General features: G+C 43.7%; 3 protein-coding genes across 8 annotated transcripts; 2 read left to right on the top strand and 1 right to left on the bottom strand.

Annotated features, from left to right (window-relative positions):
* Window positions 1–51847: 51847 nt before the first annotated feature.
* On the top strand, window positions 51848–81075 carry RD3 (RD3 regulator of GUCY2D). 2 transcript variants are annotated; one of them, XM_073553416.1, is made up of 3 exons: window positions 51848–52198; window positions 64949–65263; window positions 76566–81075. In XM_073553416.1, the coding sequence occupies exons 2-3, from the start codon at window positions 64968–64970 to the stop codon at window positions 76861–76863; spliced, it is 594 nt and encodes a 197-aa protein (XP_073409517.1). In that variant the 5' UTR covers window positions 51848–52198; window positions 64949–64967; the 3' UTR covers window positions 76864–81075. The 2 variants fall into 2 exon arrangements, with proteins under 2 accessions (XP_073409517.1, XP_073409518.1); XM_073553417.1 differs by lacking the exon at window positions 51848–52198 and adding an exon at window positions 56008–56145.
* An 11425-nt stretch (window positions 81076–92500) lies between these two features.
* On the bottom strand, window positions 92501–123663 carry LOC141056936 (uncharacterized). 2 transcript variants are annotated; one of them, XM_073553415.1, is made up of 7 exons: window positions 123529–123663; window positions 117691–117750; window positions 116052–116204; window positions 113297–113349; window positions 95503–95583; window positions 92848–92940; window positions 92501–92647 (listed from the first exon to the last, which is right to left on the bottom strand). In XM_073553415.1, exons 2-7 carry the CDS (start codon window positions 117746–117748, stop codon window positions 92597–92599), a joined length of 489 nt encoding a protein of 162 aa, XP_073409516.1. In that variant the 5' UTR covers window positions 117749–117750; window positions 123529–123663; the 3' UTR covers window positions 92501–92596. The 2 variants fall into 2 exon arrangements, with proteins under 2 accessions (XP_073409516.1, XP_073409515.1); XM_073553414.1 differs by lacking the exons at window positions 92501–92647; window positions 92848–92940; window positions 95503–95583; window positions 117691–117750; window positions 123529–123663 and adding exons at window positions 105670–109403; window positions 109502–109549; window positions 109669–109740 and having other exon boundaries at window positions 116052–116134.
* Window positions 123664–123826: 163 nt separating this feature from the next.
* On the top strand, window positions 123827–128827 carry MRPL57 (mitochondrial ribosomal protein L57). Of its 4 annotated transcripts, none has more exons than XM_073553411.1 (3): window positions 123857–123984; window positions 125096–125183; window positions 128443–128827. In XM_073553411.1, exon 3 carries the CDS (start codon window positions 128456–128458, stop codon window positions 128768–128770), a length of 315 nt encoding a protein of 104 aa, XP_073409512.1. In that variant the 5' UTR covers window positions 123857–123984; window positions 125096–125183; window positions 128443–128455; the 3' UTR covers window positions 128771–128827. The 4 variants fall into 4 exon arrangements, with proteins under 4 accessions (XP_073409511.1, XP_073409512.1, XP_073409513.1 ...); XM_073553412.1 differs by lacking the exon at window positions 125096–125183 and adding an exon at window positions 125984–126225 and having other exon boundaries at window positions 123864–123984; XM_073553410.1 differs by lacking the exon at window positions 125096–125183 and having other exon boundaries at window positions 123827–123984.
* The last annotated feature ends 784 nt before the right edge of the window (window positions 128828–129611 follow it).

Genomic DNA, 129611 nt, shown 5'->3' with positions numbered 1-129611 from the left:
TACACAATATAGCAGTTTATGTAATTCCTATAACGAGAATTTCTACAACGTTCTCATCATTTTCAAGATCTCCCATTGCTGTCAATGAATTAGAACATTTGTCTTTATTGCTGGAGGCTACAAAACTTTGCATACTGCTCTGACCACAAGTGGATAGTATTGTATCCAGGCTGCTCAATGCTCTGTGAGCTAAACACATCAGGTCTCGCGGTTTGCTACAATGTATCAGTCTAAAGTGCAAGCTGTTCAGCCCAATAAAACTTCTCTGAGGCCGGTTTCACATGTCAGTGGCTCCAGTACGTGTGGTGACAGTTTTCTCACGTACCGGAGACACTGACACACGTAGACCCATTCAAATGAATGTGTCTCTGCATATGTCAGCGTGTTTTCACGGACCGTGTGTCAGTGTTTGTGGGAGCGCACGGTCCGCAAAACATACTGAACACGTGCACACGGAGAACAGTTCACACTGTCCTCTGTGTTCTCGGACGGCCACCGGGAAGAAGCGCTACTGTAAGCCGCTGTTTCCCGGTGGCTGGTGCTGAACGCAGCTGTCATTCCTGCTCTGCCGGCAACAGCGAGCAGGAGAGAATGAATGAAAACCCGACGTGGGGTCCCCTCTGTTTGTGAACCAACCCGGCAAAACAGCTGGGGGCTGCTAGTCTCAGGCTGGTATGGGGCCATTGATCTTAGCCCCCCCAGCCTAAAAACAGCAGCCCGCAGCTGCCCAGAAAAGGCGCATCTATTAGATGTGTCTATTCTGGAGCTTTGTCAGGTTCTTCCCACTTGCCCTGTAGCAGTGGCAAGTGGGGTAATAAGGGGTTAATGTCACCTTCCTATTGTAAGGAAGCTACGCGCAGGCTCAGTAACAAGCGGTGACATCACTGAGCCTGTGCGCACTGCTTCCATTCATTCCCCAGTTTACAGTCGGAGCGTTCGCATTAGCAGCACTCTGGCTGTAAACTGATTAACCCCTGAGATGGATTACACCGTGGGATGTGACTGATGGCCGGACAGGTATGGGATATTGTTGGTTTATTATTTTTTTACAGGAGAACAATGGCTTCGGTATGGGATTAGGAGTATAATAAATATTTTAAAACTGTGTAGTGTATTCTTTCATTAAAATACTTCATTCTTACAGTGTGTGTTTATTTAACCCTTGAATAACTCTAGGATTAGGAATGGATAGGTGTCTTAATGACACCCCTCCATTACTAAGCCGGGCTTAATGTCTCCTTACAATAGCAAGGTGACATTAACCCCTTATTACCCCACTTGCCACCGCTACAAGGCAAGTGGGAAGAACCCGACAAAGCTCCAGAATAGGCGCATATAATAGATGCGCCTTTTCTGGGCAGCTGCGGGCTGCTGTTTTTAGGCTGGGGGGGTCAAGATCAATGGCCCCTTACCAGCCTGAGAATAGTAGCCCCCAGCTTTTAGCTTTGCCGGGTTGGTTCACAAATAGAGGGGGACCCCACGTTGAGTTTTTTTTTCCATTCATTCTTCCCTGTTCGCGCTGTTGCCGGCAGAGCAGGAGAATGACAGACGAGTTCAGCACCAGCCGCAGGGGAACAGCACTTACTGTAGCGCTTCTTCCCCGGCAGCCGTTCGTGTGGTCCTGATGCACATGGTTGCCACACGTGTGCCACACGGATGTACCACGTATTCACAAGAACACACGGATAGCTCCGGTACCGTTTTTTCCGGTACTGGAATTTTCTGGACGTGTGAGACTGCCCTTAAAGGGAGTCTGTCACTCCTAAAATGCAAATACAGCTGCTTAAAGGGGTTGTCCAGGACTTTATATTGATAGCCCATCCTCAAGGTACTGTCACACTTAGCGATACACCAGCGATCCCGACCAGCGATATGACGCGGTCAGGATCGCTGGTACATCGCTAAGTGGTCGCTAGTGAGCTGCCACACAGGCAGATCTCACCAGCGACATCGCTGGGGTCGGGGGTCGCTACTTACCTGTCACACCAGGCGATCCTGCGTCCTCCCGCCCGGCTCCACGCTCGTCGTTCGTCGTCACAGAAGGAAGCGCCGCAGGAAGCTGACGACGAGAAACAGTCCTGAACGTTCTCGCGCGATCAGCGATAACCAGGGGGGGAGCGGGTCGTAGGTAAGTATCAGACAGCGATATCGTTAGCAATATCGCTATAACGTCACAAGTTATAGCGATATTGCTATCGATATCTCTTAGTGTGACAGGCCCTTTAGGGAAGAGTCAGTCGGCCGTATAATTCGGACCAGGATCGCAACGCAATGCTCGGACTGGCCAGTGGCTCTCCTGTCCCAAGCGTGACAGTATGTATTTCTATGCAGCTATCAGGCTTGGACCAGCAGAGCCGACGGCCAGTCCGAGCATTGCGTTGCAATCTTCTTCCTAGTTATACGGCCGTCTCAGTCTTCCCTTAGGACAGGTTATTATCAGGTCGGTGGGAGCATGGCACCTGGCACCCCCAGTGATCAGCTGGGAGCAAGACTACACATCTCCGGTGGAGAAGTGATTCACATATCCGGCCATTGCTTCACTGACATGGCTCTATATGATTGTTGCAGGTCTATGAGGCCGTGCACATGTCTGATTGTTTCCTTGGACAGGGTCTGTCCAAGAAAAAAAATCGCTGCGCGTCTGAGTTTGAAGCCAATTAAAGTCAATAAATGTGTTGAAACCATTGGACTGCACTCAGATGACATCTGAGTGCAGCCTGATTTCCGCGCACTGACACAATGGAGAAAATGGAGAAATTATATCGGGTCATGCTCTGCTCAGAGCGTCATTTCCATAATCGGCCCTATTCTCTTGGATGAGGAGAATATACGGCCATATGTATGAGCCCTAAAAACAGAAAAATCAGCATTACTCACCTGACATCACGTCTACAACATGTGAAGCAAATCCTGGGCTCATGTGTCGCCCACCCTGGCTGTCGGCGTGATGTCACTCCTGCAGACGTGTCCTTCATATTGGTGTCACCAGGATGTGATCAGCAGATTGAGGCAACCAGGAATGTTTTCCATTCACTGACGATCACCAGTCAAGGAATTAAACAAGTTCACCTTAAAGGGCCCAGACCGGTGAAATAAAGCTAGAAACTTGTGCTCCCCTCTTCTGGGAGCGGTGACGCTCCTCCGCATTGCTTTCCCCGCTGGGCTACTGGCATCACTCTTTAGTGCAAGATTTATGTTAAAAAGTCACCAAAATTTCCATTACAGAATATATGAGGTTTATTTAATAACAAAGATAACAGAAAACAAACAAAAAAAAATAGACAAAATAACTTTAATGTGCAATACTTTATGCATCATTACAGAAATATTCCAGGGGGCAGCAGAGCCCCCTAGTGGTATAGGGAGACTTACAGCTCAGGCGATGCACCCTGGGAAAAGTGTATGCAAATTAATGATCCTGTTAGGGTATGTGCACATGTTGCGGATTTGGCCCTGCGGATCCGCAGCAGTTTTCCATGCGGTGTACAGTACCATGCAAACCTATGGAAAACCAAATCCGCTGTGCACATGCTGCGGAAAATTCCGTGCAGATTTTCTGCGGTTTATTTTCAGCAGCATGTCACTTCTTTGCGCGGAATCCGCAGGGTTTTTACACCTCTTCCATTATAGGAATCCGCTGGTGTAAAAATGCAGGGGAAATCCGCACTAAATCTGCAGAAAATCCGCACTAAATCCGCAGGTAAAACGCAGGTCATTTTACCTGTGGATTCTTCCAAATCTGCGCGGAAATATCCGCAGACAAATCCGCAACGTGTGCACATACCCTAAGAGGAAGAAAGTGGCTTTCCATGCGATCTGTTTGAATCCTGATGTTTTTTTTCTGAAATTGCTGGCACATTGCCGTGACCATTAATCCCCAGCGACAGGCTGCATCAGCAGAAAGCAGTCAGTATGGGAACTTGTGGTGCAGAATGGGGAAGGAAAGGGGAGCAGTTGGCAGGGAGGAGACCGGCTCTCGGCTTGTTTTCTAACCTGCCCTGTCGGTTTGCTCTGAGGATTAGGCATTCCTGATTTACTAGTCAAATTCCTTTTAGCAACTTAATTGTCACATGAACCATGAAAGGAATCTCTGGAGGATTGAACCAACAATACCTGAAATGACGAGATTGGAAAAGAATGAATAGCAGCAACATGTTATGCCAGTGCTTTGTGGATGGTGCTTAGGGTCAGCACAACTATTCACCTTTTCCTATTTTGTGGGGTCACTGTATCTTTAAAAGCGTTGATGACGATTATTGCGTTGTGTTCAGTTGAACTGATATGTATCCCACTGGCACATGTATAAATGACATCTCCACCAGCAGGTGTGACCAGAGAAAGAAGGACTCCTGCTTACAGAGTGCCCAGTGTGGCCTAGTTGTGCTTACTGTTTATGATGTGCGATTGGAACTGCAAAGCTAATCACCTCTGTCACCACCAAGCTAATCACCTCTGTCACCACCAAGCTAATCACCTCTGTCACCACCAAGCTAATCACCTCTGTCACCACCAAGCTAATCACCTCTGCAACCACCAAGCTAATCACCTCTGCAACCATCAAGCTAATCACCTCTGTCACCACCAAGCTAATCACCTCTGCAACCACCAAGCTAATCACCTCTGTAACCATCAAGCTAATCACCTCTGCAATCACCAAGCTAATCACCTCTGTAACCATCAAGCTAATCACCTCTGCAATCACCAAGCTAATCACCTCTGCAACCACCAAGCTAATCACCTCTGCAACCATCAAGCTAATCACCTCTGTCACCACCAAGCTAATCACCTCTGCAACCACCAAGCTAATCACCTCTGTAACCATCAAGCTAATCACCTCTGCAATCACCAAGCTAATCACCTCTGCAACCACCAAGCAAATCACCTCTGTAACAACCAAGTTAATCACCTCTGCAATCACCAAGCTAATCACCTCTGTAACCATCAAGCTAATCACCACTGTCACCACCAAGCTAATCACCTCTGTAACCATCAAGCTAATCACCTCTGTCAACACCAAGCTAATCACCTCTGCAACCATCAAGCTAATCACCTCTGCAACCATCAAGGTAATCACCTCTGTAACCACCAAGCTAATCACCTCTGTAACCATCAAGCTAATCACCTCTGTAACCATCAAGCTAATCACCTCTGTCAACACCAAGCTAATCACCTCTGCAACCACCAAGCTATTCACCTCTGTAACCATCAAGCTAATCACCTCTGTAACCACCAAGCTAATCACCTCTGCAATCACCAAGCTAATCACCTCTGTAACCATCAAGCTAATCACCTCTGTAACCATCAAGCTAATCACCTCTGTCAACACCAAGCTAATCACCTCTGCAATCACCAAGCTAATCACCTCTGTAACCATCAAGCTAATCACCTCTGTCAACACCAAGCTAATCACCTCTGCAACCACCAAGCTAATCACCTCTGTAACCATCAAGCTAATCACCTCTGTCAACACCAAGCTAATCACCTCTGTAACCACCAAGCTAATCACCTCTATCACCACCAAGCTAATCACCTCTGTCACCACCAAGCTAATCACCTCTGTAACCACCAAGCTAATCACCTCTGTAACCACCAAGCTAATCACCTCTGCAACCACCAAGCTAATCACCTCTGTAACCATCAAGCTAATCACCTCTGTCAACACCAAGCTAATCACCTCTGTCACCACCAAGCTAATCACCTCTGTCACCACCAAGCTAATCACCTCTGTCAACACCAAGCTAATCACCTCTGTCAACACCAAGCTAATCACCTCTGTCACCACCAAGCTAATCACCTCTGTCACCACCAAGCTAATCACATCTGTCACCACCAAGCTAATCACCTCTGCAACCACCAAGCTAATCACCTCTGTCAACACCAAGCTAATCACCTCTGTAACCACCAAGCTAATCACCTCTGCAACCACCAAGCTAATCACCTCTGTAACCATCAAGCTATCACCTCTGTCAACACCAAGCAAATCACCTCTGTAACCACCAAGCTAATCACCTCTGCAATCACCAAGCTAATCACCACTGTCACCACCAAGCTAATCACCTCTGTAACCATCAAGCTAATCACCTCTGTCAACACCAAGCTAATCACCACTGTCACCACCAAGCTAATCACCTCTGTAACCATCAAGCTAATCACCTCTGTCAACACCAAGCTAATCACCTCTGCAACCATCAAGCTAATCACCTCTGCAACCATCAAGGTAATCACCTCTGTAACCACCAAGCTAATCACCTCTGTAACCATCAAGCTAATCACCTCTGTCAACACCAAGCTAATCACCTCTGTAACCATCAAGCTAATCACCTCTGTCAACACCAAGCTAATCACCTCTGCAACCACCAAGCTAATCACCTCTGCAACCACCAAGCTAATCACCTCTGTCACCACCAAGATAATCACCTCTGTCACCACCAAGCTAATCACATCTGTCACCACCAAGCTAATCACCTCTGCAACCACCAAGCTAATCACCTCTGTCAACACCAAGCTAATCACCTCTGTAACCACCAAGCTAATCACCTCTGCAACCACCAAGCTAATCACCTCTGTAACCATCAAGCTATCACCTCTGTCAACACCAAGCAAATCACCTCTGTAACCACCAAGCTAATCACCTCTGCAATCACCAAGCTAATCACCACTGTCACCACCAAGCTAATCACCTCTGTAACCATCAAGCTAATCACCTCTGTCAACACCAAGCTAATCACCACTGTCACCACCAAGCTAATCACCTCTGTAACCATCAAGCTAATCACCTCTGTCAACACCAAGCTAATCACCTCTGCAACCATCAAGCTAATCACCTCTGCAACCATCAAGGTAATCACCTCTGTAACCACCAAGCTAATCACCTCTGTAACCATCAAGCTAATCACCTCTGTCAACACCAAGCTAATCACCTCTGTAACCATCAAGCTAATCACCTCTGTCAACACCAAGCTAATCACCTCTGCAATCACCAAGCTAATCACCTCTGTAACCATCAAGCTAATCACCTCTGTCAACAACAAGCTAATCACCTCTGCAACCACCAAGCTAATCACCTCTGTAACCATCAAGCTAATCACCTCTGTCAACACCAAGCTAATCACCTCTGTAACCACCAAGCTAATCACCTCTGTCACCACCAAGCTAATCACCTCTGTCACCACCAAGCTAATTACCTCTGTCAACACCAAGCTAATCACCTCTGCAACCAGCAAGCTAATCACCTCTGCAACCACCAAGCTAATCACCTCTGCAACCACCAAGCTAATCACCTCTGTAACCATCAAGCTAATCACCTCTGTAACCATCAAGCTAATCACCTCTGTCAACACCAAGCTAATCACCTCTGTAACCATCAAGCTAATCACCTCTGCAACCACCAAGCTAATCACCTCTGTAACCATCAAGCTAATCACCTCTGTAACCACCAAGCTTATCACCTCTGTAACCACCAAGCTAATCACCTCTGTAACCACCAAGCTAATCACCTCTGCAACCACCAAGCTAATCACCTCTGCAACCACCAAGCTAATCACCTCTGTAACCATCAAGCTAATCACCTCTGTAACCATCAAGCTAATCACCTCTGTCACCACCAAGCTAATCACCTCTGTAACCACCAAGCTAATCACCTCTGTAACCATCAAGCTAATCACCTCTGTAACCACCAAGCTAATCACCTCTGCAACCACGAAGCTAATCACCTCTGTAACCACCAAGCTAATCACCTCTGTAACCACCAAGCTAATCACCTCTGTAACCATCAAGCTAATCACCTCTGTAACCATCAACCTAATCACCTCTGTAACCATCAAGCTAATCACTTCTGCAACCACCAAGCTAATCACCTCTGTAACCACCAAGCTAATCACCTCTGCAACCACCAAGCTAATCACCTCTGTAACCACCAAGCTAATCACCTCTGTAACCACCAAGCTAATCACCTCTGTAACCACCAAGCTTATCACCTCTGTAACCATCAAGCTATTCACCTCTGTAACCATCAAGCTATTCACCTCTGTAACCATCAAGCTAATCACCTCTGTAACCACCAAGCTAATCACCACTGTCACCACCAAGCTAATCACCTCTGCAACCACCAAGCTAATCACCTCTGCAACCACCAAGCTAATCACCTCTGTAACCACCAAGCTTATCACCTCTGTAACCATCAAGCTTATCACCTCTGTAACCATCAAGCTAATCATGCCATGGTGACAGACTACAAACAGATCCTGTGTAGTCTGATCCTGAATTCACTGTTCAAAGGCTCTATTTGTAACTTTAATCAGCAATCTTTTTCAAATCTTATTCATGAGCTATAGATTACTTTTATGTGGGTATTGACTGATGGAGCAGTGGCAATTTTTGTTTATTAGTACAGATTTCATACTCTTAAAGGTGCTGTTCAGACTTGTGAATCCTCACAGCGCGCACAGTATACTGTGTCAGGATTCTACAGTGACAGGAACGGCAATCATGTGACTGCAAGTATGTGAGTTCCATACTTCTGGCAACATTCCGACTAGACGTGTCTGGCCTTGCTTAATTCACTTGTATTGGGCGAGACCATGCACGTCAGGTTGGCACGATACCGCATGTATGCATATTATATGCTTGAGGTCATAGCCCACCTGGCAATGACGCTGGAGAATCTTAACAGCACGCTCACAGAGTGCTTTGAGAATTCACAAGCCTACAGTCACATAGAGTGACTGCAGACTTGAACCCCAAGCCTGGACAGCAGCACCGTGATAAGAGACCCTGTTTCCAGCAATGTTTCAGTTAATAGACTGTGTGTTGTAGTTTGAATACAATCAGTGTTTTATCATCAGGAGATTATCACTAGAGGACTAGGTCTCACGTGCAAGCAGGTCCAGCTAGTCTGTCTAACCACGCCCCCCCCACCACTGATTGGCTGCTTGCTGACAGTACACACAGGAAACTGCCAATCAATGGTGTGGGTGGGGATATACAAGGCTCAGCATTTGAGCTCTGCTAGATATACAGCAGAGATAACATGGATTCTATCAAAACTGCACCAAGCAGCCCAATAAGTGACAAATCACTGGAATCAGAGTCTCTTGCCCTATATTATGCTGCTTTCAGATTACACAGCAAAAACCTGCTGAGATATTCCCTTTAATCCAGAAAGGAGTAAAATCCCTATTGGCACAATTTCCCAGAAATTCAGACAACTTGATCCCATTTGATACATAATGTGATAGACAATCTGTAAATCACTTTATCTATACATTATACCCAAAAAATATCACTCTAGAGCGCCGGCCACTAGTGTCTGTAATTTGCTGTCTACTCCCTGTTGTAGCAGTAGATACTCCATTACTGATCAGAGGAAGAGGTGGAGGGTCATTGCCTCTAACTGCATACATGCGCAACAGGCGGGTGGGCTTTCAGCATCAGAGCAAGCAAGTCATTAGTGTAGCATGCTGGGCAATGAGGAAAAGTTCCAGCACCTATAATGCTGGCAGAATAGTTATAAAGATAATGACCCCAATGAAAACCCACAGTGCATTGAGAGTTACACTATTTATTTCTGATGATCACCCCTCCTCCATTATAAGATTAACATAATGATGAATCGTATGGAAATCCTCCTGTAATTTACAGTCACCCACATAACCACCAACGAATCAGCGAACATCTATCCTCCCAGCGTAATAATTGTGCTCGGCCTGGAAACCTATAACACAGGTCAACGAAAAAAATTTTTTTTTCTGGTGTCCAAAATATTTTAATGAATTTGGGGTATTTTTGGGGTGCTGATTCTGAATATGTCATCAGTTTTGCCAGATTGGCTCAAGTTTTTGAGATTTTTGGTATCTTATTTATAGCACTTGTTGGTAAATGCGACGCATCATCTCATTAATTTCTTTGGATTAGTACTTGAACTGAGCAGTTCTCAATATAGTTTTGTGTTAATTAGTGTTCTAAAAGTTTGTTCATAGCTTGATTTTTGCACTAACTTTATGTTGTTGTCTGTTTTCCAGTGAAAAGCATGAACTCATCATGAAGAAGTTGTCTTAACGATCCAGACTCATTCTGTTACATTTGTGGTGAATATACACTGCCAAAACATAGAAGAAACATAACAGACTTCGTAAAAAAAGTGTATTTTGCCTATTTTGGGGTTATGCTTGGGGACCAAGACAAGTTTTGGGCACCACACATAGTGTGCAAAGCATGTATCGAATTATTACGAAAATGGAGCAAAGGACAAAGAAAAAGCTTCAAATTTGGTGTTCCAATGGTGTGGAGAGAGCCAAAAAATCATCATGATGACTGTTATTTCTGTGCAGTGCAAGTGCAAGGATTCAATAAGCATAAGAAACGAAAATGGGAGTAACATGGAATCTGCAAGAAGGCCTGTCCCTCATTGTGAAGATGTGCCTGTACCTGTGTTTACCATAAATAACAGTCATCATGATGATTTTTTGGCTCTCTCCACACCATTGGAACACCAAATTTGAAGCTTTTTCTTTGTCCTTTGCTCCATTTTCGTAATAATTCGATACATGCTTTGCACACTATGTGTGGTGCCCAAAACTTGTCTTGGTCCCCAAGCATAACCCCAAAATAGGCAAAATACACTTTTTTTACGAAGTCTGTTATGTTTCTTCTATGTTTTGGCAGTGTATATTCACCACAAATGTAACAGAATGAGTCTGGATCGTTAAGACAACTTCTTCATGATGAGTTCATGCTTTTCACTGGAAAACAGACAACAACATAAAGTTAGTGCAAAAATCAAGCTATGAACAAACTTTTAGAACACTAATTAACACAAAACTATATTGAGAACTGCTCAGTTCAAGTACTAATCCAAAGAAATTAATGAGATGATGCGTCGCATTTACCAACAAGTGCTATAAATAAGATACCAAAAATCTCAAAAACTTGAGCCAATCTGGCAAAACTGATGACATATTCAGAATCAGCACCCCAAAAATACCCTAAATTCGATGAAATATCTTTGGCACCAAAAATGCTGTTGACCAGTGTAATCTAAACCCGAGTTATTTTAGTGTGAATTATGATACCACTGTGTAACACCCTGAGACTGCCGACAGCTAATTATTTTTCTCCATGGCCTACAGTGTAATTACCAGATCTGCATATTGCTCGGTGATGTGACGGAGTCGGGATGCTGGAGCCATTTATCATCCTGTCACAATTGCTGCACGCCTTGGTTAGTAATTCATAAAAAATGTCGGAGTAATGACAAAAATGCCGTCCTAGAGATGATGAAAACCACCGTCATGTCCCGGGAATATCAAGTCTCCTGCAGCCAATAATAGGGAGATACGGCTTCCCTTAGTGACTACTGGAACGGGAGCTTCCCCCATATATACAGTATAGGGCGAAAGTATCGGGACTAGTGATGAGCGAACGTGCTGGGATAAGGTGTTATCTCAGCATGCTTGTGTCCTAATAGAGTGTCTTTGGCGGGCTCGAAAAATATGTTCGAGTCCCCACGGCTGCATGTCTCAGAGCTATTCGACAGCCACAACACATCCAGGGATTACCTGTTTGTTAGGCAATCCCAGCATGTGTTGTGACTGTCTAACAGCCCCAAGACATGCAGCTGCGGGGACTCGAACATAGTATTCAAGCACGACAAAGACACTCTATTAGGACACAAGCATGCTGAGATAACACCTTATCCCAGCATGTTTGCTCATCACTAATTGGGACACATGTATTAGTCCTTGAATTCAGTCCCATCGACTCCTCAGTGTGTAACATTCGACCCCATTGTCCCTTGGTGTATAACATCTGGCCTCTCAACCACAGTGTATAACATCCAGCCCCTCGCCCCCAGTGTATAATATCCAGCCCCTCACCCTCAGTGTATAATATCCAGCCCCTCACCCTCAGTGTATAACATCCAGCCCCTCGCCCCCAGTGTATAACATCCAGCCCCTCACCCCCAGTGTATAACATCCAGCCCCTCACCCTCAGTGTATAACATCCGGCCCCTCACCCTCAGTGTATAACATCCAACATCTCACCCTCAGTGTATAATATCCAGCCCCTCGCCCTCCAGTGTATAACATCCAGCCCCTCACCCTCAGTGTATAACATCCAGCCCCTCGCCCCCAGTGCATAACATCCGGCCCCATTACTCCCTGTTTATAACATCTGGCCCCTCGCCCCCAGTGCATAACATCCGGCCCCTTTACCCCCTATTTATAACATCCAGCCCCATTTCCCCCTGTTTATAACATCCAGCCCCTCGCCCTCCAGTGTATAACATTCAGCCCCATTTCCCCCTGTTTATAACATCTGGCCCCTCGCCCCCAGTGCATAACATCAGGCCCCTTTACCCCCTGTTTATAACATCCGGCCCCTTTACCCCCTGTTTTTAACATCCGGCCCCATTTCCCCATTTATAACATCTGGCCCCTCACCCCCAGTGTATAACATCCAGCCCCTCGCCCCCAGTGCATAACATCCAGCCCAATTTTCCCGTTTATAACATTCAGCCCCTCGCCCCCAGTGCATAACATCCGGCCCCTTTACCCCGTTTATAACATCCGGCCCCTATACCCCCTGTTTATAACGTCTGGTCCCTCGCCCCCAGCGTATAACGTCCCTTCCCTCGCTCTCGGCGTATAACGTCCAGCCCTTTTGGCCTTGGTCTACCTTTACTAACAAGTGACAGACTGGCCGGTGGTGCAGAGCTCACTGATACCAGTGGTGTCCTGTAATAGGAGCCACTGGAGTGACAAGTCCTTTCATGACATTTCTTGCTCCTGAATCTTCCTCCATCACCTGTGAGTGATATCATTGAGACGTGGAAGGAACCGCAGCAAATCAGTCATAAAGTGAAGACCCTGTAACGTTACGAAGTGGAGTCACCGAGAACAGAGGATCAAAGGGCAGAAAAGTCACCACCATCAACGTCAGCACAAACACAGCACCCCCGCCGGGAGCTTCATGGCCGAGCAGCTGCATGCAGCCTTACATCACGAAGCACAATGCTGAGCGTTGGATGGAGTGGTGTAAAGCTGCCACCACAGTACTCTGGAGGAGACATGATCTGTGCAGTGACAGATCACACTTCTCTATCTGAAGTCTGATGGAGGAGTCTCGGTTTGGTGATTCCAGGAGAACATTATCCCCGACTGCATTGTGCCCGCTGTAGAGTTTGGTGGATGAGAGATATTGCTCTGGAGGTTTTTTTTAGTGGTCGTCCTCGGCCCCTTAGTTCCAGTTAACTGAAACCTTAATGCATGGAAGATCCTAATATACAGAGCCCTGACCTCAGTCTGTGATTGCATGAAGGGACAGAAGGGTTTGTACAAGCGATAGAAGATCTGTGGTTGTTTCTCCAAGATGTTTGGAACCTCCTGCTGAGTTTCTTCAAGCACTGTGTGTAGGTGTACAGAGAAGAATTAAAGGCACGGGCGGTCACCAAATAATGATGTGACTGAGATTCTCTCTTGTTCATTCACATTTTATTCTGAAAGGTCCTTATTATCTAGACTGAGCTCCTCCACTGATTCTGGAACAGGTTTTCTTTTTCCTCTCTTCCCAAAGTTTTGACCCCATTAATAAAGGTGCAAATTTTCCCTTCACCCTGGATTGTGTGTCCAGTTTTGAAATTAACTAGTTATAGGCAATCACATTATTTTTTTTACATGAGATATCTTGTGATAATACAGTATATCTTCAAGATAAGTTGTTACGATCCATCTTTTATACTCTTATGTAAAATTCTGCCATAACTACGTACTCCCCATACTCTAATGTGCATCGGTTAGGCGCAGTGTATAATGTGCATCGGTTAAGCGCAGTGTATAATGTGCATCGGTTAGGCGCAGTGTATAATGTGCATCGGTTAGGCGCAGTGTATAATGTGCATCGGTTAAGCGCAGTGTATAATGTGCATCGGTTAGGCGCAGTGTATAATGTGCATCGGTTAGGCGCAGTGTATAATGTGCATCGGTTAGGCGCAGTGTATATTGTGCATCGGTTAGGCGCAGTGTATAATGTGCATCGGTTAGGCGCAGTGTATAATGTGCATCGGTTAGGCGCAGTGTATAATGTGCATCGGTTAGGCGCAGTGTATAATGTGCATCGGTTAGGCGCAGTGTATAATGTGCATCGGTTAGGTGCAGTGTATAATGTGCATCGGTTAGGCGCAGTGTATAATGTGCATCGGTTAGGCGCAGTGTATAATGTGCATCGGTTAGGCGCAGTGTATAATGTGCATCGGTTAGGCGCAGTGTATAATGTGCATCGGTTAGGTGCAGTGTATAATGTGCATCGGTTAAGCGCAGTGTATAATGTGCATCGGTTAGGCGCAGTGTATAGTGTGCATCGGTTAGGCGCAGTGTATAATGTGCATCGGTTAGGCGCAGTGTATAATGTGCATCGGTTAGGCGCAGTGTATAATGTGCATCGGTTAGGCGCAGTGTATAATGTGCATCGGTTAGGCGCAGTGTATAATGTGCATCGGTTAAGCGCAGTGTATAATGTGCATCGGTTAGGCGCAGTGTATATTGTGCATCGGTTAGGCGCAGTGTATAATGTGCATCGGTTAGGCGCAGTGTATAATGTGCATCGGTTAGGCGCAGTGTATAATGTGCATCGGTTAGGCGCAGTGTATAATGTGCATCGGTTAGGCGCAGTGTATAATGTGCATCGGTTAGGCGCAGTGTATAATGTGCATCGGTTAGGCGCAGTGTATAATGTGCATCGGTTAGGCGCAGTGTATAATGTGCATCGGTTAGGCGCAGTGTATAATGTGCATCGGTTAAGCGCAGTGTATAATGTGCATCGGTTAGGCGCAGTATATAATGTGCATCGGTTAGGCGCAGTGTATAATGTGCATCGGTTAGGCGCAGTGTATAATGTGCATCGGTTAAGCGCAGTGTATATTGTGCATCGGTTAGGCGCAGTGTATAATGTGCATCGGTTAGGCGCAGTGTATAATGTGCATCGGTTAGGCGCAGTGTATAATGTGCATCGGTTAGGCGCAGTGTATAATGTGCATCGGTTAGGCGCAGTGTATAATGTGCATCGGTTAGGCGCAGTGTATAATGTGCATCGGTTAGACGCAGTGTATAATGTGCATCGGTTAGGCGCAGTGTATAATGTGCATCGGTTAGGCGCAGTGTATAATGTGCATCGGTTAGGCGCAGTGTATAATGTGCATCGGTTAGGCGCAGTGTATAATGTGCATCGGTTAGGCGCAGTGTATAATGTGCATCGGTTAAGCGCAGTGTATAATGTGCATCGGTTAGGCGCAGTGTATAATGTGCATCGGTTAGGCGCAGTGTATAATGTGCATCGGTTAGGCGCAGTGTATAATGTGCATCGGTTAGGTGCAGTGTATAATGTGCATCGGTTAAGCGCAGTGTATAATGTGCATCGGTTAGGCGCAGTGTATAATGTGCATCGGTTAGGCGCAGTGTATAATGTGCATCGGTTAGGCGCAGTGTATAATGTGCATCGGTTAGGCGCAGTGTATAATGTGCATCGGTTAGGCGCAGTGTATAATGTGCATCGGTTAGGCGCAGTGTATAATGTGCATCGGTTAAGCGCAGTGTATAATGTGCATCGGTTAGGCGCAGTGTATATTGTGCATCGGTTAGGCGCAGTGTATAATGTGCATCGGTTAGGCGCAGTGTATAATGTGCATCGGTTAGGCGCAGTGTATAATGTGCATCGGTTAGGCGCAGTGTATAATGTGCATCGGTTAGGCGCAGTGTATAATGTGCATCGGTTAGGCGCAGTGTATAATGTGCATCGGTTAGGCGCAGTGTATAATGTGCATCGGTTAGGCGCAGTGTATAATGTGCATCGGTTAGGCGCAGTGTATAATGTGCATCGGTTAAGCGCAGTGTATAATGTGCATCGGTTAGGCGCAGTATATAATGTGCATCGGTTAGGCGCAGTGTATAATGTGCATCGGTTAGGCGCAGTGTATAATGTGCATCGGTTAAGCGCAGTGTATATTGTGCATCGGTTAGGCGCAGTGTATAATGTGCATCGGTTAGGCGCAGTGTATAATGTGCATCGGTTAGGCGCAGTGTATAATGTGCATCGGTTAGGCGCAGTGTATAATGTGCATCGGTTAGGCGCAGTGTATAATGTGCATCGGTTAGGCGCAGTGTATAATGTGCATCGGTTAGACGCAGTGTATAATGTGCATCGGTTAGGCGCAGTGTATAATGTGCATCGGTTAGGCGCAGTGTATAATGTGCATCGGTTAGGTGCAGTGTATAATGTGCATCGGTTAGGCGCAGTGTATAATGTGCATCGGTTAGGCGCAGTGTATAATGTGCATCGGTTAGGCGCAGTGTATAATGTGCATCGGTTAGGCGCAGTGTATAATGTGCATCGGTTAGGCGCAGTGTATAATGTGCATCGGTTAGGCGCAGTGTATAATGTGCATCGGTTAGGCGCAGTGTATAATGTGCATCGGTTAGGCGCAGTGTATATTGTGCATCGGTTAGGCGCAGTGTATAATGTGCATCGGTTAGGCGCAGTGTATAATGTGCATCGGTTAGGCGCAGTGTATAATGTGCATCGGTTAGGTGCAGTGTATAATGTGCATCGGTTAAGCGCAGTGTATAATGTGCATCGGTTAGGCGCAGTGTATAATGTGCATCGGTTAGGCGCAGTGTATAATGTGCATCGGTTAGGCGCAGTGTATAATGTGCATCGGTTAGGCGCAGTGTATAATGTGCATCGGTTAGGCGCAGTGTATAATGTGCATCGGTTAGGCGCAGTGTATAATGTGCATCGGTTAAGCGCAGTGTATAATGTGCATCGGTTAGGCGCAGTGTATATTGTGCATCGGTTAGGCGCAGTGTATAATGTGCATCGGTTAGGCGCAGTGTATAATGTGCATCGGTTAGGCGCAGTGTATAATGTGCATCGGTTAGGCGCAGTGTATAATGTGCATCGGTTAGGCGCAGTGTATAATGTGCATCGGTTAGGCGCAGTGTATAATGTGCATCGGTTAGGCGCAGTGTATAATGTGCATCGGTTAGGCGCAGTGTATAATGTGCATCGGTTAGGCGCAGTGTATAATGTGCATCGGTTAAGCGCAGTGTATAATGTGCATCGGTTAGGCGCAGTATATAATGTGCATCGGTTAGGCGCAGTGTATAATGTGCATCGGTTAGGCGCAGTGTATAATGTGCATCGGTTAAGCGCAGTGTATATTGTGCATCGGTTAGGCGCAGTGTATAATGTGCATCGGTTAGGCGCAGTGTATAATGTGCATCGGTTAGGCGCAGTGTATAATGTGCATCGGTTAGGCGCAGTGTATAATGTGCATCGGTTAGGCGCAGTGTATAATGTGCATCGGTTAGGCGCAGTGTATAATGTGCATCGGTTAGACGCAGTGTATAATGTGCATCGGTTAGGCGCAGTGTATAATGTGCATCGGTTAGGCGCAGTGTATAATGTGCATCGGTTAGGTGCAGTGTATAATGTGCATCGGTTAGGCGCAGTGTATAATGTGCATCGGTTAGGCGCAGTGTATAATGTGCATCGGTTAGGCGCAGTGTATAATGTGCATCGGTTAGGCGCAGTGTATAATGTGCATCGGTTAGGCGCAGTGTATAATGTGCATCGGTTAGGCGCAGTGTATAATGTGCATCGGTTAGGCGCAGTGTATAATGTGCATCGGTTAGGCGCAGTGTATAATGTGCATCGGTTAGGCGCAGTGTATAATGTGCATCGGTTAGGCGCAGTTCACACTATTGCAGTTCAGCTATGGATTTGTGTTACATGTCTGGTTTAGGATCTTTGTGACGTAGACCTGTTGTAGGTTGACACTTGAATTTTGATGTGGCTTATGCATAAAACATCAGCACGATTCACACAATCAGGGTTTTTTTAGCATTAGGAAGTTGAGATTTATATGTCTGATTAGTATTTTGGGGCTAGTTCTTACACTATATTCTGATTTTTCGCACAGGTAGTACAAGATATAGTTTCCTGTTTTGCATCCTAACCATTAAGAGATAATGAGGGTTTGTTCAGCTTTGTAACAGGCGTCTTCTTTAAGTATTGCTGATAGTTTGGCTTTAAATGGCATGCACCCAATTCTATGTTTTGCAGTGAAAAAGAACTTGTGTAGCTCGAAATGTGTCGTATGGGGCCATTTCTTCCACAAGATACTTACGTATCAAGCTTTAATTACATGATTTAGAATCATGTTTGCATTTTTATAGAAGCACTGGACTATAAATCCACGAGATCTTAAAATCAGCCTTGGTCAAAACAGGAGGGATTGCTAGATCACTGAGGGATCAGATTACAGCTGCCTTTTGAAGTCTATTGAAAAATGAGGAGTAATGTCAAAACTCAAACCAAGGTTTTTTTATGCACCAGGCAGCAGCTCTTCGCTCTGAGCGAATCACTTTGCTAGACATATTCTTGCTTTATCAGTTACCATTACCTGTGTTTTCCTGTTTTGCACCACTCTGTTTTCCAGCTACAAACCAGCCTGTGCCTTCCTGCTATGCACCACCTTGTGTTTTCCTGCTTTGCTCCACCCACCCTGTATTTTCCTTTTTTTCACAACCTTGTGTTTTCCTAATTTGCACCACCCTGTGTTTTCCTGATTTGCACAACCCCGTGTTTTCCTGCTTTGCTCCACCCTGTATTTTCCTGTTTTGCACAACCTTGTGTTTTCCTGATTTGTACCACCCCGGGTTTTTCTGTTTTGCACCACCCTGTTTGCCTAATTTGCACCACCCTGTGTTTTCCTAATTTGCACCACCCTGTGTTTTCCAGATTTGCACCACCCTATGTTTTCCAGATTTGCACCACCCTGTGTTTTCCAGATTTGCACCACCTTATGCTTTCTTGCTTTGCACCACTCTGTTTCCCTGCTTTGTAGCACCCTGTGTTCTCCTGATTGGATACCATATTTAAGCCAGGCCTTGCACTTCCCACCTTCTGAGAATATTGAGCTCCCAGCCTTCAGTCTAGCGCTCTCACCTGTTGCGCTTCCATAATGTATCGCTGTTCCTTTGTACTGACCTCTGGCTCCCAACTGACTACATTCGCTGCAACAGCTAGCACAGTGGTTGTGATAAAAAAGACTCAAATCCATACCTGGATCTAGTGGAGGACACAGACAGAAGAGGGCCGCTGTGCAAGAACAGTATATGTGCAGTTGAATAACTCCTCATAATGTATAATTCCTCCTGCTTTGGAGGTTGATGGACCAACTTACCTCTTGGGCCCCTGTGCGACTGGACAGTTTGCACCAATGATATGTTAGTCCTAGCATAGATCGTTTCTGTAAAAGTGAGAGAGACATACTTGAAAGCAGCTAAACAATCACTGTCAGTACTTTATCTCTTTACATTGCTGGATTCACAGCTACATTGCTGGACTCACAGCTACTCTGCTCACTACTGCTATATAATGTCCTCCTTGCTGCTGCTGTTTCTGTGTGTATAATGCATAAAGACTAAATAGCATAAAACCCTTGTGTCTGTGTGTGCTATGGTAGCTATAGCAGCTAATCCCCACCCACTAGCTTAGGGACAACTGAATAGGGGAGGGGAAAAATGCAGAACACAAGCCGTATAGTGGTTAAAAATAATGTTGTTGTTGCAGTCTTTAATGCTCTTATCTCAGACTTTTTTCGGATGAATCTCGGAGGTTTGAAGGAAGTATGAGAACTGCAGATGATTGTCTGCAGTGCTCACATGGCATAACAATGTCATGTGAGCGCTCTCCTTTTTTTTTTTAAATAGGACATCACCTTTAAATATAAGAAAACTTTTATGCTATAGCCTAGGGAAATTTTGCTGCAATAAGGGAAACTACAGGGTAAAACATTGTGCTCCGCTGGTTACAACATCAGGGACCAAAATACCAAACTACACAAAGAGTTCAACTACTGCACTTGTCAAACCAAAGACAAATACTCCACGAGTTCATCCAGCACCTGAATCATTGCACTTCACACTTAGCTTTTTTTATTGAACCTTGGTTACGACATATAGCGCTCTGCCTGCGTCTCCATTGCACTGAGTACTGTTCACTTTCATCTGTTTTATATTCATGACCATTACAAATGCTTTACTGGCAGTGAAATATTCATTGTATGCAGTTGGACCTTATCGACACCATGTATGAAGCCTGTGGAGGAGATCGTTAATTCCACTTAAAATGGGGAAAACAAACAATAAATATATGACAAAATAACAAAAATGAATTTTTAATCACTTAAATTTTCATAATGCAAAAAAAAAAGGAATTTACAAAATAAGCAGATTTGGTATCAATATTATACATGGAACATTCTGATCTATCAAAATATGTATATATATATATATTATATATATTTAACCATATTGTAAATGTGATTCTAAAAAATCGAATCGCTATTTTGCTGTCCCTTCTTCTCCCACAAAAATTAAATAAATAGTGATTAAAAATCAGCATCATTGCCAGGAAAAGAAAAATGGGTCTCAGAGAATGCCGACATAAAACAATGTTTGTGTTATAAAGTTCAGAATTATTTTTACACAAGTAAAATATATAAAAACACGGCAACTTTGACATTTTTTGTTTCCCTTTTTCCAGTACATAAAAATAAAACAAGTTATGGCTCTTGGAAAATAGAAGAGGAAAATTGAAAATTAACTCCAAGAGGTAAGGGGTTAATATTGAGGAAGGAATACTGCTGATGGCTCTAAATTAGGAGAGTTGGGTGTTTAGCATCAGCTTGATTAATACTATTCTACAAAGTTATAGGCGGGAGTTGAAACTCCCGGGTTCAATTGCAAAATATAGTGCTCCCAATGATCATGTGTCAAATTTTATCCTAGTGTCCTCTTAAATGGGTCGGACAATACTTTTTTTTTTATTGATGGTCTATTCATAGGATAGGGATCAAAAACATCCCAGCTCCATACATTGTGTAGTGGGTTTTTTCGAAACTGCTCGGGTACAGCAGCTCAGATCACATTCACTTCAATAGGCGCGTAGTTGCAGTACCTAAAAAGGCCACTATAGGGTGTATGGAGTGGTGATGTTCCAGCTCTCTACGCTGTACACATCCAGGCACCATCGAGTCAGAGGATACAACAAATAAATCACTGACGCACCGTGTGATTATTTTGGCACATCTGGCTAGAGATTAGACACTTTTTTTGTTTCTTAGTTGGATAACTGTACAACATCGTTTTCGCCATGGGTGCAGGCCATTGATAAAGCTGACACATTTTACCAATCCAGGTGCTTTTCCTCTTACCTTTATTTTTGTTATTTGCTCCCCTTCAACCTCCTGCAGCCATCCTTGTAGTTTTTTATTTATTATACACTATCACTTTATGCCTCTAGACTTCCAAAAAGAAGAGCTTCCTCTGTCCCTCACCCCAACCCTCAATGCCTGCCCATGCCACCTATAAAGCACCAGCCTGAGACTCCTATACAGTCTCAAGATGGATACATAACTGTACATACACTTTCTTCTTCGTAACATTTCTCTCACGTCACCGAATACGTACTTTTCTGAGATCTCCGACAGTCAGTAATATAACACGTGTTGAATCTGACACCATATAGGCTCTGTGCTTCCAAGGGACAGCAGTAGGAAGAAAGGAGCTCACGGTCCCATCACCACATATGAAACAGGAACAGAGCAGAACTTTAACAAGCAAATGATCCATATTTCCTCCTTCCCTTTCTAACTCCCTCCCTTACTTCCTCCTTTTTTCCTCCCTCCCTTTCTCACTCCCTCCCATTTTTCCTCCCTCTTTCTCCCTTTCTTCCTCCCTCACTTTCTTCCTCCCACCCTTTCTTCCTCACTCCCCTATTTCCTCCCTCCTTCCCTTTTTTCATCCATCCCTCATTTCCTTCCTCCCTTTTTCTCCCTCTCTTTCTCCCTCTATCATTTTCTTCCTCCCTCCCTTATTTCTTCCTTCCCTTTCTCCCTCCCTCCTTCCCTTTCTTCCTCCCACCTTTTCCTCCTCCCTCCCTTTCTTCCTCCCACCCTTTCTTCCTCCCTCCCTCCTTCCCTTTCTTCCTCCCTCACTTTCTTCCCCCCACCCTTATTTCCTCCCTCCTTCCCTTTTTTCATCCATCTCTCATTTCCTTCCTCCCTCCCTTTTTCTCCCTTTCTTTCTCTATTTCTTCCTCCCTTCCTCATTTCGTTCCTCCTTCCCTTTCTCCCTCCCTCCTTCTCTTTCTTCCTCCCTCCGTCACTTTCTTCCTCCCTCCTTCCCTTTCTTCCTCCCTCCCTCATGTTCTTCCTCCTTCCCTTTTTCTCCCTCTCTTTCTCCCTTTCTTCCTCCCTCCCTCCCTTTCTTCCTCCTTCCCTTTCTCCCTCCCTCCCTCCTTCCCTTTCTTCCTCCTTCCATCACTTTCTTCCTTCCACCCTTCCTTCCTCCCTCCCTTTCTTCCTTCCTCCCTCCCTTTCTTCCTTCCTCCTTTCTTTTCTTCCTCTCTCCCTCATGTTCTTCCTCCCTCCTTCCCTTTCTTCCTCCCACCCTTTCTTCCTCCCTCCCTTTCTTCCTTCCTCCTTTCTTTTCTTCCTCCCTCCCTCATGTTCTTCCTCCCTCCCTTTCTTCCTCCCTCATTTTCTCCCTCCCACACTCCCTCCCTCCCTTTCTCTCTCTTTCTTTCTTTTCCAAGAGAATCCCTTTCAATAGAAGTCTGTCCAGTTTCTTTTTGAAATTTGACTTCAATTATTAAACCTTCCGTGGCTTCCAGTGATTTTTTTTGTAAGCGGGAAGCCATAAATTAGTGGGATTAACTTGTGTCATACTTACAGCGGATTACCCTTGTAATAAGTTACTTCATTATAACAGATCTTGCTCTCACTAATGAATAACTTCCCGTCTATCTGTCTGACCGCTGTAGAAATGGTTGAGGTTAATTGATAAGAAACAAAATGAGTAATTCACTGATGTCAAAGTTTTTTTTAAATCTTTAGTAAATAACAGTAACAGGTGGAGAAAGTTTTCTGCTTTCTTACTCAACCCCTTGTCAACTATTCTTTTTCATCTGTGAAAGCATTTGATCAGATTATCTATCATCTGTTCACAATTGCATTTATTTTTGTATTTATGTTCCATTATATGACCAGAAATATTAAAATAATTGAATTGCCGGACCCCCTGCATGCTGGATACTACTGGCACCATTGCATATAATGTACTTAGTCTGGTTTCTGCCATGTTATCCGGCATTTTTTTTGGAACCTGCACTATTTTGTGTAGTATTTTTGGCCTTCAATGCAGATGTGAACAAAACCCCCTTTCCGACTGCTGTACAAAAGCCCAGTACTGGACTCGGCTATTTATGGCTGCCCCATTGGAAATGAATGGAGCAGAAGCAGGACATGTGCACCTGGTCTTCACTCAAACAGGGTTTCAGGGTCATGTTCTCAAGTTCATTTGGATGTGTACACCCCCAGAAATCAGTAGATTATCCATTATACTACGGATAGGGGAAAATTTGTATTGGTAATAACTAGTGATGAGCGAGCATGCTCGGGGAAACCCGAGCAACGAGAAAACTCGCTCATCAATAGTAATAACCCTTTAACTTGTCTTTAAAGGGGTACTTCAGATCCTAGCTGTGCTCTCCTCACTCTGGTCTGCTAAACTCAGACATCTCCTGCCTGCCTGTGGATTCCAGAATCTCTGTTACCTGCTCTTGTTTTTCCAGGACCTTTGCTATTCTATGGCTTCCTGGATGTTTTCTGACCCTGTGGCTTCCATGACCTCTACTATTTGTTCTCAGTCTTTCAAGACTTCAGCTACCTGTTTGCAATTTCCAGTACCTTTGCTTCCTGTCTGTTGTCTCCAGGACATCTCCTGTCTGCCTGCGGCTTCCACTACCTCTGTATCTCTGCTACCTGTTTGTGGTTTCCAGTACCTATGCTACCTGTCTGTGGTCTCCATGACATCTCCTGTCTGCTTGCGGCTTCCAGTACCTTTGCTATTTGTTCCTGTCTTCCATGACCTTTGCTACATGTCTGTGGACTCCAGGATGTCTCCAGGACATCTCCTGTCTGCCTGCAACTCCCAGTACATTTTGCTATCTGTCTGCTATCTCCTGGACCTCTGCTACCTGTTTCCTGTGTGCCTCAATTGCCTGTTACACGGACACCCATGTCCTGTGTGTGCCCACCCAGACCTTGAACTTCAAGGATCCACCTCACCTAGTGAGCCTAACAGCTACTCTCACCAGAAACTAATGGCATATTTCTAAGAACAAAAATACTGTGTCCTTTTCGCAGTCTTTTGCTGCTCATCGGTAGTCCACCAATATTAAGTTAAAACTAGTAAATGGCCATCATCAAAATGGATAATATCGAGACCACGCTGTCAGCATGGTGAAGACAAGAAGAGCCAGGCAGAATAATATATATACTGCTCAAAAAATAAAGAGAACACTAAAAGTTGGGTCAGCCTGGAATTTGATTTTTCATTTTGATTTTGAGTCTCTTTCCAAATCCAGAACTCCATGGGATATTGATTTTGATTTACATTGATAATTTTTAAGTTTAATTGTTCTCAACACATTCCACTATGTAATGAATAACAATTTGCAACTGGATCATTTCATTCAGTGCTATCTAGGATGTGGTATTTAAGTGTTCCCTTTATTTTTTTGAGCAGTATAGTTTTGTGGGAAAAGGTTCAGTTTAATACATAACTTTTTGATCAAACTACAGTACATGCTCTTTCTCTGCTTAGGAGTCCAGTGGGCAGTCTCTGATTAGGACCGCCCACTAGACTCCTAAGCATAGAAAAAGCCGCAATTTTAATCAATAATTCACACATTATACTGAATTTAAAAAAAAAAAAATCTAAATGAATCTGCTCATCTTCTCCTGTTGCGTGGCATACTGCCTGTACAATAAACTGCATTTTTATAGTGACAAGTGCTATATGATTAGTCAGTAACTTTCTTTTTATGGGCGATGCCCTTGAGGAATTGTTGCATTGACATCTTTATCTTGCTCGAGAAACACTTTGACACACTGGGGAGTCAGCAAATTTCTAACAATTCCCATGTACATAGTCAAATGAAATACTGTACACAACGAGACGAGTCCTCAAGAGATTTCCACCCAGAATCTAAATATTCATAAAAGGAAAAAAAAAGATCTTATAGCGACATAAAACCATGTCATCGAGCCTTCGAGGACATAACTGAGACATACAGAAGATAAACCACGGAAGATTCAACATTATGAAGTTGACAGTAGATATTACAATCAAATCAACTAAACTATTACTAATGTATATTCATTTTAACCAAAATTTTGGTAAAATTTTATCCAAAGGGGGTCAATTCTGAATATGGTGTTTTCCATACATGGCAGGTAATTTAAAAGAACAGTGCTTAAAAAAATCTATGGCATATAATATCTCTTGAGGCATTATATGCACAGCATAGTATACACATTTTGTTGAAAAAGTATTCATACCCCATGAAAATTTTCATATTTTTTTCACTTTACACCCACAGACTTAAATGTGTTTGATTGGGATTTTATGTGATCTACCAACACAAAGTAGCAAGCATTTATAAAGGAAATGATACAGTACATGGCTTTCTAGTTATTTTAATATAAAAATATAAATCTACAAATTGTGATATGCATTCGAAATTCAGACCCCTGTAGTCTGATACCAATAAAATAAAACCCTTAGTGACCATTTGCTTCCAGATGTCACATAATATTAGTATATGAGTCCATCAGTGTGTAATTTATTCTCAGTGTAACTACAGATGTTCTGTGAGGGCCTCAGAGGTTTGTTTCAAAACATTAGGGATCAAACAGCATCATGAAAACTAAGGAGCACACCAGACAGGTCAGGGATAAAGTTGTTGAGAAGAGGAAAGCAGGGTTAGGTTCTAAAAATAGCCCAAGCTCTGAACATCTCATGAAGCACTGTTCAATCCGTCATCCAAAAAAGGAAGGTGTACAGCGCAACTGCAAACCTATCATGTCATGGCCGTCCACCTAAACGGACATCCCAAGCAAGGAGAGTATTAATCAGAGAAGCAGCCAATGAGACGTTAGTCACTTCTCACAGACAAGCCGTAAGGCAGAGTAGTCAATCGTATTGGGGTCAGATACCAAGAGAGAACGTTGCAAAATAAAGGGGAAAGATAAAGGCGTAGATAGGTCATGGTCTGAGGTCAGAATACCAGGAAAATAGCGGATTAGAGCAAAAGAGATAGGCAAACGGATGGTTAGAACGAGCTGTGTAACAAAATATTTGCAGCTCAGCATGCCACGGATATCCACATGTACATTAGCCACAATAAACAGCCTCAACCCTGTCTTTTGTGTTGAAGCATTTAATGAGCATGCATAAAGATCATTGGGAAGGGAAGGGGATAAGGTGAGCTGTGACATTGTCTATTGTGATTGGTGGTTGCTGTGTTATCACCTGTGTTAAGAGGTGTTATCAGTCATTGTAGATCTCTCTGCTGATAAGGAAACTGCTGAAAACTCTTCCTGAAAGGGCAGGTATGAGTCTAAAAAATCCCCAGTGGCCAATGTGAGAATTGTAAGATTAATAATTTTATTTTTTAATACAGTCTGTGAGACAACTAAAAGAAATTATTTTTTTTTAAATACAGTACATGAAACACAAAAACCAGGTCAAATCCTGATGAAGGTACATTCCCTTTAAAGAGACTAGCAGAGTATGAAGTCTTCTTGGCAATGATCCATGGGAATAAAGTATGCAAATTAGCTCTCTTAGAGAACAAAACTATGATATAAGTACCACCTAGGACAGGTACGTGTTCTATGAGTTACCCTGCTCTACACTTATGAGGGGCAAGCCCCCGAAACAGCTGCCTGTAGATGCGTTTCTGGCTCGGCCGCATAGCAATACATGGAGCCGCACGCTCCGCTCCCAAGTGCCGGTGGCAGTGCCGGGTATTAACATGCGAGACCCGGCCGTGTTTCTCGCATGTGTGATCCCAGCCAGAACTTCCCCAGCGTTCTCCTGCATACGGTTAGGCCATGTTCACACATTGCATTTTTTTTTTAATTATAAGCTGCTTTTCACACTACCAGCAAAAGCTGTGAGATTTTTAACTCCGCACGGTACAGTGACAATCCCTCTGTATTTTATGTGTATTTTATCTCTCGCAGGATCATTTCTCATGTTCTCCTGGAGATCGTCCTTGGTTCTAGATCCTGCACGTTCTCTTCCATCCTGTGTAATCAGCTGTTCCAGTAACAGGCGCTTACACATGACTGTGGTATTTGGATTTCCGCATGCTACATTTGGCCACACCATGGTTAAATCACACGTGAGCAGACACAGCTCCAGCCCTGGGAACCTGACAAGAAGCTGCCGAAATGCTGACTGGTACAGTCATACACCGTGCGGTGGGCAGCGGGTGTCGCGTGACACAAGAGCGGCACCCTGTGCAAGGTCCGGCGGTCTGCAGTCATTCATGTTCCTATAACATCAAAGTCATCCGGAGACTTTAGGCTTCATTCACACACACCATGTGCTGGCAGCACCATTAACCCAATGAATGGTTGGTCCCCAAAACACAGGTTTTACCCTATACATAGGTGTCTAACTGCTGGGACCCCCAGAAATCCCAAGACCAGAGCTCTGAAATCTTGAGACTGGCTCTGCAGCTCCATGTTATGACCTTATTGTGACAGCCCCACCAAAGCCACCATAAAGGGTCAAAATACTGCACAGTAATCAAATACTACTACATAAAAGAGCCCAAATAATAAAAATAATCACCTAAGAAACACCTCCAAACAATGCTAAATAACATTCAGTGGTGTTGGTCCTAAGGTTTCTGCCATTGGGGGTCCCACAGTAATGGGGACCTTGAGCAAATGCCTAGTTTGCCAACCCCCAGAACTGCCCCTGAAAAATCTGTAGTGTTTGTCATAAAAATGTTCAAAACCTCTCAGAAAAGGTTATAATTTGTTAATCCCAGGACCCCCGCCAATCCCGGAAAAAGGCTTCTAGGTGCCTGCTAAAATGGAGCAATGGTCCTACATGAGCTCCAGTCATTGTCTATGGGATTGATGTGAATGACTGAACACCACACTCCAGAGCCCTGTTTATGTGACTGCTGAGCTGTGAATCCTCACGGCGCACACAGTGCGTGCTGTCAAGACGCTCCGATGCCATTTCCATACTTCCGGCCACATTCCGACTAGACGTGTCCAGCCTCACTCAATACACTTATATTGGGTGGCGCCGAGCATGTCTAGTCCGCATGTGACCACCGGATGCAAATCCCATACTTGCGATCATGCACCTGCCTGCTCATGGCACCGAAGTACCCTGACAGCGCGCACTGTGCACACTGAGAGGATTCACAAGTCACGTAGAGTGACTGCAGACTTGAGCCCGAAACCTGGACAACCCCTTTAAGAACAAATGATCTCTGAAAAGTCTTGTGGTCTTTTTTTCATCCTTTCCATCATCGCTTTTGTATCACAAGCTGATCTGAGACCGGTGGGTGTCTCTTCAGACGGATCTCGTGCTTTCACGTGAGACAGCACTTGTGGTGAGAATGATTGACAGCGTTCTGTTAGATGTCAGTCATATGACTGAGGAGCTCCTCACATTCCTAATATAGGAGGAGCTGGATTTAATTCCACAGTATGTCTGACAGATATTAATGTGCAGTCATATAATATGAGTGCACATTAATAGTCATATATATACGGTATTACACATAGTGGACACCCATTAGTCTAAAAAAACCATCAGAAGCTTCTGAACACCTGGCATCATCATATGGGCAGTCCGGAATTGTAGAAAGGCAGAGTAATCTTAGTGTATGTATGACGTCTGAGGCTTGGTGATCCGTGCTTCTAGGGACATGTGGCTTCATTTGTTCCAAGATTGAACTATTTGTTCTTCTCGCCATCCATCCATGGTATTGGTAACCCTTCTCCAACACCACATTGTAAAGGCATCGATTCTTCCTCAGATGATGATTATAGACATTCGGTATTGTACATATTGTGCCATCATCATACGTTAAGAAATCACTGAGTGACCCCCATACCTATAATGTCATTTGTAATACTCATAACTCACCCATAGATGTCCCTGTTGTTCTATCTCCAGTGCTCAGGCTTCTGCCTTGTATTTCCATTATGATTTATTTGCAACATAGAAGTTTTTCAGATTGTATTTCTCACTCATATCTACAACTGGTAAATGACCAAGGCTTCCAAATCCCAAGTGTATATTTTTACATCAGTACTGAAAGTCCTCTGCACCAGCCATACGTCTTCATGCCCACCTTGGTGTGACATTCCTCTTCACCATGGTACAAATAGAAGGGAAAGGATAAAATAATAAATTATTATTACAATATATTTTTTTTATTTTTTCATTTCATATGCAATTAAGTTTTCCCATTGTACTCGGTTCTCATGTGTTAGGTGCAAAAAAGTATTAAAGAAAGTGGCTGGCTGCATTGTAGCAATCACAGCGCCGCCCCTGTCCACAGGTTGTTTCTGGTATTGCACCTCAACTAAAATAAAGTGAATGATTCTAGCCTTGCTACACTACACACTCTATTTATAGGTGAGATGTTATTTTTGAAAAAAGCCATAAATAAAAAAATAAATTATCTAAAAGATTGAGAATATAATCAACATAAGAGATTGGTGCTCCCCCTACAGGAAGAACAGAACATTGTATCAAAACAAAAGTGACCACTGCTCCCCCTACAGGCAGAACAGAACATTACATCAAAACAAAAGTGACCACTGCCCCCCCTACAGGCAGAACAGAACATTGCATCAAAACAAAAGTGACCACTGCCGCCCCTACAGGCAGAACAGAACATTGCATCAAAACAAAAGCGACCACTGCTCCCCCTAAAGGAAGAACAGAACATTGTATCAAAACAAAAGAGACACTGCTCCCCCTACAGGCAGAACAGAACATTGCATCAAAACAAAAGGGACCACTGCTCCCCCTACAGGCAGAACAGAACATTGCATCAAAACAAAAGTGACCACTGCCCCCCCTACAGGCAGAACAGAACATTGCATCAAAACAAAAGTGACCACTGCCCCCCCTACAGGCAGAACAGAACATTGCATCAAAACAAAAGTGACCACTGCCGCCCCTACAGGCAGAACAGAACATTACATCAAAACAAAAGTGACCACTGCTCCCCCTACAGGAAGAACAGAACATTGTATCAAAACAAAAGAGACACTGCTCCCCCTACAGGCAGAACAGAACATTGCATCAAAACAAAAGGGACCACTGCTCCCCCTACAGGCAGAACAGAACATTGCATCAAAACAAAAGTGACCACTGCCCCCCCTACAGGCAGAACAGAACATTGCATCAAAACAAAAGTGACCACTGCTCCCCCTACAGGCAGAACAGAACATTACATCAAAACAAAAGTGACCACTGCCCCCCCTACAGGCAGAACAGAACATTGCATCAAAACAAAAGTGACCACTGCCGCCCCTACAGGCAGAACAGAACATTGCATCAAAACAAAAGTGACCACTGCTCCCCCTAAAGGAAGAACAGAACATTGTATCAAAACAAAAGAGACACTGCTCCCCCTACAGGCAGAACAGAACATTGCATCAAAACAAAAGGGACCACTGCTCCCCCTACAGGCAGAACAGAACATTGCATCAAAACAAAAGTGACCACTGCCCCCCCTACAGGCAGAACAGAACATTGCATCAAAACAAAAGTGACCACTGCCCCCCCTACAGGCAGAATAGATCATTGCATCAAAACAAAAGTGACCACTGCCGCCCCTACAGGCAGAACAGAACATTACATCAAAACAAAAGTGACCACTGCTCCCCCTACAGGAAGAACAGAACATTGTATCAAAACAAAAGAGACACTGCTCCCCCTACAGGCAGAACAGAACATTGCATCAAAACAAAAGGGACCACTGCTCCCCCTACAGGCAGAACAGAACATTGCATCAAAACAAAAGTGACCACTGCCCCCCCTACAGGCAGAACAGAACATTGCATCAAAACAAAAGTGACCACTGCTCCCCCTACAGGAAGAACAGAACATTGTATCAAAACAAAAGAGACCACTGCTCCCCCTACAGGCAGAACAGAACATTGCATCAAAAGAGTAGGCAGACCAGTGTGAGTGGTGCAGTGATTTCACCATGCTGAGGGTCTGCTCCAGGCTTTTATGGGCCCTAAGAGTTCCCTGGTCCCCTCATTGCTTTCATTTTTTTTCCTTCTTGCCTTGCCATATTTAAATTTATTTTTATGTGATTAGAGGTGTTTGAGTGCTTATTTTTTATAGTACGAGCTGAAGGTTGTTTTTAATGGTTTTAGTTTAAGGGTGCTGTCACAATTGACAATGGCATCTAAGGGGTTAAACGGCTGTGATCTGAGCTGGCTCCAATTCCAGTAGCCACTACAGCAATATAAGACGGTCTGTCCATAAGGCTGGAGTCACACTAAGCTGCGCAAAATACGGTCCGTAGTTTACTTGCGTAATACGGATGAATGACCCCTAAATAGTGCTCCGTAGGTCATCCGTAAGCAGGGTGAGGTCGCGTATTTTGCGCATGTGTGCATCCGTATGTAATCCGTATGGCATCCGTATGCAATCCGTATGGCGAGATTTTCTCGCAGCCTTGCAAAATGGACATTTAATGGTTTTGAGGCCTGCAAACAATTTAAATCATTAGCCTGCACCCTATTTAGACACTCAGAAACAGGTGGATGCCTCCATTCTGTCCATTTGTCACCTTGCTTTCAAGAGGTGTGTTGGTGTTCTTTGTGCAGCATGGCAGAGGGTCTGCGATTCAATACAACTGAGCAGGTTCTCTTTACCTGGCTTTTGTCACGGCGCTTTGGGCAACCATACCCAGTGATAGTGGATCCGCGGAGGAGGAGACGCATGTGGGTCCATCCACTTTTGAGGCAACAACTCACAAGAGGTCATTTTCACCGCCTCTATTCTTCTCTGCGGGAGCATCCGGAGAAATTTTACCAATACTGTTGCATGAGCATTTCCACATTTGATCGACTCTTGGAGACAGTGCGCCCTGGGATAACCTTTCAGGACACAAGGATGCGCAAAGCCATATCTGCAGAGGAGCGACTTCTACTCACAATACGGTATGTACTACACAACCACATTCTCTATGTTCATAATGTGTGTGCATAATTATGTTTTTTGCCCTTCTTGGACAAAGTTTAATGCCATCATCTTACTCCAAATATGAATCACCTGACACAGCAGAATGTTACATCTAATATGTCCTGCATATCACTTAGTGATTGTGCCACCAAATATGTGTGTGTTCTTCTCTATCATTTCCTACCAAGTTTGGTCGGCATGTAAATGATTTTTTTTTACTTTAGCCATTCTAAACTTTACTATTTCTGTTGTTCTACAGCTTCCTGTCCACTGGCCTGTCTTATGCCGCCCTCCACCATGAGTTTCTCATTGGAAAGTCAACCATTTCAGGCATAGTGAGGTCTACATGTGCACAAATCTGGACAAGACTCCATCAAGTGGTCATGCCCAAGCCCAGGATGGAAGACTGGTTAAGGATATCAAGGGACTTTGAGGAGGACTGCCAGTTTCCAAATTGTATTGGGGCCCTGGATGGCAAACATATCCGGGTGCGTAAGCCGCCGAACTCAGGCTCCCAATTCTTCAATTATAAACAATACTTTTCTGTTGTATTGTTGGCTCTGGTAGACCCTAAATACAAGTTTATAATTGTTGACATTGGGGCCTATGGAAGGACGGGAGACTCTAGAGTCTTCAATACTTCCATAATGGCTCGGCGGCTACGCACCAACCAGTTGGATCTACCACCACCACGCCAGCTACCAGGCTCCCCCGAACAATCAGTCCCTTATGTCCTTGTGGCAGATGAGGCCTTTCAGTTATCGCGCAATGTCATGAGGCCATATCCCCGGCGCAACCTTGACCACAGGCGCAGAATTTTTAACTTGCGCCTATCACGTGCTAGGCGACTGGTGGAATGTTCCTTTGGGATTCTTTCTGCCAAATGGCGAGTACTCCAGTCTGCCATTCAGTTGAGTGAGCAAAATGTGAATGAAGTTGTGAAAGCCTGTGTTGTTCTGCATAACTTTACCAGGATACATGATTGTTCCTCCTCTGATGGTGTTGTGCGTAGGCCGGACAATGTGGGCAGGGTGAGACCACCTATCAACCCTCAACGTAGACCGCTCTCTGGCCTCAAAGTGCGTGATATTTTCACTAATTACTTTATCTCACCTGAGGGGGCAACTTCTTGGCAAGAGCATGCTGTGTCTATGTTATAATTTGTTTCTTTAAGTGTGTCAAAATATATATTACTCCACCCCTTATGATTCTATGAGTGTTTCAGTGCATTGGTTGGTGTCTGTTAGTATGTTGTGAGGGATTGTGAAAAATCACACAGAGACGTTAACTATAGTAGACAAATTTTTAGTTTTGCCTTTTTTTTTTTTTGGTTTGCTTAAAGACAAACATAATATTGCCATAAAAAAATGTTGGCAATGGCCAAAATGACCCTTTGTGCCTTCTTTAACTTTTTTGAAAAGTAACATTACATAACAAAACACAAAAAAAGATTAGGCAATAACAACATTGCTGCATGACAAGATTAAACTAGATTTGCCAAAAATAGGTGAGCTCCATCACCAAAATAAAGGCTACAAGATAACACTCACATTTCCACATAATGTTTTCCAATCATAGAAATATTCCACCATGACAGGCAAGGCTACCTCACGGCTTTCAGACAGATATTACCTGTCTGTAGAACAGAGAATATTTAACCATGCAGTATAGCAGGAAAGGATGAAAATACAAAACTCACTTGTTAAGACATAGAGAGAGCGTGATATTCTGAATGCTGGTCGCCTTGAATAGTTTTACTAGAGATTGCTAGCAAAAAAGGTGACTACTTCACTAAGGCCAGCACGCCTTTCCTATGCGTTAGCAAGTGAGTAGTGTATTTTCATCCTTTCATTTTACAGTATAGCGCGCTGAAATATTCTCTTTTATACACACATGTAATATCTGTCTGAAAGGCGTGAGGTAGCGTTGCCTGTCATGATGGATTGTTTCATATGTTTGGAAAACATTGTTTAAAAATGAGAATGTTAAATTATGTACAAAATGTTGGTGAAGGAGAACACCTGTTTTTTCATTTATATTAGGAGCACCAGTTACATCTCACTGGACATCTCCCTCCATCAGAATCATAAATCCTCATAGGTTGGGGAAGGGGAACGTGGAAGAACAGCCTGTGGGTGCTGCTGGACACTGTGGCCAACATCGCCCTGTGTGGGGCCATACTGTTGCCCATGATGCTGGAATTGTCCAGCCTCCTGGGACTGTTGGGGATACAGGCCAGAGTACTGATGATGGTGAGGGGCTTCTTGTTGGCTGTGGTAGGTACGTGGCTCATACCCACCAAGATAGCCAGATCGTCCCCAACCAGGTTGGGAGCAGCCTCCAACACTGGGTGGGTACAAGTGGCCATATTGGTGGGGTTGGCTTGAGGCTGACATTTGGGGCTGCGGAATAGAAGGTTGGGTAGGGGGAGGAAGGGGTTGAGGTGTTGGCCCACGTATTAGGGGCTGTTCGGACCCTGCTTGAGCAAGCATCTGTGTGGATGGTCTCATGCGCATTAGATTTCATGGTGAGAGCTGCCACCACTCCAGAAATTCAAAAACCTCATATGGGGTATTGGGGGGGTGCTTGCATCAAGCAGGATCTGAATACATCCCCTAATACGGAGCCTGACCTAACAGGTAAGGGCAAGGAGATAAAGGGTGAGGCTACATGCATAGGCCTCCTCACCATCATCTGTAGTTACTCTAGATAAATAATTGAGCACCCCTGTGTCCACATTGGTCCTGCTCTCTTGAAGAGTGACCTGGCGCCTTCTTCTTGTTCGCCGTGATGTAAGAGCAGCCTGTGGGGAGGCCCTGATCTGGGCAGTTGGGCTGCTGCTCAAGTTGCCCGGCTCTTCCAGGATGGGTGATGGGGCAGCAGCAGACCGTCCTGGTGGTGTTGTGTGTAGGGCAGCCATTGTGTTGTCCTGTGATGCCTCATCTTCAGCCATCCTTCTTGTAGGGGGAGAAGATGGGCCAGCCACCTCATCCCCTACAGGATCTATAATGGGCTCTGTCTCTAAGCCCGTTCCTCGATCCGTAAGGTTGGCTTGAGTTCTGTTATGAAATAGAACAGAGGCAAAAATACATCAATATTTTTGTCCCTGTAAAGTATTTGTGTAATGTATTTGTGTAATGTGGTGTGAGGTATGTACTTACGGTCTCAGATCCAGAATTGGGGCGAGGAAGTTCAGCCGGTCATAGTATATGTACTTCCTTTTTACATGGCCAGCATCCCCACTCCTGGACCGCTGCTGGCGTTCCCAGATGCTTCGCCACCGTTTCATCACATCTTCCACTGCAATGTGACAGGAAATATTGTAAAATTCACATATTTGAGAGGTCACATTTTCTAACAGTAGTCTAGGCATGGGGCCTTCTGGGGTGTGCGTTCTACCCATGGTGGCATATGTAATTGGGCCGATACACAGGGTCTCATTAGCTACACTGAAACTAATTTGTTTGGCTAGGAGGATGAGGAGCTTGTGGCCTAACCCCTAATTATGGCTGTGTGAAGCCACGTGTCACATCCAAATGTAACGGCCTCATGAGGCTAAAAGTACAAGCACAGGAAGGGGGGTGCTGATTCTAGATTCATTTTTTCTTGCACGCTAAGGTTACTGATGTTTTTATGGTTGCACTTACGAATTTTATGCTGCTCCTCACGTGGTCGGTCACCAAAGTCATGGTACATCTGGCGACAGATGCGCCTCCATGACGCCTCCTTTCTTGTCCGGTTCGCATAATTTGCATCGCGTGGGTCCCATATTTCTGGACGCTCCTGCACCAGCACAAAGAGCATCTCAACATTAATATATGTGGACGCCATGCTGCTGCTGTACTCCGTGGAGGCGGACTTCCTGGATGTCTGGAGCGCTTTTTGAGCTCATTTGCATGTCTAGGCTTCCTGATGATGGATTGGCCCATTTCCTGTCACCAGCCAAAAGACCTGCATATTGCTCGCAGGTCACACGTGTGTTCCGTGCGTAATCCGTATTCTTTGCGCACCCATAGACTTGCGCGTATTACGGGCGTAGTACGCTGACAATCGCAGCATGCTGCGAGTGGCACGGAGCGTAGGATACGGATGAGAAATATACGGCTGGTGCGAGGGACCCCATAGAGAATCATTTGTCCGTGTCTAATGCGTGCTTTTAGCGCCTCTCACTCTCCCGTATTCCTCGCCAGTGTGACTCCGGCCTAATACGCTGCAGTTCTTCTACTTCTTAAAGACGATCTGTCGTCAGATCAACGGTGACCAATTTTTGCTGCTATTTTGCTTCCCTGAGGTTGTTTTTTTTTATTTGCCATATGGAGGTCTGGACCTTTATATTTAGTGATATTTTTGTGATCTTTACAACTGAGCGCTGCTCACAGGGTAATTATGCAAAGAGCCTAAAGACAATAAAAATTAACAGTAAACTAAAAGCCCACATCTATGGAGCCATATGGTGGATTGAAAAAAGCAAGCAAACAAAAAGGAAACTTGGGAACAGCGAAAAAAAATTAAGAGCAATAATTGTCCGCTGTTGACAGGTCCACTTTATTAATGCTCGGTAGCGTAACCCCGCAGTCAGAAGGGCCCACCTGGAGTTATGCCACCCTTAGCTACATCGGCGTGCACATCTCGTCTAAATAATTAGCACTGTGGTACATCAGGGAGACACGATCTCCCTGCACAACCTGCTTCCCATTCTGTAGACCACGGGTCGCTTTAAGCATACCACCTACAGAATGGTAGAAGGATGCACTGGCTGGCGCTGGCGCATGCACAGGACATCAGAGTCCCAGCGTGGCGCAATGACGTTACCGTGCATTGCAGGGACTCTGACGTCCTCTGCATGTGGCGGCGCTATGACAGCAGGTTTTATTGCTGGTGGACATGACAGGATCCAGGATTAGGTGAGTGTATATATATATATATATATATATATATATATATATATTAAAACTTGTGTTGTGATGTGGGGGCATCATAATCAATGGGGGACCTTCATACAGTGTGGGGGCTACTGTGGAAGACCCTGAAGCAGTGTGGGAGGCCCTCATACATTGTGGGGCCACTATGCAGTTTGGAGTTAATGCAGGAGCCATTATACAGTATGAGGCCTACTAAGGGGGTCACTATTCTGTGTTTTGGGGGAGCAGTGGGAACATCATACTATGTGTAAGGGAACAGTGGGGGTATCATACTGTGCATAACGGAGCTGTAGGGCTTTTATACTATGTATAGAGGTGCTGTAGGGCTTTTATACTATGTATAGAGGAGCTGTGGGGCTTTATACTGTGTATAGGGGAGCTGTTGGCCCATTATACAGTGTACTGTGTATAGAGGAGCTGTGGGGCTTTTATACTGTGTATAGGGGAGCTGTGGAGCTTTTATACTGTGCATAGCGGAGCTGTGGGGCTTTTATACTGTGTATAGTGGAGCTGTGGTCCTTTTATACTATACTAGATGGTGGCCCGATTCTAACGCATCGGGTATTCTAGAATATGTACAGGACTGTGCCTGTGTAATGAGCAACGCAGCAGTGATGCCTTTAATGGCTGTAATGTGCCTGTACAATAAGCTATGCGTCCGTGTTGCCGCGACGACTGAGCGACTGTCGCTGATTGGTCGCGGCCTGACTGCCGCGACCAATCAGAAATGCGGGATTTCGGTTACAGACAGACAGACATGATAAGACGATTATATATATAGATATAGTGGAGCTGTAGAGCTTTTATACTGTGTATAGCGGAGCTGTAGGGCTTTTATACTATGTATTGGGGAACTGTAGGGCTTTTATACTATATATAGTGGAGCTGTGGGGCTTTTATACTGTGTATAGAGGAGCTGTGGGGGCTTTATACTGTATATAGCGGAGCTGTAGGGCTTTTATACTGTGTATAGCAGAGCTGTTGGTCCATCATACTGTGTATAGAGGAGCTGTGGGCCCATCATACTGAATATAGGGGAGCTGTAGGCCCATCATACTCTATATAGGGGAGCTGTGGGCCCATCATATTGTGTATAGAGCAGCTGTGGGCCCATCATACTGTGTATATGGGAGCTGTGGGTCCATCATACTGTGTATAGGGGAGCTATGGACCCATCATACTGTGTACAGGGGAGCTGTGGGCCCATCATACTGTGTATAGAGGAGCTGTGGGCCCATCATACTGTGTATAGGGGAGCTGTGGGCCCATCATACTGTGTATAGGGGAGCTGTGGGCCCATCTTCATGTGTATAGGGGAGCTGTGGGCCCATCATACTGTAAATAGGGAAGCTGTGGGCCCAGCATACTGTACATAGGGGAGCTGTGGGCCCATCATACTCTATATAGGGGAGCTGTGGGCCCATCATACTGTGTATAGAGGAGCTGTGGGCCCATCATACTGTATATAGGAGAGCTGTGGGGACATTATACTCTGTCTAAGAGAGCTGGAGGCCCATTATACTGTGTATAGAGGAGCTGTACATTGGGGTCTTAGGGGACATTATTAGATGTTAAATGGGCAACGAAGAATCATTACTGTTATAGGGGCACTCAGAGTACTGTGAACGTCAGAGATAGGCACAGTGGGCATTTTTACTTTTCAGAGGCAAAATTTGGACACTGTTTTCTAGGACATGTGCACAGGGCATTAATATTTTCTAGGGGGTAATTTTACTGTCTAGAAGGCAAAAAAAAGAGGCATAATTACCATGTAAGGGGTACAGTGGTGGCATTTTTATGTGAGGCAGTAAGAGGAGCGCTGTTATTGTTCACACAGCAGGTGCAGTAATAGGGACATATATGGCAGCAGCGACTCAGTATTGGGATATCGGCAGGATGAGGAGTTTGTGCAGGTTGGGAATAGATGGGGATGATGCAGGAAATATGAGAAGTCTGATGCGTCTTTGTTGTAATTTCTGCAGATGAGTTATGGCTGGAGAAGTCGTCATGTCGGTCCGGGCCAGAAGGAAAAGAAAAGTCAATGACTCCATTAGAAATAATGAAAGTCACCATATATAACTGTACCGTAATCTCTTCTTCTGTGGTCGCCAGGACTGGTATCTATCACTATATGGTCACCATCTGGTGGTCTTTGTGTAGAGATTTATCTTCAATATCAGCGCTGTCGTCTCTCGAGGTACTCCTACATCCACTATTAAGGGGCGCCACCATAGTTGTAATCAGGGTTACCGGTTAGGGGCCCGCTCAGATCTTTGTCCCCCCGAGTTGACCCTCTAGCTACGCCTCTGCTAAAGCTGCTCAGAGCTGTCACGTCTTGATTCTGTTTGTTTCTTGCTTGCTATTTTGGTTGTGACCCGGGCTATTTCTTGACTATGGCTTTGGGATTTCACTCTGCCCTAATCTGTTTCTGTCTAATCATGTAGCTTGAACTCTGCCAGCCTTGACCTCGGATTTGTGCGGCCATGCTTGTTTTCCCATCCTGGTAACTTGCTTCATCATTGGTCACAATAGGAGACTAATCTGGAGATGCGACATGGGGGATTTCCTACACAAGGTCCCAAAAAGCAATAAGTGCCTGAGAAGCTGAGATCAAGGAGAAATAAATATATCTGACCTGACACCTGCAGATTATATCCGTTTCATATGAGGAAAGAACAAACCTCTTGAGCTCGGACTAAACAACCCGGTGCATCATATGAATTTCAGGGGGTGAAGCACATTACCACTTCAACCTACTTATCTGGTGGACCCCCAGACACAAGGGCCACTCATCTGCCTCATTGCATTCTGAAGGGGCCAATACAATGCTCCGTAGAAACATGCTGGAATACAATATGTCTTTTAACCCTTTAAAAGAGGACCCCCACCAAGTCAAAAGTGGGCAGTTTTTGCTTTTATTTTATTCATGTTGCCCCCCTGAGCATTTGTGTGTTTATTTAATTAAAATCCACCATATTGTTCCAGAGATATACGCCTTTTTACTTGGTGCAATTTTTATGAGCGCTCAGTGAGTATTTATGCAAAGCAGCCTAAACACACGCCCCAGAGGATCCTGTGAGCCACGCCCCCTTAGTAAATACCAGAAAAATGTGCATTATGGGATAGCATGCTGATTTCCAGTTGGTCCAACTTCTGCACCCACGCTGTAAGTAAAGAGAGGAGGTTCCAGAACCAGGACACGCCGGGCCCTCCAGGGTTAGAGCCATTCTTTGTAGGTGCTCTTTGGTATATCTTATAGATCGGGGGTCTTGAATGAGTGATCCCCAAATAATAATGACTATTAACCGGTTAAAGACATAGAGGAGACCCAGCTCAAGACGGAGTAAAAAATTCCAGACTTTAATGAAATGCATTAAAAAAATGATAACATCAGAAAAAATGCAGAATCGGCATGTAGCACCTCCGCGCTTCTGGTGTGTATAGCACCCTTAGTCATGGCTGTATTACACACCAGAAAAGCGTAATAAAAGTTATCACTGTTTTAACGCACTTCAAGGAATTCTGAAATGTTTTACTCTGTCTTTAGCTGGATCTCCTCTATATCCTTATCCAAATGGAAAGAAGAGGAAATGTCCCAGCACGATCATTAATTATGGGTGGAGATCTGATTGCTATGTATTCCACATGACATACAATAAGACAGTGAATGAAGGTGGTCCTCTGCTTTCAAGTCCCCTGCATATGGAAATGAAAAAAACAATAGGAGGCCACAAAAAAAACAAAAAACAGAAGGTGGCACTCACCAACCATGGATAAAAACTTCTTTTATTTAGGTGAGTGTCGCCTTCTCTTTTTTGTGGACTCCTCTATATCCTTAACCATTGATGTTCATGACAGTGGTCATGTTCCAGGCTCCGGAGGACACCTTGTTACACTGGTGAGCTGGATTTTTCCCCATCTTTTTTGGTATTAACTATTAATACAGCGTTTTATTTGGGTTTTCTAAGCTGATCATCCCCTTCACACACAAAAGAAGCAAGGTTTTATTGCATATTAAAATCCTCCCACCCATACTAGATCATGAAAAATCCAGAACTGACTTTACTTAACTCAGGGGTGTAATGATCGAGGTCGCAGAGGGTGCTAACCGCAACTGGGCCCACAAGTGGAGGGGTAACTGTTGACCCCAGCGCCTACTTCAGCTGGATGTGCGTCAATGGATGCACATCCAGCTGAAGTGTATTGCAGCACAGTGATCCTCATGCTCCCTGCACAGGGTGAGTTGAATAAGTTTTTTATGCAGAAGCAGAACTGGGACCAGGAAGGGGGCATATATACCAGGAAAAGGGCATATAAACCAGGATGGGCCCAGCATGGAGGACATGTATAGCAGGTTGGAGCCAACAATGGGGGTATATATAAGAGGATGGAGGACATATACTGTATATCAGGAAGGGAGACATGTATACCATGATGGGGGACATATATACCAGGAAAGGGGGCATATGTACCAGGATGAAGGACATATATACCAGGATGGGGGACATGTATTGCAGGTTGGAGCCCACGATATGGGAATGTATACCAGAAAGAGGTCCAGGATGGGTTCCGTATATCTTGAAGGGGCTCAGGATGGACTAATATAAATACCTGGAAGGGACCCAAGATGAGGGACATTAGTACAGGATGGGGGAAATTACTACGTAATGAAGGAGTGGAGATGAACATGCATGTCTTTATAGAATTCAGAACACTACAAAGGTCCAAACATCTGACCAACATGCAGGTGCCCAAATTTTGCACCAGGGCCCATAGGATTCTAGTTACGCCACTGACCCAACTGATTAATGGAATTGCCGAGCATCTATCAATTTCTTTGATTACAATGTAGAAGTACAACTGGTGCTGCTGGAATCAGATCACAGAAAACGTTGCCCCTTATACAATCCTTTCCTGTGGTCTCATCATGGTGGGGTTGACTCAAATGCTTAGAGTGAATCATTGCAATGAGGGCTGCTCAATACCTTGTGCTGTACATCTAGCTCTTAGCTTTACTGCTATAAGATCATGAAGGAAAATTGCCTCCATCTATTGTACCATCAATTCAGATGAAAGGCTGTAGACAGATCTGAGGAAAAGTCACCACTAATTCTCCATTGTGGACTGTATGGAGTCCTAATAAGCAGTCACAATCATCCCATTGCAACCTGCGCCTAAGCTGCACTCTCGGTTATTATGTCTACAGTATGAAATTACCTATTATCTAATCTCTTTTACCGCATAATCGAGGGATTACTGACTTGCACATTTCAGGCTCCTTTATGGCAATAAACTAAGATATAGATCGTACAAATATTTAAATGATCACTGTAGTTCCAACAAACATTGCATAAGTACAGACCTACATATGAAACTTTGTTAAATCTGCTTATTTCTCCACTTATGAGCCACTTCTCCCCCACTTCCCTTTGCCTTTTCTCTTTGAAAAAGTAACAACTCAAATCCATCTTGGTCAAAGTAAAGTGGACTATTCTCACAGTGAGGTGTCAGGTTACACCTACCATGATACTCTATTGAGTAGGGAGGCTGAGTGGGTTTAGTGAGGTGGAAGATACAGAGCATATTAAACTCCATGGAGAGTGGAGGAGTAGAAGTAGGGGTGCAATCAGCATAGTGAGAGACCAGGCAGCGCGAGCTACAGCTTTCAACAAAGGTATTTCACTTCAGTGCTGGATTCACATCTGCACTGTTTAGTACTGCTGTATAGAACCTCAATGCTCCTGTCTGTGTAGTACATACAGACAGGAGGGCAGGAATACCTCATGTCTGTGTGTGTGACATCATAGCAGGAAGTCTTCATCCACCAGCTCAGAGGGAACTGAGAATTAGAGAAAGAACCTACAAAGGGAAAATCTAGCGAAAAATGCAGGATAAAAGTCATACAATAGCCATAAATAGAGTTCTGGCTCATGTACACACACAGGACAGCTTATTCTGAAACGTCACTTGTAACAACAGGTATGCTTTAAAGGCTATAGACTCTATAAAGGTAGCCTTCAATATGCACTTTCTAGCTGTTTTGGAAATCACAACTCCCAGCATGCCCTGACATCGTGTGGCTGTTTGAAGACTACAGGTCTAGAGCCAGGGAAATGCTCAGTCGATGATGGGGCAGAGTTTTGTGTTCATTCTCAAAGGGACAGAAGCAGGAAATATTTACCAGACACGAACCAACAAGTCTTTGGGAAATGGTCAGCGATGTTATCGCGCAAGGTGCAGAAACTTCATATATGACGTATATAGGGCAGAATCATAGCTATTCTTTCCATACCCAGGATGAATATTTTGCTTTCTGCCCTAGCCCTGTACAAAGGCCACGGCACCAATGCTTGCTGGCGTCCCATTTCCAGCCAAATTTCCGATCACAGCAACACCAATGATGCCACTATTTTTCTTAATTCCGGAAGAATCAACTTATTGAATTCATTATTTGACTTCCAAAAATGGTTGAATGATGGAAGCCATGACTGGTCACCTTTAAAAGGGATATGTTGGGAGAACTTTGGGTTTGTGGTGATATGAGCTGGTTGGTAATTTCGGCATGAACGAACAGTGAGGAGGCTTTAGCGTTACACCAGCACTGTGGCCCCCTCCATTCTCAGGATCAGTGGGGTCTTAATGATATCGCATCACTAAATATGATGGAAATGTCCCTGTATTAGATACATGGAGAGGTGCCGTCTGATTAGGACCCCCCCATTCCTAATGGAAAGACTGTTTCTCCTACCTACAAGGATTCAGCATAGTGCGACGGGGTGAATGTCTGGCTGCCTGTGTCTTACCCCACCGATCCTCTTTCCCTCTCGGAGCTCTTATCATTAAATCCAGGGTTATTTCACCAAATGTAACACTGATTTCCTTTACTCAATTACTGGAACTGCCGATATCAAAATTGGACAATGGCTCCTAATGTACGGTTCAATTACTTTAACAAACAACGAAAATTTCCGATAATCTGCCAGCGCTACTCTCCAGCAATATCAAGTAAAAATACACAAGATCAAAACTTTTCTTATTGGCCATGATCATTCAATAATCCAGAATATTTCACAATCTGTTACCTATAGATTCGTATTGATGCTTTTTCGGTGATACTATCAGGAACAGAAGGAAAAAGGTTTCTACATTTCTGATTTTATTCCAACCTCTAAATTCCTTTTATCATCTGGATAATGATAGAATTTCTCCATCTCTATATAAGCCGTGGGCCTGGCAGGACGCCCGCCGAGGTAATGTCCTGTCTGGTGAAGACAAATTACATGCAATGTGGGTGACAGGAAGGATTTAATAAATTTGCGGCTTCTACAGTTCAGTATTCCTTTCCTCCATGGCATTGTGTATCACACTACACTGGGGAGAAACTATAGCTGATGAATAGTTAGTTGTTTTACCCAGTCCTTGGTGCAGAATTTCAGTTTTCAGACACATGTTTGGGGGTCTTGCCACTCTTCAGTGCAAAGCATGAGATATGAATTGGCTGTATGAGAGGCCTCTGACTGGGGTCTAAGGGGTAACATTTCTCCTTGTGAAGAGTGACATGAATGGCATGCCAGTGTAAGGAGACTTATAAGCCATGCAATGCTCTCCTTTGGGAAATTATATATAGGGGCGGCACGGTGGCTCAGTTGTTAGCACTGCAGCCTTGCAGCGCTGGGGTGCTGGGTACAAATCCCACCAAAGACAACAACTGCAAGGTGTTTGTATGTTCTCCCCATGTATATACGTCCTGAAGAGGGTGAAATTCCCATATCAGAACATATATAATATATATAAGCCCCAAGTGTCACCCAGCACAGGTGTTTTGCTTGTGCCATCCACAGATAGAGACTGCTGTAATATACAGCTAAGTCCAATATAGTGTTCAAATAGTTGGGCTTAAATAAAGGCACAACTGGAACCATGAGTTAGGTTTGAGATATCACACCAGGTACAAATCAGTGAGCTGTAAAGTGCATCTGAAGCCATCAGCTCAACAAGGCCACCTCTGACAGATAGCACTAGTCATTCCATCAAACAAATGTCAGAGGAAATCCCATCCATCTCCTTTTATCTCTTATACAGGAATTTGGACTTACAACAGGGCCCCTTGGGTTGCCTCCATAGAGTAGCTGCTGGCCGGAGGAGCGAGTCTGAGACAATGAAAGTCAAACTGCCCAGGTCAGTAACAGAAGAGACAGAATCAGAAGGCAATACTGTAGTCAGGGGAATGGTTGGGGTCAGATACCAGGAGGTCAGTCAAAGGCAAAGTCAGACAAGCAAAGGTCAGATGAGGTATGTTCACAGAGACAGACGTAGTCAGAGTCACAAGCCGGGTCAAGAGCAGGAGCATAAATAAAGAATAGCACCAAAGTACAGGCAGTAAACCAAGCACAAAATCTGGCAACGCCAAGCAGGGAGCTGAGCTGCTGGATAGCAAACACAGTCATTCTGTCTGGTTGGGAGCCACCACAGGTCCCAGGCAAAGCAGCACCCCTGACTCGAGAGCACCTAGGCTATATAGGGATACTGGCCATGGTGTGTCCTCCATCACCAGTGCTGCCCGCAGAGTGAATCTGGCAACAAAAGCAGACATCGCTGAAGCAAGTCCAGAAAAAGATGTAACATGGGCCCTGACTGCCATTTGGCAGGTTCCATATTGGGCAGCTTCCTATGGCAAAGCTGGTGAAGACTATCATAGGAAGCACAGGCCTCCATCCTCTCGGGAGAGATATTCATGTGTCAGGTTCTACAGGTTTTAAAATGAGTAGAGGTGGAAGCGAAGATTTCCCTAAAGACTTGAGAACAAAATAAGTCTCTGAGGTTGCTCCTTCCTCTGCGTTGTCAGGCGCCTCTCCAACGTGTCCAGACTGATCTCTCACCAGCAATTATCCACAGCTCTGAGACGTAACCAGATTTTATGGCAAATGATATCAACAAATTTATAATAGCTATAAAAATGTTTTTGCTGCGAGTGTGAAACAAAAACGGCCAGAAGAATAAACACGAAGCGTTAGACTTTTAGTGACAGCAAAAGAGAGAGCAGAAGAAGATGGGAAGCCACCATTACTTGATGAGTCATCACCATGGACGACATACCAATGGGAGAAAGACAGAGATCCATGGAAGGGAAGGAGGGGACGGCAATGATGAAAGTTTTTGATTTTTTTTTTTTTACACCACTAGTACATCACTGGGCATGATTATGCCAGTCTGAGGTACTAACCTATCGCCATTTGATGCGGGGGGCCCCACTGTCAGCGCAGTAACCTCTCCGCCCGACATTGCACTTTCAACTGTACCAGTATCTTCACGACACTGTGGAGACTGAAACAGCGGGGGGAACTGGGAGACTTGAGTATTATTTTTTTTTAAATCAATGCGTTCTTTGTGAAGACCATCATACTATTTGGAGGGCTACTTGGTTTCACGTGCACACTGTTCGTAGTCACCGGTCAGCTCCAAAATGTCCACTATGACTAGGCTTGGCGCAAGCTACTTCATTTCCAAGAGTCCAAGGGTTGACCTGGTCTTTAACCCCTGTACAGGGATCTGGGCTTAAACAGGGGTCCCTGGGCAAGGACCATAGAGTCAGCTGGTGTGTGCTGGCACAAGTTGGCAGGAAGGAAAGTCAGGTAGCCAGGTCAAATCCAGGAGGTCAGAAACAGAATCCTAAAACAAGCGGGTAGTCAAATATCAAGTCGAGGTCAATGAACAGGAATAATCAGGACCAAACCAGGAGCAGAGCACCAAGGTATAAACCAGGTAAGCAGAACTATTGACTGGTAGTGGGAACTGGTTCTCAGTGGTTTATATAGTCACAGCCCCACCCAGTGTTGAGAGAAGATAGAAACCTAAATTAACAAGATTAACCCTGTATCTTCTGGACTGACCAGAGCCACAAATCCCAGGAACAATATAGTATTGATGCAATCAAGCATCACCTGCAACATGGGTGCTGTGCTACACAGAGACCGAAGCAGATACCTGTACAGATGTTACACTTGGGTAGCCAATCATACTATTTGGAAGGTTACTTGGAGCACCATCATACTAGTTGGAGTGCTATGTGAGGGACCATATTACTATTTTGAGGACCACTTGGGGTATCATCATACTGTTTGGAGGAATATGTGGAAGCCATCATACTATTTGGACTACTATAAGTGGGTCTATCATACTATTTAGAGGGCTATTTGTGGATCTATCATACTATATGGATGACTACTTGGGGAGCCATCATACAATTTGGGGCCATCATCATGGCTCAGCGGTTAGCACTATTGCTTTGCCATGCAGGGGTCCTGGGTTCAAAGTCTACCAAGGACAACATCTGCAAGGAGTTTGTATGTTCTCCCCGTGTTTGTGTGGGTTTCCTCCGGGTTCTCCGGTGTCCTCCCACACTCCAAAGACATACTGATAGGGAATCCCAATGGGGACAGGGATGATATTCCCCTATGACGTCGGTTAAGAGCTGCGGAATATGATGGCGCTATATAAGCAAAGTATAATAATAATTCTTATTATTTGTGGGACCATCATCCTATTTCAGGGGCAATCATACAGAATGGAAGGCTGTGTGTGTCAGTGTGTGCCATCATATTGTGTGAAGGGTTTGGTTGGCGCCACCACACTGTGTGGGGTCACTGTGGGAGTATTATACTTTGCTGGGGGGGTGGTTCTGTAGCCTCATCATACTGTGTTTGTGGAGGGTACACCGTGGGCGAGTTCACTCTGGGAGTATCTTACGGAGTTTGAATACTAATATTTTTTTATTTTGAGGAGTTGAATGATACTATGGAAAAACAATTTTCCAGTTTTTATTGCATTGTTTGGGGAAGGTGTGGCAACTAATACACAGTTTTTGAGTTTCTGTCTTTTTGTGATTTTAATAGACTTGTAATAATGGTGATACTTCCTGAGCCCGCTCCATAAATCTTCACCCCCTGCATGGCACAATAACATGTCATGAAGCAGGAAGGTGTTAGAGGGTAACTAAACTTTTAAATCGGTTTTATTTACTTGCAATGATTGTTTTAGCTCCAGGAGTTTATCATTGCTGGGACACAGAATCAGTGTCTCCTGGTCCTATTCCACCCCCTTCTGTGATAGGCACCTCAGGGTCTATAGACATTATACATGGAGAGCTTGATGTGGGCGTGGTTAGCTGTGGTATGGGCGGGGTTAGCTTCCTCAGCTCTGCTTCATGCTAAATCTAAAAGCTCTGATTGTGTCAAAACGGCTGCACCCAGTATTCTATGTGGTACATCGTTGGAATCAGGGTCTCTTTGCCTACATCATGCTGCTCTCAGAAAAAGTAGCAAAACCCTTCTGACAGACTCCCTTTAAGAACAGCAGCACTGCCACAAAATTCAAAACATCACTACATTCCTAAAGTAACACAAACATCCAAATGTAATGTAATAACAGCGCTATACGACTAACATTACGACGTGGCGATCCCAAGCGCCCCTATGCCGCAGCCTCTGTCAGACAATTGTCTCAGTGCAATCTGACTCTTATGACCATCCTTGGGTTTTATAATATGTTGGATGCGTATAGATGTAAAAATGAAGAATTTCTGGAGGGCCACTTTAAACTGGGAGGAAGTTATAGAAAAGGCCCCCGGAAAAAAAACTACTTCCTCTTCTGGAGAAGGAAAAAAATGCAAGTAGTTTCCTAGTCCAGCACATATTCTGCCCGTCACCACACTTTTTTAAGGGATGAATGAGATAAGATTTTTTTATCTATGGCTTCAAATGAATGTGGCTAAACTGCAATACCAGACACCCCCAGAGAGGAGAGTGGCGCTGTTTCTACATATGTAAATCAGATCTCCTTTTCCTCTCATACAATGCCTTTAGTCATCAGTTTATTGCTTTGCCCGTCAGGATACATAAATAAATTATTCTGATGCAATCATTTTTTTTTCCTTTTTCTCACAGCTTCCTATAAAAGATGTTTTATTAAGACGGGGAATATTCTGATGAAATGAATGCAGTATTTGTCATCAGGCCGTAGATAGTGCGCAGTTGCAGCTCGCATAGTCCGCGACAAACACAAAGAGGTTAAGCCGCCTCATTAAGCACCTCCAGAGCAGTTAATCTGATCCTCTGTGGTTTTTTCACGTGAAGCCCGTGTTAAACACGCTCCCTCAGAAGATAATACGCCGGGTAATAAATAGGCTTATATTGGTCTCCATGGTAGCTGAGAATTATAATTTGGAGTGCTGGGTTTGTCAGGTTACACTTTAGGGAGAAACCCCCCTCCCTCCCTCCATATTACTTCTCCGCACAATTAGTCTACAGGAGCTCTGGATCCGCGTAATATCTTATACATCTACTGCTCAACCTCTCATAATATTAATGCACAATAATATAAAAATAACACAAAAGACCAAAAAAAAATAATAAACAGTTTTTAATAATAACATAATAATAATTAATAAATCATAATACAATTAAAATAAACTAATATTACAAAAAACAATAGAATAAGGTGTATTTGTAATTCAGAATGACAAAGGCTTTGTCCAACCCTTTTATTACACAGATGAGCCCACTGAGGTCCACAAATAAAATATATAAAAACTCAACTCCTGAACCCCCCGCCAATCCTCTGTTCTGATAACCTGGGTCTCCTTGCTTTCAGCGCTGATGAATCCTGCAGTCAATCACTAGCCGCAGTGTTGACCAGGGCTGGACTGAGAATGAAACTCAACCCTGGCATTTGAAATCACACACGTCTATGCTGCCCCCAAACCACATCCACTTCCCAAGATGATTCTGCTTGACAGAGGAAATAAAAATTTACTCCAAGACCAATAGTTACAATAATGCTGTAATATATGAGGGTAAATAATACCGCCATATTATGACCACATAATACCACCACGTAGTGACAGAGTAATCCCACCATACAGATATTACCGTAAGTACTGAAATATTCGAGACAAGTAATGCCACCAGACTGTAACCACATATTATCAACATATGCAAAGTGGTAATACCATCATACCGATCCGTAGGCAAAACTACGGCACTAAGACTGCTATTACCACCATGAAATAGTATACTATCCACTTTCCTTTTCTTTTCCATTCAGCCCTGACCACCATGACTGCTTCTTCCATCCATGATCCTCTTTGCAGAATGTAACACAAAGACATCTTTGGCTTACCGCTTTTCCGGCTCCTTCCTCACATTCCTTCACTTTTAAACAAACCAAATAGTGCTTATAACCAGTGCCCAAGATGGTAGTAATGCAGTTGGGCCTGGAGCATATACATCACACAGGAGACACTGGGGCTGCAAAATATACATCACACCGGAGATGCTGGGGCTGGAGCATATACATCACACAGGAAGCCCTGAGACTAGATCAGGAAGATATACATTACACAGAAGACCCTGGGACTGGATCATATACATCACACAGGAGACCCTGAGACTGGATCATACATATCACACAGGAGACACTGGGGCTGCATCATATACATCACAGGAGATGCTATTACTGGAGCATCACACAGGAGACGCTGGTGCTGATGCACCACACAGGAGATGCAAGGGCTGCTGTCTTCATCGGCGGAACTTGAGTGCATAGCGCATTGATCACTATTCTTTTCCCTCTTACGGACCAGAATAGTGCATGTAAGGCAGGGTCACACGACCACATATTCTGTCATCTGAGAAATTTGGGACAATTATGCTATTCACACTCTAGTCAGAGTTTGATCAGAGTTTGATCAGAGTGTGCTTAAAGTGTGATCCGATTTTCTCGTCGGAGAAGATGAAAAAAAATTCTCTATTATGTCTGTGAAAATTAGACTGCACTCAGATGTCATCCGAGTGCAGTCTGATGTTTCCCCACATACTCATTGACTTGCATGGCTGAGTGCGACCTGATTTATGTAAACATTCTGAGGAAAAAAAAATCAGACTTGTGGGCGACCCCATAGACTAACAATGGTCCGAGTGCAATCCGATGTTTTCTCGTATCGCACTTGGACTGAAAATACGGTCCTCTGCCCTAATAATAAAGCAGGCCATGTACCCATTTTCAATGCAGGGGAGTACATGGAGCAATTGCAGACATGATGGAAATATCTGTAGTCATCTCCACTCGGCCATATCTCCACCCGTCTCACAGCTGAGAGTTTGCTACAGTTGTATCTCATCTAGACAATCTTTTGTATGACATTTTTACCTGCACTGATACTTTGTTGCAAACAATCAACACATGGGAGTAATTTGGATTGTGTAGACTGTATACATTAAAAACATATGTGACATGCACAATTGTGAACAAGTCGGTCAGACAGTGCTCACACCACCCAATGGCTGAACCACAACAAGAAAACACAAAATGACAAATTTGCAAAAATACTCTGCAGTAAAAAACATGACAGTAATCAGCAAGTGCTGGATAACAAATACAGGGTATTTAGTCGATACGTTTTTTGCAAAAAGTGTATGCCAAGTTGCTCCACCACGTCACGGTAACCCTTCACATTGTAGCAAACCCCCAGCTGTGTGGAGAATCAGATCTGTACAAATTTTCAGCCTTGAAATGTAAACTATAAAGAGAAGAAAGATAATATTTTTGCAATAAAGTCTAGTTGTTCTGCGGAACGATATATGGGACCCTATGACCTGCACTGGTAGCTCATGCCTGGCAGCTCTGCTCTGCCTATGACCTGCCCCAATCATCCCCATACTTCTCCCTGCCCACTGCTAATCTGCATCAGAAGACACTATTCCTCCAGCTCACTCTCCCTGACTACAGCCATCCTCTGACTACTGCCAGCTGCTCCTCTTATGGTCTCCAGCTAGATCCTACTAAACCACAAGAGGTCCTGCTTCCCTCCCAGAGCCGGGCTTATACCGTCTGACTTAAGGTCCCCAACACCTTGGCTGAGGCTGAAGATGCTTCTTAATAATCCAAGCAGCTTGTTCTTCGCCCCCAGAACCGTCATGAGTGCAGCAATCTGAAGATCACTGCAAATTCTGCACCGTACCGGGGCTGAATCCAACCAGGGTACCACGTCATCGATCACCAATCCTTACCCTGGAGGAAGGAACGGCCCTTTTTTCATCGCCATCAACATCCTAAATATTTGAAGTAAGTGAAATATAATTGATTTGCAAGTTTTTATTACATTTTTTTTGTTAGCAAATTGCTTGATTTTAATCAATTGCTATCAGGCGACGTAAGGATTTGTTAAAACTTTGTAGGATATCTGTATAACAGGTCGGTGCTTACTCTGGATGGAAATAGGTCAATCCCTGGCGGTTTAATCTCGCGGTTCTGTGTTATCCATCACATTGTGTTATCGAGATTTAATTGGGGTTGAAAAAACTTAATGATGACACAGTTCTTAAGTCTCGGTGCGTAGGCTGCAATTGCGGTTAGTTTTTCTTGAACGCAACAGCGACCAAAAAAATGCAACGCCGACCGAGAAGTGTGAGCGTACAGGTGCTTCTCACTAAATTAGAATATCCTCCAAAAGTTAATTTATTTCAGTTCTTTAATACAAAAAGTGACTCTCCTATATTCTATAGAGTCATTACACACAGAGTGATCTATTTCACGTGTTTATTTCTGGTAATGTTCATGGCTTACAGCCAGTGATGCTTCACATTGTATTACCGGGCTGTACTGAGAACAAGCCCAGGGTTATCAGACTTTCTACATATTTGGATTGAGGGCCCATTTTTGGGGAGATTTCCCATTACCTCAAATGGGTTTTTGACCCCGAATCCTCACTTTTTTTTTACAACTGTGCTATTTACCGTAGTCTGACTTTGGCTGAAATTCTACAGAGGATCATTCATGATGAGACATGGTCTGTTTTGTCGTAATGAGTAAAGAACTTGTTACAGTCCGAAACGCGTAAGGTTTCATAATGTTCCGGCCATCCTGTTTTATCGCGTGTGGCTTCCTACTTTTTTATGTCCTAATTGAAGATAAAGGCATTGAAGAATTACGAGCATCTACCATTCAGAATTTTGCAAGCATTTCTTCCAGGTGTAGTGGTGAGCTTAATTTTTTTTTTCCTATGTATAATTTAGGAGGGCAATGTTGGATCAGGACCTAAAAGGGCTTCAAATCCCCTTTGTAGAATTGCAGAGCACAAAAGGAGTGTTTTACTTCCAGTTAGGTTCGGAGGCACACAGGCTGGCAGATGGAGAAGAGCATAGTAATGCTTGCACAGTAGTTAGCTAGCAAGTGGGGTCAGGTAGCACTAGTAACTTCAAGGGTTCGTCAGAGGCATGGAGGAACATGCTAAAAACCTGTAGCCTGAGCTCCCTGCTGGTGTAGTATGCATTAGACGGAAGAGACCAGTCAACCATGAGTGTATGGTCATTGACAAAGAGGGAAAACATCGAGAAAGTGCAAACCACAAAGAGGAGCACGAAAGGCATCCGCTAAAGAGCATGTGTGTGTGTGCTGGACTCAGAAACTGTGATGATACATTGGAGGAGGTGTTGAAGGGTATGCCAGGAAAATGTTATAAGTGTCAGTAAGTTGTTGCAAGCATCTGAAAAATGTAGAAGTTGCCGGACCAAGGTGGTTTCTACAAATTGTCACGTAAACTGTTGCCTCCTGTGGGATTGTTGTAACCATCAAGCTTGTTGCCTTTTGCAAGACTGTGTAACCACCAAGCTTGGCGCCTCCCTTTAGATAAAGTAATTAAAGGGACACGTCAGCAGTCCTTCCTCCACCTCTGAATAGTGAACCTCTACCTACAAGGACTGCTACATCCGACATTATTTAAAGGGGAACACCATCCATCATTCACAACCATCCCGTCCAAGTACATGTAGCATGGTCTACTTGCCATTGCGTGTACCTAAATCATAGAAAATATACACAGAAGGAATAAGCCGTACACTACAACATAACAATACTGTTAGTATGTTCAGACAAGACGAGAAAATGTAACAATGTAGAAAGGATTAGGAAACCGCCTATTGGAACCGGCTGTACAAGACGGAGAGGCGATGGCGATTTCCCATAAAGACAATAGATAATGGTGCCCAGCAAAATATGTGTCACCGGCAAAGCACAGGTATCTGGCCACGACTGCCAGGAAGCCCTAGGGTATCCGACAATATACAGAGGGACGATTATTCCAGCTCGTACGGCTCAGGATCACATTTTTACGTTTATGGCAAGTTGCACAACTTTGTGTCCTCCATTCTTTCTGATATTAGAGAATGGTGATTATTTTTTTTTTTTACATCAAGGTTATGTTCACACGTTGCGCATTTGAAGCATTTTTCTAATGCAAATTAAAAAGCTGCTTTTTGCAGTACCGGCAATATATTTTCAGAAATCTCACGCACACGATCGCTTTCTTTTCCTGACCAAATTGGAAACCTGCTGCATGTCAATTCTTTCCGCGATTTTTGCAGCTTTATTTTTCACCATAGAAAACGATGAGAATATGCAACAAAAAATGCAACCCTGCGTTTTTGCTGTTATTTTAATGAATGAAACCAACTTTATTAAACATATGCTGTAGACAAAAGAGACGTGTAATCTGCATTAAAAACACTGCAAAAAAATGCAGCAAAATCAGCTTTTTCTGCTCTTTGAAAGCAGTTTTTTTTTTTTTTTACTGCTAAGAGCGCAAGTTTTTGTCGTCAGAAAAAAAAAAGACTGCAGCAAAAAAGCAACATGTCAATATAACCTAACCCTCCTAATTTAAAAGTATATTAAATGTATCTGATCTCATCCCTGGTTATTTGCTGCTGGACAGAAATCGATCACAATTACCAGGCCAGCCTTACATTGGATGATATCCTGTGCATATGGCGTGCGGTCATAAAGTGTGCAAACAGCCATACTATATATCACAAAGTATAATAATCACTCAACAGCGCTGTGCTCAAATAGTAGTGCCATATGTTGGCTAATTAACACTATCACATGGTTACCTAAATACTACTGCTATATAGTGCTGACAAAAACATGCCGTCTACAGAGGCAAAGCCCAGTGATTGGCTGCAGCAGTCTCGTAGCTGGAAATAGCTGTCTGCAGAAAGTTAGGGTATGTGCACACGTTGCGGATTCGTCTGCGGTTCCGCAGCAGTTTTCCAAGGGATGTACAGTACCATGTTATCCAACGGAAAACAAAAACTGCTGTGCACATGCTGCGGAAAATTCCGCACGGAAATGCAGCGGTTTATTTTCCGCAGCATGTCAATTCTTTGCGCAGATTCCGCAGCGTTTTTACACCTATTCCAATCTAGGAATCCGCAGGTGTAAAAACGCAGGGGAAATCCGCACACGAATCCGCAGGTAAAACGCAGGCATTTTGATCTGCGGATTCTGCAGATTCCGCGCGGAAAAATTTGCACACGAATCCGCAACGTGTTCACATACTCTTATTCCGCCTGACTCATGTATGCTTGGGCGACCTATTCAATAGGCAGAGCATGTAATATTACCAACTATCGCATAAGGAGCTCTACAGGGCAATAACCTTTCCCCCCCAGCACATCCTAGACTCTAAATAGTGTAAAATTAAAGATTTAGTCTTTGGTCTACAGTTCTTGTGCAACTCTATGTTTCCTAGTAACAGACCACAGATAAGCCCCGTGAGGTCGGATACTGCAGTAACACTCTCCCCTACTTCTGGCTAACTGTCCAAATATATATACGAGGATGAAATAAAGCATGATTGCAGGATGAGACCACACAAGGGTTGTTTGTAGTCTGTTACTGTGGACGCATTGGAACAATAAAAATGGCTGTACAGGCAGACATTGGCATCAAATTTGTCAACCACGTTACCAAACAGATATTTGCGATTATCTACGACAGTGTTCCCCAACTCCAGTCCTCAAGAGCCACCAACAGGTCAGGTTTTAAGGATTTCCTTAGTATCGCCCAGGTGGAGGAATTATTGCCTGTGCAGGTGAGCAGATCTCACCTGTGCAATTTTAAGGGAAATCCTGAAAACAGGACCTATTGGTGGCTCTTGAGGACTGGAGTTGGGGAACACTGCTCTACGGCATGTTATTCAGGAATCAGGTGATGACTTTGCATCGGGCAGTAAGGTAGGGAGGAGAGATGTTGTTTTGGAAGCGGTGAATGTGCTGGAAGATACTGTTCTGTATTTAGCAAATTGTTGTTTGTCTGCTCATCCTTTGTCTTCGCCTTCAATTTACCAGTCCCTCTAGGTGCTGAAAATAATCACCTCTGCACCTAAGTGATGTTACAGAACACACTACAGGGACGTCGGCGCTCACTCCTGGGGTCCACGCCACTTATAGCACATCAGTCTAAGACGTAGAATACAATCTCTCACAGGGTCAGGGGTGCAGGGGTCTCGGATTCTGCACTTTTATTCACCCTTTAAGAAACAAGACAAGAATGAGCAGCCAGATTTAGCACATTTGAAGTCAACTTCCTATTTCGGAAATTTTATTTCGCACTTCAGCTGGAGTTGGGCTTGGGTCTTCCAGGATAAATGTCATCAAAGAGCTAGGGTCGCGATCATCCCCTTCCATGCTAGTTTTACTGTCCTGAAACATGATGTCTTCAGGAGGCTAGCATTGCCATCACTCTCCACAGCTGCTTTGCCCACTCTGAAATATGACTTCATTGGTGATGTTCTTGTCAGGAGCTGGGATGATCTCTGTTCTGCTGAGCATGTACCGGTTGTCAATTCTGAAGCATATTTAGTACGCTTTCCATGCTCACCTCACTGTCTCTCTTTCAATGTGCACTGGCATGGCACTCCCTTGCTGGCTCATCAAAATACCAATAAGATAGGGGTGAACGATGAACCACACTGTTAGGTGCACTAGATAAGGTGGGTCCTCTAAGCTCAAGGTCTGGGTGGGCACACAGGCATCAGGGTAGCAGGCGAGAAACAGGTAGCAGAGTTACTGAAAGCAGCATGCCGACCGGAAACATCCTGGAGACGACAGCCAACCAGCTGAGATGCTGGAAAATGTAGGCAAACAACGTCCAGGAGACCAAAGACAAGCAGCTGGGATGCTAGAAACCATAGGCAGGCTGGAGACGTCAAGGAGACCAAAGACAAGCAGCAGGGATGCTGGAAACCGTAGGCAGGCTGGAGACGTCAAGGAGACCAAAGACAAGCAGCAGGGATGCTGGAAACCGTAGGCAGGCTGGAGACATCCAGGAGACCAGAGAAAGGCAGCTGGGATGCTGGAAACCAAAGGCAGGGAGGAAATATCCAGGAGACTATGGACAGGCAGTTGGGCAGATCAAGGTGTACCGACAATTTCAGAGCCTTAGTAGCACTGAAGTCTTAACATCAAGCCACAGGTGTGTATCTTGGTTCTTGGTGAGCCTTATGTTAGCTCAGGCACAGGATCACATGGGAGCATGCTGGGCCATTTGCAAAGCCCAACAATACGCAAAACAGCACAGACACAAGCCTCAAAACTTCTGGAACAAGGTAATTTGGAGTGACGAGACCAAAATTGAACCTTTTGGCCACACCATAGACGTTACATTTGGAGAGAGGTCAACAAGGCCTAAGATGAAATGAACACCATTCCTACTGTAAAGCATGGAAGTGGATTGCTGATGTTTTGAGGATGTGTGAGCTACAAAGGCACAGGAAACTTGGTCAAAGTTGAAGAAAAGATGAATGCAGCATATTATCAGTAAATATTTGAGGCAAATTTGCAATCATCAACCCGGAAGCTACCTATGGAACGTTACTTGGATGTTCCAACTTGACAACGATCCAAAACACAAGGCCAGGTTGACCTGTCATTGGCTACAGCAGTACAAAGTGAAGGTTCTGGAGTGGCCATTTCAATTTCCTGACCTCAATATCATTGAGCCACTCTGGGGAGAGATCTCAAGCGCGCAGTTTATGCTAGACAGCTCAGGAATTTACAGAAACTGGAGGCTTTTTGCCAAGAAGAGTGGGCAGCTTTACCATCTGAGAAAATAAAGAACCTCATCCACAACTACCACAAAAGACTTCAAGCTGTCATTGATCTTAGAGGGGGCAAAACACGGTATTAAGAAATGGGGTATGTGAACTTTTGATCAGGGTCATTTGGATATTTTGGGTTGTCATTATGATTTAAGAAGAGAAAACACAGTATATTGACAATAAATGGCTTCACCCAACCACTAACCATGAGTGGAGAAAAAGGTTTGGTGTTATCATTCATATTCTCTGGAAAAAAAAGGCCAAGAAAGCAAAAATTCTGTACAGGATAATAGGACTGGCGGCACCACTGTCGCACTTGTAGCCAGCATGACTAGAAATAAGGGGATTGCAGAGTATACCGAGCCCCTGGCATCTTGGGTGCCCACTGGAGTTAAAAACAAGTAACAAGTAAAAAAAAAGTCTGTAGATAGAAGAAAGGTGGCACTCACCGTCAGGGCTGGCCCGAACGTATAGGCGGGCGCCGACCCAAAGGGGGCGCCAGAGAAAAAATAGAAAAAATTATAAAAAATCTTTTCAAAAGGCAAAAAGTTTTAGGGATGGAAAGAAAAGTGTCCGTGGCCTCAGGAGAGAGAAGCTTCTCAAAACTAAAGCTAATTAAAACATATTTAAAGGCAAATATGACGCAAGAGAGGTTGGTTGGGTTGGCAACAATTTCGATAGAATCTGAAGTTGTTAAACAAATTAACCTCGGTGACTTACTGTCATCCTTTAAAAAAAAAAGTCAAGGAAACAAAAATTTTAATTACCTATGGTCGTTTTTGTTTTGTGTTATTGATTACTTTGTATATTCTTGTCCTATACAACTTCTCAGAAGATTAAAGAGTTAGGAGAGAGTTAATTAATCATTGTTGTTGTGGTTTATTTTGCTCCTAAATTTATATCCCAAGTTTTCATCTACTGCCAAGAATAGTAGGGGCGCAACAAAATAGTTTCGCCTAGGGCGCCGTAATCTCTCGGGCCGGCCCTGCTCACCGTCCCATTAAAAGTTCCTTTATTGTTTCACATTCAAACATGGATGTGAGAGAGTCTATAGGATACATGACGGACAATGGACATTTCGCGCCTCCTGCTCTTCAACGCGTCCTGTGAAGTTGTCCGACATGTATCCCACAACCTGTCCATAACTAGACCTTCTCTCAGCTGAATCAATGGTATCCAGTCTAGGCAAGCCTCTGTGGAGGCCAGACTGACACACTGTAGCACACCCTCAGAGAGATGTGTCTGTGCTGCTGCTGATATGCTGAGCTCACAGAGCATTGTCTACACCGAGAGCAGCACTCACTATGGACAAAGATTACTGACTCTAAAGGCAAAGTATTACTCATTCAAAGAACGCAAGCAAATATTTGGAAAACAGTCAAAATTTGAAACATTAAGTTTATTAGAAAGTTTTTACTTTTTTTTTTTTTTTTTACTGTAAACCAATTAAACGTTACTTCTGTATGTCCAGAAAACCCGTTCATGGTTATTCCCATAATAAGAATAACCCGCCAAGGCATTAACGGCCCAGAAATAGAGACATTAGTTGGTCATTTCTGGTAATTGAGGGCAGATCTTACACAAGTTCTGTGCTAAACTGGATGGAAGCTTTGCGGCTATTAGCCCTGTTAGGGACATGACTGCAGATGTGTCAGACGGTAATCTTCCCGAGCAGCCAGGATTTATGGAGCTGTCATCCGTCAGCCGACCACCTGCTGTTTGACACAGATCTCTCTTTTAACCAGAGACTCGATATTTCTTCTCTTGTAATTCTCCAGACGCATCATGTAATCTTCACAAACCTGATAAATCCCGTGAAGTTTATAACCCTTTCCTTCCATCAACACATAAAATGTCAATCGAGGATTCTATTAGAGCTTTGTTACGTGTATCCTGCACCAAATTCAACTGCGCAATCTATAATCCATCCTGGATCACGATGTTCCTTGTACCCTGATCGTCTGCCGTTTAATCCTACAAGATTGCCCTTAAAGGGAAACGGTCTGTAGGATCAACTCTCCACAGCCATCTACATGGGCATGTAGGTTATAGGAAGCTGATTAAAATGACACCTTGATAACTACAATCTGATGTTTTAATACAGAGAAATCCAGGTTTTATCTAAAATGTAAATGAGCTGTTAAGATCTATGGGTGAGACATAGATCTCCCCGAGAATCTGCCTCCAGAGATTATTGTAAATGAAAGGGGAAGTTATCAGTGTGAGACATGTAGATCTGGAGTAATGACTGTCAGTCGTTATATGTCTCACACTGGTATCGCCCCCTTTCATTTACAGTAAGCCCTGGAGGCAGATTCTCAGGGAGATCTATGTCCGGCCCATAGATCTTAACAGTTCATTTACATATTAAGAAAAACATGGATTTCTTTGGAATAAAACATCGGATTGCATATATCAAAGTATTATTTTATTCAACTTTCTATGACCTACATGCTCATATAGACGGCTTAGGAGGGTTGATCCTATTGACAGATTCTCTTTAACGCTTGACCCTGTTAAAAGAACTCAAACAGTCAATGAATTTCTTTGAAAATATACTTAAAGTTTACCCAATAATTTATTTTTGCAGATATCTTCCTAATCTCTAGAAAAAAAAATAAATAAATGGAATGCATTTATGCATTTATGTAGGTCTGTAGCTATAGAGGGTGCAGAGGGAGTGGTGTCACTCAGACCCTGATGCTTGAAAGGAGGCTTGAAGGCCCCGGATTATATAAGAAGACACCAGTAATAGAAATGCCACATGGTAAGTGGGGGCCCTGTTATAGATTTTCCGTTGGGGACCAATGGATGGAGAGAATAAACAATTTTGGCAGTTTGGTCCGGTACCACCCATGAGGGGAGATTTGCATAAATGAGGGCAAAAATAAAGCAATTTTTGTGAGATATTCCCTGCTGCGGTGGTGAAGTAGACAATCATTTTAGAAAAGCATGACAGTCTCAATACAGCAGTGGAAGCCATATAACAACGAAACCTGATGAATGTTCCCTATAAATAAAGAAATGGGAACAGGGGCATACATAGAAATCATGAGGCCCCATCACAGAAGTTCTAATTGGGCTCCCTCCAACAAAAAAATAATAATAGTAATAGGCAGGGGGACAGAAAAGCATATCTCATAGCTTTGCAGCCTTTACAAAGTAATTTTCCTCCTACTGAAGCCTAGATTCCCCTTTCATTGCACCCATAAAGTATGATGCCAACAAAAGTGCCACACAAACACTGTATGATACCCCCAGAATGAATGTATGATGACCCTACCGTACCCCACCTCAGCAAAGAATGGTGATCCCAACACAGTATGATCCCCTGCAAAAAGGTATAATGGCCCCCACACAGCCCTGCACACAGTATTATGGACCCCACACAAACATCCATACTGTATAATTGCTTACATACAGTGTAATGGTCCTCATATAGCCTTCCACAAAGTGTAAAAGCTCCCACATAGCCCCTGAACTATTATAATGGCACCAACATAGCCCTTCAAATATAATAGGCCCCACAATCCTTCATATAGTATAATGCACTCCCCACAGTCCTCCATATAGTATAATGCACTCCCCACAGTCCTCCATATAGTATAATGCACTCCCCACAGTCCTCCATATAGTATAATGCACTCCCAACAGTCCTCCATATACTATAACGCACTTCCAACAGTCCTCCATATAGTATAATATAGTCCCCACAGTCCTCCATATACTATACTGCACTCCCAATAGTCCTCCATAGTCCATATAGTATAATGCACTCCCCAGAGTCCTCCGTACAATATAATGCACCTCATAGTCCTCCATACAGCATAAAGTACTTCCCATAGTCCACCATACAGTATTCTGTCCACTACTATGCACTCACATTTTTTTTTTCTTTTAGATAACAATAATCATCTATCGCCCTCGTTCCCCAACTGCTCCAGTCTTGGCAGTGAGCGTCCTAAAGAGCCACATGTCTCAGCACAGTGCGCACCATGTAGTGACATCATTACGCCCTCTGCACTGAGATGTCAGATGCCAAGGAAGAATTATGGGGGAGGGGAGAGTCAGATGATGTTCCCTCTTTTATCATTACTTTCAATTGTATCGGCATCTAAGATTCTGATACAGTTGAACTTGTGATGCGGGGAAGGGAACCCCATGTCAGCGCTGACACCGGGCCCCTCTAGCTCACAGGCCCTATAGCAGCCGCGTGACCTGCTGCCATTGACGATACACCACTGACTGGGAAGAAGAGTTAGGGTGTACGCCGGGTGGCTTATATAGTCATTCCCCCAGGATGGATGCCTTGGGCCAAAGAGTTTGAGAGCTTGAGGTTCAGAAGTTCCCCAGAAGTAGTGACCCTTGGGTGCCTTATCTCACTGGGTGTGGGACAACATTTGAGGTTTAGGCACATTTGGACATCACTTCTATTTTCTTACTTTTAAGCAGACACCATTAATCCAGACCTTTTGGCTTGGTAGATCAAATTTCCCAGTTGGAAGGTCCGTTCATTATTAAACTGTAAAACATCCGCTATTTATTTTCATTGTTTCACCATGTGTCACCCTTTCGCTTGTCACAAAGACTTGTCAGGGTGTTCTCCTATGGTTTCTTTCCTGATCAATCTAGGGTGGGAAGTGTGTGACCATCAGGTTCTGCTTCTCTCTGTAAACCCCTGGACACCCTTCTCTGGGAGGAAAGCTGAGTTAGGCCACGTTCACACAACTGAGTTTCTAGTTCCACTGTTGTGGCAGCTAACGTGGATGCTGGGAGCACGTCCTTCTGACACTAAGCTTTGGCCCATCCATTCACCACATCCTTCTTCACTTTTTTAAGTGCATTCAGGTGTACAGCGCAATCTCAAGCTCTTTAAAAAAAAAATGTATGATTGGGGAGATACCTCTTAGTGACCGTCATAGTCTGCAATGGCCGGAGAGCTCATAATAATGATATTGAATCTTCATTTTAAACTGAATAAATGTCAAAATACAGCATGAATAATAAATGCTGCCATACAATACTGATAAATAATACTGTCATGTTATATAAAATAAATAATGGTGCAATACAAAGGGGGAAACAAAACAACACTGTGACCACTAAACACTATCAAGTCACCTCCAAACAAAGCTGCATGGTACTGTCCTCAGAGAGTAGAGTATACCCGCTTTCTCAGTATTTTTAAGGGGGCAAATCTCACCACTAAAGCCAAGCATTCACACAAGGCAACGCTGATCCTCCTAAATACGGTACGCTGTAAGTCAGTGGCAGCAGAGCAGATCATAATGATCAAGGTGATTGTGAGCCCTCAATATAAAAATGTATCATTAATGTCACATTACAGTATACATATGTTGTGTTGCCATAAACTACACATAAATAATGCTGCTATACTGTAGAAAAAAAATAAGGCTATGTGCACACGTATGCAGAAAATTTCTGCATGAAAACCGGACTCCTTCCCAGAAAACACGCGTTTTTTTCTGCGAGTTTTCCGTGCGTTTTTAATGTGTTTTTTTCTGGAGCGGTCCCAGCCTCATAGAAAATAGCTAGAAAAGTGGAATTTTCCGCTAAATTAACGAGCAGGCTGCAATTTTTTCGTGGAAAAAAAACACATCAATATGCACAAAAAGTGCGGAATTCATTAAAATGAATGCTTTGCTTCTTTTAAGCATTTTTTAAGCGTTTTATTTGGTTAAACCGCGGAAAAAAAACGCATATGTGTGAACATACCCTAATGATGCTATACAGTGCAGCAGGATTCCCAGAATGGAATTAACCATAGACTGTAGAAGTGATAATATATGCAATAATCTGCCTCCCCGGTCACACGTTCAGTATTTGGTCAGTATTTTACATCAGTATTTGTAAGGCTAGTTTCACATTAAAGTTTTTTAGCGCTGCGCTTTGCGCGCAATAGAAACGCGTGCAAAAAAACGCATCATGTCCATGCGCACGCCTGCGATCCCATAGACTGTAATGTGTTATTTTTGCGCATTCCGTGCGCATGCGTTTTTCGACGCCGTTGGACGGACCCAAAATGCAACAGGTTGCGTTGGGTGCGCCTAGGCGCACACTACAAAAAGAAGCATGCGCACAAAAACGCATACAAACGCGTGCAAACGCTAGACTATGCGACTGCCATGTTAAACATAGGGGCGCATGGCGCATGGACGCACACGATGCGCTGCGCTAAAAAACGCTAATGTGAAACCAGCCTAAGACAAAACCAGGAGTGGAACAATCAGAGGAAAAGTATAATAGAAACCCGCAGGGCCGGCCCGAACGAATAGGCGAACTAGGCGGCCGCCTAAGGCGCCGACCCAAAGGGGGCGCCAGAGAAAAAATAGAAAAAAAATTATAAAAAATCTTTTCAAAAGGCAAAAAGTTTTAGGGATGGAAAGAAAAGTGTACATATTTAAGGGCAAATATGACGCAAGAGAGGTTGGTTGGGTTGGCAACAATTTCGATAGAATCTGAAGTTGCTAAACAAATTAATCTCTGTGACTTAGTGTCATCCTTTAAAAAAAAAAAGGCAAGGAAACAAAAATTTTAATTACCTATGGTCGTTTTTGTTTTGTGTTATTGATTACTTTGTATATATTTGTCCTATACAACTTCTCAGAAGATTAAAGAGTTAGGAGAGAGTTAATTAATCATTGTTGTTGTGGTTTATTTTGCTCCTAAATTTATATCCCAAGTTTTCATCTACTGCCAAGAATAGTAGGGGCGCAACAAAATAGTTTCGCCTAGGGCGCCGTAATCTCTCGGGCCGGCCCTGGAAACCCGTCACCACTTCTGTGTTATCACCCACTCCTGGTTTTGGCCTTACACTGTAAAGTACTGACCAAATACTGAACATGTGAACGCGGCCTTAAGCACATTACATCTGTTATTAGTATTACTAACACTGTATATTTATTTCTTCATTCTAGTTTGAACGTCTGGTGAAGGATGGCATTGACGTCCTGGTTCAGGTGGAATGAGCCTAACCTGAGACTTACCCAAAGAAATCCTGCCGATATGGTGGTGGAGACGTTAATGATGGAGCTGAGCTGGCAAATGAAACAGGCCGAAAAACAGCAGCGAGAGAGGGAAAATGAATACAGAAAGATTAAGACTGGTGTGGACTACAGCTGGCTGGTCAACTACCCGAAGCACAGCTATGACATCAGCCCGGTAGAGAGGCTACAGCTGGAGGACTCCTGCAGCGCCATCCACCCGTCCTACTGCGGACCCGTTATCCTCAGGTAAAGACTCCTAGCACATGGGAGAAGCAAATTGTTGTTTAGGCTCTGGACACACTTGTAACGACATACCTCTGACTTATAAAGGATTCCACTGGGGGTTCTGTTCAGACTTATACAAAAACAACTAAAAAAAATCCTCTTAAAAGTACAATTTATTTGATAAGCATTAAGAAAATAATGAAAAAAAATATTTATCTGTATATATAAAATACGCATTGGCGATAACAATCAGGACAGAAAAAAAAAAAACAAGAGCAATATACGGTACTAATATACTCACATTAGTAGGGTTTCCTTAGGGACAGCCTACGTTGGGTGGTGGCACCATATCACTATTTAGGGTGCCAACCTCTGCGGCCAGGTAGGTGTAGTTTGTAGATGCTAAGAGGGATTCACACCCATTCTAACGTGCATATATTCCTTCCTGCCTTTACTTTGGTCCCCTACTTTTTGATTAATTATATTGTTTTTTTGCCCACTTGGGTGAACACATACACCTTTTGCCTTGATTTTTATCACCTATGAGCGTTCTATACAGTATATATATATTTAAATTCATATTCAATAAAGTGTATTATTAAGGGTTTCTTTTTCATTGTTTTGTATAGTACTATCTGGCCCCTCGGTATTATTTCTAGTGTTGTTCTGTTAAGATTTGCAATTTTTTTAAAATTTTTTTACTAATATTTAATGCAAATTATTGCTACAATTTTGTGGTGAAAACTCATCCTGACCTGGTCTTACTCACACAACTGCATTCTGTTACAATGTTTCAGACTCTAGACACTACTTACTTTCACTTGCTTTCATGTACAAACACGATTCCCAAAAAGCTGAGACTCTGTAAAATGTAAAGAAAACAAGAAAGCAAGAATTTCTCTTATATCCATGGTTTTTTTTCCACAACAGAACATAGAGCACAGATCAGAAAGTGAATGTTGGACATTTTTCCATTAAATTTGAAAAAAAAATTAGCTCATTTAGAAATTGATGGCTGCAACACATCTCAAAAAAGTTGGTAAAGAGTTAACAAAAGGCTGGAGGAGTACGGTAAATGGTACTGATGGAAAAACAGCTGGAGGGTCAGTTTTCAAGTCAAATCACTGCATGAAAAGAGCATGTTAGAGAGGCAGAGTCTCCCAGAAGCAAGGATGGTCGGAGGTTCACCAATCTGTGAATATCTGCATCTAAAAATTGTGGAACAATTTCAGAAAATGTTCTTCAACGCAAAATTGCAAAGACTTTGAATATCCCATCATTTACAGCACATAATATCATTAAAAAAAAATTCAGATATTCTGGAAAAATCCATGTGCAGAAGGTTGTGCAAATGCCTGCTTGGGCTCAGGAATAATTCCAAAAATCATTGTCAGTGAACACCGTTCATCATGAAATCCACAAGTTAACCTCTATCATCCAAAGGAGAAGCCATGGATCAACACAATCCAGAAATGTTGCCGTCTTCTCTGGGCCAAAAATCATTTAATATGGACTAAGTGCAAAATAAAAAAAAGTCTCTCTGTGGTCAAATGAATCAAAATGTGAAATTCTTTATGGAAACCATGGACGCCGTGTCCTGCTGACTCAAGAGGAGAGGGACCACCCAGCTTGTTATCAGCGCACAGTTCCGGCATCTTGGCTGGTATGGGCGTGCATCACTGCCTATGGCCGGGGAAGCTTGCACATCTTGAAAGGCGTGATCAAGGCTGAGATTTAGATAGAGGTTTTAGAACATATGCTCCATCCAGCCAACGTCTCTTTCAGGAAAGGCCATACATATTTCAGCGAGACAATGCTAAACCACATACTGTCTGCCCCCATCACAAGGGCATGGTTTCACAGTAGAAGAGTTTGGGTGATGAAGCGTCCGCCTGTAGTGCAGACCTTTCCCCATAGAAAACATTTGGCGCATTATGAAATGAAAAATTTGGCAAATACCGTGAGCGGTTAGACAGCTAGAATCCTACATCAGACAAGAATGGGAAAACAGTTCTCTCCCAAAACGCCAGCAATTGTCTCCTCACTTCCCAGAGGTTTACAGAGTGTTGTACAATGGAGATGCTACACCATGGTAGTCATGATCGGTCCTATCTTTTGTGAGATGTGTTGCTGACATCGATTTATGAGTAATTCAATTTTTCCAAATAAAATGTAAAAATGTTTAACTTAGAACTTCTAAAATGTGTTCTATGTTCTGTTCTGAAAAAGTGGCTATAAGAGATTTCCAAATCATTACATTCTTGTGTTCTTTACATTTCACACAGCGTCCCAAAATTATTTGGAATTGGGGCTGTAAAAGCACCGCTCCAATACTGCACTTATCTCCTTTACATGTGCTGCTTCCTGTGCCCTCCGAGATACTCTCTCCCCTCTCCACTTTGGCTATAATGTGTATATAACTCCTGCTATCTCTAACACTGAGAGAAGGGAGCAGGAAGCAGAAAGAGTAATCCAAACTAGTAATTCTGATAAATGTTCTAAATTTGGCAAAGGAAAAATTGGTAGGAAATTTTGTAAAAACGGTTTTGAAAATTGCTTGTAAGCATAAAGGCCATTGTTATCGCCTGTCTTGGATTCTTATCTACATTAATTAAAGAATATAAGATGCATGGAAGGGAAGGCAGCTCCTCAATTTAAAATATCATAGTCCTTGAATACTGCTGACGTATGCCAAGTTGTAAGTTGTGCCTCAAATCCAGAACCTTTCTGTATAGATGCTACAAGGCAGAAAAATTTGGAGAGTAGAATGTCTCCCCAGTTCTAAAGGGTGTCGGTCTGTGACATCTGTGCCACATTGGTGTAAAACTGAACAATCAAACAAGGTGAAGGGGTCTCATTGACCCTCCCAAATATGCAAAGTTGTAAGGTACCGTACATAAGTGGGAAGGCACCTCCTTAAATAACTACGATAGACCCTTGAATCGTGCCACCTGACACCAAGCTGTAGGGTGCACAATGGCAGCAGAGCCGATTATAATGAATAGTGATGATGATGGTTTGGACACACGTGTTTGTGTTGCTATTGGTGTATTGTGAGCACCAGAACACAAAGACAGGAAGGTGTCCACATTGACGGGCAACAGAGTGCAGAAGAAGCAGGAAGAATGGTGTTGTACACATATCTACAGTGGAGAGGGAAGAAAGTATTTTGGAGAGGGAAGCAGAGAGAGACACGTATCTACAGTGGAAAGGGAAGAAAGTATCTTAGAGAAGGAAGTGACCACCAATACGAATTAAATTTAACCTGAGAAATAAGTGAATAGTATCCCCCACGGGTGAAAATGCATCTGCTGTCAGCTGTAGACTGTAGTTGACACCCTGCTGCATCAGTCATGACCATTGTTGACACTAACCATGACTGTTTAACCGCCTAGATGCTGCTGTCAATAGTGACTTGATGGTTAACAGATTGTGTTGGCTCTGTCTTTAACCCCATCGGCACCCTGAGATCATGATTGCGTGGTCCTAATGCTCGCCCTGGCAATTCATAGCTGTCAGGAACCCTGCACTGCACTTGCTCGCTAAGCCAGTGCGTGTGCCCTGAGTACAAAAACAGTGCTCAAAGATACCTGTGGAGCGGGGCAGCAGCGGTGACGATGCGTGCTTCAGAGTATCAGGACCTGAATCACGTGACTGCTGGGGGAGTGGCCTAAGCTCCACAGAGACAGGAGCTGCAGGGAAACTCCTAGAAAGGTAACTACAGGACAATGTTACCAAGGGGCATAGACAGAGACAGAAACCAGATTAAGCCGGGGTCTTAGCACGATAGCAATACAGTACCAAAGGGTTAGACAGAATGGATAGTCGGGACGTAGCAATAGATCAGAAAACCAGAATGGGCAATGGACGGTACAATAGGGACAAACTGTAACGGAGTAACGATAGCCAAGCCAGGAGGTTAGAACCAGAAAAGACAATAGTACCAAAAGGAGAGACGGAGTACAGAGTGAGGGGACAGACCGGATCATACACGGGAAGCAAACAAGCAACGCAGAATACACGCACACCAGGGGTCAGACACACAGCCAGAATAACAGCATAGGTGACAGAGAACCCTGGTAAAGAGTGAGTATAAATACCCCTTCCAGATCCAGAAAGAGGCCACGAACACTTAACCCTGTGAGTGCAGGGCAAGAACCCTGTTCAAACCATGACAATAGCCACATAATGGGCTTAGAGTCTGCCGACTATAGTGACTTGTTCAGAAGTTAGCAACATTTTGGTCCAAGCACGTGTGGTATCCGAATGTCTTCGGCGTGCTTAGAAAATATGTTTGAGTCCCCGCGGCTGCATGTCTCGCAGCTGTTCGTCAGCCACTCGGTTAGCACACAAGCATGCTCGGATAACGCCATAGCGGAGCATGCTCGCTCATCACTAATAACTATGGATTAGATAGATGATAAATGCTGAATAGGTGGAGGACAGACACCCATTGATTGGAGTTAAGCAAAACACTCTCTAGCGCCTCTTCTGATTAGTAGGCCTCATGCAACGTCCTAATTGGCATCACGTGCAATGTAATAACATCGCTCATACTAATCAGAAACGGTGTCGGGGATGGCAGCAGGTAGTATGAGGTTTGCAATGCTTTGATCTGGTGGTCATGGACTACCGACAAGGGTCCTGCAAATCCTTTTCCTTAACTCTATCACTGACCTTTAGAAAAGGGGAACCCCAATTTTTTTCCAACAACAATGGTGGTAGTTTGTTGCACAGAGCATGAAGTAGTTGCATGGATCTCTCACCACAGATGGGTCACCCACTTTAACGATCACAGGGGTCCCAATGGTTGGATGGGTGGTAAATGGTATAAGGGGGAAGCCACGATCACGCTCCACTTCTTATATAATACCGAGCTTTTTATATCTCCAGCAAACAATTAATTATTCCAGAATCTTGTGTCTTGCAAATTATCGAAATACAATTGCGTTTTATAAATTGCCAGCATTTCCATGGCGATGGTGATGAACATGTAATTTAATTTCTGACAGTAACATCATGGGGATGAATGCTTCATTTTATATTCACCATAATAAAGATCAGTAGCCAAATCTTACAAATACAGAAAATGTTCAGTCTACCGGCGAAGAATGGCATGTTCCAATACCCTCTCGTCTCCTATTAAAAATGGAAAAAAAAAGAATACAAATTATAATTAATATAATAATTGCAAATTATATACAGTATGTACACATATACAATGGGGAAAAAAAGTATTTAGTCAGTCAGCAATAGTGCAAGTTCCACCACTTAAAAAGATGAGAGGCGTCTGTAATTTACATCATAGGTAGACCTCAACTATGGGAGACAAACTGAGAAAAAAAAATCCAGAAAATCACATTGTCGGTTTTTTTTTCATTTTATTTGCATATTATGGTGGAAAATAAGTATTTGGTCAGAAACAAAATTTCATCTCAATACTTTGTGATATATCCTTTGTTGGCAATGACAGAGGTCAAACGTTTTCTGTAAGTCTTCACAAGGTTGCCACACACTGTTGTTGGTATGTTGGCCCATTCCTCCATGCAGATCTCCTCTAGAGCAGTGATGTTTTTGGCTTTTCGCTTGGCAACACGGACTTTCAACTCCCTCCAAAGGTTTTCTATAGGGTTGAGATCTGGAGACTGGCTAGGCCACTCCAGGACCTTGAAATGCTTCTTACGAAGCCACTCCTTCGTTGCCCTGGCGGTGTGCTTTGGATCATTGTCATGTTGAAAGACCCAGCCACGTTTCATCTTCAATGCCCTTGCTGATGGAAGGAGGTTTGCACTCAAAATCTCACGATACATGGCCCCATTCATTCTTTCATGTACCCGGATCAGTCGTCCTGGCCCCTTTGCAGAGAAACAGCCCCAAAGCATGATGTTTCCACCACCATGCTTTACAGTAGGTATGGTGTTTGATGGATGCAACTCAGTATTCTTTTTCCTCCAAACACGACAAGTTGTGTTTCTACCAAACAGTTCCAGTTTGGTTTCATCAGACCATAGGACATTCTCCCAAAACTCCTCTGGATCATCCAAATGCTCTCTAGCAAACTTCAGACGGGCCCGGACATGTACAGGCTTAAGCAGTGGGACACGTCTGGCACTGCAGGATCTGAGTCCATGGTGGCGTAGTGTGTTACTTATGGTAGGCCTTGTTACATTGGTCCCAGCTCTCTGCAGTTCATTCACTAGGTCCCCCCGCGTGGTTCTGGGATTTTTGCTCACCGTTCTTGTGATCATTCTGACCCCACGGGGTGGGATTTTGCGTGGAGCACCAGATCGAGGGAGATTATCAGTGGTCTTGTATGTCTTCCATTTTCTAATTATTGCTCCCACAGTTGATTTCTTCACTCCAAGCTGGTTGGCTATTGCAGATTCAGTCTTCCCAGCCTGGTGCAGGGCTACAATTTTGTTTCTGGTGTCCTTTGACAGCTCTTTGGTCTTCACCATAGTGGAGTTTGGAGTCAGACTGTTTGAGGGTGTGCACAGGTGTCTTTTTATACTGATAACAAGTTTAAACAGGTGCCATTACTACAGGTAATGAGCGGAGGAAAGAGGAGACTCTTAAAGAAGAAGTTACAGGTCTGTGAGAGCCAGAAATCTTGATTGCTTGTTTCTGACCAAATACTTATTTTCCACCATAATATGCAAATAAAATGAAAAAAAAACAGACAATGTGATTTTCTGGATTTTTTTTTCTCAGTTTGTCTCCCATAGTTGAGGTCTACCTATGATGTAAATTACAGACGCCTCTCATCTTTTTAAGTGGTGGAACTTGCACTATTGCTGACTGACTAAATACTTTTTTTCCCCACTGTAAATATATATTATTTATTTTTTTGTTCTTTTTTTTACATTTTTAATAGTAGATGAGTGGGCTTCTTGTCTTTATTATGGTGGATATAAAGTGAAGCATTCATCCCCAGGATATATCTCACTGGTAAACAGAGATTTTGGTGTCTGAATGGTTTTATATTAAGTGTATGGTGCTGATTAAGAATATGCCAGATTGGCTCTAGTTTCTGAGATATCTTAAGGGAATCTCTCACCTAATTTTTGCCCTATCAAATGTGGCCACCGCCATCAGGGGCTTATCTACAGCAGGGTTCCCCAACTCCAGTCCCCAAGGCCCACCAACAGGTCATGTTTTCAGGATTTCCTTAGTATTGCTCAGGTGATAATTGCTTCTCCTGTGCAATACAAAGGAAATCCTGAAAACATGACCTGTTGGTGGGCCTTGAGGACTGGAGTTGGGGAACCCTGATCTACAGCATTCTGTAATGCTGTAGATAAGCACCCGATGTAAGCTGAAGGATAAGAAAAACGAGTTAGATTATACTCACCCGGGGATCCGGTCCGGCCTGATGGGTGTCGCGGTCCGGTCCGGCGCCTCCCATCTTCTAGCGATGACGTCCTCCTCCTTGCTTCTGCCGCGCTCCTGCACAGGCGTACTGGGCAGAGCAGAGTACTGCAGTGCGCAGGCGCCAGGAAAGATCAGAGAGGCTCAGCGCCTGCGCTCCACAGTACTCTGCTCTGCCCTCAACAGGGCAGATAAAGGACACCTGCGCAGGAGCCGCGGCAGAATAAGGGGGACTCCATCACTAGAAGATGGGAGGCGCCGGACCGCGACACCCATCGGACGAGACCGCTCCCCCCAGTGAGTATAACATAACTCATTTTTCTTATCTTTCAGGTTTCTCCGGGGGCTTATCTACACCATTACAGAATGCTGTAGATAAGCCCCTGATGGCGGTGGCCGCATCTAATAGGGTAAAAATTAGGTGACAGATTCCCTTTAATAATTAACTAATTAATTACAGTAGAATTCTGGCTTCAAAACTTTGCTTTTCTAGCACTGTAAGCCTACAAACTGAAATACAAGATAATTATATGGGATATTTCATTACCTAAGACACTGTTAAAGAGTAAAAAGTCCAAAAGCTTTTGCATTTGTTATCACACACAAGTCACATTATTCTCATGGATGAATGCTCTCAAAAACTTGAACCAATTCAGCAAAAGTAATGGGATTTTTTCGTTCGGCACCCTCAAGATACCCTAAATCCATTAAAAAAAACCTTGGCACCTGAATGTTTTTTTTATAGACCTGTTTTATACATTCATAAGAACCTACTAAAATAATCTTCCTTTGCTCTTCTAAATTACGGTAGTGTTATTTGCAATCCTGTGATTGTATTAGCAGTCACACGGACCCCGGCATAATAAAAGCACATGGTAGCTGAAGCCCATTTCCGGATTTTGCATTACGATCTTAGTGCCAAGTTACACTTTAGATTTAGGGTGCTTGAATTTGAGGTCTAGAACAGCTCTAAACCTAGCAGTATCCTGTATTTTAATGGGCACCTGCTCCTTTAAGATATCACTTTCTGCACAAGTTCTGCTTTTTCCCATCTATAAACCCCCTATAACTTTTTTAAATTACATTTGTAAACCACAATGCTCCATGTTAAGAATTACTTGTAAGTGAGGACACCGGTGAAAATAATTGGTGATGAAAAGCCTTTAACAGGAAAGGGAGAGGCCATTGTAGCTCTATATGCTGGGAACAAATAACACCCAATAACCAAGATTTTTCCGGTTTAGGCACGTAACGTGCAGGTGAGGGATGATGCATAACAGCAGGTGGATAGAGAGTTTTGGATGCAGCCGAAGCTATTACTGAAATGCGGATTTAGAAAAGCATGGTGGCTACAGGATAACATACACTTATATGGACAAATATTGGAACGCCTACAGGGGCTCTTCTTATCTCCCATTCTACATCCATAGCCATTAAAATGGAGTCAGCCCCATTGCAGCTATAACAGCTCCCACTCTTCTGGGAAGACTGCCTTGAGATTTTGTAGGAGGCTATGGAAATTTTTGCCAGTCCATCCAGAAAATCATTTAAGGCCAAATATTGATGTTGGGGAGATGCCGAGCTTACAACCTCTGTTCGGTTCTGGTTCATCCCAAATGTGATGGATTAGGTTGAGGTATCAGTTCTGTGCAGTCGGTCATGTTCTTCCCCCAAACTCCTCCAACCCTATCTTTCTGGACTTTTTGCACTGGGTAGAGTTGTGGGGAACAGAAAAGAGCCTTCCCCAAACTGTTCCCACAAAGCTGGAAGCTAGAATTGTCCATAATGTCTTGTGTTGAAGTATTAAGATTTCCTTTCACTGGAACTAAAGGGCCAAGGCCAACCACTGATAATAGCCCATAGCATTATCCATCCTCCTCCAACACTGGCGGCTCTTACTACAAGGACCGAGTTGGTATCGGTGAACTCTGCACCAGAAGCAATTCTGTCACATTAGTAAGGCAGATGGCATAGTAGGGGCTGGTAGTTCTATATGGGGGTCGTATGTTCTACACTGGAAGCGAGGGGCTGGATATTCTGCATTGGGGGCAAGGAGCCAGGGGTTACACAGAGCTGTTCAATCAAGGACAATTATGGCGTATTGATAGGATAGAGACCTACCACAAAGACTCATATCTGTTTCAAGAACATGGCCACGACTTGGTGTCATGAAATGGCGTGCTAGCCACTCTTGAGCTGATTTTTCCAATAATTTGTATGGCGGTACCACAAATGGTCAACCACAATTCAAGCTCCGATTCATCCACAGAATGGATGAGACTAGTGCATGTTATGACATATATTGAGTGGTGTGCTGTCTATGGACGGTGTGATGTGCACACAGACCAAATTTACTTTTATATATCCAACCATAAACTTACTATGCCTTTGATACAGGATCTAATATTCATACATTAATTCACGAGAGACATTGTTTCCTTTGTTCTCTCCTCATGTGCAAAATATACATTTATTGTTTATCCACATCAAGCAGTCAATATTCATCCCTCAATTTCAGGGCATCGGACGTTCTACTATTTTGTATAATATATTCTTTTATTCTCCGTTCAATAAAAATGTAGCTAACGCTTAAGATCAAAGAGAGCGATAGTGTCTTAAATCATGGGGCATGTGAGACTGCTGTGTATTGATCTGAAGAACAAAAACACCTTTAGGGTTTAATGAAAATTGATGGAAATGACAAATTGTGCATTTGTCCGAAGAAATGAAATAATGCTTGCTTTCATGTACTATGCAACATCAGACAAAGCAAGAATCTAAGCGACTTGATTGCTAAGCAAAAGAGCACAAGATTTTCAAAATTGTAGCTTTAGCTTGAATATACACTACATGGACAAAACTACTGGGGCGCGTACACATTACACCTAAAGAAGCTTTTTATGATCTTCCAGTCTACATATATAAACATTCATATGGAGTCGGCCCCTTTGCAGCTATAAAAGCTCTGGATCTTCTGAGAAAGTTTTCTACAAGATTTCGGAGTTGTCAGAGGGAATATTTGCCCATTTTTATCCAGAAGATCATTTGTGATGTAAAAAAACCCCCCCAGATATTTGGGGGAGAATGTCTGTCTCGCAATCTATGTTCTAGTTCATTCTGAAGGTATTGGATGGGGTTGGGTCCGGGCTCTGTTCTTCCACCCAATCATGCCCTTATGGAGCTTGCTTAGTACATTAGGGTTGTCCAAGGGGAATAGAATAGGGCCTTCCCCAAACTGATCTCCTTAAAGTTGGAAGCATATAATTTCCCTTCACTGGAAATTATTCCAACTCCTGAAAAAGTGACCCCATAGCGCTATCGTTCTCACACCAAATGGATGATTCATTACTCCACAGAACACGATTCCTCCAGAGTCCATTGGTGGTGGCTTTACACCTCTCCATCCAACCCTTGGTATTTGCTTGATGTAAGGCAGCATAAAGCTACCGGTGGGGACACAGTGTTTGTTCTGATTTTAATACCAGAGGAGGTTAACATTCTACTGTTATGGAGTCATCAGAGCGTTGGTGACTTTTCTGCCCTCTGCTCCTCAGCACTTGGTGACCCCGCTTCTGTAGTCTTACACGGTCTCCACTTCGTGGCACAGTTGCTGTGGTTCCTTCCACTTCTCAATAATATCACTCACAGGTTATGGAGGAAGATTTAGGAAGAAGAAATGTCATGAACAGATTTGTTACACCGGCGGCTCCTATTACAGGATCGTGCTGGTATTAGTTTGCTCTTTCCTAGCATCCATTCCTTCACATGTCAGTAAAGGCAGACGGCATGCCAAGGGACTGGATTTTAAACACTTGTGGCAAGTGGGACTAAATGAAAAATCTGAATTCAGTGACCAAGAGGTGTGTCCCAATACTTATGTCTTTGAGAATAGAGAGCTTCAAATTTCTGATATAGAGCTTTATTATCTTTCTAATGATTCCCTATTTTCTTCCAGATTCCGGCAGATGGTCTCAGAGTATGAACCAGAAGTACACGAGGTTCCCCGTCTTTTCCGTGCAGTTCTCCAAGAAGCTTCTGAGAAAATGAAAGAAGAAGAGGATGCAAAGAAGCTTGCTAGGCAGTGGAACACAAAGAGAGCTATGAGCTTATCTCTCACCACTTTCAAATCTCGAGCCAGGATCTACCCATTCTTGAGTGACATTAAGACCATCTCTGAGGATGTTGAACGAGAAGTTGAGCCCACTCGCAGAGTTTGGAGCATGCCAGAGTTCCGAACCACCAAAGAGAACTAGATTCCCACAGATATGGAGACCACCGAGGACAATCTGGTCGTCATTTGTTTGCACTTATTATAAATAAGTCATGCTTTTTTATAGACTCCTGTAGAAATAGTCATGGTGTCACTTTAAGAACTGACATTTTTATTGAAAACTGATCAAGCTGTAGTCTTGTTACCGTAAGTGTAAGCTGCTTAAAATATTGGAGAATACCTATAAGTTATATATAAAGGTCCTCATGTAAAAGTATGGACATAATTTTTTATCTGAATACAAATTGGCTAAAAAGTAATTTTACAATATGATCCATTCAAAATTTTGGAACATTTTATTTCTACAGCCTCTATGTATCACAATTCATATTGTAGGGATTCACTCTCTCAGGTAGGCATTAGGTAGCGTTCACACAGGCAATGCGGCTTGGTCCAAACAGTTTTATTGCTTTCATAAAACGCCAAGGGATTCAAAACCAAAAAAATGTCTCTTATGGCCACAAATGTAACACAGGGCCTCACCAGAACAGATTACAGTCCTTTCTTCTGGAGCAAACTTCCTACTCAGAAGATGCACGATCCCACCTGTCTTCGTATCCCCTTCAGCCTGAGCTCCAGCAGCATTCTGCACCCAACAGAAGTGTTCAACTCCAGGCACAGTTCTAACTGAACAGGCTGCAGCTTCCACACATTATTCTGCAGCTCCAACACACAAACTGCTCAGCTTTCCTACCTAACCCATGCAGTCTCCATTCAAAGCTAGACTCTGGTGTCTCTTTGGCATTAGAGCTCACATTTTAGCTGGACACTCACCAGCTTCTGCAGACTGGATTCTCCTTCATTGGGCAGTCTTACACCTAGAGAACACAGGCCTTGGTTCTTGAAAAAAAAGCTAGTCAGGTGCATTTAATCAAGAGAATAGCATATTTGTACTTTGATTTCAGATCAGTCAAAAAAATAAGCTTCAAAGATTATCCAGAAGAAAGAAAAGGGCAAAAGATACTGCCGTCAGATAAGGTCAATGAGTGGTAACTCATTCATAGATATAGGCTACAGAAGTAAAACTATGAAAAATATCTAATGAAACCTTACATTTTTGGGGGGACAAAAAGTATTTGCAATTAAGTAAAAATAATGTCCCTAAAGGTGTCCATCATTTAAAAGAGCCTGTTCATAGTGGGTTTTTTGTCTGCTGAAACAGATATTTATTACAATGGACGATTCTTTTCCGTGTGGTAGTTTAGACTAATTGTTCTCAATCCAGTCTCTAAGTACTTATTAAAACGACACAATTGGAGAGCACCCCAATATCATGAGGCACATTGCAAGAATAATACAAAACGCTGCTGGTCACCGGTATACTGTAGTTTCTACAGTTGATAACATGGCATAAAAATACGTTTTGAAAATATGTTATTGGATCTTTTATGGAAAAAACTTGTATTGTAGACAGAGGTTGTACAGCGCTATATATATATATATATATATATATATATATATATATATATATACACACACACACACACACACACATACACATCGTACATACACACACACACACAAAGGGTGGCACATAAAAATAGATGGAGGGTCCAAAATCTGTAAAATAGTCTATGTTAAAGTTTGACACCAGGGGCTGCTCAGCTCCCGTAGAGAGGGAGTACCCCGTCACTTTCCATAAGTAGTTTACAACTAGGGACCGGATTTTTATTGGACTCCGTTTAATGCATGCATAAAAAAAATATTTTTAGCGTGAGGCTAATAGAGCAATATATAATATATACATAAACACACACCGGTACACTGGATGTTTTCCCAACCTAAATGCCAAGCACAGAGTGCAGACTAAACTAACAAAGCTCTACAGTGTTAGAGCCTTATAGGTGTGTGGAGAAGCTACTTCTTACTCATCAGATCACTGCGCTCATGTTCTTATCTGAACTACTAGAGCATGAAAATTTAAATTGACAGCTATATGCTCCTGCTTTCGGTCAAAAAGTGTCAGTTCTTGAAAATCCCTTAAAATTAGGATCAGACAAGGGCATATCACGTATCATAAGCTTATAAAAGCCATCATTTTGCGTCTACTTGTAGCTTTGCAGTTTCAGCACCCATGTAAGTTACATTTGGTTTCTCCATTCATATACAGGGGCTTCTCACAAAATTAGAAAATCATCAAAAAGTTAATTTATTTCAGTTCTTCAATACAAAAAGTGAATCTCATTTATTACATAGAGTCGTTACACACAGAGTGATCTATTTCACGGGTTTATTTCTGTTAATGTTGGTGATTATGGCTTACAGCCAATGAAAACCCCAAAAGTGATTATCTCAGTAAATTAGAATACTTTATAACACCAGCTTGAAAAATTATTTTAAAATCTGAAATGTGGGCCTACCGAAATGTGTGATCAGTAAATGCACTCAATACTTGGTCGTGGCTCCTTTTGCATCAATTAATGCATCAATGCGGCGTGACATTGAGGCGATCAGCCTGTGGCGCTGCTGAGGGGTTATGGAAGCCCAGGTTGCTTTGATAGCAGCCTTCAGCTCGTCTGCATTGTTGGGTCTGGTGTCTCTCATCTTCCTCTTGACAATACTCCATAGATTCTCTATGGGGTTAATGTCAGGCGTGTTTGCTGCCAATCAAGCACAGTGATACTGTTGTTTGTAAAATAGGTGTTGGTACTTTTGGCAGTGTAGACAGGTGCCAAGTCCTGCTGGAGAATGACATTTCCATCTCCAAAATGGTTGTCGGCAGAGGGAAGCATGAAGTGTCCTAAAATTTCCTGCTAGACGGCTGTGCTGATTTTGGTCTTCATAAAACACAGTGGACCTATACCAGCAGGTGACATGGCTCCCCAAACCATCACTGATTGTGGAGACTTCACACTAGACCTCCAGCAGCTTGGATTGTAGCCTCTCCACTCTTCCTCCAGACTCTGGGACTCTGATTTCCAAATGAAATGCAAAATTTATTTTCCTTGTGGAGTGTGTGAATCACTGCCTTCTGGACATCTGTCAGGTCAGCAGTCTTCCCCATGATTGTGGAGCTACTGAAACAGACTAAGGGACCTTTTTAAATGCTTAGGAAGCCTTTGCAGGTGTTTTTTGCTAATTATTCTAATTTACTGATATAATGACTTTTGGGTTTTCATTGGCTGTAAGCCACAATCATTAACATTAACAGAAATAAACACGTGAAATAGATCACTCTGTAATGACTATATAATATATAAGTTTACATTTTTGTATAGAAGAACTGAAATAAATTAACTTTTTAATGATATTCTAATTTTGTGAGAAGCGCTCGTACATGTACATACTGTACATACATAGATGCCTTCAAATTGGTTGCACTTAGAAACAGACAACAGGAAAACTCTGAATTTACGTTTAGACATAAATCGAGATGAAAGTGTCAAGTAATGCAAAAGTGGTAGATTAGTGAAGAAAAATATTTACACCATCACATTGGAACATTGTACATTTGTGTTCAAAAGCACATATTTAATTTAAAGGCTATAGCCATCTTTGACATTACAATAATATTTTACTTATGTTAGTGGTCATGTTTAATTATTTCTGAATTCATTTTTACACCCCCTTGAAAAACAATTTGCAACCCCACACAAGTTTTATCTTTTTCTCCTGTGGGAGTGACTCTCCCAGTAATATAGGCTGGATGTGAGCTCTGTGTGTGTCCAGGGTGCTGCTGTCTTCAATAGCTCTTATATTAGAACACTTCTATGCAGCACTCACTCGCTCTTCATTATCTATCGCCTATTTTCTCTGCCCTCCCTCAGACTATACATGGTTCACTTCTATGCTCCACTCATTTGTGCTTCATTTTCTTTCCTGTTTATTGAAAGCCTATTTTTTTCTGTCAAGCTTCTATCCTGCACCGGTTTGCTTTCTTCGTTATCTATAACCTATTTATATCTGCAGCAGTGAAATTGTAGATAATTTTTTTAGCAAAAAACTATTTAGAAAGTTGCTTAATTTTGCTTTTAGAAAGCAAATGGACAATAAAAAAAAAAATCTGTGCAAAAGGTGTACATAGCCTTTAAAGAACTTTTGTCAGCTGGGCTTGACTTGTTTTTGTACATGGTCTGATATTCAGTACGACATCTAAGAATGTATTATTAATCTGTGTATGCCGGGATTGGCTTTGAGATTAGACAGATGTAAGTTTGTGCCGTTTCTATTTATATAAAAACCTTTAAAAAAATAAACGAGTCAATTTTGGTTTTTTGTAATTCTTCTTTTGGACATTTTTTACACTAACATAAAGGCAGGAACCTGCCCATAACGAGCAGCAATCGATGCTATAGCATGTTGATTGGCGCTCGTTTAAAGTCCTTTCCCCTATCTTTAAGATCGATGGGGGTCAGACTTCTGGTACAAGTAGTGTTGAGCGTCAGCTCAATGTATATAGCGAACAGAGCTGAACAGCGCATGTAATGGGTGTTCTTAGGTACTGCAGGTCTGCTTTTACTGAAGTGAATGGCAGCAGCTCCTATACATTATATGGGGCTCCATTCAATTCAACGTCAACAGAGCAGCTCTTCCTCTTCTGCTCTGACAGGGTGCCCCTGCCGACGTCATGCTGATTGACAGCTGGCTCTCCACGGCCTATCAGCATGACATTGGCAAAGACACCCAATCGACAGAGCAAAGCTAAAGAGAAGAAGCTGCTCTGTCAAAGTGACGTAAACGGAAGGAGAATCAGTGGCAGGACCGGTCTGTGACCACTCTGAACTGGAACAGATTGTCTCAGGTCAGAAAGCGCAAGTAAGTTCTTAGCCCAATAGGGAAAAAAAGCATGTCCTGGATAACCCCTTTAAAGGGAATCTGTCACCTCGTTTTGGCGGGCTATGTAAATGACTTGTTTCCGGTCCGATGGGTGGTTTTTCGGCTCCTTTCCTCCACCCCTCCTTGGGCGCTGTCCGCAATATTTCTGGGAATTTCTGTACTTGTCCTCCATATTCCGCGCGTGCGCACTGCAATCTGGACTCGCGCACGAGAACATAGTTCACCAGCGCATGAGCAGTAATGTTTTTTGGCTTTGCCTGCAGTTGGGCAAAGCATACTGCGCATGTGCGAGTCCAGATTGTAATGTGCACGCGCGGAATACGGAGGACAAAGTGTGAAATGTGCACCAAAATCCACAACGGAAAAAAGTCTTCTGAATGTGTCACTTATTTTCTAATTTTAAAGTCCAATACAAATATTAATCACAGAAACCAGAAGATTTAGTTTTAAAACTTGTTAAAAAAATAAAAATTACAGGATTCCAGATATTTTTTTTTTAATTAATGAATATACCAAATCTTTACATGTGACATCACAGGTGAAAATAACAAAAAAAAAAAAAAAAAGAGAACAAGTCAACTAATCATCAGATACCGTCTAAAATCATAGGAGGAAAAAAAAAAAAAAAAAAGATTCCGAGAGATGGAGCCCAAATTAAGAACGGAAATGTAGTATTTCTTAATTTACAGTAATAGAAGTAAAAAATATGGCCGACTATGCTAGTAGAGAAAATTAAAGGATCTCTGCTGTTCTGTAATCGTTTCATTGCTCCTATGTATCTAAAATAAAAATCTGAGCAACTTTGTACTGAAAAAAATATCCTCCCGTTTTGTGTATACAGCTCCCATGCAGACCATACGTCATACAAAAAGGCCTTTGTGTACCCTAACACTGAAGTCATTTTTTACTCCACCTGAACTGTGTTCACACTAACGTCATTGCTAGTATTTTTTAATGGAAACCACGACGTTGTGACAGATTGACTTTGAGGAAAGATCCGGTATTTTTCCCAGCAGGAACAGCTCCACAGACTGCAATATTCTCGCCAATAAAAAGGAAGAAAGTCTCAAGAAAACGCTGGTGGAATATCACGCTGAGTAACCGGATCAGACAGCACAGGAGCTGTATACGTAAAACGGCAGTGTACATTTCATCGTGATTATCTAGAAATTTGTTTTTTTTTTTAATTTAGATGCCCTGAAAAAAATAAAAAAAGGGTAGCAAAAGTGAATAATCCCTTTAAAAAATTATTTTTGAAAAACATGGAAAAAAAAGGACAAGTTGACTGAGCAAATGGTGGCTTCCCTTTCTCTTAGGCTGTTGTCACAAATAGCGTTGATGGATGGCACAAACCAGAGCAAAAAACCGCACCGCAGACGCTCGATAATAGCTATGAGCATCTTTGTATCTATTTTTTATTTGTTGCTTTAATCCATCCAAAATCGAAAAATAAAACATGAAGAAACTTTGCAATTGGTCTTTATTATAAATCTCCTACTAGAGCGGAGCAAAAAGATTCACAGGACCCTGGTTTAGCGGTCACATCAGTAGTCCGTGTCTGCTGGACCGGAGCCCTGCGAACATCCTCCAACCTGCCGGCATCTCTTCTGATCCATAGGTCCAGCGCAACATATGCACGACTAATCTGAGGACACGCCGGGGGATGCCAGCAGGTATGGGGGTTGCAGGGCTCCCACGTTCTACCGGCATGACTGCTCGACTATTCCAGCAAATTTTTATCGCCTATTATTTTGAATTTGCAGCTCCTATGTAAACCTATGTGTCTCCATGGAAACAGAATGCAGGCACATCCCATTTTCATCTGTACTTTATGCTTTCTTAACATATATTCGGAATATCACAGATGGTGGAAGCGCGACCATACAACTCTGTATAGGAGCTGCATACACTAATCAGAAAAATCTTTTTATTCAAATCTATTTGCAAAATTCCATGTTTGCACTGGAACAAAAAAAATAGTTGCAAAGGTGGTCATAAAACAGAAAAAATGACGTCTGGCCTGACATGTCCGTTTTAGAAAAACACTTTTCTTCCCTTGAAAATAACACTTCAGCGGCTCCTTTTATTGGATATCTGTTTCTTTTTCTGTAATTTAATACATTGACTATTCATTCCTTTTGGAAACAAGGAGTGTCACTATATGTTCTACAGGGTCCCATACACATTATATAGCTGTCGGCTCAACAATTGGTTGGCCGGTAGATCTTTCTCCAGATGGCCATATAGGAACGCTGAGTTCAGCTGATAGATCACGCATAGTGATGAGCGAACGTGCTGGGACAAGGTGTTATCTGAGCACGCTCAGGTGCTAAATGATTGAAAAATATGTTCCAGTCCCCGCAGTTGCATGTCTCGTGGCTGTTAGACATCCGAAATACATGCAGGTATTACCTAACACGGAGGCAATCCTTGCATGTGTTGCAGCTGTCGAACAGCCAAGAGACATGCAACTGCGGGGACTGGAACATATTTTTCGAGCATGCTGAAGACACTCGGTGAGCACCCGCGCATGCTCGGATAACGCCTTATTCTAGCACATTCGCTCTTCACTACTCTTCACTATTCACGAGTTCTCTATAAGAAAGCCACAGCAATGATTGAAATTCCAACCTCAGGTCCTTCTATTCCCCACCATAATCTGTCTGTAAGCCAGAGGGTTCGGCCAACTTTAGTCTAATGTGTATGGGAGACTAAAATAGAATTAGTCTTACCGGTAATTCGGTTTCTAGGAACCTTCCACGACAGCAGTTATCGGAGGATGTCTCCCCGCCCTAATAGGGGACAGGAAATGCACAAGAGGTTAAATAACCCTCCCCTTCCTATTACCTCCAGTGTTTTTTCCTGTACACGCTAGCATGTATAGTTACCACCAAGGTGCAGGAATCATCCGGTAAAACAACAGGTAGGGAGGGAAATTAGTGCTGTCGTGGAAGGTTCCTAGAAACCGAATTACCGGTAAGACTAATTCTATTTTTTCTAGTCACCTTCCACGACAGCAGTTATCGGAAAAATACCAACAACTAATTTCTTAGGGAGGGACAACAGCCTGCAGAACACGTCTGTCAAATGTTAAATCGATGTTGAAATTTAGTCTATAGTGTCTGGTGAATGTGTGGACAGACGACCAGGTGGCGGCTCTGCATATCTGCTCTGTAGATGCATCCCCTCTTCCTGCCCACGATGTTGCTAAAGAACGAGTAGAGTGGGCTTTTAATGATGTAGGAGGGGAAACGTTCTGTGACGAGTAGGTGAGGCTGATCGCTTGCTTGATCCAAATGGCGATTGTATTTTTTGCCGCCTTTTTACCTTTATTTCGGCCTGCAATTTGAACAAATAGGTTCTCATCAATCCTCCAACTTTCTGTCTGCTGTAGGTAGAAGAGGACTATTCTGCGTACATCGAGGGTATGGAACCCTTCTTCTTTCGCGTTGGAGGGATTTGGACAGAAGGAGGGTAATACGATGTCCTGGCTCCTGTGAAAGCTCAAGACTACCTTAGGCATAAAGGAGGGATCTAATCTTAGGATGATGCTACCTTCCATGATGGTTAAATATGGGCTCCTGTATCGAAAGGGCCTGTAGCTCTCCTATGCGCCTTGCGGTAGTGACTGCTACCAGGAACACTGGTTTTAGTGTCAAGTTTTTCAACGTCGTGGAAGCCAGAGGTTCAAACGGTTCGTCCGTCAAACTTCGGAGAACCAGGTTCAAGTCCCAAGGGGGAATCTGGCTACGGAGTCTGGGACGGATCCTAGACGCCGAGGTCATGAACCGTTTAATCCATCGATGGCTCGCCAAGTCCTGATCATAGAATGAGCTAAGGGCTGACACTTGTACCTTTAAGGTACTGGGTGTGAGAGCCAGATCTAGACAGTCCTGAAGGAACTCTAAGATCTGTGTAATCTTGGGACGGAAAGGATCTGGAAGATTTGGGGAGCACCAGAACGAAAACTTCTTCCAAATTTTTCTGTAAATGGCGTTAGTCACTGGTTTTCTACTTCTTTGTAGGGTTTGGATCACCCTGTCGGACAAGCCCTTTGCTTTTAGAACTCCGGCTTCAGTAGCCAGGCCCAGTTTGCGCAGGTCTGGGTGCAGTAGAGGGCCCTGGCGAAGGAGGTTGTCCCTCTGGGGCAGGAGTATTGGACCATCCTGAGTCATGTTTTGCAGGGCTCCGTACCAGCTCCTTCCCGGCCACAAGGGAGCTATCAAAATTGTAGTGACTCGTTCTGCCCGTACCTTCTGTAGCGTTTTTGCTATCATGGGGATTGGAGGGAAGGCGTAGGCTAGGTTGAAGTGCCACGGGTGGGAGAAGGCGTCTACTTTCCACGCTCCGTCGGTGGGGCTGAGGGAGAAATATGTTTCTACCTTCGCATTCTGACCACTGGCGAACAGGTCCACCTCAGGATATCCCCATCTTGAGACCAGCGATGAAAATATTGCCTGGTCCAGGCTCCATTCCCCGGGCTGAACGTCCCTCCTGCTGAGGAAGTCCGCTTCCACATTGTCCACTGCCCTTAGATGCACTGCTGATATGGACAGTAGATGTTTCTCTGCCCAGGAGAAGATCCTTGCAGCCACCCGCTTCAGGTTGAAGAATTTTGTGCCTCCCTGGTGGCAGATGTAGGACACCGTAGTCATATTGTCTGAGTAGACACGTGCGTGATGGTTTTGGACGAGGGTCGCTGCTGCCTTTAGTGTCTCTTCTACAGCTATCAGTTCTCTTGTATTTGAGGAGCTGGAACTGACTTCTGGGCCCCATAATCCCTGGAAGTGTGATTTTTCCACCGTCGCGCCCCAGCTTCGCTGACTGGCATCCGTGGTGATGATCTTTAGGGGCAGCTGATCCCAGCTGACCCCCTGCTGGAGGTTCTGGCGGTTCAACCACCATAGAAAGGAGGCCTTCACATGACCGGGAAGAGGAGTTCTCCTGGACAATATATTCTGGGGCTTCCTTGAACACCAAAGAACGTAGGACTGCAGGGTTCGAGTATGGGCTTGGGCCCAGGAGACAGCTTGGATACATGCCGTCAATAATCCCAGCATGGACATTGAGTCTCTCAGGGTCGGTGCTCTTTGTTCCCTGAACTTGGAGATCCTCTGAACCAGGCTGAGTTGCCGTTCCCTGGGTAAAAAGGATGTTCGCCCTTCTGAGTCCAGGAGAATCCCTAGAAACTTTTTCCTTGTAGAGGGATGAAGGTCTGACTTCTCTAGGTTGGGGATCCAACCCAAGGATTTCAGAATCTCTAGAGATTTGTCTACGTCCTGGTTCAGGCGAAGCCTGGATGGAGCTACTATTAGAAGGTCGTCCAGATAGGGGACGATGCAGAGCCCCTGTTGGCGAATGAAGATTATTGCCGCCGCCATCACCTTGGTAAATACCCGAGGGGCTGATGATACCCCAAACGGCAGGACGTTGAATTGGTAGTGTCTGACCTGGGACCCCTGAGATACCGCAAATCTGAGGAATCTTCTGTGGTCTGGATGGATCGGGACGTGATAATAGGCGTCCCTTAGGTCTATTGTAGCCATCACCCAATTCTGTCCTATAAGAGGGATTGCAGTCTTGACCGACTCCATCTTGAATCGCCAGTATTTTACCTCCTGGTTCAACGGTTTCAAGCTTATAATGACCCTGTGTTTCCCTGAGGGTTTTACCACCACGAAGAGGCGAGAGTAGTGGCCCTTGCCTATTTCTCGTTGTGGAACCGGGGAGATTGCTCTTGCTTGCAGGAGTGTTTTTATATCTGACAGCCAGGATCTTTGGAGGTGAGCTTGCAGAGAGGTTATTCTCAGGCATTGAGGGGGGAGGACTCTCGAATTCCAATCTCAGTCCGTCGCGAATAGTGCAGAGAACCCACTGGTTTGATGTTATGGACTGCCATTGCTCTATGAAATTCGAGAGTCGGCCCCCGACCGGAATAGCGTCATTGCTTCTCTGTGGGGTTTTGTTGTTGCTGGGACTGGGAGGCCAGAATATTTCAGCCTCTTCCTCCCTTCGGATAGTTCCACCTGCCCGTTTTAACTTTCCCTTTGAATTCTCTATGGGAGGGTTGGTCACGGGGGGAACGAAAAAACCGTCTTCTAGGTTTCCGCTGCTCCGGTAGCGACTTTTTTTTATCCGTGGCCTTCTCCAGGATATCATCCAGGGCTGGGCCAAATACGTACTTCCCCTGGAAGGGAATCGCAGAGTTTTGACATTGACGTGATGTCTCCTCCTCACGATTTCAGCCACAGCGTCCTTCTGGCTGAGTTGGAGAGGACTGCCAATTTTGCTGCTACCCAAATGGACTCCACAGAGGCATCGGCTAGGAACCCTGTTGCTTTTTGCAGTGGCGGCAGGGAATCGAGGATCTCTTCCCTGGAGGTTCCTTGAGAGAGGTGGTCCTCCAGTGTACGCAGCCAGCGAAACAAGGACCACGCCACACATGTAGAGGCTATATTAGCCTTGAGCAGGGTTGTGGAGTTATCCCATGATTTTCTAAGTAGGCTTTCTGTTTTACGATCCATAGGATCCTTGAGTTGAGACGAGTCTTCGAAGGGAAGAGCCGTCCTTTTCGTCACTCTGGATACCTGCACGTCTACTTTGGGGATCTCCCATAGGGAGCAATCCCCCTCCAAAGGAAATCTGTTCCTCATGTCTGATGGGGTAGTGAGCCTTTTTTCAGGAAAGACCCATTCTTGCAGAACTAAATTTCGGATGTTCTCATGGATGGGGAACCCTTTTTGGTCTTTGGGTTTCAATTCCCCAAACATTTCATCCTGAACTGAGTATTCCATCTCTGTCTCCTCTAATCCCATGGTGCCCCTTACCATGCTAACTAAGTCCCCCATGTCTTCGGATGTAAAGTAATATTTTTTGTTATCGGGTCTGGGGGTAGAGGTGGAACTCTCGTTTTCCCATACATCCTGAGTCAGACGCATCAATTTCGCCTGAATCTGAGTCCGACTCCGCCGGGGGCGCTTTCCTTTTCTTAGCTGGAGGGGGTTGTGGTGTTGGGCACTCCTAGAAGATTGCATTTCTTGCTTGATGAGGGATTTTATACTGTCCAGAAGGGAGGGTTGTTCTGCGCGGATTACTTCATCCGGGCAGGGCTGAAATAGTTTTTTCCTGTATGTTGAGGAGAGTTTGTTACCGCACACGCACTTGCGGCTTGGTTTCTTTATGGGGTCAGGGGCCTGTCTCCCTAGAATAGAGAGAGAAGGCATACTAAGTCACCTCGCCATTTGGACAGAATAAAGGGGGACCGGTCCTGCTACTTACAGAAGGAAGGTGCACGCTGGGCTCCGCAGAAGCAGAATGAGAGGGCTTCTCATCGTCCGTGGTCAGTCTGTCACAGTCACCAGTGCAGAAAAGGCCTTACCTGGACGCCTTCTGCCAGGGTCTTAAATAGCCGAGACTCCGCAGTGTCTTCCGTGCTCCTCCTCCCCTGGTCCACAGGTGGGGGTAATCATGATCAACCCTCCTCACGTCCACTTCTCAGCTGTCCGCGGCCTGGGGACGCCGCTCCGCTTCTTCTAACCCCTGGCCACCACCCGGTGCCGTCCCCGCATCACCTTAGCCCCCCAGTGCCCATCCCTGCGGGTGAACGGGCGGCGAGTGACACGTCAGGCGGCGAGTGACTCAGGCGGGTGGACAGCGTCGGGCGGGCAGAGTGCTAGGCGCGAGTTCTCTCGCCTCCCAGAGACGCCACCCTCGTTCCCTGGTGGCCGCCCTGTTGGCCGCCCAAACTGGATGTGTGGCGCCGCGTCACTTCCGGTGCGCGGATGCGCCGACGTCGTGGGGAGGAGGACGCCTGGGAGCTCCATGAGGACCCCGGCTGCACGTCACCGCCATGCTTTACCCCGCGGAGGGGGCGCAGGAAAGGCGGGAGAGGGGTCCCGAGTCGCGCCTGCAGGCGGAGATGGGAGTGGCCAGAACCGAGGAGGGAGGAAACGGAGTCCCCGACCATCTGCCGCCCGGCTCCAGGTAAGAGATGAGGTGCTCCGGTCGCCGGCCACGGCAGCACCATCGGACCTCTCATGCCCCCATAGGGGACAGGAAAAACACTGGAGGTAATAGGAAGGGGAGGGTTATTTAACCTCTTGTGCATTTCCTGTCCCCTATTAGGGCGGGGAGACATCCTCCAATAACTGCTGTCGTGGAAGGTGACTAGAGAAAAAGGGAATTCCCATCTCCAAGATCCTGTTCCAATATGTAGTAGGTGTAATATTATTATTAATAAATACCTCCAAATAAAAATGTAGTATAGTTCTTCGGATTCACTATGTCACTTACCCCATGTACAGGGCATTGCTGAAGCTTAGATATCCATGGTCACGATCGCTAATAACTGTCACTATATGACAGATTGTAACTAGGGATACCTACAGTTGGTATGGAAAGTATTCAGACCCTTTTCAATTTTTCACTCTGTTTCATTGCAGCCATTTGGTAAATTCAAAAAAGTTCATTTTTTTCTCATTAATGTACACTCTGCACCCCATCTTGCTGGAGAAAAAAAACAGAAATGTAGAAATTTTTGAAAATTTATTAAAAAACAAAAACTGAAATATCACATGGTCATAAGTATTCAGACCCTTTGCTCAGTACTGAGTAGACACACCCTTTTGAGCTAGTACAGCCATGAGTTTTCTTGGGAATGATGCAACAAGTTTTCACCCCTGGATTTGGGGAGCCTCTGCCATTCTTCCTTGCAGATCCTCTCCAGTTCAGTCAGGTTGGATGGTTAACGTTGGTGGACAGCCATTTTCAGGTCTCTCCAGAGAAGCTCAATTGGGTTTAGGTCAGAGCTCTGGCTGGGCCAGTCAAGAGTGGTCACAGAGTTGTTCTGAAGCCACTCCTTTGTTATTTTAGCTGTGTGTTAGGGTCATTGTCTTGTTGAAAGGTGAACCTTCGGCCAAGTCTGAAGTCCAGAGCACTGTGGAAGAGGTTTTCATCCAGGATATCTCTGTACTTGGCCGCATTCATGTTTCCTTCAATTGCAACCAGTCGTCCTGTCCCTGCAGCAGAAAAACACCCCCCTAGCATGATGCTGCCACCACCATGTTTCACTGTTGGGAGTGTATTGGGCAGGTGATGAGAAGTGCCTGGTTTCTCCAAACATACCTCTTAGAATTATCACCAAAAAGTTCTATCTTCGTCTCATCAGACCAGAGAATCTTATTTCTCATAGTCTGGGAGTCCTTTTTTTTGTAAACTCTATGCGGGCTTTCATATGTCTGGCACTGAGGAGAGGCGTTCGTTGGGCAACTCTGCTATAAAGGCCAGACTGTTGGAGGGCTGCAGTGATAGGTGACTTTGTGGAACTTTCTTCCATCTCCCTAATGCATCTGTGGAACTCAGCCACAGTGATCTTGGGGTTATTCTTTACCGCTCTCACCAAGCCTTTTCTCCCACAATTGCTCAGTCTGGCTGGACAGCCAGGTCTAGGAAGACTTCTGGTGGTCCCAAACTTCTTCCATTTAAGGACTATGGAGGCCACGGTGCTCTTAGGAACCTTGAGTACTGCAGAAATTCTTTTGTAACCTTGGCCAGATCTGTGCCTTTCCACAATTCTGTCTCTGAGCTCCTTGGCCAGTTCTTTTGACCTCATGATTCTCATTTGGTCTGACATGCACTGTGAGCTGTGAGGTCTTATATAGACAGGTGTGTGCCTTTACAAATCAAGACCTATCAGTTTAATGAAACACAGCTGGGACTCCAATGAAGGAGTAGAACCATCTCACGGAGGATCACAAGGAAATGGACAGCATGCAACTTAAATATGAGTGTCTGAGCAAAGGGTCTGAATACTTATGACCATGTGATATTTCAGTTTTTCTTTTTAATAAATTTGCTAAAATTTCTACATTTCCATTTTTTTTCCATCAAGATGGGGTGCAGAGTGTACATTAATGAGAAAAAAAATGAACTTTTTTGAATTTACCGAATGACTGCAATGAAACAAAGAGTGAAAAATTTAAACGTGTCTGAATACTTTCCGTACCCACTGTAAGCTACTGCAATACCCTGCACATGGGGTAAGCGACATAGTGAATTAGGAGAACTATACTACATTTCTAATTGGAGGTATTTAGTAATATTATTAAACCTACTACATATTGGAATAGGATCTTGGAGATGGGAATACCCCTTTAACACGGTCCGCAGTAGATAGTGGTGGAGTGTGGAAAGACACAACCCTTATACTAAGGGAATGGTTGTCAATGCATCCATACATTTCCAGGAGGAAGAGGGGGACAGTATAATCTAAAGTTCTATGAAAAGATGCTTATTTTTTTATTTAAATGGGTAATTCAAGCATTTACGAACAGTCATGTTAGAAAAGTCGAGACAGAACCAATGTAAGACTTGCATTTATGTGCCTATATTACGACTGCAAGCCCCATCCTGTCCGCAGGTCTAATGACTGAGCTGAAGGCTTGATCGGGATCAATGACGCTGTCAGTTTGGGTCATGAGACCTGCGTTTGGGCCGGATCATGCGCCTGTAGTACGCTGGCCTATGGTAAAAATCATTGAAGTACCGCAGCTTCCGTAGAGGGGTGTGAAGACACATGCAAAAACTGCAAAATCCTGGAAAAGTTCCCTGAAACAGCACATTGTGCAGGCGTCAAATACAAGTGTGGCGGAAACGCCACTGAAATGCAAAATAAAACATTAAACAGAATAAAAAAAAATATCCCTTTCTGTCTGGAAGACAAATTAATACGACTTTGAAAAATGACCCTCGGGGTTATACTACAAGCGCCATACGTGCTCAGCAGACGACCATGGAGTCCACACGTGACAATACGTAGATGCATAAGTAAGTGAACCCCGTCTGTGTGAACTAAAAGAGCAGGTTTTATTACTGATGATGAAACTTCTAGAGGAGCTTCTGTCTGGACACAAAAACAAAACATGAACACAATGTCAGCTCCGTCACATGGAAGAGTTTAAGAATTCCAGAAGTTTGGCTCGATTTCGGTCTCTCTGCGGAGATAAAAAACAAACAAACCACAAAGCATCATTTACCAGTATTTTTTAAGAAGCAGCATCACTCCTGTGTCTGGCATTGTATTTGTCAAGTGAATGGGACCAATCATGGCCAAAAGGGACAAGAAGAGAAAGGCGGGTGCAGCTAAACGGTAAAATAGCGTACACATATGATCAAGTCTGACTGCCGGACTTACCTCTTTGTCCTCTTTGCTCTTCTTCACTTTCATCTTGATCTTCTTCCCTGAGATCATACTGTAATTCTCATTCTTCTTTTTTTCTTTTAAGAACTGCAAAGAATTACAAGACAACGTCATGAGTTCTACTAGAGAAGATGAAGTGAAAATTTACAAGCCTTGTGACAAAAGTAAGCTTTGTGCCCCAGTGATTGCAGTCGATATTGGCTGTGCCAAAATGATTATCCAGCACTGTGCAGAGCTGCAAACTTCTATGCTGATGACGTTACAACCCCACACAGCTGCCGAGATATCGAGCACATGTCCTGTCATTACAATTTGGACACATGCACAATCACAGCCAATTGTGAACATGTCTCAGAAGGTGTGTGGGCTCATAACGTCAACGGCACCCACTCCGATGCAGAAGTGAGCAGCTCTGGTTGGCACTGGATAAACCCTTTATATTCCCTGTTGTGAAAAATTTCCCTTCAAAATACAGCAATTTGTGCCACAGTTTACAGGAAGCCGTTGTCAGTCATCATATATATTAGTGGAATCAAATGCCTATTAGCATTACATTTCCACCTCTATTTTCACAATGCAGTATGTAATTGAAACTATACTGAAGCTGAGATCACAGGACCTGTCTATGCTGATGCTGCTGCGATCACAGGACCTGTCTATGCTGATGCTGCTGTGATCACAGCACTTGTCTATGCTGATGCTGCTGTGATCACAGCACTTGTCTATGCTGATGCTGCTGTGATCACAGGACCTGTTTATGCTGATGCTGCTGAGATCACAGGACTTGTCTATGCTGATGCTGCTGTGATCACAGCACTTGTCTATGCTGATGCTGCTGTGATCACAGGACCTGTCTATGCTGATGCTGCTGAGATCACAGGACCTGTCTATGCTGATGCTGCTGAGATCACAGGACCTGTCTATGCTGATGCTGCTGAGATCACAGGACCTGTCTATGCTGATGCTGCTGAGATCACAGGACCTGTCTATGCTGATGCTGCTGAGATCACAGGACCTGTCTATGCTGATGCTGCTGAGATCACAGGACCTGTCTATGCTGATGCTGCTGAGATCACAGGACCTGTCTATGCTGATGCTGCTGAGATCACAGGACCTGTCTATGCTGATGCTGCTGAGATCACAGGACCTGTCTATACTTATGCTGCTGAGATCACAGGACATGTCTATGCTGATGCTGCTGAGATCACAGGGCATGTCTATGCTGATGCTGCTGAGATCACAGGGCATGTCTATGCTGATGCTGCTGTGATCACAAGACTTGTCTATGCTGATGCTGCTGTGATCACAAGACTTGTCTATGCTGATGCTGCTGTGATCACAGCACTTGCCTATGCTGATGCGGCTGTGATCACAGGACTTGAATATGCTGATGCTGCTGTGATCACAGGACTTGAATATGCTGATGCATATCACTGTATGATTCATGGAGGTTAACGGCACTGATTAGGAGCTGCCCCCCCTCATAGTCTTTCATTTGTAGAGAGTGCAGTTGGGCAGGGAAAGACTATGAAAAAGCCACTCCTTTCTGAGGATTGGTGTGGTCCCCTGCTGGTAACCACTTTAAAGGAGGGATCCATCAATTGCCATAAAAAAATTGTGTAAAACCCGCTGTTTTCCTGAATATGGCGTTGTTCTTTTATTTCTGCTCCTCTCTGTTCCTATAGTACTTGCCCCCTGTTCCCTGTAAGTAAATCTACTCTGATTAGCCAAAGCACGTTAATAAATTCTCATCTGTGGGTGAATTATTGAAGACCACACCCAGTTGGAGAAAATGGCAAGATTTATACACAGGGAATAAGGGGGTCTTATCTCAGGAACAGAGTCACAGAAATGAAAGCAAAATGATGCTGGATTCAGGAGAACAGTGGCATTCACACTGGGTTAAAAAAAAAAAAAAAATGTATACATATTTACGCCAAGTAAATTTTACCATTTTTTTTTTTTTTTTTTTTAACGGTTCGTGTACTTGTAAGAGTTTGTCAGTATTTCCCATATCTAGGGACTTCGTATAAACCTCCTGCCTGAGCACACGGATTTCCTTCAGGCTCCTATAGCCTACATTGGATTTCCCTCTTGCCATAACCTCCAGCCTCTCGTGATCCATCTAATAAGTGTTATGTAAGGAGATGAGCCGAAATAAGGAGCGACCTATAACCCTGATCCCCATTAGTGTCCACTCTGGTTAAGTCAGAACAGAAGTCATCCTATCACGGGTGCAAACTCACAAACATACCGAAGTATTCAATCCCTGCATGGATCACTCCGTCACAATGTGACAGTGGTAAATATATCGGGAGGCGGCACATTCACCATGATCCCGGCAGTGCCGGCTACTTCTTTACTCCTTCCATCCATAAGAATAAAATGCCGGATACGAGAACTAGTGTCCCACATCCATCTCCGTCCAGAGACTATTTAGTATGATGTTAAATATAAAAACTATGTTCTTCTTTGCAACCATTTTATTGTTTCGTGGTAACACATAGGTAAGCTTCGGAGCTGTATACACTAAACGGTAGCTCGTTTTTAATCCAGACTACATGCAAAGTTGCTACATTCTTAATATTTGATGCACGGAATCATCAGAAAAGTAGAGGCAAAACTCTACATAGCAAAATCTGGTCGCACCTTGGATATCTGTACAGGGCTGGCGTCTCGCTTCTTTTTCTTCCCTTTCTTCTTTTTTACCTTGCTGTCTTTTTTTCTCTTCTGCAGAAATAAAACTCATATTCAGTCTTTCAGACACATGATCAGCGGCCTGTGAGAAGAGCTTCCGAGATCCTTCTACAACACTTCCTGTTCTTGTGCTCTGGCAGCTCAGATCAGTATTATTGATCAACCGGGTAACCAATCACATCAATTCTTTTATTATTTGTTTATTTCAATGTTAAAAAAGCAGGTCTGTAATATAAACTACACTACCGTTCAAAAGTTTAGGGTCACTTAGAAATTTTGTTATTTTTGAAAGAAAAGCACAGTTTTTTCCAATGAAGCTAACATTAAATGATTCAGGAATACACTCTATACATTGTTAATGTGGTAAATGACTATTCTAGCTGCAAAGGTCTGGTTTGTAATGCAATATCTTCATAGGTGTATAGAGGCCCATTTCCAACAACCATCACTCCAGTGTTCTTATGGTACTTTGTGTTTGCTAACTGTGTAAGAAGGCTAATGGATGGTTAGCATAGCATACCCATGAAAACCCTTGTGCAAGTATGTTAGCACAGCTGAAAACAGTTTGGCTGATTAGAGAAGCTATGAACCCGACCTTCCTTTGAACTAGTTGAGAATCTGGGGCATTACATTTGTTGGTTCCATTAAACTCTCAAAATGGCCAGAAAAAATGAACTTTCATGTGAAACTCGACAGTCTATTGTCTTATTAGAAATGAAGGCTATTCCATGCAAGAAATTGTCAAGAAACTGAAGATTTCCTACAACAGTGTGTACTACTCCCTTCAGAGGAGAGCACAAACAGGCTCTAACCAGAGTAGAAAGAGCAGTGGGAGGCCCCGCTGCACAACTGAGCAACAAGACAAGTAAATTACGAGTCTGTAGTTTGAGAAATCGACGACTCACAGGTCCTCAACTGGCAGCTTCATTAAATAGTACACGCAAAATGCCAGTGTCAACATCTACAGTGAATAGGCGACTCCGGGATTCAGGCCTTCAGGGCAGAGTGGCAAAGAAAAGCCACACCTGAGACTGGCTAATAAAAGGAAAAGATTAATATGGGTAAAAGAACACAGACGTTGGACAGAGGAAGATTGGTAAAAAGTGTTATGGACAGACGAATCCAAGTTTGAGGTGTTTGGATCACACAAAAGAACATTTCTGAGACGCAGAACAACTGAAGAGATGCTGTAAGAGTGCCTGACGCCATCTGTCAAGCATGGTGGAGGTAATGTGATGGTCTGGGGTTGCTTTGGTGCTGGTAAAGTGGGAGATTTGTACAAGGTAAAGGGGATTTTGAATAAGGAAGGCTATCACTCCATTTTGCAACACCATGCCATACACACCCTGTGGACAGCGCTTGATTGGAGCCAGTTTCATCCTACAACAGGACAATGACCCAAAGCACACCTCCAAATTCTGCAAGAACTATTTAGGGAAGAAGCTGGCAGCTGGTATTCTATCTGTAATGGAGAGGCCAGCGTAGCCACCAGATCTCAACCCCATTGAGATCTTGTGGGAGCAGCTTGACCGTATGGTACGCAAAGAGTGCCCATCAAGCCAAACCATCTTGTGGGAAAGGCGAAATTTCTCCAGATTACCTCAGCAAATTAACTGCTAGAATGCCAAAGGTCTGCAATGCTGGAATTGCTGCAAAGGGGGCATTTTCTGACGAAAGCAAAAGTTTGAAGGAGAAAATTATTATTTCAAATAAAAATCTTTTTTTTTCGAACCTTGTCAATGTCTGGACTAGATTTTAAATTCATTTGATTAATAAAAGTATGAGTTTTCATGGAAAACACAATTGTCTGGGTGATCCTAAACTTTTGAACGGTAGTGTATGTATAGTATTAAATAGATATGTTAGACCTGTTGAGACTGGTATATTTACTTTCAAAATCCTTGTTAGAAAGATTGTGTAATTCTTAACTAAATCTCCACCCACCTATCATGATTGACAGCTCCTTGGTGTCCCCGTCCTGCTAAATCTCCACCCACCTAGCCTGTGACAGATCTTGTGTCCCTCCTCCCTGCTGAATCTCCACCCACCTAGCCTGTGACAGATCCTCAGTGTCCCTCTGCTCTGCTGCTGAATCTCCAGCCACCTAGACTAACTGCTGCCAAGCGTACCTCCTCCCTGCTGAGATCTCAACTGCTCAGTACAAGATGCAGGGGTCAGTCAGGACAGAGTAGAATAAATATACTTTGGACTCATGAGCTCTTTTTATTCTATAGCTGGACTCCTAACATGTTCATCTAAATATCAGGATTATATAGAGATTTTTACTTAGATTATTAAATTAAATATAAAATAAAGATGCCAGTTCCTTCAGATCCAAGAGATCTTTTTAATAATTTATACAGTATGGACTGAAAACCGGTGACCGATCCACTTTTAAACAAGATTCTCATATAGTCCGAACACAGAGGAAAGTAGTGTTGTCATAAGGACCCAGGCAGAGGACGGCATCTCACATACTGTAAGGCCTGCAGAGCTACCCTATAATAAAAATATGGATTAAAAACATTATGAATGGGGTTATTCCACAAAACATCTAACAAAAATAAAAATATAGGTGTCCATAAAACAGAGGAGTAGTTGTAAATATTAAAATTATTTTTGTCTGTAGCACTGTTAGGTGTCGGGTTTCTGTAGCTGCACAGCAGAGATCCCGAGCCTTACATTCGGCAATCTCCCATTCCTCTCCGGCCGCAGAGGAGGCTGCTCAGCAGACTCGTTGATCCAGGCGCACAGCTCAGACCAGCTCTGGTTGCTGCCGCCACCTGTGGTCCAGCTATAGCAACGCATGCTGGTCAGAAGCGAGCTACACCAGGGACTAAGTCCTCCTTTCGGTCCACTGAGCATGCTCTTGGGACGATCTCTCATTGGAGATCGGAGGTCACATGCTCAGGTCCTGCTCCAGCTCAGATTGGACCATCAGGAAGGTCCCGGAAGGACGCTGCTATAAATTAGCCACATGGCCATGCGCTAGTATAGATAGTATTTTGTAGTTGTGTGTGTGAAGATGGATGTATGTGTTCTGGTGACTGACTCATTGGTTGTGCATGTGTATAGGGTATTGGAGATAAGTCAGCACCTAGAGGTGGCATTGCCTATGTACCACGGTGCATCCAGTCCTCTGCACCACACATAGCGCCTAACTGTGCCATCCAGCACAAGGCACTACTATACTGCGTCAAGAAGCAACCGCCAGTGCGGCACCATGCGCTAACATTGCACTTTCCAGCCATAAGGTTAGGCTGGTTAGTGGCGTCCGCCAGTGTGGCGCTGTCTGCACATAGTGTACTTTATCTTTAAAGTTGTTAATGTCCAGGCACCGCAGTAGCGGCGCCGAACGCTAGTGAGTCTAGAGGGACTCTAACCCCGTGTCCTTGGGGCAGGGTCCTGTGACCACAACACTAGCGCTCACTCAGCGGTATCGCGGTCCTGTGAAGCAACAGGGTCCGCTTCTTATTAACCGGGTGAAGTTAACCCGTGTGTACTAGTTATACCGCCAGTTAACACCTCTGCACGGTGGACCCCGGGCTGCGAACGCACCTAAATACCATCTCTATTATTTGGTGCTTTCCGCCAGCCCCCTGAGGCGGTGTGCACATGCTGCGGATTTTGCTGCGGTTCCGCAGCAGTTTTGGCCGCTGTGGACCCGCAGCAGTTTTTGCTGCGGTGTACAGTAGCATGATTCTCTATGGGAATCAAAAACCACAATGCAGATGGTGCGGAATTTTCCGCGCGGATTATCTGCGGTTTTCAATCCGCAGAAAGAATTGACATGTCAATTCTTTCTGCGGATTCCCCTGCGGTTTGCCATCTCCTCCATTGAGGAGATGAAAAACCGCAGGGCAAAACCGCAGGTGTTTTGACCTGCGGATTTGACAAAATCCGCACCTAATCCGCAGCGTGTGCACACAGCCTAACTCGCACAGCCTGTTGCAAACGTTACGGACTTTCTGCTGCTTTCTACACCTCAAATCTACAGGTGTCACAATTTCGATTTTGTTGAGAAATTTGCACTATGAATTGCAAGGATTCCGTACAAAGAATTGACAGGCTGCGGATTCTACAGGACGAGTTGTAGTTTTGAAAGACGCCGCTCACTTTACCATATAATGCGCTGAAGAGGAGAAAGAAAATTTCAAAGTGCAGAGAAAAGCTGAAAAAACCCACAATAATGCAATTTTTTTTTTCTATTTTCTGTGTGCGCATTGTGCAGTGAAAATGACATGGCAACATGATTTTCCAGGTCAGTATTTACGGTAATATTAAATTAGCATAATTAATTTTTTTAAGTGGTGGGAAAAAAAAATGTGAAAATTTGTAAGAAAAAAGTAAAAAATTAATCATCATTTGTGTCCGCAAAAGTTTTATTGTTCTGTCGATGGAACTTTGTGAGGGTTTTTTTTTTTTTTTTTTTTTTTTTGCTCGACGTTGTTACTGATGCTTATTTGTGGGACTGACTTTTTTTTTTTTATAGGCAGGTGCGTAGACAAAACAAAATCCACAACGTTGAACTTTTCCAGTTTCCTTTCATTCTTGGCATTTATCGTACAAGTGAATTATTTTATATTCTCATTGGACTTTTATGGGAGTCGAGTCAAATTTTTATATTATTTTTTAGATTTTTAAAAACTTTATATTTTTTATTCCACTATAGGTCCGGTTATCATTTAATCACTTATATTATAAACTGTTGTATCGTACACAAAATGATGATTTTCTGCAGAACTCAGCCATGACCCGATCTTCACAGGGTGACCAAGATGGCAATCATAGTGGCTTTCAGCCAGCCCCCGGCTGCCATTACAATCTCACCAGCACCCAAAATGATTGACAGCGGCAGTTATTTGGCGAAACAGCAGCGATTGGAGCTCCCGCAGGTCACTGCTGTTACAGGCAGATGGCAGCTGCATAGTAGCCTAATCTGTAGGACATATTACTGGTAATACATCCTACGGTCGGGAAGGAGTTAACTAATGACTTGTCAATTAATGGATCGATTCATAATAATTGTATACGGTTATAACAGAAGCTAATTTCTCGGACATTACAATTCTTGCTGCTCGCACCTTTGTATGTGATCTGCATCATAAAAGAAATGTACACGAACCCTAACGGGTAAGATACCGGATCCTAGTTCTACCATCATGTGACTCACCCTGTAAAAAGATAAGGTGGGTCATGAAAAAAACAGAATGGGTGACTTTTCGGTGTGGCATCTCACACCCGGTGAGATGGAACCACTTATCAGACATGATGTATTATAATGGATCCAAACGGCAACATCAGATGCTATCCAGTCGCCAACTGTAATACCGCACAATCTTCATCTCCCGCCTCCAGACGCTTGCAGCGCTAACACTGCAGCTTCAGGTGAAGAGATTTTAGTACGAGGCGACAAGCTTTGCAGACGCTACTAGGATCATCCTCAAGCCATTTCTTTGGGACTCTCATTCTCTCCTCGACATCTGCCACAATGATTGCTGTCCGAACACGAGCCACGGATACGGTGATACACCACCACTTCCGCACCAATACGTTGCGCAGTGGATTTTGCTGGAACAGTAAGAGTTGGAAATTGCCTAGGAGAAGTTACGGGTTTCTGTGAAAGAACACGTGTATCCATCAGTCTCCACCCTCCCAATACGACATGATGGACGCTCACATACAACACTAGTGCCCACTCTGCTCAGATTTATCGGCAATCCCAAAGAGAATGAATGGATCAGCGTGCTCTCCATCCAGATGGGGACAAAAGTGACCCAGTCTGGCAAACCGGTGGGCGTCTCAGCGATAAGACCACCATCAGTGTACAAGAGAATGAATGTAGCAGTGGTCATGCACTGACACGGCCTCTCCATCCAGATGGGGACAAAAGTGCCCTCAGTCTGGCGACCGGTGAGACTCCTACCGGTCAGACCATTATCAGTGTAGAAGACACATATACAGTCATGGCCAAAAGTATTGACACCCCTGCAATTCTGTCAGATAATATTCAGTTTCTTCCTGAAAATGATTGCAAACACAAATTCTTTGGTATTATTATCTTCATTTAATTTGTCTTAAATGAAAAAGCACAAAAGAGAATGAAGCAAAAAGCAAAACATTGATCATTTCACACAAAACTCCAAAAATGGGCCGGACAAAAGTATTGGCACCCTCAGCCTAATACTTGGTTGCACAACCTTTAGCCAAAATAACTGCGACCAACCGCTTCCGGTAACCATCAATGAGTTTCTTACAATGCTCTGCTGGAATTTTAGACCATTCTTCTTTGGCAAACTACTCCAGGCCCCTGATATTTGAAGGGTGCCTTCTCCAAACTGCCATTTTTAGATCTCTCCACAGGTGTTCTATGGGATTCAGGTCGGGACTCATTGCTGGCCACCTTAGAAGTCTCCAGTGCTTTCTCTCAAACCATTTTCTAGTGCTTTTTGAAGTGTGTTTTGGGTTATTGTCCTGCTGGAAGACCCATGACCTCTGAGGTAGACCCAGCTTTCTCACACTAGGCCCTAAATTATGCTGCAAAATTTGTTGGTAGTCTTCTGACTTCATAATGCCATGCACACGGTCAAGCAGTCCAGTGCCAGAGGCAGCAAAGCAACCCCAAAACATCAGGGAACCTCCGCCATGTTTGACTGTAGGGACCGTGTACTTTTCTTTGAATGCCTCTTTTTTCTCCTGTAAACTCTATGTTGATGCTTTTGCCCTAAAAGCTCTACTTTTGTCTCATCTGACCAGAGAACATTCTTCCAAAATGTTTTAGGCTTTTTCAGGTAAGTTTTGGCAAACTCCAGCCTTGCTTTTTTATGTCTCGGGGTAAGAAGTGGAGTCTTCCTGGGTCTCCTACCATACAGTCCCTTTTCATTCAGATGCCGACGGATAGTACGGGTTGACACCGTTGTACCCTCGGACTGCAGGGCAGCTTGAACTTGTTTGGATGTTAGTGGAGGTTCTTTATCCAACATCCGCACAATCTTGCATTGAAATCTCTTGTCAATTTTTCTTTTCCGTCCACATCTAGGGAGGTTAGCCACAGTGCCATGGGCTTTAAACTTCTTGATGACACTGCGCACGGTAGACACAGGAACATTCAGGTCTTTGGAGATGGACTTGTAGCCTTGATATTGCTCATGCTTCCTCACAATTTGGTTTCTCAAGTCCTCAGACAGTTCTTTGGTCTCCTTTCTTTTCTCCATGCTCAATGTCGTACACACAAGGACACAGGACAGAGGTTGAGTCAACTTTAATCCATGTCAACTGGCTGCAAGTGTGATTTAGCTATTGCCAACACCTGTTAGGTGCCATAGGTAAGTTACAGGTGCTGTTAATTACACAAGTTAGAGAAGCATCACATGATTTTTCGAACAGTGCCAATACTTTTGTCCACCCTCTTTGTTATGTTTGGTGTGGAATTATATCCAATTTGGCTTTAGGACAATTCTTTTTGTGTTTTTTCATTTAAGACAAATTAAATGAAGATAATAATACCAAAGAATTTGTGTTTGCAATCATTTTCAGGAAGAAACAGTATTATCTGACAGAATTGCAGGGGTGTCAATACTTTTGGCCATGACTGTATCCCGTGGACAGGCGATAACTTCTTATAATCAGAATATCCTCTAAAGGCCTTTTCCACACAAACCATTTTCTCATTTATAAAACCATCAGCTCACAGCCACATACAATAGGGCTAGGTACACAGTTTTCCTCAATGACCAATGTACCAAATTTGGGGGGAAAAAAAAAAAAAAAAAAAATCACTGCCTGTCCTGTGTGACTTCATTTTTTGCAGATCAGACTCTGGATATCAAGGCTGTTGGTGAAAGACAATACAGGGTAGGCCATTTATATGGATACACCTTAATAAAATGTGAATGGTTGGTGATATACTAATGCACCACAAACAGGAAGTTCATATATGGGAGGGGGGAAACTTCAAGATTGGTGGTGACCATGGTGGCCATTATGAAGTCGGCCATTGTGATTTCAACTTTATTTTTTCCAATGGGAAGAGGGTCATGTGACACATCAAACTTATTGAGAATTTCACAAGAAAAACAATGGTGTGCTTGGTTTTAACGCAACTTTATTCTTTCATGAGTTATTTACAAGTTTATGACCACTTATAAAATGTGTTCAGAGTGCTGCCCATTGTGTTGGATTGTCAATGCAACCCTCTTCTCCCACTCTTGACACACTGATAGCAACACCGCAGAAGAAATGCTAGTCTAAGGGGGTCAGATTCCTTGTAGGAATGCTCGGACCTGGCATCCATAATGTGGTGGTGCACCCTCTTGCTGGAAAAATTCAGGGAACGTGCCATCTTCAGTACATAAAGAGGGCAACATCATCATCATGGAGCAATGTCAGATATCCAGTGGCATTGAGATTTCCATTGATGAAGAATGGCCCCATTATCTTTGAACCCCATATACCACACCATACCAACAAGTATGGGTGTCAGGTTCGAGCATTCCTATATGAACAGATTCCTGGAGAGTGGATTGGTCGTCATGGGCCAGTTGAATGGCCACCAAGGTCTCTTGATCTGACCCCCTTAGACTTTTATCATTGGGGTCATCTGAAGGCAATTGTCTATGCTGTGGAGATACGAGATGTGCAGGATCTGAAACAACGGATACTGGAAGCCTGTGCTAGCATTTCTTCTGCAGTGTTGCTATCAGTGTGTCAAGAGTGGGAGAAGAGGGTTGCATTGACAATCCAACACAATGGGCAGCACTCTGAACACATTTCATAAGTGGTCAAACTTGTAAATAACTCATGAAAGAATAAAGTTACATTTAAACCAAGCACACCATTGTTTTCCTTGTGAAATTCTCAATAAGTCTGATGTGTCACATGACCCCTCCCATTGGAAAAAATAAAGATCCAAAATGGCTGACTTCAAAATGGCCACCACCCATCTTGAAAAGTTTCCCCCTCCAATATACTAATGTACCACAAACAGGAAGTTGACATCACCAACCATTCCCATTTTATTTAGGTGTATCCATATAAATAGCCCACCCTGTAGAATGAACACAGAAGCCATTCGTTTTCATGGATCAGTCAGCTCCCCGCGAACATAGAAGAGAGTTCATTTCCAAGTAAATTTTTAAGTCCAAAAAATATTAACATTTAATATGGACTTTGTTAAAATGTTATATAAAATATATATAAAAAGAAATATATTATTTCAGGCGAGTGTTCAGAATATGAAGTTGGGTGTTCATGAGTAATAACACTAATTTTTGGTCATTATGTGTGGTTTGTAGCCAGCATTTCCCAGCTTTTCCCCCTCTGCAGACTCTCCCTAATATTCCCCCATTCACGGCACACACAGACATGAGGGATTCCTACTTTCTTGTCTAGTGTTGAACGAGCACTGAAATGCTGGGGTACTTGGTACTCGAATCGAGCAAGTTGGACGCTCGGACGGACTCGACTCAAGTAGTGAGCGTAATGTAAAGAATGTCAAACTCGAGCATTTTTTCGAAGGACAAAAAAATTCTCTCACTCTCGTGCGGCGGCACCTGACTCAGATAATTCAAATGAGTTTCCTTCGGTGACTCGAGCACCACACGATACGCGGCACAGCTCAGTGCTCGATCAAGTAACGAGCAGTACCGACCGAGCACGCTTGCCCATGACTACTCATGTCACTTTGCAATACATATTTAGAAGAGAAGCACGAAGGACATTATACAGCAATAGCTGAGCAGTGTAACTGTGAATCCAGCACAATAATAACCTTTATTTTTATATAGCGCTAACATATTCCGCAGCGCTTTACAGTTTTGCACACATCATCATCACTGTCCCCAATGGGGCTCACAATCTAAATTCCCTATCAGTATGTCTTTGGAATGTGGGAGGAAACCGGAGTACCCGGAGGAAACCCACGCAAACACGGGGAGAACATACAAACTCCTTGCAGATTTGAACCCAGGACCCCAGCGCTGCAAGGCTGCAATGCTAACCACTGAGCCACCATGCTGCCCTGCACAATGGAGAAATAAAACGCTTACTAGAAAGCAGCAGCCTCTACATGTGTCTCTCTCTGCAGTTGCTTCTTTCCAATCCCCCTCTCCACAGACTTAATAAGAGAGGTGAAAGTCCAAGACCACGCAAGATGGGATTTTAATTATTTTTAGGAGTAAATGATGCGTTCAGGAGGCGGGGAGATGAAGATAAGAAGCTCACAAGTGGAGGAAAGTTTCTTATATTCCCCTTTTACTATTGGTTCATTACTTGAACATTTAACGCTTCGTTTGATCAATGATATCACACTAAACTAAGTACAGAAAGTTATATTCACACGGTGTGTATATTTCATAAGTTATTTTTTTCCCCCCTTTATGGAATGATGCACATGAAATAATGGAATATTGCCATTTCTTCATTATTTCACATATACAGTATTTTTCATGTTTTAGTTTTTTAAACAATTTTTGGAAGAAAAAGAAGATACAGAAAAATGTTAAACCAAAAAAAAAAAAGAAAGTAGTTTACTAGACAAAAGATTCTTACAGCAGAAGAATGAATTTTCAAAATGAGGATCATTTACAGTATATTCCAGGAGATAAAGCTGTAATGAACTAAATCACTTTGCACTATTAAGGCCGGGATCACACATGCGAGAAACTCTGACGAATCTCGCATCTTAATACCCGGCACTGCTGCCGGCACTCGGGAGCGGAGCGTGCGGCTGAATAGAAATACATGCAGCCGCACACTCCAGTCCATAGTGCTGGCGGCAGTGCCGGGTATTAAGATGCGAGACTCGTCCGAGTTTCTCGCATGTGTGATTCCGGCCTAAAGGGATTTTCCAGTTGTTAAAATTGGTAGCCTATGCTTAGAAAAGGCCAGCAATTCAAGATCGTTGCGTGCTTGACTTTTTGTAACCCCACCAATCTGTAGCCGAAGGTTGTACGCTGCCAACTCCAGCAGTCCCACAAGAATGAAAGGAGCGGACGAGCGCTTGCTCAACCCCCACTCCATTCCGATGGTGCTCTTCAGAGTGCTGTTCTCGAGATCACCGGGATTTGGGGGGGGGGGGGCGGCGGCATCCCCGGTCAAGAAGTTATTCCCTATCGATAGGAAATAACTTAATAACGTGGCACAATCCCCTTACAAATAGGACACCAATTTTAATCAACTTGAAAACAACTTTAAAAGCATAAAAATGAAGATAATACCAGAGGTTACATTGGCAGTCAGGGATCATTTCCCGGTAATCTGGGTTTCAACACGTGCAATGTTACGACCCAAGCGGTGACTAGCAAACTCCTATGTAAGAAGAAATTATTCCTGCTATTAAAGAAATGTTGTTATCTCCAAGTATTGGTTTGGCAAATTCTATTACTTTTGGGTCATTTGTGTTTTCCATTTTTTCAAAACTGGTATCCACTTAACAAAATTGGATAGAATTCACCCTGTGAGGGTCCGGTGTCCGCCCTGCACCACTGCTCCTGTCCATGTGATTTGGATACTAAGTGTCTCTAATGATACATGAGGCGCAGCGGAAGAACCTGGACCTGGGAACGGTGGGAGCAATGTCCGATTTTGTTATTTCTTGGGGGGAAAACTTTTGTAAAAGTGGAAAACTTCTCTAACCTTTTTCATCACTTAAAGAGGTTATCCGAGATTACATATTTTTTTCTACGGGGCCCAAGTACTTTTTGGCAGGTACTTGCAAACTACCTGCATATTCTACCAAGTGATGATCTCTCACATCTCAAAGCAGTCACGGACCACTACAGGCGGCGATTCCTCTACTTTTATTGACGTCTTGCTCAGCCTAAAGCTGTGAGGAGCCAGCTGTCAATCAACATAAAGTCGAGAGTGACGCCCCATCAACAGCAAAGCAGAAAAGGAGCTGCTCTGCTGATGGGGTGTCACAGGAAGGAGCATTGCTGCCAGGAGCAACCTTTGAGCTGCACAACACGCAGGTACTTAACGACCTGCTAATAATTTTGTTTTCCTAAGGGTCTAAAGCAGTTAACTCCTGATTACCCCTTTAAATCTATGGTCTTTAGATTGACAACATCCAACATGAAAATCATGCTATAGGGCTGCCAATTCTGTCCTAATAAAAACCGGTATCATAAAAAAAGCGTGTTCTCTACAGGCGATAGTTGAGAGATACTATCCCATCCTCATTGGTGTCCGGGACACCTGTAGAGAGTAATGAAATGGACCACTGATGTCAAACATGAACAGCAAGGGAAGAGCAGAGAGATTCGACAATTTAACAAATCTTTGAACATTTACAGTCGAATTCGAAAAAGTTTGCAACTTTTTTCTCTTTCACTTTGCCAGAAGAAATGCATGTACTATTTTTGAAGTCTCAAATATTTACTTTGGGAGATCATCGAAATACTCAAAATTGTGAAAAAATGTTTTAGTTTCTGAAGGATCAAGCTGCTTACAAGGATCCTCACTTTTAAGTAATTGATTTCTCCCATTCGTCCTAGTCTTTATTGTTTGGCTGTGCCAAAGAGTAGAGTTGTGACCCTGGCAGCACAGTACATCGATGGCGACCACGGAGCCCAATGTTTTGATTTGAACGTTTGTCAATGGCGCGTTACATGCGTGCTGATACTGACATCGTATGAGCTTGATAAGATCGTATAAGCAGCTTTTTAAAACAGTAAACTTGGCTTCGCTTCCAGGGTCGCTGAAATGTCCATCGTAAGCTTTTTCGGTAAATGATTCATCCTTTTCAGAGTCGTCTGTGCTAGATCCGGACTGGGGATCTTCATCGGGGTCTTCGCTATCAGAGGCAGATGAAGTATTTTCCGACTTGAGATCTGATAGTTTTTTATTACAGTCCAGGATTAGATGGTTACATTTAGAAGATTTTCCACAATTGCTTTCCATTCTGCTAATCGGAGGACTCAACCGCTCAACTTTGACAGATGGTGATCCATCGCTGTGGTCAAATCGATTGCGGAGATTAAGCTCATTTTCATTGTTTGGAAATATGGTCTGTGAAGAAGTGGCGGCGTGGCCATGGCCTTGTTCAATACCCTTTGGAGATATAGAAGTGAAGCCTGCGGTTCCCATACCGGAGGACCAAATCTTTTTAGTTTGCCGAATGTTGCGTTGAGTCAATACCTGATTAGGTTTTACACATTCCTCCATTAAAATGTTACAGAACGTACCCTGAGATTTTCCATTCCGGGGCTTTGTTTGGCAGGATGCATGTTTTTTACCCAACATGGGATAGGTCCCCACAGCTTGGCATTTAGTATTAAAGAATGCATCGGTGTTCATAGCCTTTTCTGCCATTCTGGGTTTTCCTATCGCTAGTAGACTTGTACTTGGAAGTACAATGTGTAAATGCGATGGTGAAACTTGCTGGATGAAGGAGTTTGTAACGTCAGAAGTTTGTGGATAGAACAGAATATCGCTTGATGCACCTTCGCCTAGATTATCATCCGCCACATCATTGCTTTCAGCCTTTCTGCTCCTTTTTATGCCTTTTTTGCTTATCTTCTCGGAAGGTTCTTCAGCCATGAATAAGGTGGGAATAGCGTGAGGCCTGAGCCGTCGCTTGGTTCCCTCGTGGAAGTACTGATCATCATTAAAATGTTTTGAGCACAATCTAACAGTGCCCCATTTATTCTGAGCGTGTATTCTCTCAACCAGCTCTTCAACATTCGGAAAGTTTTCCGGGGACTGCCTTAGCCACAATTTTATTCCTTCCTTATCTTTGGGAAAGACGTGGAGAATCACCTTGGGTTCTTTTTGCTTCCAAGTGTTAAAGCAACCTTTAATGATACATGAAGGCATTGCTGAAGTGGAGGTAAGAAGAAAACTTTTCAATTCACCTGTAACGTAAGAAATAATTATTAAACTTTGTTAAATTCAATAAAAAAAAAACAAAAAAAAAAAAAAAAAACGCATTTTAAATATTTCCAAGACTTACCACAATGTAACTGCAATTAACACGTTTTTATGAAGGAACAGCGATTTCCTGTAGCCAAAATAAAGAAATATGGAAGAAAAAATACAATTTTTAAAATTTATTTTTATAGTGTAAAATTTAAAAAGAAAAAAAAAAAAAAAAAAATAATAGAAAAAAGTCTTAATTACCTTTATTTGTCCTTTTCGGGAGAAATCCAAATCACAAGTGTCCACACTCTCAAATTAGAATACAATATAATCCTGTAATAAAATAAAAATAAAGTACACATTCGAATGGTGGCATGGGGTAAAGTATTAATCTGAAGTCCAGAAAACTAGTAAGATAGGCCCGCATTTATTAGTTCATGCCAGTTTTTTGGTGAAAACGGAGCTTAAAAGAGCGTCACAAGTAAGATGACGAGCCATTTTAGCATGAAAATTTACAATCTTTCGAGACTCTTTTCAAAAATAAGTTCTAAAACGTTTAGACATGTTCATTAAAGGGAACCCGTCACCTCATTTTTGACCTATCAGCTGCGGCCACCGCCATCAGGGGCTTATCTACAGCATTCTGTAATGCTGTAGATAAGCCCCCGATGTAACCTGAAAGATAAGAACAACAAGTTATATTATACTCACCCGGGGGCGGTCCGGTACGATGGGTGTCGCGGTCCGGTGCCTCTCATGTTCTAGCGATGACGTCCTCCTTCCTATTTCTGCCATGGCTCCTGCGCAGGCGTACTAACTCTGCCCTGTTGAGGGCAGAGTACAGCAGTGCACAGGCGCTGGACCCCTCTGACCTTTCCCGCTGCCTGCGAATTGCAGTACTCTGTTCTGCCCTCAACAGGGCAGATAAAGTACGCTTGCGCAGGAGCCGCGTCAGAAGTAAGGAGGAGGACGTCATCTCTAGAAGATGGGAGGAGCCAGACCACGACACCCATCGGACCAGACCCCCGGGTGAGTATAATATAACTCGCTTTTATCATCTTTCCGGTTACATCGGGGGGCTTATCTACAGCATTACAGAATGCTGTAGATAAGCCTCTGATGGCAGTGGTTGAATCTCATATCGGAAAAACGAGGTGACAGATTCCCTTGAAGTTCACAAAATGGCATAAATCTACGTCTGCTCTTAGGGTGCATGTTTTTTGTTGATTTTTTGGAGAAGAAACTGAGCGGAAACTTTTTGTTGCATTTTGGAGAGTTTCCACTCGGTGGCTATGTGCACACAGTCTTTTTTTTTTTTTTTTTTTTCCTTCTTCGTTTCATGGCAGCTCTGGGTCCGATGAAATTTAAATGTTGTTTTTTCCTTTTGGAGTTAATGTCAGTCTTTTGCTAGCAGTTTCTTTCAGGCTGGTGAGCTGATGTTAGTTGGTAACTACTTCCACCTTCTTTTAAATAGTCACATAACCCATCAGCTGATCGTCGGTTGTAGAGTTCGTCAATGCAGACCAGCTAGAGGTGTGGAGCTCTTGTGTCGGTGGTGTTGCTGCTGCTGTGCGAGTTCAGATTCCCGATGCCGTTGTCTCTGATGCTGTGGAGCCTAGCAGCAGAACCGGAGAAGAGTATTTCTTTGTCTGTGTTTGTCTCTTCCCCTGTGTGTTACCATCTGCAGTGGCGAGCCTAGCATCCTTGCCGGCCAGTGCACTAGCGAGCGTACAATGAGGTGACAGACTAGGCACGTGACGGCTGGGGGGTGAAAGGACCCACATAGGGTGTTAGGGGAGCTTAGGGACAGGAACAGGTTGGTGTCAGGAAGTGTCCCATCCCTCACTCCCTACCTTCAGGGCCTTCCTCTCGCTTTTCCATCCCGTTGAGTTTATATGCTGTGCCATCCACCTGACCTCACCCGTGTCCGTGCGTGACACAGAGTTTCCGCTCAGTTTTTGCTCCACAAACTCGACCAAAAAAACTCTGCTCCAAAAACTATGTACGCAAAGAAAAAACACAGTATTACAAACGTGCAAAAATACTCTGTTGTGAAAAATATAACAGTAGACAGCAAGTGCTAGTAAAAAATGATAACAAAAACAGGGTATTTAGTAGTGTTTTTAATCCAAAAACGGTGCCTAGTCTTAGGCAGATTTCATACATCCAACTTTCACAATCTTCAGTACGAACCGGACGTGGATCTCCTGGACCTAAACTCGACAGCCTCCTATGGGTTCGGATCAGGAGACCCACCCACCATGGTCCGAACTCCGACGTGTAAAACTGGAATTAGTGGTGTTATTTTATTATCTAACTATAGGACAGTCCAAAGATGTCCCAAATTATAATGCGTGTGCCTTGTAACAATTTACTCCAACAAAAGTATTTTAGATTTTTTTTGTCGCTTAGTAGTCCGTGCTACAGTAACCCTTTAAGCACCAGGGTATTTACCACAGATACTGACAAGCAATTGATGCAAATGCATTTTGTGAAAGTCGGAGAGGAACAATTAACTTTTCTGCACCATATTGTAAAGCCAGCAAAGAAAAGTTGGCTGCGCATCCAAAACTATAGAAATGTATAGCAAAGGTCTCTTGCAACCAACCATTCAGGATCTATTCATTTTTGTGGAGTAGTAGCAAATGAAAGCAGCGACTACGTTGGTTTTCCTAGATAATTGTATCAGAACATTGAGCCTTTGTAAAAACACACAGAGGGGACAAAAGCCTCCGCAGTTATCCGCTGACGTCTATGCAAAATCTTTTCCGATGTGGAGGCTACGAAGAGTAGAGAAAAAGCAGAGGGCTGAATCACCAGGTAAAAAGAAGATAAGCGACGCACGTGTCGGCCATGACTATTGGGAACGGTAGATGTAGGGGGGTCTCCAGAAACGCCATGGGGCGCCATCGTGCCAGCTCTCGGCACAGAACAAGCAAATATATAGAATAAGAATTACAGAAAATTACGCATTCTTTTGCTTTGTAGATACAATATAACCCATTTTCAAGCACATACTTGATGGTTATAGAAGGTTTTTTTTATTGTAGTTCATCATGTATAACCCAAGGATCCTCATGTCTAGGCAGTACATACAGGTTGTCTGAGAAGGACCTGCCGTGGATGGCACAGATGCCGCGTTGCTTTAAATAGGCTTCATATCCCCTCTGGGGGGCGCCGCATGGAAATTGAACAGTTATTGCCAAGTGTTCCCCCAGATTACAGCCGATCACTTGGCAATACTTTCTGATCAGTTTCACGACATCGGAAATGTATGTCAAAGGGGGGGGGGGGGGGGGCATCACATCAGCTAGAGACGCACATTTACTGCATGGAGGATTAAACAGAGAGTTGACGATTTTTGTACCATTTCATTTTTTGCTGCAATCAGTAAAACAAGGCAATGGCAAAACAAGCGCTAAGGATAAGTCAGGCTTAAGGTGTAAGTCCAGCCTTAAATATATTATTTCAGAATTTACGTCCATTTTTCTAATGCAAAGCTCCAAATCTCCTCCTTATTTAAAGGAGAAGACCCTCTTCTATGAGTCAGGAAAGAGAGCGGCTCTAGCAAGTAGGCCTTGATTCATCCCCTATCTAATTATCTGCCCTGTAACCTTACATTTTACGATTGCTTCCCCTGGCGAGAGAAGGAAAAAAAAAAAAAAAAAAAAAAAAAAAAACACACAGCCGATTGTCATCCGTGTCATTCACTGTAATCAGCCGATCGTCATGGTAGTCACCAGAACTTCATTATCTATGTAGCTTTATGCAGGGGATTTGGAGCTTTGTATCAGAATAAAAGGAGCAGAAACAGATTTACAGATATATTACAAAATTAAATCAGAAAAGAATGATGCAATATAATGCTGATTAAAACAACGCACTTTACCTTTTTGTTGTATTTTTCCTTGGATGCCTTTTTGGATTTATTTTTCCCAGTATCTAAAAGAAGGAAGTCAAAAAAAAAAAAAAAAAAAAGTTATTTCCGTACATAAGACATTTATGAATGTGAGGAAAACTGAGTGCTACGACGAGCTGAAAAGTTTCTCGAGCAGCCATCCATGTATCCATCCATTAATGGGCTGATAATAAATGACAGCAGACTGCCCCCTGCTGGCAAAGCTATAAATACTGAAACGCCAAAGAGTAGTGTTCAAAATAATAGCAGTGTGTTCAAAAACACGAGTTAATCACAAAATCTTTATACTAGTTTTTAAGTTCTTATTTCCAGCATTGGGAACATTGCATACTGTTTTCTAATTCAAAACATGAAGCGAAACGCGCGTCGGGTGTGGTGGGTCCCTGAGTTCTATTCTCAGGTAACTATACATATCATGTCCTTGGTCTACCATACAGGCACTTTCATTATGCTACTGTGTTGGGCATTTATGTATACTCTACTTTGCCAGTACTAAATTGGTTCACATTATTGTGCCATTCTTACTAGACACCTACACATACTTTACGCTGTTCTGTGCAACTCTGCTGTTCATTTATTTGTGCAGTGGTGTGTGATATTGTTTACTATTATTGTCTTCTGATATATTGAAGATTTTCCATCCTTATTGTGAAATAGCAATTACAACATAAATTATGAAAAATTAATATATGTTACAGATTGCACTTGCCTGCTTGTGCAACATTACCCTGCGATGACTTAATATTCCCCGGTTTACCCACCTAAACCTCTTCTGTACCTGTGCTATTTTGTTATACCTTTTAAACCTTATGAAGTTGTTCAATAAAAAATGTAATATTTAAATTGATACATGGCTGTATATAAAGCTTGTAGAAACACCCATTTCAAGGGCGTATCCTCTTCAGTGTAAGGCAACATGACCTTTAAAAGTATTTTAATATGTGCAAACTGGTCCATGATCCCTGGTATGCGGTAAATTGGTCCCGCACCATTGTAAGAGAAACATGCCCATATCATGATGCTTCCACCATGCTTCACTGTCTGCAGAGTGTACTGTGGCTTGAATGCAGAGTTTGGGAGTCGTCTGATGAACTGTCTGCGGCTCTTGGACCCAAAAAGAACAATTTTACCTTCATCAGTCCACAAAATGTTTCTCCATTTCTCTTAAGACTAGTTGATGTGTTCTTTGGCAAATTATATCCTCTTCAGTACATGTCTTTGTATTAACAGGGGGACTTTTTTGCGGGGTTAACAGTGGAACTTTGCGGGGACTTCTTGCTAAGAGATTAGCGTCACACAGGCGCCTTCTATCTGTCCCAGTCCTCACAGGTAACTTGAGACTTGTCTTTGATCATTCTGGAGCTGATCACTGGCTGAGCCTTTGCCATTGTGACTTTTCTTCCATCCATTAGAACAGTCGTCTTCCGTTTTCCTCCACGTCTCTCTGGTTTGGCGTTCCATTGTAAAGCATTGGAGATCATTTCAGCTGAACAGCCGATCATTGCCTGCACGTCTCTATAAGTTTTACCCTCTCCAGTCAATTTTTTAATCAAAGTCCGCTGTTCTTCTGAGCTATGACTCGAACGACCCATATTTCTCAGGCTTTCAAGGCGAAATGTATGTACAACATTTCCTGGCTTCACCCTTAGATAAGGGCCACCTGATTCCCACCTGTTTCTTCACAGAATGACTGACCTCACTAATTGAACTCCACACTGCTATTATTTTTAACACCCCCCCATTACAATTAATTATTCTAATACACAGACTCAAACACATGCAGACCATGACTGCCAAGTCTGGTGGTTTTAAGATCCGACCGCACCAACTGGTAAATTGTTTGACATGTGGTAATGTAAGTTATACCACAAACAGTGATTTATCTGCTTAGTCATATTGGACTACTATCACCGTATTTTGAACATTACTGTATATAATAATGAAGAGTAAACTTTTTCCAGTCCAATAATTTCGACTTTTGTTTTACAGAAGGCCGCATTCATTTACTGTATGCACATAGAAAGCTGCCTGCAGACTTTTTAAGAAAAAGGTACTTTGAAAGTTGGTGCGTTCTCCGCACTCGGCTTTTTCGAGACAGACAGCTTTCTCTTTATACTTGTATAAGACGAGACCTGTGGGTCTGGGGGAAGCAGAGCGGGGAAAAAAAACTCAAACTAGTCGTCTGTGACCCATCATCTGCAGCTGGCTTCTCAAAGTAAGTATTCCGTGAAAAGCATCAGAGTAAAACATAAAAGGCTGCAATAACAGAGCCGGTCTGCGCTTGAGGCAGCCAGAATCAGCAGACTGGTTCCCATTAATAAACTGGTAATATAAGACAATGAGGATAGAGACAACTCTAGGAGAGAAACAGGGGAACTAGTGGTTTTTAGGTAGGTATTGGGGTAGGCTTCAGTGAACAGGTACGATAATGAGTCCGCCACAAGATTTGTATATGGCTGTATAGTCTTACAGGATGGGGAAGAGCATCCCAGAAAGGAGTTGCAGCACGAGAGAAGTATTAGACAAGGGAATGTGTTAACCCAGATGATACGAGTCTGTCCTTTTCAGCTTAGGAGCAGAGGGAGAAATTTGAGAACACTGGGAGACAGGTGACGTTACTCGTGGACTTAGTAGATGGGAAACCACTACTAGAGAAGCGGTAATGGTGGAACGGTCAGTGACAAACATTTGCCTCTTGGCTATGAATAAAGCCTAACAGACCTACCTTGACTGCTGGAGCTGCTTCTGCTACTGGAAGATGATGAGGAGCGTGAGGAAGAAGACGACGATGAGGAAGATGAATGAGACGATGAAGACGAGGAAGAAGACACAGAAGGAGATCTGCTCCGGCTGCGCTTCCTTTTATTTTTTTCTCTTCCTGAGAAACACAGAAAGAATAACCTAAGCAAACATTACCAAAAGGGTATTTTCAGACATCCGTACAAATCGGTCCGAGATTGGACTACAATGCATGCACTGACCGGCATGGTCTCCTGACTCGAACGTGACCGGTTCATATATTTCTATGAAGTGGCCAGTGCGTGCATTGCGATCCGATCTTGGGACAGATTTGTACGGATGCCGGAAAGCACCCTAAGAGTCACATCACCTCATATCGTCAAAACATAATGAGCCCCTTTATTCAAATCTACTAGAGCATAGCCCCACTTAAAGGGATGTGATCTGACATGAGGCATGGAAAGAACCAACCGCACCCAGCTCTTAATGGCTTCCTCAGCCATGGCGCTGGGCTCCTCTCCATGATCGATGCTGAAGACACCCATCAAACAGCAGCTTATATCTAATCTTCTTGGATGTCTATATATTTAACAAAGAGGATTGGCAAGCAGAGTCTCTGGACTACATCTTTGGTGAATCTCATGCCGAGATCCCTGCAGATCTGGAGCACAGAAGTGGCCGGTCACACTAACACTTCAACTGCCATGACGCATAAAAATGTTTTTCCAGGGCACGATTGCTTTGATACTAAACTTGCATAGTTATTTTTTTTTTTATACATATATTTTAGTGGTGACAAAAAAAAAAAAAACAAAAAAAAATAAAAATTTAGAATTTTGTAAAAAAAACAAAAAACAAAACCACAAACAAACCTGGTTTTGTCGCTTTTTTCTGACACCCATCACTTTCTTATTTTTCTGCTTATGGAGCTGCGTGAGAGCTTGTTTTCTGTGTGCCAAACTGTTGTTTTCATTTGTATCATACATATAGTTTTTAACAGACATATGGCAAATAAAATACAAAACAGCAATTCTGCTGCTTCTAATATTTTTTTTTTTTTTTTTGGGGGGGGGGGGGTCATTTACTGTACAGATGAAATAATTTTCTACTTTGATAGACCAGGCTTTTGCGGACGTAGTTACATCAAATTTTAATTTCTTTATTTTTACAAGAAAAAAAAAAAAAAATAATATGGAAATTTTTAATTTTAGTCCCCAGAGGAACTTGATCCTTTGATTGCTTGTTCCTACAAGAGAAAACGATGCATCCCTGTCACAGGCTGGACTTCATTGGAAGGTCAAGGTAGCAGCAAGAGGCGCCATCAACTGACGACCGGCAGCTATGGCATCCCATTGGCACCCCCCCCGCCCGAAATCACATCCTGGTGGCGGGATGGGAGCCGGTGGACACGTGCGCCATGAACCAAGCCGTTTATAGGCTGCTGTCGGTGAGTGACAGTGGTATCTAAAGGGTTAAACAGCAGCGATCAGAGCTAGCTGCCGTGTATGAAGTGGGCACCTTCATCTAAATACATCAAGACGGCACCCGTCAAACACTGAAAACATATGGCGGACACGGGGAAGAATTAAAAACAAAGATCGGATGAGTAATAAACTATAGATTACCTCTATCCTCACAGGACGATGAAGACCGAATACTGGACTCGTCGCGTTTGCTTGACATGCCTACAACAGAAAAAAAAAAAAATAAAGAACTGACCGACTGCTCCACTATCGCAGGATTTATACCCGGTTGTGATGAACCCACACCTCGCCACCCCACCTGACGTCACTATTATGTCAGATGGATGAAGCAATGTGGTTTCCCCACTTTCAATACAATACACTATACAGCTCTGGAAAAATTAAGAGACCACCACATCAAATCCCTGTCATGGTCAGCCCATTCTCCAGACCTGAACCCCATTGAAAACCTCTGGAATGTAATCAGGAGGATGATGGATAGTCACAAGCCATCAAACAAAGAAGAACTGCTTACATTTTTGCACCAGAAGCAGTGTGAAAGACTGGTGGCAAGCAGCCAAGAAGCATTAAAGCTGGGATTAACAATCATGGTTATTCCATAAAATATTGATTTCTGAACTCTTCCTGAGTTAAAACATTACTATTGTTGTTTCTAAAAGATCATGAACTTTTTTCCGCATTATTTGCGGTCTGCAAGCACGGCATTTTTTGTCTAATTTTGACCATTTCTCATTTTCAGAAGAAAAATACAAAATTTATTGCTTGGAAATTCAAAGACATGTCAGAAGTTTATAGAATAAAAGAGCAATTCACATTTTACTCAAAAATATACCAATAAAGAGAAAAATCAGACAAATTGAACATTTTAAAGTGGTCTCAATTTTTGCCAGAGCTGTATACACAATGGTTACATGTGCAAATACAATAGTGTTAGAACAAAAGATACAAGCAAATGGATCATGTCAATTACCGTTTGACATGTGTACACTGGGCCGCAGGGCGCATGGTCTGCCAGATGATTCCTAGGTCCTTCACAGTACGTTACTCGACGTGACCCCCCACTTTCAAAACAAGCATAACAGTGAGAGACCACTTGGCCTTACACTAGCTTTCATCCCCTTTGGGACATTGCCCTCTTCCCATCTGGGGTGAACCTAATTCCCCTCACCTTGTCTCTAACTAAAAACCGAAGATGGGTCATAAATCCTTAATGGACGGCACTGGGGAGGCGGTTTGGGCACCATTGGATCCAGCTGGGCCCCTGCTAAGCGTCAAGACCAAACACAGCTTTGCTACCTGGCTTTTACAAGCCATTCAACATATTTCCCCACCTTGTGGTGCTAGAACAAACCAAGACCCTGGAAGGCGTTCGGCCCATTCCGGAGAGACCTGCGGTAAGTCCATATTCTCCTTATGAAATCCAAGCTGTCTGAACAAAGCAGTTAAGACCACATGGTTTGGAACCACGGGGGGGGGGTAGTCTTCCTGTACTAGCTAGTTGGTGGGTGTGAGAATTCCTTCTTTGAAACCAAGAAGATGCCTCCCTGCTGAGCCAGGTGTCCTGTTACGGCAGCACGTTTTCAGGAGAACTGTAAGTTGTCAATAACCCCCCCCCCCTTCACACCTCCCACTTTTAGAGGATGGTAGGGGGCAGCATTTTTCGGTGTTCTCTAGCGAGCCTGTCCATAACCTCCCCTCTTTGGGATAGCCCATCGACGTTACAATGGTCACGGCCCTTCTTGTGGCAAATGGCGAAGTGGTACTGCTGGAGCGCAAAACTCCAGAATAGCAACCTCCCATTTGTTCCAGATACAGTGTGTAACCAGCTGAAGGGGTTGTGGTCCATTTCCACGGTGAATTTGCATCCGTACAAGTATGGCTGCACACGCTGCAAGGCCCACACAATTGCCAGGCATTCCTTCTCCATTGTGGAGTAGGCCACCTCCCTCGGCAGGAGCTTCCAGCTCAGGTACAAAATGGGGTGTTCTTGGCCCGTAGAATTGACCTGGCTGAGCACAGCAACAAAGCCAAGTCACTGGCGTTGGTCTGTACTACAAATGGCCAAATAAAGTCGGCTTCCTGTAGTACCGGGAAGCTGGAAGGGGCGGGAGGCTGTCTCATAGTCATTTGTCCAATCGACTGCAGAGGGCAGCTTCTTCTTGGTGAGGTCTGTCAGGGGCTTCGCCAGGCTACTACAGTGAGGGACAAGCCTCCTATAGTACCCAGCGGTGGCCAGAAAGGACATCACCTGTTTCTTTGTCCTAGGGATGGGCCAGCGTGCGATGGTATCCAGCTTCCTGGGCTCCAGTTTTAGAGACTCCCCTGCCAACCCGGCGTCCCAGGTAGAAGACCTTATTCATACCCAGCTGGCACTTTTCTGGCTTAATGGTCAAGCTTGCCCGGCAGATCCACCTGAGCCAGATGCTCTAGGTGATCCTCCTTGGTGGGACTGAAGATGGCAATGTCATCCAGGTACATAGCCGCATACTCTAGTCGCTTGAGCAGTGTGCTGACCATCCGCTAAAAAGTTGGAAGGAGCATTCTTCATGCCGAATAGCATCACTGTGGATTCGTACAGTTCGAACAGGGTGATAAAGGCAAAGTGTTCCCGAGCCTCGTGGGTCAGGGTAATCTGCCAATATCCCTGGTTCAGATCATGATAATCAGGCACTTGGCCTCGGCCAATGACTGATGCACAGCATTGGGTACGCATCAGTGACTGACAGTGTTGAGCCCCCTGGAGTCTACACAGAAACGGGTTGTCCGGTCCTTCTTTAGGATGAGGACTATAGGTGAGGCCCAAGTGCTGCTGGATGGTCATATGACCCCCAACTTCAGCATCTAGTCAATCTCCAGGGAGACCCGATATGCTGTATGCTACAGGAAGGGAAGGGGTGTAGGACAGCTGGACAGTTTGTCTGACGAGAACTGGTTGCAAACCTCCCCATCCTTGAGCATATCCGGGAGGGTCTCCGCCTCTGCCTCTTCTGGCAGGTTGCATACTGGGAGGGCGCAGGGATCCCGCTCAGGATGTGCCTTCATCATGTTTACAAGGAAGGCCTTCCGCCATCCCTGGGCATGGTCCAGAATGACCAGGTAAGTTAGTGTTGAGATGCTGGTACATGAGGTACGGGCCTTCCCAGGCTGCCTGAAGCTTGTCATGGGATACGAAGACCAGTACCCACATCCTTTTGAGCCACCTGGTACTATGCAAAATAGCGTTACTTATCTGCCCGGGGCCTGCATATTGCCGAACGCTGCGGGAAGTTTATTAACTTTTTTTCTTCCTGGCAGTGTTCCAGTTTCAGTCACAGGGTAGTGACAGCAATGGTTCAGTCATCTGTTATGAATGGGTCACCGAGGAGAGCGCAATAGGCTATGCCACCAGAACACCAGAGATTGGTGGCTCAGCGGATTGCAGACCCCTGATCTTAACAACTAGCAGTAGCCGTGGAGCGTTCCTACGTTGCCCTAGACGCCTCATCACAGCCGGAGGACTAAGTCTAAAGACAGAAAGGTGAAATCTAATCTGCCCCGGAGCAGATCCCCAAAGGAATAGACAGCCCTCAAACATATATTGTCGGTGAGACAAGATGAAGTACAAACACAGACATAAAATAGACTGAGCAAATGATGGGGCCCACACTGACTAGATAGTGCCTTTTCTGTCCTGTCCACAATCACGCAAAAACCCTAATAATTCCAACACGACTGATATACAAAAATACTGAGGTTTGAACAACCTCACCCCCACTATAATCAGCACTCAGGTGTGAGCTGGCGGTTAGCAACAGGCTAATACAGCAGGGAACTGAGCAAACAAACAGGGCAAGAGCCAGCAGCCCCAGGGGGAGCAAGCTGACCCGTGACAGCAAGGCAAAAACAGATGCAAAGGGTTTAGCAAATGACACTTAGCTGAAAAAATGCAGGATCAGGCAGCAGACAGAAATCCTCAGTAAGCTAAGAAAGGAGTATCACCGGCAGTCACTGAGAGAAGTCTGCTCGCTTATGTAGTCCCAGTCACTACCACCACTCCTCCAATTATCTTCTGCAGCTGTTGGATTAACATCATGTTGACCAGCACCACTACCAGCAGTATCCACCAGAGGGAGCCTTGCCTCAAAAGTCAGATCAAGAGAGCTCACAACAGTCATCGCTCTGAGTATACAGAGCAGAGGCTGTAACCGCATCCCCAGTCCTGACTGACAGCCGGCCCCCATGCAGAGTCAGGGGCACGGTTTCAGCCGCCGCTCTGTATACGCAGAGCGGTGACAGAACCAGCATCGGCGCCGCCCCGTGACTGAAACCGAAACGCTAAGGGGGGAGGATATAGTTAATTTTATCCCAGCAGAGTTCAGCTAAATGTGGGTGCCGGGCAGGTTAGTAACGCTATTAACCTGCAGATTAACCTCATTATCCTTTAATAGTTTATATATGGCAACAAAGTTCAAAGGGAATGAACAAAAAAGAATTCTAAATCACATCAATACCTGGTGATCACCCTTTGCCTTTATCAGTTCTTCTCAGTACACCTACTGTATGGTTTTTGAAGGAACTCGGCAGGGAGCTAGAGACATTCAGACCAAAAACAACCATGCAAGTCTATGCGTCTGTGAAAAAAAAGTCGGACCCCACTCCGATGGTATGAGTGGTTTGATTTTCACGGAATGACAGAATGGAGAAATCCTTTTTTTTTTTTTCTCCCCGTACAAGAAAAATTGTTGACACGGACCAAAAAAACTAGTCCGTTTTTCTCATAAGCGAAAAAAGACTGAAGTGTGAATGAGGCCTTACTCTGAAATGCTGCGTGCGCTTCACAAACAACTTTGAAAAGCCGGCCGATGACCAGTCCTAGAGGAAAGTCCCTGGCAGCTTCTCCCTGCCCCATTCCCCATGACTGACAGGTGTCTCCCCTATAGACACAAGCCTCACTCAGCTGTTCATGTATTGACAACTCCATATATTCCTATGGGTCAGGAGGGCCGCAGCCGGCCTGTACATCACTGTATACAGACTTCTGGATGAGCCTACAGTCTACGGGAGAGGCGCCGGACTTGTCAACTGAGTCGTACGGTCCCCGGATGCATTTTTCAAGTATATTTTTTCTGAAATGTTGCAGTGTTTCATATACGGCTGCAATAACGGCGCTGGACGCAGATCCCTCCAGGGGCAGCAAGAATCTGCCTTCAGGTTCCCTTTAATAAAGCATATCATTATTTAAAAAGGTCATGTCTTTTTATATACCTGCTTTTGTCTTTTTATTAATTTTTTTAACATTGATTTTTTTTTTTTTTAAATCCCACAAAAGGTTTTTTTTTTTTTTTTTTTTTTTTTTAAATATACTGCCATACCTTCGTATCCCGGCGTGTTGGACCCATACACTCCGGTCAGGGCACATTACTGGTATAGCCGCATAGGCTACGACGCTGAGGATATTTATCTGCCTCTTCAGTGACGCTAGCTCCGGTGATCGGCAGGGCTGGCGATCGCGGCTACAGAGGGAACACACGTTTCTTGTGCAGAATCCCCGCCATGAGTAAGTAGCGGGATCAGAGCGCTCTCTGAGCCGGGCGGCTATGTGGCGTTGTATTACCGCCCTCCGCACGCCAGGGACAATGTGGGCAGAGCGCAGACGGCACAGATGGACAACGTAGATGCACTCCCTCCCAAACAGGTGTCAAAAAAATAAAAGCCAGCTATAGAACACATCTAAGTACAACTTATCAATATGCCGGCACGAACCAAATCACAACACCGGCGCAGACGTCATATACTGTGCCCCGTAACACAGGCCGGTGTATCACATTACTACGGGGACAGACACCAGATTTTACGCCCTTTTTGTGGCCATGGAGTGTTATTATGTTCATATTATCAATAAAGTTTGGCAAAGTTGATGTCTCATTGGTTAACAAGGTTTGCTGGGACTTGTAGTGCCCCTAATACGAGTTACCATCCCTATTATAATCACCTACTGACCTGTGTATCAGACTCAGGAAGGATTTACAAACATCACCGCTCACACCAGCTCCACGCCTCCGCCATGCTACTGCGGGTTATTTTTTATTTTATTGTGTGTGTGATTACGTCACTTCCGGTCGAGCTGTCCGGACAGGAAGTACTTCGTTGTCGCCGCCATTTTTAGTTCTGGCAGCGTTTTAACACTCTTCACATAATGGATAAATGTATTCAGCGTTTATGGTCACTGTTGCATGGACGGTGTAAGATCAATTAAACGAAGGGATATGAATCACTTTTTTTGGATGCATTTTTATCAGCTTGCCCATATCAAATATGGCGAGTTCAGCACTTCCGGTTTCTTGCTGACTTCCGGGTTGTGAAGGCCATCAGTGCTATGTGTGCGTAGTGTGCGGCTGTCAGGACGAGGAGGCTGAATGCGATAGTTACTGTAGACTCTATACATGTCCTAGTCTGGTAAGTCACATAGCATCGTGTCATTGTACTGTGTTCTGCCCCTGTATAATGTATGGCGGGAGGGATTGTTGTGTCTCCACCTGGGAGATCCTGGAATGATGAAACATACGATCAGAGGGTTCCTCTAAAAATATCAGGTCTGTAGTATGATGTTCTGCAGCAGCTGGGGCACAGTACTGTATAATCTACACTGCAGCTGCTACAGAAAGGTATAAACTAAGGGAATATGCAACGTCGGTCTCCTTTTTATTTACAAGTCTGGTAAAACAGTAATTTTGCCCCTTTTTAATATTCTTAATGGTAAAAATGGGGATTGCAAAGTTCCCTGTGTGTAGGGAGTGATGGTGTGAGTGCGGGACCCCCGCTCCAGTCACCTCTACATCTGAATGTGCCTTCCCTCCATAGGCGGAGTGTCCAGGATGTCACAAGGTATTTCTTCCACCTCTTACCGTCCCCTACCCAGTGCCGGTATTGGTTTAGAAAGGAGAAAGTGGCTCCTTTAAAGGGGGTCTCTACATCACACAATCTCTACATGCAAGGTGACACTTTGTAACCCTGTTGGGATCCTCAGTGCAACTTTCTAATATACTTTATTACATTTCCTCATAATTGTTAAAGGGAATCTGTCACCTATTTTTTGGCATATAAGCTGTGGCCACCGCCATCAGGGGCTTCTCTACGGCGTTCTGTAATGCTGTAGATAAGCCCCCGATGTCACCTGAAAGATAAGAAAAAAAAGTTATATTATACTCACCCGGGGGCGGTCCGGTCCGATGGGTGTCGTGGTCCGGCGCCTCCCATCTTCTAGTGATGACGTCCTCTTCTTTGCTTCCCATCACGGCTCCTGCGCAGGCTTACTGCGCTGCCCTGTTGAGGGCAGAGTAACGTACTGCAGTGCGCAGGCGCCGGACCTCTCTGACCTTTCCCTGTGCACTGCAGTACTTTACTCTGCCCTCAATGGGGCAGAGTAAGTACGCCTGCGTAGGAGCCGCGGCAGAAGTAAGGAGGAGGACGTCATCGCTAGAAGATGGGAGGCACAGACCGGACCGTGACACCCATCGGACCAGACCCTGGGGTGAGTATAATCTAACTTGTTTTTTTTATCTTTCAGGTTACAATGGGGGCCTCGCTACAGAATTAAAGAATGCTGCAGATAATCCCCTGATGGCGGTGGCCGCATCTCATAGGCCAAAAATGAGGTGACATATTCCCTTTAAATGAATGCAGGACTGTCATGGGCTAGTGTATTGGATGGGCTCAGGATTTGTGCTCACTCTGTACACGGCGGGTGCCAACTGGGTTATACTGTCAGCAGCTACAGAAGTTAGCTGTGAATCCTAGGGGAACTAAAACAAATTAATTAAAGGTTTTCAAAATATAAAAGAAAAAAAATGTTTGACTCTCCCTATGTTTAAAAGAAAAAAAAAAATGAAACCAAACATATTTAGTATCTGTGAAAGTCTGGTCTATAAAATATTTAAAATAATTTTCTCTTTAAAAGAGAAAAAAAATCTAAATGTCAGAATGGCTTGTTTTTCGGTTGCCACACTTCTCAAAAACAGTAAAAAATGGCTAAAATGTCTGTATCCTGAGATGGTATCAATAAAAATGTCAGCTCCACGCCAAAAAAACAACCCTCGCACAGCTCCATGATTGGAAGAATATAAGGCTGTGTGCACATTGAGTATTTGCTGCAGATTTTTCTGCCACAAAAAAACAGGGTTTCGGCAGGAAAAATGCTGCATACAGTAAATACGTGCACTTTTTTGTGTTTTTATTTGCACTTTCTTTGCCCATTCATTTGGGTGAAAAATGCTGAAAAATTTAACACACTGCAGATTTGAAAATACACTTTGGTTCAAATTTACCAGAAAAAAAAAATCATCAGTGTATGTACAAGATTTTAGGAATCCCATTCACTTTGCTGGTACTGTAAAAACTGTAAAACGTTTTTTTTTTTTTTTTTTTCTTTTCTTCCTGCGGGGTCAAAAATGCACAGAAAAATGCAGCCAGTGAGCAATCTCTAAAAGTTACAGCAAATGGAAAAAAAAAAATTAAAATTTTTGTAAGTGTCAAGGATGACATCAGGGAGATCATGCAGATCCACCACTTGTCAAGGGAATGCGACTCTACTGCATCCAATCGTCAGGACAACTACGCAATTGACTGATGAGTGATTGACGAGGCCGCGGCTGCTTCCACTACTAGGCCGAATATTGGAGAACTCCTAGAGAGCGTATGGTATATACACCTCCGATTCCAATATATTACACATACCCGGGAACGGTCACTACCAACGCCACAACAACAAAAGAACCACTAGCCGCCACCACCAATCAGTCTTTTATACAGGCCAATTGGACACCTGTTTCAGGCAGCGTATAGCATAAGGGGTGCAGTTTATCGAGCAAGAGGAACAGAGGTATTCAGTTTTATATATTTCATAGAGAAATATTTTTCGGATTATAAGAAGCAGATTTTTCCTCCAAATTTGGGGAAAAATGTGAGTGCATCTTCTAATTTTAAGATACCTTACTGGCTGCAGTGGAGCGGGGTCCTAGGGTCTCTGCTGGCGGAGGCAAGAATGGGGCGATGCTGCAGGTGTTCCGTTGTTCGAGAGCCCCGACACTTCCATGGTGGACTCCAGGAAAATAGCCGCTGGGGGGCCAGTGCATGGCGCAGGTGGATACCTCGGCACCAGGATTTTGGAACCCCTTCCTTTCAGTCTGGGGTTCTCTGCATTGCCCCACTCCTGCCTCTGACCAGCAGCGACCATGGGACCCCGCTCCACTGCAGCTGCCACCCATGGTAAGCAATAAGACGCACAGAGAATCTGTCACCCATTTTTTGTGATATGGTGTCAAGATATCATTCAATTTAGTGTCACATAAGCATTATAGCTGTACTTTTGTTCTTTCTGGTTATTCACGTAGAGTTATGGCAGCTTCTAGTCTCCCATGGAATCTATTGAAGCATGCCAAAAGTGAAAAAAAAAAAAAATGTTTTTAAAAATATGAAAAAATACCATAACAAAAATATAAAAGTTCAAATCACTCCCCTTTCGCCCCATTCAAAAACCATAAAAATAAAATCAAACACACACATATTTGGTATCACCGCGTTCAGAATCGCCCGATTTATAAAAAAAAAAAAAAAATTAACCTGATCGCTAAACAGCGTAGCGAGAAAAAAAATAACGCCAGAAATACGGTTTTTTGGTCTCCACGACATTGCATTAAAATGTAATAAAGGGCGACCAAAAGATTGTATGTGCACCAAAATGGTATCAATAAAAACGTCAGCTCGGCGTGCAAAAAATAATCCCTCACCCGACCCGAGCTCACAAAAAATGGAGGAGCTACGGGTCTCGGAAAATGGCAACTTTTTTTTTTATACAAACTTTGGGGGAAAAAATAGCGCAAAATAATAAGACCCTGATCTCTAAAACCTTGGCGAATTTAAAACAAAAACAAAATGGCATACTCAGGTGAGCAGCGAGAATCAAATACTAGCAAAAGCTAGGAACCTTTGACCTGATATCAGGTCCTCGTTAAATGATCACACATTTGCTACCTGCAGCCACCAATAGGGGGAGCTCTCTGTATACTGAGTGCAGTGTATTGGCCGTAGACGGTGAGCTCCAATTCTCTGTGTTGCTTCACGAACACATAAGAAAAACCCCCTTCACATTTTTAAGCAAAGATCATATCTAAACCACAAGTCGTCATATATTTGGTTATATTTCCTGGAGAATTAGGACTCCACGTGTTGTATTTCCTGATTCAGAAAAATATAGAAAACACGGGTCACAGCAAAGGGTGTCAGCTCCAAAAACATCTAAATTTTCCTAGCCACTTAAAATTATATATGGTAGGTGTATGCCTACAGTAATTTGGCATCAGCTGGAGTCTCATGTTATCAAGTCATTTTTATCGCAGTAGGGACGTCCTAAAAACCAAACCCAGAAAATACGGTAATGGTGAAATTGCATTTTATTTCACCTCACTTGGAATTTCTATATTTCCCAATTTTTTTTTAACACCAGTTTGGAAAATGAGTGGTGTCCCTCAAAAAACTAAGCTTTTGTATGGCCATGTCAATGAAAAATAACAAAGTTATGGCTCTTGGAAGGAGAGAAAAAAAAGGGCGAAAATGAAGAGGTTAAAGGGTTTTGGGGAAAATGCATTGGTGGTCTTACACTCTGGATTGCCAGTGTCCAGCAGTAAGAGGGGATTTTGGCGCCTCTTTGCTGCAGCCCTTTGCAATTGAAAGAGAGTATCGCTGTCTCTTCATTCAGCTGACCGCTGGTGGTCCCGATGGTCGGACACGCAGTATCCCAAAAATCTGCCACCTCTGCATATTTCCAGAACACCACTGTGAGTGCATCAGAGTCCTCTCCTCTAGTTAGCCTCATTGTGAAAAGCACATGATAACTCTTATCTTTTTTTTTTTTTTCAGACCCTAAACAAAAATGTTCCTGACCAACCTACTCCTGAGGAAGGGCATTCCTGGCCGCCAGTGGATAGGGAAATACAGGAGACCCCGGGAGGTCACGTGGGGCATGAAACAATCCATGATTAAGAGGCTGGAAATAGAGGCTGAGACGGAGTACTGGATAAGTCGGCCCTATATGACTAAAGAGCAGGCATTCCGTCACGACGCCGAACGGAGATACAGAGAGATTGGAGAAGAGTACGCAAAGAAGCGGGCAAACTTCCCCGAACACAAATACCTGCAAGACCACCTAAATCATCTAAATGTCACCAAGAAATGGACTATGGCATGATCTCTCCAACATGTCATTCTGCTAAATTCTATTAAACACACACTGTTAGGAAATACATTTATTTGCAGTGCATTTTACTGAGCACCACTGAAAGATATTCGTGCTTTATGAACCACAGAGTAATACAGTATGGGCATTTTTTTTCTAAGTCCGTGAAGTGCTGTGCAGTTTGATCTTAGAAGGAGGATGCAGCTCCTTCGTCAGCGCTGATGCTTCTTAATTCTTGGGATCAGTGAGGGAATTTAGAGGCGAAACCCACTGCTTATAAAGTGTTGGCATAACCTAGTCATGTGCTAGAGATGGCGGCATCCCTTTAAGGATATGTTTGGCTAATAAGCTGGCAAACTTGATAGCAAAGTGGCACATATAATCTGATTATATCTATTATAATATTACTGAATTACTAAAATAGCGCCCTAGCCAAGAGGAGAGTGCGTGAAGAAGTAATTATGTCTGGTGGATATATCCAACGCCAGGGGGGCATACAAACCTTTATTTTCATGTGAAGTTGTTTGGACTAGTCCCGTAGCTGTGCGGGTTGGTGCAGGACAGTCCCCCCCGCCCTACACCCTACACCCTCATCTCTTTTGAGCAGGTCCAAAAAAATTGTTCTGCCAAGTGTCCAGTGCTATTTAACACTTTTGCTGCCAATGGTTTAGGTACAATGTATACCATTTTGATGAAAAGTAAAAATTATATAATTATATACACGCACCTGTATCCGTTTGCAGAGTAGACACCGAACACAATGTGAAAACACCAACTGGAACATTACACTTACGGGCACCTTTTTGCACAATTATATTAAAATGGAAAATCTTAAACAAGTAAAAAGTCGTAT

This window comes from Dendrobates tinctorius, unplaced genomic scaffold, assembly GCF_039654945.1.
Source record: "Dendrobates tinctorius isolate UK_male_01 unplaced genomic scaffold, ASM3965494v1 ptg000201l, whole genome shotgun sequence".
In the NCBI taxonomy this organism is placed as follows: Eukaryota; Metazoa; Chordata; class Amphibia; order Anura; family Dendrobatidae; genus Dendrobates; species Dendrobates tinctorius.
The sequence above is the reverse complement of the archived record's forward strand: the minus strand, read 5'-3'. Positions and strand labels throughout refer to the sequence as shown.

Coding starts and splice junctions, on each gene's coding strand:
- LOC141056936 (XM_073553414.1), bottom strand. CDS start 109,365: ATGCCTTCATGTATCATTAAAGGTTGCTTTAACACTTGGAAGCAAAAA.
- RD3 (XM_073553416.1), top strand. CDS start 64,968: ATGGCATTGACGTCCTGGTTCAGGTGGAATGAGCCTAACCTGAGACTT. Junction 65,264..76,565: donor TGCGGACCCGTTATCCTCAG/GTAAAGACTCCT, acceptor ATTTTCTTCCAG/ATTCCGGCAGATGGTCTCAG.
- MRPL57 (XM_073553410.1), top strand. CDS start 128,456: ATGTTCCTGACCAACCTACTCCTGAGGAAGGGCATTCCTGGCCGCCAG.